The sequence below is a fragment of the Azolla caroliniana genome, unplaced genomic scaffold (assembly GCF_043228905.1).
Source record: "Azolla caroliniana isolate FFs.n. ecotype wild unplaced genomic scaffold, voAzoCaro1.0.p SCAF_5, whole genome shotgun sequence".
NCBI classification, from domain to species: Eukaryota; Viridiplantae; Streptophyta; class Polypodiopsida; order Salviniales; family Salviniaceae; genus Azolla; species Azolla caroliniana.
The window spans coordinates 23,118,179-23,262,357 of NW_028230440.1; the positions used below are offsets into that span (position 1 = coordinate 23,118,179).

A 144,179-nucleotide genomic window follows, 5' to 3' on the forward strand; every position below is an offset into this window, starting at 1 on the left:
AAGACTACAGAGAGAAGAGTGCACAGGATATTTTACGTGGAAAACCCTAAATGGGAAAAACCACGGGAGTCCTCAAACTCCAACTCACACTATACACAGAGATGTACAATGGTGAAGCTTCAAGGCAACAACCTTGAGCTCACTGTCTTCGCCACAGGCGGCGGCAATACACAGAGGCGTCGACCTCTTCCTTTCTCTCTCTCTCTCTCTCTCTCGGCTGCTCTCACTTCGCTCTCTCGGCTAGAACATAGAATGAGCAACAACAACAAACTGTTTGCCCTAAGTCATATTTATACACATATGACTTTTCGGGCTATTTACAAATATAGCCACAAGGGCCCTTGGCAAACATATTCACAAATATGTCCCCGCATCCGGATCTCTCTCCGGGTACATTCATCATCCGGCTCCGTGGCCGGGTCTTCTCTTTGTCATCCGGCTCCGTAGCCGGGGTCTTCATCATCTGGCTCCGTAGCCGGGGTCTACAGCATCCGGCTCCGTAACCGGGTACTCTTTATTCGGCTTCATGCCGGGTACTCTGATCCTACGGTTCCGTAACAGCCTCCAGGCTTGCCGTCATTCATCTCCGGACATCCCATCCGGAGGGACCGAAATCCCAACAAACTCCCCCTTCACTTCGGCATGGGATGTCTCTCCAACCCGATCCTCTTCCGGCATGCTTCCAGCTTGTCGGGTGTGAGCACCTTGGTCAGCATATCCGACCCGTTCTCGTCCGTGTGGATCTTCGTCAACACGAACTCCTCGTCTTCTATCCTCTCCCGGATCCAGTGGTATCTTCGCTGGATGTGTTTCGTCCGGGAATGGTAGGCCGCATTCTTCGCAAGGTGGATGGCACTCTGACTATCGCAATAGAGTCGGTACTCCTCCTGCCGGATACCGAGCTCTCTAATGAAGTCCTTCATCCATATTATTTCCTTGCCGGCTTCAACAGCCGCCATGTACTCCGCCTCCGTGGTTGACAACGCAACCGTCTTCTGCAGCCTCGACTGCCACGAAACAGCTCCCCCTGCATACGTCATCACATACCCTGATGTGGACCGGCTGGTATCTGCATCAGCTGACATATCCGAATCGGTGAAGCCGTCGAGTTCGGGTTTACCGGAGCCGAATCGGAGGCACACGTTTGCCGTGCCCTTCAGGTATCGGAGTATCCACTTGGCCGCGTTCCAATGCTCTTTACCGGGATTGCTCATGTACCGGCTCACCACTCCGACTGCGTATCCAATGTCCGGTCTTGTACACACCATTGCGTACATCAAGCTTCCGACGGCAGAGGCATATGGTACTTTCATCATATCCTCCTTTTCAGCCTTTGTCTTGGGACTTTGCTTGCTGGACAGCTTGCAGTTTGCCGGGAGGGTCGATCCGACCGGTCTTGCTTCCGACATGTTGAACCGTTGAAGCACCTTTGTCACATACTTCTCCTGTGACAGCCACAACTGCTTCTTCTTCCGGTCCCGGATGATGTGCATCCCCAGTATTTGCCTTGCCGGACCCAGGTCCTTCATGGAGAAGGTTCGGTGAAGAGCTTTCTTCAGCATCCGTATCTTGACCTGGTCCCGTCCGACGATCAACATGTCGTCCACGTACAGGAGGAGTATTAGAAAGTCTCCTCCTTCAAACTTCTTCACAAACACGCAGTGATCGGACTGCGTTTTGTGGTACCCTTCGTCTGTCATGAAGGAGTCGAACTTCCGGTACCATTGCCGGGGAGCCTGCTTCAGACCGTAAAGGCTCTTCTTCAACCGGCATACCAGGTGCTCCTTCCCTTTCTTCTCGAATCCTTCCGGTTGCTGCATGTAGATCTCTTCTTCGAGGTCACCGTGAAGGAATGCCGTCTTCACGTCCATCTGTTCTATCTCGAGGTCCATGCTTGCCGCTATGCTCAGCACCGTCCGGATGGAGGTCATCTTCACTACCGGGGCAAATATCTCGTCGAAGTCGACGCCCTTCTTCTGCTGAAACCCCTTCACCACGATCCTGGCTTTGTATCTCGGGGGGTTTCCGGCATCTCCCGGTTTCAGTTTGAACACCCACTTGTTACGGAGTGCCCGTTTTCCTTTCGGCAGCTCCACCAGTTCATATGTGTGGTTCTCATGCAGGGAATCCATCTCGTCCTGCATGGCACTCAACCACCTGCGGCTCTGGGTGTCATGCTTTGCTTCTTCAAAGCTCTCCGGCTCCCCCTCGTCGGTTAGCAGCACGTGCTCTGGTTCCGGAAATCTCCGGGGGGCCCTTCTCTCCCTTAGAGGATATCTCCGTTCGGGAGCTTCGGTAACCGGTTCTTCCGATTCTTCTTCATCCGAATCCATTTCGGGATCGGGGCCGGTTCCGGTATCATTTTCATCTTCTTCGGCCGGTTCTGTTTCTTCACCGTCTTCGGCCGGATCCTCGAGTGCTAACCGGTCCCTTGCCGGTCGGGACTGCTCCTCGTAGAGTTGATCCTCACCGGTCGACTTGGAGCTCTTCATCTCCTTCTCCGACTCCCAGTCGGCGAGTGTCTTGTTCTCCATGAAGATGATATCTCGACTCCTGAATATCTTCTTGTCGACCGGGTCCCATACTCGGTAGCCGAACTCGTCGTCGCCGTAACCGAGGAATATGCATGGCCGGGTCTTTGGATCTAGCTTTCCTCTCCGGTCCTTTGCCACATGCACGTATGCGAGACACCCGAACACCTTCAGATGCCGGTAGGACACTTCCTTACCGGTCCACACTTTCTGCGGCGTGTCTCCGTCCAAAGGTACTGAGGGTGATCTATTTATCACATACGTCGCCGTCGACATTGCCTCAGCCCAAAACCCCTTGGGTAATTTCGCATGCGCCAGCATACTCCGGACCCTCTCCATTATGGTCCGGTTCATCCTCTCGGCCAGCCCGTTCAGTTCCGGCGTCTTCGGCACAGTAAACTCGAGCCGGATTCCCTTCGAGCGACAGTACTCCGCGAACTGCCCCCGGTATTCTCCTCCGTTATCCGCTCGTATCGCTTTCAGCTCCTTGCCGGATTCTCTTTCCACTCTCGCGTGGAGTTCTTTGAAGACGGACAACACTTGGTCCTTTGTCTTCATCGGTGCCGTCCACAGTCTTCGGCTATGATCATCTATGAATGTTACGAAGTACTGGGCTCCGCCATGTGACTTCGTTTCTACCTGACACACATCAGTGTGCACCAACTCCAATGGTGCGCTACGTCTCGTCGGTGGCCTTGAGTGGAAGGAGGTTCGGTTCTGCTTACCGGCCAGGCAATCGGTGCACTTCTCCAGGTGCACATGCTTCACTGGAATAAGGTTGTCTTCTGCAAGCCTCTTCATCCCCTTCTCACTCATGTGGCACAGTCTCTTGTGCCACAGCTCACCGGCAGTGTCGGCTGCCACGTTCAACTCTTCCGGACACAACTGGGCATTCATCAGGTACAGTGTGTTGACTTTCCGGGCCCGAGCCACTATCAGGCTCCCCTTGCTGAACTTCATGACACCGTTCCGGATGCTACCCGTGTAGCCTTCATCGTCTAGCCTCCCGGCCGAAATCAGGTTCAATCGAACCTCCGGAACGTGTCGCACATCCTTCAGCAGCATCTTGCATCCGGTTGATGTCATCAGCCACACGTCTCCTATGCCGGCAATCCGGCATGTGCCTTCATTTCCCATCCGGACACAACCGTGCTCACCGACTGTGTAGGATGAGAAGTATTTCTTCTCCGGGGTCAGGTGGAACGACGCTCCGGAATCGACCACCCAGGTCATCTCTACACCGGCAAGGTTCAGCTCCCTCTCTTCGGTAATGAGCATTATCTCTTCTTCACTTGCCGCGAGTGCTGTCGTTCCTTTCCGGTCCTGCCCTCGCCAATCCGGACCTCTCCGGTCCGTGGCTCCCCGGTATGCACCGTTTCTCTCCGGTGACTTCTTCGAATCGGTGTCGTAGGCTCCGTTGTCCTTTCGGTAATGCCGACAATTCTTCCGGAAGTGCCCCGGCTTCCCACAGTGGAAGCATGTGGGTCTTCCTCTTGACTGCGACCGGGTCCCCGACTTCTCCCGTCTTTGCGGACTCCGGTTCCATTGTCTTCCCCGTTCCGATTCGGTAAGCAGCGCCTTCGAGTCGGAGACCGGTTCTTTATCTCTCCGACGCGCTTCTTCGTTCAAAATACTTGTCTTTACCGTTTGTAAGGACAAGTTATCTTCGGTGCAGGAGGTGCTGAGAGTCACCACCAAGTTCTCCCAGCTGTCCGGCAATGTACACATCAGGATGATGGCTTGCATTGCATCCTCCAACGGGAACTTGATCGCCGCAAGCTGGTTCACGAATCCCATGAACGTGCTTACGTGTTCCACCATACTCTCGCCGTCCCGGTACTTGAGGTTCACTATCTTTCTCATCAGGGAGGTCCGGTTCAACGCATTCTTCCTCTCGTAGAGGCCCGACAGCTTCCTCCACATCTCATATGCGTTGGTGTCGTTCGCCACGTGTTGTAGAACGCTTACATCGACGTATTGCCGAATGGTTGCAACGGCTTTCCGGTTCAGAAGCCTCCATTCCGTCTCAAGTACCCCCTTCGGTATTTCCGACCTGTCAATCGGTTCGTACAGGTCCCGAACAATCAAAAGATCCTCCATCTTGATCTTCCAGTCGGCGTAGTTCTGCGCATTCAGCACCATCATTCCCGGCTGCCCGCTGCTGCCGCCTTCCATTTTCTGTGTTACCGTGCTCTGATACCACTTTGTCAAACACCGCTCTCGGCCACAACCGAGAAATAGGATCAAATCACAGAAAACAGGAAATACGAAATGCTCCAAGACTACAGAGAGAAGAGTGCACAGGATATTTTACGTGGAAAACCCTAAATGGGAAAAACCACGGGAGTCCTCAAACTCCAACTCACACTATACACAGAGATGTACAATGGTGAAGCTTCAAGGCAACAACCTTGAGCTCACTGTCTTCGCCACAGGCGGCGGCAATACACAGAGGCGTCGACCTCTTCCTTTCTCTCTCTCTCTCTCTCTCGGCTGCTCTCACTTCGCTCTCTCGGCTAGAACATAGAATGAGCAACAACAACAAACTGTTTGCCCTAAGTCATATTTATACACATATGACTTTTCGGGCTATTTACAAATATAGCCACAAGGGCCCTTGGCAAACATATTCACAAATATGTCCCCGCATCCGGATCTCTCTCCGGGTACATTCATCATCCGGCTCCGTGGCCGGGTCTTCTCTTTGTCATCCGGCTCCGTAGCCGGGGTCTTCATCATCTGGCTCCGTAGCCGGGGTCTACAGCATCCGGCTCCGTAACCGGGTACTCTTTATTCGGCTTCATGCCGGGTACTCTGATCCTACGGTTCCGTAACAGCCTCCGGGCTTGCCGTCATTCATCTCCGGACATCCCATCCGGAGGGACCGAAATCCCAACAGGTTCACCCCGACCCCACAAGGCCCTTCCAAGTCGAAACCGATGCCTTCGACTTTGCCATTGGAATTGTCCTATCCCAACCAAACAACAAGGGCACACTACGTCCTGTTGCCTTCTACTCTCGAAAGTTTACCGCCCCGGAAATCAATTATCCAATCTACGACAAGGAGTTGGCAACAATCATATCTGCCTTCACCGAATGGTGGCCCTATTTGGCTGGGGCCCAACATCGCATCTAGGTGCTGACTGACCACAAAAATCTAATTTACTTCACCACCAGTCGTACATTGAATCAGAGGCAAGCCCGAGGGTCATCTTTTCTCGCCGACTACAACTTTGAGATCTTGTTTCGACCCGGAGTTCAACATGGGAAAGCTTATGCCCTCTCTCGGCGACCTGATTTTGCAGTGCGCCCAAGAGATGATGCATATTCACAACAATCCCATTGTTTGTTGCGGCCCGATCAACTTCAGATGTTCGCCACCTGCATGTTACATGATGATTCTTTGCTCAACGAGATCGCCACGGCAACCATGTCAGACCCATTCGCCAAAGAAATCATGGGCCGCATTACCCATCTCCAGACATGAAAAGCTCATATCTCAACCAATTTACAACCCAAGATGGGTTACTATATCATAATCATCTCTTGTACGTTCCTAAAGGATCATGTCGTACATGGATTCTACAAAATTGTCATGATGATCCTCTTGTCGGCCACTTTGGGGTTATGAAAACCCTAGAATTGCTATCTCAAGGGTTTTGGTGGCCCCAACCTTGGAAATTTTTCAAGGAATTTATCAAGACATGTGATGTATGTGCTCGGTCCAAAACACCTCACCATCAACCATATGGTCTTCTCCACCCGCTCCCCATTCCACGTCGACCATGGGTCTCTCTATCCATGGACTTTATCACCGACCTCCCTCTGCTAGGTGGACATGACACGGTGCTAGTCATTGTCGATCGGTTTTCAAAGATGGCTCACTTTGTTCCATGTTCCAAAACCATTTCCAGGGAAGAGACTACTGATCTTTTTCTTAAAAATGTTGTTCGATTACACGGCTTAGCCAAGGATGTCACCTCTGATCGAGGTTCTCAATTCATTTCCCACTTTTGGCGACGACTTTTACAAACATTCGAGACTTTTGTCAACTTGTCCTCAACATACCATCCTCAAACTAATGGACAAACGGAGCGAGTCAACCAAATCCTCAAACAATACCTTCGGTGTACCGTGAGCTACCAACAGGAGGATTGGGTGGACTTCCTTGCAATAGCGGAATTTGCTTACAATAATAGTCTCCATGCTTCGACTAAGGTTTCCCCCTTCTTTGCAAACTATGGATTTCACCCTCGTTTTAGCATTTCCATACCTGCAACTTCGGTCAATCCTTCAGTAGAGACGTGTGCCCGCGCTTTACACGATGTCCATCGTGACCTCTCCTTGGAGCTCAGTGTTGCTGGTGACCACTATAAAGATCAAGCGGACCAACATCGCTTAGCTGCACCGACGTTTGCAATTGGGGACATGGTTTGGCTGTTACTATTTTGAAGCTCTCGCAATGGCTGACAAAGGCTTTCATTTTCTAATTGAAGTTGCTCCAAGGATGCCATTATTTGGTTTAACAAGAAGGAAGGTGAACAAACTGTCACGGACGTAGACGAGGGCAAGGACAAGTAGGCGAGCTCAATATTAAGAAAGAGAGAAAGATAGATATATAGATAGAGAGGAGCAAAGACAAGTGAACAAGAGAGAGAGAGAGAGAGAGAGAGAGAGAGAGGGTAGACAAAAGAGCGAGAACTAAATTATATGCTTCCATAACTGGTGTTGTTCACCTTGATTGTAATCAAGGTGCACCGAAGTATTTATACAAGAATGTGTTGGTATGCATGTAAGCTAGGAAACATCTAGAGAATGCATGGAAACTTCTAAAGAGTGCATGTCTATGCATTCTCTAGAAGTTTCTTGAAAGTTCTAGTGATTAACTTACAATGTAATAAGTTGAAACTTATACAATACAATAATGCATAGATGGAATGTAGCTCAATTGGTAAGGTTGCCCAATAAGACCAAGAGGTCATGGGTTCAACCCCCTACATTCCATCGTGTCTATGACAGGAACTCAATATTTGGGGCAAAAGAGATATTAATAATTGGTCATATGTGTGGCCCGTATGGGAGAAAGTCATCCCCAACCAAGGTCAATGCAATTCAAAATATGCAGGAGGAATGTAAATTCATCTCAGAAGTATGAAGGTTTCTAGGGGTATGCGTCTTTTACTACCGATGGATTCCGCATTATGCCCATTTATCTGAACCCTTATATAGACTCCTAAGAAATGGAGAAACATTTGAATGGACTGAAGAACACTTAGAGGCAATGAGGAAACTGAAGTCCTACTTGGCACAAGCTCAACCGTTAAAGCAACCTGACTACACCCGACCCATATATCTCACAATAGACTCTAGTCCCATCAGAATTGGATGGGATAAGACAACATGATGGGGAAGAAAGGTATCCAGTCTTATTCAGAGCAAAGGTTATAGGTGGTCGACAAAGAAAATATGCACGTGTGAAAAGAGAGCTATGGGGGATAGTAACAAGAGTTAAGACAGATAGAGATTACTTAATTGGTGTTAGTAATAATAGAAACATATTGTTTGCCAATTCTTGGTATCATAGCTAATTGTGATATTCCAGATCAAGCCATATTATGATGGTGCATCTATATTAGATCAGTCAACCCTTAAGTTCAACATATCTCTAGGAATAGAAATGTAGTAGCAGATATGTTATCAAGAGCCAGGTATAAGGAAGAGGAGATTCTAGACTCAGACGATGAGGACAAAGAACAAAAAGTCCTTACCACAAGCATTACATGGGAAGGAGGAATGCAATTTCTAGAAAAGGAGTATGAAGAAGAATTCAAGAAAATAGGGAAATATTTGCAGACCCTTGACAAGTATAAAGGTCAATCGGGAAAAGAATTCACACAGTTTCGCAAGAAATCACATAAGTTCTTCCTAGATGAAGGATATGTGTGGCGACATCCGATAACCAAGGCAGGAAACCCACAAAGAGTAATAGGTTCTACAAGGCAAAGAAAGGATAGAATGAGAGAGTTGCATGACAAAGAATGGGTTGGTCATCGAGGATTGTGGGCCACTTTCGGTAAGATTAAAGAACGGTTTTTGTGGCCTCGATACTATGAGGAAATAAAGAAGCATGTGGAAACTTGTCCCACTTGTCAATATTATTCAAATGTAAAAAATTTTGATGAGGCATACCCAACATACTCACCGGGGTGCATTACAAGTGGATGATAGATTTGGTAACAATGCCACTTGGAGTAGGACAAAAGAGATACTTGGTTTTTGCAAGAGACGATCTAACAAATCAAGTGGAAGGACGTGCACTTCGAACAAAAGGGACATTAGGAGTATGTCAATTCATCTTGGAGGACATTGTTTGTAGATATGGATGTATCAAGAAGATAGTGGCAGATAAGGGAGAGCTCAATTCTGTAGAAGCTCAAGATTTTTTCGACAAAGTAGGGATTCGACATTCTTTGACAATAGCATACAATCCGGAAGCTAACGGAAAGATAGAAAGGGGACATGGGCCAATAGTCAAAGTTTTAGCAAAGGCATGTAAAGGACAGGTCGGTGATTGGCCAAAAGTCTTACCCTATGCATTGTGGGCTAATAGGACAACTCACAACATTGTTACTAGATATATACCTGCAGAATTAATCACAGGATAGAAGCCGATAATGCCAATTGAAGAAAGATAAATACATGAGTTGTGCAATCGTGGGAATCAGAAATGAGTAGGGAAGATTTACTTGCTATTCAAATACAACAACTTCAATCCAGCACAGAAGACATAGAAAAAGCAGGTACTAGATTGAAAGGGGCAAGAATCAAGAATAAGGATAGATTTGACAAGATAAAAAGAATACGACTGAGGAAGGTGCAAGAGGGAGACTGGGTATTAGTATATGAGAGTGGCCTAGACAATCAATACAGTATTATTCAGAAGTTCGCAAAAAGATCATTTGGACCTTATAAAGTTAGGAAAATAACAGATAAGGCCATATATTTCCTCAATGAATTAGATGGGACAAAAATTCGTATTCCAATTGCACGAAAAAAGATTAAAATATTTAAGAGGGAGTCATTAGAGCATTTAAATATTATATTCAATGATGTTTTAGAGAATTGAACCAATAACCTCACACACCAAGTATAAAGTACATACCACTACGTTAAGTTATTTGTTTTTCCATGACTATACTTATACGATATCTATTTTCATACATGAAAGCTCAAATGAGCGAGATGTCTATCATACATCAGACGTAATGCATGAACGCCAAATGGCGATCATGCATCACATGCATGTCTTTACCCTCACATGCATGGGGGCACCTATAAAAAGAGGGGAATCAAGTAAGGGAGAGAGAAAGTTAGAAAATAATATAACCAAACAAACAAGCTAGCTCATTTGGGAAGTTTATTATCTCTCAACACTTAAGTCGAGGGTTCAAGCCAGAATTTGGAAGAGAAAAGGTTCATCACAACAATATTTTTTGATGTTATGAGGCGTCCATCAATTACCCCGACAGACACTAGGCTAGGGAGCTTAAACAACTTAATATTATGCATTACAATGAACTCACGATCCATGAAACAAGAGTTGGCTCCAAAGTCTAAGAGGGTGGAGGTTGGGACTCGATGGCACCTAGATGTGTTAAGCTCAACTTTTGTAGAGAAAAATCGACTAACTTGACCAGATTAAATGGAACTACTACTAGGGACGGATGTTATATGCCTAGGGTTGTCCAACCAAATGGCTCCGATTTTGGCCGGACTTGCCCGTTTAACACATTGTCTAATTGGCTCAAGATATGAAATGTATTTTTATTATAGGGGCTACTAAGCCTACTTAGGTTACAAGAAGGCAGGGCAAAAATTGAAATGGGGTTATCATGGGCACTTGGTTAACTTGTTGTCGTGGTTTATGTGGACAATTCACAACAATATATGTCTTGGACCACCACAATAGAGGCATAGACGATTCGCTCGACGTCGTTGCTTTTCAACATCCGATAATGGTCCTCGATGTCATGTTGTCTTGATTTCCATTGGAATAGGGCCTTCCACCAAACTTGGCTTTGACACTTGGGGTGGAGTTGCGACCACCGAAGCATATGTTTTTGTTGGTCTGAAGCGTAACATTTGTAACTTCGCATTCCAAACGCCACTCAAATAAGCGATCGTCACATCGTACGGCCTGACTTGTTGCTTTAGTAAGAGATTTTGGATCATCATGGAAGGTAAGAAGTAAATTCTTCACATTGTTGCGAAGACCTTGACGAAATTGTTCCATTAACGTTGCCTCGTCCCATGGAATATCACATGCTAGGAGGCGAAAATCTATAGCATAAGCGGAAGCAGGACGATCTCCTTGTCGTAATCGTCGAATTTTGTTTATTGGAGTCCTTATACTCTCGATGTCTCCAAAGTTGGCTTGAAATTCTTTTATAAATCCTTCAAAATCTTCTAAAAATGGCGATTGCTTCTCTAAGAATGGTTCAAACCATGCTAACATGGTACCGGTTAACAAGGTACCAACTAGTCCCACACGAGCAACATCGGTTGGGTAACAACTAGGGTGCAATTTAATCACAAGACGTACCTGATTTAAAAATCCACGAAATTGAGACCTAGTACGATCAAACTTGGCCGGAAAACTAATCTTTGGTTCTTTCGGCGAGGTTTGAACTTCCGTCGCGTGTCATTGCAATCTAGAGTAGTCTCCAATTGATGCACCCGTTGAGATAATTCTTCATATTGTTGTACTTTCTCGGCGCTTACTTGTTGTAGGTCTCCCAACAATCTTTGATTTTATTGCTCTAATGCTACAAATTTGGTTGTTAGCATGTCAAGCTCGGAGAGAACGCACATATATTCTTGCTTGATGACAGACTCCATAGTTACAAGAGAAATCTGCTAGATTTGCTTGAATAAGTAAGAGAAGAAGAAGAAGAAGTTGGAAAGGAAGAAAAGGGATTCGGTTCAAACTGTCATGACTTGAGTAGAAGAGAGAGATAAAAAGATGATGATAGAAGGTATATATATATATATATGTAGAGAAAGAGAGAGAGAGAGAGAGAGAGAGAGAGAGAGAGAGAGAACACTAGAAATGGAAAAGAGTTTATATTATAAGAGAACTAGGGTTACAAAGAGTAGGCTAAGGGGCTGAAGATTGGTGTTGAACCGAATGAGTTTGTATAAATTAGGAGACACCTATTTATAGGTCCTTATGGAGTATTCTAGAATGTTCTAGAGTATTTTAGATATTCAGGATATTTAGGATAATCATGGAATATTCTAGAATGTTCTAGAATACTCTAAATATTATGACTATCTAATTGTATATCTTTGTATATGTTATCATAATGGTTCAAGGTTTGACATATATATCAAGAGGTTGTGGATTTGAATCCTTATAAGCCAACATTTATGCAATCATGATAGCCATTTGTGTCAATTTTCCAAGCCGAATCTACTTCAAGTGACCACAACAACGAGAGGGACAAATCTAACTGGTCTTCCCGAGTGTCGTCTGGTCGAGTGAAGCACGAATGGGGTTGTTCCTGGGACTAAATCTGCTCCGAGTAGTTATGACATGCAAGTGGGCAACGCCGGATGGCTTGACCGATTGCTGTCTAACTTGATGAAGCACGACTTACAGTCAGATCGATGGAAAGACCTCACTTCGAATGGCTACAATAACATGGATGAAGTACAGCCTACTTCAAGAGTGATTTGGCTCAGTGAAGTGTGGGTGTCTTCTCGCTTCTCTTGATGGTTGATAAACTTGGGATCTTCAAGAAGACCATGTTAGGAATGGTGTTGGAGACAGATGATAGCAGACAACGATTTGAAGAACCTCAGCTCTGATACCAGATGTTGGAGTCTGAGACCGTCAATGCGGAAACAAGAACAACATCCATGCTCAGAAGATCACCAAGTTAGCATGGTAAAGCAAGATCAAGAAGATAGAGTGAGAGTGAGAGTGAGAGAAAGAAAGACGAAAATGGCACACAATATGTAACTGTATTATTTGAACTCAGAGTTACAATAGAATGGAGACAAAAGCTCTATGAGCTAGGTTACAAAGGCAGTTATATACTAACTGAGCTAGGGCAACTGCCCTTTGATGTATTGCTCAAATGTCCTAAACCTAGTCTGTCCAAAGGTTAGTGAGAATATGGCCATTATACACCTATATTCGACACAGAGACTATTAGCATTTGGGGTAGAAGTGTCAGGATCGTGGCAGCTTATGGTGTGAATGGGAAAGTTGTGTGGGGTCCTTACAAGGTTTGAACTGTCATGGACAGATAGAGTAGAGCAAAATAGAGTTAGGTTAAAGGTAAGATACTAAGAGAGAGAGAGAGAGAGAGAGAGAGAGAGAAGCAAGGAAGCAAGAAATAGAGAACCCAAGAATGATAGGATGTCACGGTGAAGTGATGAGGTAAAATGATAATGCCTCCTGGTGGGTTCCGAGGTGCAAAAAGAGCGGGTTTGTAGCTTCGGTGACTTTGCTAGAGGAGAGCATTCATCCATCGATAGCTTCTACTAGGATATACTTTGACAACCGGACAACTGGAAAGTTGTGTTTACAAACAAACGTTTCGTCCATTAAACAAGTTGTTGCCCCAGAATCGAGTAGCACTAAGGATTGGATTGAAATATACTAGAAATGGAGAGTTACCTCGAAAGAAAAATTGTTTGTAGAACTATGGGAGCAACATGAATGTTTGTTGTCCAACCACATGGCTCCTACTATAGTTGGACACCGTCATTTTCCGATTGTTGGGACCCACTAGTTGGATTGTTCAGATAGACTCATCACATATTGTTTTTTAGTGGGCTAAAATGAATTAGATGGGTAGATGTGCCTCAGTATAGACATAGCCCATTGGTTCATCAATAATGTCATTCGGCCGCAGTGAGTGGGGCTCGAGCTTGATCAATTTCCATCGGCATAGGATCATTGAATGATGTCGTTGGAGAAGATCTCGTGGCCACTCAGGGTTGTAACATAGGTTTAATGTGGAGAAAGGGTGGCAACTTAGAAGTCGCTCGTTCCTCTTGGCGGTTGTCACAACTAACTGCTTGTGTGATGACTTGCGATAATGAAGTCGGCTCCAGGAAGCTTAGAAGTACATTCTTAACATCACTTGGAAGGCCCCGACAAAAATGGTCGCAAAGGTCTTGGTCGTCCCACTGAACATCACATGTGAATTGTCTAAATTCAGATACATAAATGGACACTAGACACTTACCTTGATGTAACAAATAGAGTTTGGTAAGGCTTGTTCGAGTCCTAGCTTGGAGTTTCTGGAGAGATTCCCGAAGATTCTCATTTTCAAGTTGAAGTTGATGCATGGCTTCCAATAGTTGATTTATTCTCTCGGTAGAATTTGACTTCATGAGGCTTTGGAGATGGAAGGTGAACAAATTGTCACGGACAAATAGAGTAGAGCAAAACAGAGCTAGGTAAAAGGTAAGATATTGATAGAGAGAGAGAGAAAGAGAGAGAGAGAGAAGCAAGGAAGCAAGAGATTGACAAGCAGAATATTGAATTCTGTAAATGGGATTGTTGGTGAACCCCTGTATTTATACATGTTTGTGGGCTCTAATGCAGTTCCATGCAGAGACTCATGTACAATAGTGTGATGGGTTTTTAGATAATCCATTTCAACCCATTTTTTTCCCTACACTACATCCTACCTTGATTGTTGTAATATAATATGGGTTAAGCAAGGAGATGAGCTTATTTTTGATCCATTGCAATATGTGTTAATTGCTTAAATGAGTTGTTTGGCCCATGATTATTGTCTATTAATGTTGACGTGAGTGAGTTTTACAATGTTGTTGGATGTATTGTGAATGAGTCCAATGTAAGGAGTTAGATGCAAATTTGTCTAAGGAAAACATAGATTCAATGTTAAAGTATATTCCTACTTAAGAGTCATGGTTGTGAATCGTGATGGCTTGGTGAATGAAGTGCTTAAATGATATTTTTGCATCCTAAAAGGGCCAATAACTTGGGTGTTGCATCAATGCATGGATTATAGTTTTATGCATCTAGATAGCAAGGAAGGTTGGTAGCATAAAATTGCTTCCAATGATGCCATCGTCCGAGTCATTTCAACAATAGTGATCTATTCTTTGATGTGAGGATTGTATAAGGTATTTACGAATGTCTTGGCGAATCACCAGAGGAAAAAAATAGCTTAAATTAATATATCAAATTAAATATGATTTTGTTACATATATGAATATATTACATAATATGATTAATGTTCACATGGCTATGGATTATGCTTGCATTACACATTAAGAATTTATCATGGTTCACTTGGATTTGGAGAAAGCGTATGACTATCAAGTGGTCCTTTGTTTCATGGTTGATCGATGCTATGGGTTTGGGACCACATATCTTGTCTTATAAAAAAGTCAAATCTCATGTAATGCTTAATGGAGTCATCCAAGAAATTATCTCGCGATATCCATTTGTCAAGGATGCCTACTTAGTCCATTGTTGTTTGTTATTGCTACACATCTCTTTTGGTAATATTATCCAAGCTTGTAAACAATGGAGGTATTGCGGGTTAATATCTCCCATCTAGAAGTTAGTTTCTAGCTCAATCTTTGGTAGATGATTTTTTAATGCTTTTACATGCCTCACAACTTACAAGAAAACGGTGATAAGGGGATGCATGTTTGGGATCAATTTGCATTGATTTCAAGGTTGCACATTAATTAGAGGAAGCCTCACCCCATGTATTGTATAGAGACGAATTTGAAAAGATTACGGATGGCGAGGGTTAATATTTCAAAAAGGATATATTTTAGATATTTGGGGGTATCCACTAGGAGATGATGTTATAAATGCCCAATTAATTGGGTGAATTGCTCGTAAAATGAGAGATAAATTCACGTATTTGAGTCCCAATCTTGGTCATTTCATGTGTATTAACATTACATAATGCATTATGAAACCCATGATCTTATAGGTTTTTTACCAAATCATTTGTCAACTCTTAAGAGATTAGAAGGTCCTACATCATTCGATTTGTGTATGCATTTGATGGCCCATTGTTTTTCATTGTTAAAATACATGTGTTTGCAATCAATCATGGATATCCATTCTACAATATTTCATTTCAGAGGAAGGTTTGATGCATGGGAGAACTAAGATTAAATGATAATGATGATAGTTAATAAATGGAGGTACTCTGCTTAACATGTGTTGCTCTTCAAGTGCTCAACAGTTAATAGTATCTCCACAGTAAGCCATTTCTTCATCTGAGTGGGAACCATCATCTAGTAGAGAGAAATGTATTTTCTTACGAATGGTTTGGAATCATGGAGGTGGGAGATGTGGTCTATGCACAATCTCAAAGGTTTTTGAACTTTATTGATGCCAAATGCTAATTATGTACTACACCTAATTATGGGTTTATTTGGCAAAAGTTGTAGACTATATATCATTGTTACAGGTTGCTTATACAGATGAAGGAGCAATCTTGGTTAGATGGGAGTTTCCATGAGATAGCTTAATTCTTTCAAATGGCCACAACTAACTTATACCATTGCTTGTAGAGTGTGTTGGATGGTTATCAAATAAGACATGAAGAGAATGACATGTAAACAAGTATTGATTTATTTAATACCTAAGGTTGAAGGTATATCAGAGAAAATGGAGACCAATAACTTTGTTAAATACAATATATAAAATCTTCGCAAAAACATTGTCATTGAGATTGCAACCTTTCTTACACGATTTGATTCATATCACCCAAACAGGTTTTATTCAAGAAAGAAGTATACTGGATAATTTGTTCTTTTTTTGGGAAGCCATTGCCTTGGCTCGGAAGAAAAAAGAGGATTTTGTGATTTTGTTACTTGACTTTGAAAAAGCATATGATCGTGTTGATTGGGAGTTCCTTCAGGGTACTCTTGTAAGATTGGGTTTTCCGGAGAAATGGGTGATAGGAGTGTCTTCTTTGTATAATTCAGTGTGCAGTTCTGTTTTGGCAGGAGGGGTTAAAGGTGATGAGTTTCAAAATTCCCGAAGTGTACGACAAGGTTGTCCACTTGCACCATTTTTTTTTTTGTTTTTTGTTGAAGTGATGAATTTGTTTTTGACTGTTGAAGAGGTTGGATTGAAAGGAATAGCAATGCCCATTGATGGGACAAATGTTATTGATGTAGAATTTGTTGATGATAGAAGTTTGTATTTAGATGGTCAAAATACTAATCTGTAGAAAATGTACACAGCAGTGCAAACATTTTGTATAGCTTCATGTGCATCGATTAATTGGAATAAATCAGTGGGTTTTTTGGGATCGTCCAATTCCACAACTCCACAATGGAGTCCTCATCCAGATTTCCGATGGGTTCCCAAGGGCACTTCAGTAGATATTTGGGATGTCAAGTAGGTTTGAATATTTCTTCAGAAATTCAGGTTGTTTCTTTGCTATTGAAAATTAGGAAAAAACGTTTGTTTTGGAGTAAAGTTAAACTATCATTTGTGGGTAGAGTGATAGTCGTTAATCAAGTTTTGTTGTCTAGTCTCTTGTATATTATGTCATGTTGGAGTTTTTCGAGATCATGTATGGGACAATTGATTCGAAAATATTTGTGTTCTGGTAATGATGGAAACCATGCTAGGGCAAAAGTCTCTTGGTCCACAATTGTTAAGCCATTGGATCAAGGAGGATTAGGGATTGTAGATCCATTACAACTGTCCAAAGCTTTGATGGCAAATTTGGTGATTTGAGGATTGTTGCCAGGATCGGAACCTTGGAAGCAATTGTTGTTTTATGAATTGCAAAGGTTTTGTCCCAAGATGGGTGGAGATTGGAGGCCTAGTTTTAGATGGGCTTTTATGGAACATAACAAATTGGCTATTGCTACAAATTGGGAAGAGAGATTTGCTCGATGTGTTCTTAATGCATGGAAAGATATTTCTCTTGATTTAGTTAAGACATTGCCAAAATGGTTATGGGGTTTTTAGTTAAGGTGAGTAGAAAAATTGTTCATTTTCGATGGTTGTTGGTTCATAATGCTATACCAGTTAATGGGTGGCGAAAAGGAAATGTAGACAAGATGTACCCTTTCTGTACAGATGTAATAGAGACTGCTAAACATTGTTTGTGGCGTTGTGGTTTTGCTGTGGACATATAGAAACAAATCATAAAATTATTAACTCTAATATATCCTAGAGCAGTGTACACATGGGGTGCAGTATTATGGGCAGTGGTACATGATAAATCGATGGTATATGAACAGGAGGAGGTTGCAGATGCTATTATGATGAGATATGGTTTGATAGAAAAAAAATTGACCCCTCTAAATCCACAAATACAAACTGATAAACCTCAAATAGGGCAATTGGTAAGTGGTATTACAATTTGGTATATTTGGAAGGCTCGATGTTTGAAGGTATTTCAAAATGTGATTGAAAGACCGGCCCAAATAATTTCGGGAATTTGGATAGAGATTGTGCATAATCTTAGAGGGATTTTGGATAGTATAAAAGGTAATACGCATCAAGCGGAGCTTAGGCGTGTGGAGTTTCATGCCATTTGGGACATAGGTATATTTTATAGACAATGTTTTGATAAGGTGGAGTGGTTCTACTCAACACCAAAGTGTTTATTTAAGCCGATGGTTAGAATTTAGAAAAACATAGGGGATCGGTGGTATATCTTGTATGTTTAGCCTTCTGGCATTTTCTAATACTAATGTAGTATCTTTTTTTGGAAAAAAAAAGTATGATCATCAATGGTAAGAGATCTTAATGTAGTTGGCACTTTCCATTGCCATTTCAAGCAAAGTATTTATTTGGAGAGTAGTGATTGGAAGTTTGCTTTTAGGTACAACACTAAAGAGTCATGGATTGGTAATACATAATTGTTTTTCTTCACAATTCAATTACAAGATAGTACTCATGGTTTCATATAATTAGGTGCTTCAAAGATTTGGGATTATTTGGAATTTGTTTTCATGTTGTTACCTAGTGCCAAGACCATGGGCACTTGCTCAATTTTCGATAAATGGCCAAACTTCAAAGATGGAAGTAATTTTTCTCTTTTGAGAGATTGTGGCATAATTGTGACACGTCACACGTACAATGCTTTCAATTAAGCATGTAATTAAGTATAGACTCTCAAACACCACATGGCCAAGATGAATTGCAAAAGGATAGGGGAGAAACAATAACATGATGAATTTGAAGTCATAACACATGAAGATGTACCTAGATATGAGAGAGTGAGAGGGCAATAGGGCATCTTTTAAGGAAGTCCAAGGACCTCCCAAATGGTAGGAATCATTCCTATGCTTAGTAAAATGCCTTCAATCACCCTCAATTACATTTACTGCCCTTCTTTCCTTGAAACATGTTGACCTCCAACTTTATGGAGACTTGCCGATCATCCTTTCTTTTTAAGAAAGACTTCTTGTGTGCTCTCTCTCTCTCTCTCTCTCTCTCTCTCTCTCTCTCTCTCTATCTGTCAGTCTTTATTAGATACCTTGTACTTCACTTTATGCTTTTAACTTCACCCTTTTTGGAGATCTCCTCAAGTTAGCCTTGTATTTCACCTCCACCTTATGCTTTTCTCTAGGATGGATCTCCTTTGGTTCACTTTTACTAGGTTGGCCAATCCAAGCAATGGAAATTTGAAACGTCAAGATAGAGGATTTGTTTTTCTTTTCTTTTTTTGCAACCCCCCCCCCCCCCCCCCCCATGTTACATGATCACAAAAATCAAAGTGCATCAAAAACTATGCACAACGGGCTAGCATTCTAGAAATATGTCATGTTCTTGTGATCAAAGTTGGCTTAAATAAAATAGAGACGAGAAGTAGGTTAGGGTGATCAAGTGAGAGAGCTCGCCTAATCGTACTTGTGGCAATGTAACAACATTACAAATATTAAACATACATCAAAACTTTCATGCTCGACCTACTTTTATATTCAAAAACCAACATACGCTATATGTAATCTAGAACGGTTTTTACAATGTTTTGGTAAAATTGAATGATTGATGTAGATTTAAAATTCAAAATTGAACAAATCCAAGCATAAAATTGCAAGGGACTTATTCGAAAGCACCCACCATATCGTGATAATAAAAACCCGAATACCAGTTGAATGTAAGCTCCTCCTCCTCCTCCTCCTCCTCTTCTTTTATGTTCCACAAGCCATGATCTTAATATAGTTTGTACATCACGTGATACCGTTTTTGCCCAACAACTCGTGCCACTTCTTTCCTTACTGAAATGAGCGATTCGAGAGAAATGTCATGTTGAAACATCGGGCCACACTTGACGACGCAACGATGAATGAAGACACTACTTACCAGGGAGGGATCCGAAGAGTCATATCGAGAGATATGAGGCGATGACACTTCAGTGGACGAGGAAGACACATAGGCCATCATGGTGGCCAAAAGAAGGCACTGAAATGGCCATATGACAGGACAGATATGGCATTGAAATGGACATATGACACAGCCTACAGGATAGATATGGCACCTTATGACCCCTCTCTCTCTCTCTCTCTCTCTCTCTCTCTCTTATGCACACACATCTTCTGATTGAATATATAACCTCTAATTAAAGAGTAGTGCTATTTAATAGCATCACTTTTCCAATTTTAACACTGAGATTCTCTTCTCTCTCTGTCTATACATACATACATACATACATACATACAGAAGTGTATGTATGTATTTATCTGTGCCCATCATAGATGGCCCTTCCCTTCCTTCCTCTATGCTTTCTCTCTATTTCTGTTGGAACCCATGTCGTTGTTTAGCGCCTTTTGTCCCTCTGTCTGCTCCAAGCTCCCATGGTTTCTTCCTTACCCAACTGATTGATCATATGCATGTTTATGTATGTATATGTGTGTGTGTGTGTTTTAGAGTCTTCTTGGTTCAGTTCTAGTGTACAGAAATTACCCTAAGTAGGATCCTGAAACGGAAGAAATCATAACCCGGAATTAAACAAATGAGCTCAAAGCAAGGAACCTTAATCCTAACCTCAAGTCAAGAAAATTCCCTCAAAAAAAGAAACTCAATCCTAATCCGAAATTAAGCAAACTTCCTCAAAGAAAGAAGTCCACAGGTAAACAACACTTTCGGAGAAGTTGGCCTGAGATGGACGAAATCGAAGAGGAATTGGGTCCAAAAGAAAAGATGAAGAGAGATTCATTTCCACAAACGACCGAGGAAGTTGCCCGAGCTGTTGTAGAGGCAGCCAAGGCGGTTAGGCCTCCGCCGTCAATAGTCTTTTCATCTAATAATAGTAGTGGAACTGGCGGAAATCGAACGCTTGAGAATTTGCAAAGACATATCACTCGAGTGTGGAGACAGGGGTTTTCTACTAAAGACATTAAAAAAGGGTTCTTCAACCCTGAACATCTCACTAGCCAAAAGAGACAGTGGATGCATCTCCAAATGCAAATGCTGGTAAGGTCTTCTTTGAGTTTGTTTGTTTATTGTTACATCATCCTGAGCGTGTATGTGATTGGTACTTCATACATGGACAGATAATCTATTTTTTATACATTTGGTATCTATCTCGGTTAAATTTAATTGAAAAGCATGGATCATTCTATGTCTTTTTTGAAAGACAATGTTAGGTAGATGCATTGAATTTTGTCATGAATCATGCTTGCACATTTATATATTTTATTGAATTTGATTGAAATACATCGTTTTCTTTTGTATCTTTACCAAATCTCAATTGAAAATTGTGACTCTTTATTCAATAACATCAAAGCATATGGTGTCTTTACTGCTTCTGTCTTTGTTTCATGTGTCAAATGTTAGATTGATTTGTGTCATGTGGGTTCACGAATATGTTACTACATCACACATGGAAATTTAAACAATTAACATGCATTCTATATCTGTATCAAATCTTTCCAACAATCGTAGTCATTTTATGCCTTTATGGAAAAGCATTAAGTGTACCCACTCTTTGTGAACCATGCTAATATGTTTTATGTCTTTATTATATTTGATCAACAAAACATGGTTAAATTGTGAATTTATTGAACTTGAATGAAAAAAGCATGGTTTGTTTTGATGTTTGTATTGAAAAGATTTGGAATGTTGTTGAACTCTTTCTGAGTGATGTTAACATGGTTTACATGTCTGTAGATCGAAAAACATTGCATTTTCGTTTTCTATTTTAAGTGCAGATTGATTTATGTCAAACGGGTTCACTGAATGTAACATCTGTCATTGATGCTAATTTTTGAACTTGAATGCCTTCCCTTCGATGTGAAATTTTACTCATTAAATGATGTGGTGGTGGTCATTGATAGGGATGAAATCTGAATGACATGCGTGACTTTGTTGTTGCTTCACACATGGACTTGTGAACCATGCGGACCCATTCTGTATCTTTGTCGAAACCAAGTGAAAAGTATGGTTTGTTTTATATCTTTATCGAAAACCATCGAGAAAGTGTAAAACATCAAGAAAATGTGTAGAGAATGATTTATTTTCTGTTTCAAATGTGAGGTCATATCAGGTCACATGGGTTTACCAAACATAGTCAATGGTAATCAGTTTTTGTACATCCATTTCATTGCTGGGTATGAAACTTGGATGGCATTCCTTGATGTCTTTTTTATCTGAGAGGTAAGTTCGGTGTTTGAAACTACTTCTTTAATCCAAATCTCCCTGAGAGCTGCTAAGTGAGAGACTTCCCAATAGTCGAGTGGAAATTCCCTTACCAATGCCATATTGCTCTCAAATAAAAAGCACTGTCAAGACTAAGGTCGTTGAGACAAATATAAAATATCATGAATGAATGTGAAACATTAAGATTCTCTATAACACCCGAGAGCATCTATTGGCCAAATTATTCATATCCTCCATTCTAAAGATTGAGGGTAGGTACAGTAGCATGGTTCTCTTAGAGGTGGCATATATGTGTAGGTTATGCTAGAACGCAGGTAAGACAACATGATACATCATAAGGCACCCCTTAAAATGCAAAATGCTAAGGTTTTACTAAGATGCAAATTTTTCTCTTGACCAATTTTCATCTTAGTGAATGGTTCATCTTCTAAAGATTGAGGGTAGGTACAGTAGTGGTTCTCTTAGAGGTGTCATATATGCTTAGACTATGCTAGAATGCAAGTGAAGCACAGTTACTGTACCAGGTGAAGCACAGTTACTGTACCATAGTTTTCATCTCAGTGAAGCACAGTTGCTAGAATGCAAGTGAAGCACAAGGTTTTCATCTCAGTGAAGCACAGTTACTTATTTAAACTTATCTTATGGGCACAGAAAATTGAAAATTTACTGTAAATGAAATAAGATGACCTTATTAGGACCAGGTGCTTATTCAATAAGTGCCTGGTGTGGGAAGAATAATGTATATATTTGGTAGTATTGAGGATTATGATTGTTTTTTTCTTTTGTTTCTATGGAGTCTTGATACATTAATCATGTCAAAAACAAGATAAAATTTGACTATTTAAAAAAATCTAATCCCCTTTTGGACCAATAAACTGCCTATATTTTGGCAAACATATAAATGTTTTCCATTGAAATATTAACTCGATATTAAAAGTGCATTCAAGCTCTAGTTCCTTGGAGGATGGTAGAGAAACTATTAGGTAAGGCTTCAGTCATTCTAGCTGACTGATGATTTGGTGACAGCATAACAAGAAATACAATAATGCTCCCAAATAAAGCAGAGGACAGAAATGAGTTTTATGATACACTCCTCAAATCTGGTATGATGAGGAGTTCTATTAAAATTCATTGGAGACATGATAGCATGTACCTTTTTACATTGTATGAATGTTGATATATTAACATTACCTACTCATGGCCATTGATGACAGGAGTAGGGATGCAATAATAGCTTCTCGTCTACATGATATGTGAAGTGGTTTTGACAAAATATATACCTGTTAAGATGAACTCCTTCTAAATAGTGTAAATTGTATTTGTCTAACTTTATATTTTTGTTATCTGCTTAATATAGTGATACATTTAGTTTATATATATTCTTCTCTTGTATAATCCTACCAATCTGAAGGAATGCTATATCCATATTTCGCAAGTTCACAATGTCATTGAAGCACATCAGAGCTTCACATATATAACGCATCAGCAGGAAATAAATTCTATGTGATAGTTAATGAATGGATAAACAATCTTTTGTGCCTAGGAAATTTGTTACAGATGTTTTGTTCATGAAATGACATCAGAATTTTGGAACATGCACTTATCCTACTCCAATACAGCCCACTTTTAACTGAAAAGAAATTCGTCACATTCTATTCATCAGGAAATTGCAAATACCTCTTTCTACACTTGATATATAATTTTTTATACTGTTTTGTAAATAAGATATAAGAAATCATGTATATATCTCCTTAATGGCGGTTTAGAATTTAGGGTTCCATTCACTTGACAATATTTTATTTTGTATTCAGTTCGAGTGATTTATTCTAAAGGCCACCTTCTCACCCTTTCACATAAATGTAGCTAAATGTATGTGTATATGTCTATTTATATATATTGTTGTTCTAGGACCCTAAATAAATGTCTACATGAATGTGTTTGCATGAGCATATCATAGGCTGTGGATATGGAAATAGGCGTTGGAGAAATCATTTGTGTATATTATGAACTATAAAATTTGAGGCCATAGCTGAACATAGTCACTGATATGATTTATAAATTCTGGTGTTGCAGGAGAGGAAAAAATGGAGTGAACCTGGCTGCCTATTTGAACACATGGTTGTGGTAGGTATTCACCCACAAGCAGAGACTCAAGGATTAGAAGCAGCTCTTCTAAAGAGAAGAACTTGGGAAAGGGATCTTGATGCTCCTGAGCATCTTAGAGATGTTATGAGGCAAAAATTTCAGGGTACAGCGCCTCCTGTTCCAGATCCGGAGGTATCATATTTGGATTTCATCATCTGCACCTATGGTCTAATAGTTTTTTTTGTATGATAAAAGCTAATAGGATACTTGTTGCAGATTCTTTTTCAATTTCCACCTCGAACGGGATTGCCAATGAGGCAGAAAGACTTGCTTGCCTTTTGTTTCCCAGGTGGCGTGGAAGTGAGTATGGATAAATGACTTAATAATTGAAAAGATGGAGAAACGTGAGGCATTGCGAGGGGGGAGTGGCCTTAAACATGAGAAATGGACCAGAGGTCATTAGGAAACACTCACCATTAGAAGAACAAATGTATCTGATTGAATCAAATATGTGACAGAGCTACCCTGCAGAATGTATGCTGCAGAATAAGAGTGACTAATAAATCAAATCGAATTGTGACAGCTAAAGCCTGTATTAAAGATATAGGGAAGGGGAATTTGTATTTGCTGTTCTTTTTTTCAAATTTCTATATGTTATCCTCTTTCCTTCCAGTTCCATGTGATCAAGAAAATCCTACAACATTTACTAGACATTTTCATCATTTTCTGGTCATTCATGAGTCATAATATACCAGGTACTTGAATCATGACAGAGTTTCTTACTCGTTTGATTTATGATCTGAATGATTTGGCAAAGTCTGTATTCACATTAATGGTGTTATTTCCTGACATTTTTCAAATGATATAGCATAATAGCTCTCTGTATTATTGCCATGGGGCTAACATCTAAATTCAAATTTTGCTGATCTTGCCAATTATTTTAAGCAGTATATGAGTGGTTCCCCTTGTTAGTGGCCTTACCTGATGGAGAAAATATCTAATATGTGGACTATGCATTATGTAGGCAGCATTATCCATATATGCTCAATATGATCATGTATAAGAACCTTAGCTTATTATTGTTTTCCTTCCTAAAAGAGGGATATTTGACTTAAATGATGTAGGCGCATTTGGTGGAGCGTACGCCATCATTAAGCGAGTTGAATGAAATAGTCTATAGTCAGGTATCCCTATTGTGAGAAAGCAATGTGGATTCTGTCAGTTAATTTTTCTTATAAAATGTAGGTCTTAATGGCGTTTTCTTATTCAATTTCTTATTTGTAGGATTATGTCATGCGAGACGATCTTTCATTCATTTTTCTCCTAAAGGTTTGTAAATTTACATAAAGAAAAAGACCATAGATTGTGAGCCTATTTGTAACTTAATAGCTGTTTTTTTCATCCATGTAAACTAACATATGAAAGTATGATTCAGGTTGCAGATAATGCGACATTATATGGAGTCTGCATTTATGTTCCAGAATTAGTGAAGCAACCACCTGGAATCACAAGACCGTATTCAGATGCTGAACACAGACACAGGCCTAAACCTCTTGGTCGGTTTTCCTTGACCACATATCGATGTTACTGTCTTCTGACAAAATTACCTTTCTTCGATCTTCATTTTGAAGTCTTGAACAGGTCTTTTCTTTTTTTATAAACAGCTTTCTGGTTTGTAATTACATTTTTATAAATATTGAACCATGCTTTTCAACTATGACTTGCAGTATCATCACCCAAGAGAGATTAGATAGAATTACTGAGCATGTTAATGAGATGACAGTAGGTTCTCTTGACAATAGCGAGAGTGGAGAAAGTTTGGAAATGAGCAGATTGTCACCATTAAATTTGGGGAAGAAGGCCGACAAAATTGAGCAGAACATTAATTTCTCCTCGCCAGAAGAAAATTCTAATGTCAGACTTCATCCAGAAAAACCATTGACATCCGTAGAGGAAGAGCAAAGCCATTACAAGCCTGCAATTGATGTGGGTTGTAATGGATGTGATTTATTGGAAGCAAATGATCCAGAATCAGCTTCACAAGTTAGTGGAATGAATTATCAAAAGGTGCAAGAGCACAATAATGGAGACAATTCGGTTGTCTTAAGTTCAATGCAGAATAAACAAGTAGAATCATCTTATCATGAACTTTTGGAGGAGACAGAGTCTTCTTCAATCATTGCGGGTAGGCTTCAACGTGTTGAAAGTCAAGAATCCATCGGCAGGTATTTTATTATTTCTGTCTCTGAAACAGGGGTATATCACTTCAGTAAAATGATCATCTATCTCTCACGACACATCTTTGTAGCTTTAGACAAAGTGTCAACTCTGAAGATGATGATGGAGCCGAGTCTTGTTGCAGCCACAAATATAATGTTGACTCTTTTCCAGAGGTATAAACTAGATGCTTACTACGTGAATGTAATACACTTGACTTGTAAGATTGATCTAATTCTCCACTCCTTTAGGTTGATAATTACCTATTACAAATTCTGTACAAATACTACAATCTTCCTGTCCCCGCAAGGGGTTCTTCACTATCATTTCAACCTCTAGAACACCTACCTCCATTGGACTTCACAAGGCCTGTGAATGAAACTTCAACATTGCTTGGGGGAAGGACAATTCACTTAAAGCAGTGTCGGTCAATGTTAGAAGTGGTCGAGGTATGTTAGTATCTTCATTGCAACGTGTTCTCATACCGAGTGTTGATACACCTCTAGTTAATGTCTTCTTTTTCTTTTAATTGTTTGATCTTTCATAGGTGTTGTCAATTATGGTGAAATGTCACTTTTAGATTTGGAATTGTTGCTTTGACTCTAAATCTGAAATTCTAGGATGGTTTATTGATTGTTACCAATTATAATATGTTTGCTTCTTTATGTGTTATCATGTGTTATCGCTATAATTGTAGAATTGACGAGCTCTTTTTGCATTTTACAATCTGATTGTTAATAATTGGTCTTAATTAATGTGATTGACAGGTGCAAAATAGCTTGGCTAACGCTGAAGAAGCTGCAGCTATCTCAATTTGGACCATTGCAACTATATGTCGAGTGTTATCCCTTGAGAATGTGAGTGACAGAGACGTCTTCAGGATTGGCAGCTTATAATTGAGTCATTAATGTGGTATACACTAGAACATAACTGTTGGTGTGAATCTCTAATCCCTTTAGAAATATTGAGGATTTTTAGGTTATAATCAAGTCAATAATGTGGTATACACTAAAAATCAATGTTGGGTTAAGTCTCGAAAAACCCTTGTTAATGTGAGTGACGTCTTGTGGATTGGCAGCGTATCATCAAGTTATTAATGTGGTATATGCTAGAAGATAAATGTTGGATTAAGTCCCTACAATCATCAAACACCTTATATGCAGATTTAGCATATATGCATTCTAGAAATCAGAAATCATAAATGCATCATGTTCCTAAACATTAGTGACATCTGAACCCATAGGGTGCAATTATTTACTGTATGATTGTATGGTTGTGCTATCATTTATTAAGGTTTATCTATGTTCTGTCCACCTCTTAAAGCTGGTTTCATTTCAGGTGCTTGCGTTGTTTACTTGTGTGCTGTTGGAGAAACAGGTTGTGGTAGTTTGTCCAAATGTGGTAAGGAGCCACTGAGTGGATTATAAGTTAAAACTGTGTCCCAAAGATGCTATTTATTTATGTTTCAAATTTACAGGGTGTGCTCTCAGCAGTGGTGTTATCCATAATTCCATTGATCCAACCTTTCCAATGGCAAAGTCTTGTGCTGCCGGTGAGGGAATCTACTATATCCATCAAGGCCAAACCTCATTTATGTTTTTAAACTTGTATATGCCGAAGAAAATGATCTGTAATTAATATAACCTATATCTGAATTCAGATACTCCCCAACCAGATGCTGGACTTTTTGGATGCACCGGTTCCATATATTGCAAGTTTTCTTTACTTTTAAACTTTGATTTCTTTTGTGTTATTTGGCTATTTTAGGATGCAAGGGTGTTAACTCTTCATGGTATATTGGCTGTAATAATGGGTGTTATTGTACTCGCCAAATATACACACACTTTATGTCATCTTGCCTGTGATATAAAACTTGAGGGTTCTCAGGACTTGCTGAGATTCTAAACACAAACATAGTGATTCAAGTTTCTTAGTTTGACTTATATCTTGTACATGGTATTTGTATAATGATTTTGGAACCTTACATTTTGCAGGTAGGTGTATTGCAGAAGTCTTCTGCATTGCGTGCAAAATCATCTAGTGTGGTAATTGTGAATGTTCAAAGGGACAAGGTACAAACTCATTTGGTTCTCATTTCTAAGGAAAGGGTTTTTACAACCAATTTGCTACTATGACGTTATGCTCTAACTTAAAAGTTTAAATTATACAGGTTTCTATGCCATATACTCCTTCCTTACCACATCGGAGAGAACTTAGTTCAGCTTTAGAGCCATATCATGCAAAACTTGCTGCAGAAGTAAATTTTGCCAAAAGGCACCCTGTCCATGTATGTAACAGGGAACAGGTATGTGATGTGTTTGCAATGAGGTGTTTATAACTGTAGAATTTGAGAGTAGTTGGAATTGATTCTTAGTATCCATTCCCTGTTTGACAGTCGAATGCAGCTGAAGGCTTCTTGGTTGTCTTAAGAAGCTACTTGGAATCACTTTGCAAAAATTTGCGTGCTCATACTATTACAAATGTTCAGTCAAATAATGACAAGGTATGCATTTAAGAGCTGGAATCATCTCAATGATGAGGTTTAGAGCAGCTGCTTGGAATCATGTTGCAAAAATCTGTATGTTCATACTATTATGTGCTGGAATCATAGTTTAAAGCATTCATGAATTCATCCATCATAATCCCCCTCTAGAGGAAATGAATGATGATACTGAATAATGAGGTTTAGAGCATGAATACATTCGTCAACTAGTTCTCTTCTCATGCATAATATAGAGGTATGCTATGCTTGATTTATCTGTCATATTCCCAAACACTCATTGAAAGCATGGGACTCAAGGTTTGATGCTTGAAAGAATATTGTCAGCATTGTTGTAAAATACTTAGCATAAAATACATGTAGAATATGTATTCTTAGTATTCTACATGTATTCTAACTTTAAAAAAAATTAAAATTAGAATATGTATTTTATAGATAAAATAAATTAAATACTTAGAAATTTAGAATACGTGTAGAATACTTAGAATACATGTAGAATACTTCAAATACATGTAGAATACTAGAATACGTGTAAAATACGTTAAATACTTCTTAAATTTTAAAGTTTGTTTTTCAAAAAAATTAAATTAAATTTTTTTGAAATGATAAATACTTGTTAAATACGTAGAATATGTCAAATTTCAAAAAATGGCAGTTCTAAAACGTAGAATTGTCAGAGTATTCTAAAACATACTCTAAACGTAGAATACGCGTTTCTTAACAAATGTGATTGTCAGCGACTAATTTGGAACTGGTGCTTGTAAGACCAATTGAGAAGACATTAGAATGTTGTGGTGGTATCCATAATTTGTCTTTCAAAGACCAAAATGAGATATGAGAACTGAGATACATTTGATTATGGGAGTTTTTATGAAGAATTTATATGAGAATTTGATTGTTGGTATCTTGTTTCTGATATAATTTCTCATTCACTTTCTCAGGTTTCATTGCTTCTAAAGGATAGTTTTGTGGAGGATTTTGAAAGTAAAGATCATCCTTATATGAAGGTGGTCTTTTTCTTATTTCTCGATGAATTTGAATCTTTCGTAGTGACACATTCTGCCATGCTACTGTTTACTAGTCAGGATTTATTCATGTGCCTCATAACATTATGCAAAATGCATGTTGGCTAATTTCTCTTTTGGTTTACATATCATTAACTATCCTCTAACAAGTATCTACGCCGTGAATGAAAGCAGCTGTTCGTGGATACACAACTCTTCTCTGTCCATACAGATGCGGTTCTATCTTTTATTGAGAGCACGTGAAGACTTATCTACATACTGTACAATCAATTTTATCATGAGTATCCCTCCCCCCAAGGTTTACAAGAATGTTAGGCAAGTAACCGGGGCATACATAAGCCAATTGAGCTTGTAGCCTACCTAGTGTATACTAATATGGATCTAGATGAATTGCTAGGCACAGTAAATTTTTGCTGCTGTGCATTCATACTATATCATATCCCAAATGTAAACCGTGGAATGCTATATATCCTAAACATTTGTAACATTAGATTGATTCTTGGCAAGTGCAAAAGTGTGCTTTCCAACTATAGTTTGATTCTTGGCAAGTGCAAAAATATCTGAATTCTTGCTATCTTATGAAAGTCGTATTGTATTTGATGCCTAGACTTTGTTGAAACTCTGAATTCAAGTGTCATGCCAAGTCTCCAATTACACGATTATGGGTGTGGCAGCATTGTGCATGGATGTTGAAATTGCCATGGAATGGTGCATTGGAATTTATAAATTTCTCTATATTTAACCATCACGTACAATTGCAAGGAATTTTAGATTACTTCTAACTATTTGTCTCATAAAGACAAAGCAGAGAGTGTTGCATAAGCTAAGTATGAAGAAGATTCCAACTACAAAGCATATATACGATGCAATAAAAGTGCACCATCTAATGAGTAATCTTGTTGAAAATGATTATGGATGTACAATGATTTGGTTTTGTCTTTGTAAGACAACAAATCATTTGCAATTTTGGATCATGTCATTATGTCCATGAATGTGCTACGCGTCCCTTAAGAGGTAGGAAAGAGAGCATATTATACATTTGAGAGCACGTGCAATCATGGAGATATTAAGCGTTGGGTGCTCGAGAAGTATCTTTTCGACACTTTGGTGACACCAGTGATTCTTTATAGGGTGGAAGTATAGGGTGGTTTAATCTCGAAAACTACTTGGAAAGAGTTTGAAAATGTCCAAAAACATTTTCTTACAAAGTTTCTACAAGTTAAGAAACAAACATCATACACCCTCCTCCTTGAGACAAGATCACTTTTCATTGAGATCATGACCATAAAAAGGGATGTTGAATGCATGCTTAAGGTTCAAAAAAGCTCCCTCACATCGGCTTCCTAGAATTGCATGGGAAACAAGCAAAAAAAATCCAAAAGACGCATAAAGGCAAATTTTCATATTCTAGTTGGATGTAAGATATGGAAAATTGGTTTGGTAGATAGGATACACACATTTGCTTCATGATGCATCACTACAAAACCATATTCTTCGCATAATGGGGAATCTGTACATATGGATACATATTAGAGCCCATCCCATTGTCTACCATTCGAACCATTGTTTCCATGCAACTTATCTAACATGCATTCCGATATGAGACGGGGAATTGGGGCATAACTAATGAGAGTGGTCGACTATGCACACTTTGCCCTAAACAAGTTTGAGAGTCTGAGTATCACACTTTGATACAATGTTTTTCCTTTGATCATATTCTACCATGCGTTCCACACATCTTTAACTAAGCCCAATCCTTGCATGAATTTCTCTCACAACCAAAATGTGCACTCTCGAATGCAACTTTCATTGGTAAAGTGCTTGAGCATCAAGAGTCGGTACTCACTTTCACATGTATCACGTGAAATGTAACATTCTTAGTCTAATAGGTCATATTTGACGATAATTCTCTCTCTCTCTCTCTCTCTCTCTCTCTCTCTCTCTCTCTCTCTAAATGAAGGTATCCAAGGTTGGCACTTATGTCATTAAGACAACTGATTAAAAATAGAGACATTCATTGTTGGTATGCTTAAATGCATCAATGGTTCAAGTCACATGACATGGGTATAAATGCACACCCCCACACATCAGAGGATGGATTCATCATCATGCCACCTTATCTAGACATACATCTATCCTATGCGTTGCCCAGTGTGATAGGGCAACTGCGAACTTCATCACATCGGTTACAGATTGAGGTAGGCAGGTAGATATACACGAATACCTCTAGAAGAAAGAATTTGCCAATTGTGTCATCAAGGAGTGGAATCCGAAAAACACTATATTTGTCACTATAGTATCTTTTATGAAATTAGAGAGAGATACCATTGCCTCTTTAAACAAGGCTTTGGCCCATTACGCAAGGTAATGGAATATGAGGACCAATGGTGCCTATGCCTTTTCTTGCTAGAGTTGAGGAGACATCGGGAAAAGTTGTTGAAGAATACAGCCACACAAGCTCATCCGCAAAGAACAATCACAACTTTCTTTAGCCCCATCACTCCTACTAATGCTACAAGTAAATCAAGGGATACATAAATGGGCTCCCGACCAAGACATAACAAAGGGGTTACAATTGAACGAGCAATAGCAATTTGTCGTGCACGTACGCCTTGGCCCCATGGACCATGACCTCAACACCTTTGTCATCGACAGATAAAAGCCATTATCTCTCACCATCACAGATGCTTCCCTCGCTTTGGAGACCTTTCCGTTCTGGATCAACCTATGCTAGAGATCTTTAGAAGACAAAAGCTACTATATATCTAATTAAAGAATCTCACATGTGCCAAAAATCAGATTCCCTCGTCTCTTCTTATCTTATTTACTTTTATATTTACGGAGTAATATTTATTTTCTTTTGATTTGTTGTTCTCAAAGACGAGACAACACTTAAGATCTAACCTCTTGTTTGGTCTTATAGGCCATTTTGGCCTCTTAAAAGATGTTAATCTCTCTCTCTCTCTCTCTCCCATTTCTGTTCATTTCTGCATGTTTAGGCAATGTGTTTTGATATTGTGGTGATAAGTTATGATCGATTCTCTTAGTTGTCTTCACGACTCCATTTTTCTTGCAACTAAAGTTACATTCTCCTTTACTTGTCTATTCATCAGTAGTAAATATGCCAAGGGGTGCAAGAGCTATTGATGATGTAAATGAAAGCCCAAAGAAGGATGTGCCTAATCTATCCAATAAGAAACTAGTGACCATTTATATATCTATGCAAGAAATAGTTATTAATTTGCAAAACAAAATACATGCTTGTAAAGAAACAGAATTAAATATTCAACATGCACTGGAGATTCAAAATATAGCGATGAAAAGTTCGAAAGAGGAACTACATGCAATGAAAATTTGGATGTTTGAACTTGAAAATGTAAATCTAGAAGCAAAAAAGAGATGCTAATGAAGGCAAATGTTGAAATGAAATCTACACTTGAAGGAAAGGAAGATGTCATTGTGACAAAGTGGAAAGATGTGCTCCTAAGAGAAGCACCAAAGTCCTTAGTACACAAGAAGCTTGCAATGTATTCTAACACTACAAATAGACAAGATACAAACGAGCAATATAAAATTGAAAGAAGAAAGAATAATGTTGTTATAGAGGCATGCAAAAAACTAAATCAAATAATACACTTTCTCTTGTAGAAAATATTACAAAATTCTTTGGAGTTTGTTTTACTATGCAAGATGTTATTGTATATGCCACACATAGGGTGGTTAATAAAATGGTAGAATGAACATTTTATCGAGCTATTGTTTGTACAGTCCTAGATGAACGCAAAAGAGCTATCATTTTAGATAGTAGTAGGGTGTATCTCAAGAGTATAGGTTTCTTTATAATGGAGGATCAAACCCCAAAAGAACAAGAATGTAGAAGGCAAAGGAATTCAATATGCATATCAAGTAATGACCCATGGGACTACACATACCTCAATTTTGAAAATCATGTTTTCGAATTGCAGAGGATATCCATGGGATAAGGGATTAGGACTAAGTGATCTAGTGCAAGGTATTTGTTATATATTTGGTTGAAACTTGGGAGCATGGTGCAAAACACATACCTAAGAGAGACAACTACCTTATAAAGTCGATATGGCCTCACTCTAAAAGGAATATATGGACGTGCAAGGATAGCATGTATTTACCATGAGAGCTTAGATAATTATATAAGATTATGTAAGTATGATGATTATAAGTGATACCTATGGATGGAGATTAATTTGGGCAAACAAAACCTCTACATATCTACATGATATATTCCATAAACTATATTTGGGTTAGAATGTGATGACCCTTTCGTATGCCAAGATATACTTGTTTTTGCGAAGCTTGCTAAAGTGTTGATTATAGGATAGTTTAATTTTAGAGTTCGAAAAACCAAAATATGGAGATATCGAGAGGTATAGTGGATCTTTGTCTTTTGAGTGATTTAAAATGACTGAATTGTGACAGAACATGGAAGAATTCTTATACATATGCTTAACTGCACAAAGTTGATACAATTGTTAAACACCTTGAAGAACCCAAGACCAAATTTAACCATCACATTCTATAGAAAGTCCATATTCCACTCAATCACATCATGTGGTGTCCCAAGAGAGTCCCAACCGGATCGCAGTCCCAAAGTGAGTCGAGCTGGACTCAAGAAGCCCCAAAACGAGTGGGGGCAAGGGGTCACGATCGATGTTGGCACAAGCATATTGAGTTGGGACCCAAGATGGGAACTAGTCCCAGTCCCAAAGAAGGATTTCCACCCTTGCGTTGGGACTACCAGTCCCAATCTGAGTTTGGACTTGGGAAATACCTAGTACCAGACACTGTTACAAATTTAGCAGTGTCATAGTGCCAAAAACCAATCACAGGGGAGACCAAAAGACACTTCTTGGCCTGTTACGGGCATGACCATATAATATACCGTGGTGAGAATTTACCGTAGTATTCTATACACGTGGATAAGTGTGAGGGTTAAACGAGAGTGTAAAGAAGGGGAGGATTACTTTTAAATCCTCGGGATTGAGACAACCCATTAGGCCAAGTGTGAACTTGCCTGGGGCCTTGGGTATCGCTATAAATAAGAGGCCTAGCTACCCTCATTTCATTATCTTGTTGACTATGTCGAGACTCTGTCTTGTGGTGGGTCAACTCTTGTAGCGAGTGTGCCAGCACCAGGTACGACTCGACGCCACGACGGTGGTATGGGACGCTGATCGAGGCTCGAGTCCGTCTCAATCCCTTCGCTCGGGGGTGGTCAGGTGGATCGGCACCCTTCTTTCTCTCTCTCCTTTCTATCTATTTATCTTTATTCTGTCCTTATCTAATGCTTACATTAGTCTATGTCTTTAATATGGCCTAACGCCCAAGGGGGCTCAACCACAACCGTTGGCCTATATAAGCATGAATCTTTATTTTATTTTATTCATTTATTAAAAATAAAACTTATAAGTTATACATTTATTATAAAAATTGATTAGTGCCAAGTCCCTCTTTTATTATCCCTATTTATTGTCAAGTTCCATTTTTTTTATCCTAAGAAATTAAAATAGATAAGTTTATGTACTCTCGTTTTTTTTTGAGTTAAACGAATACTTGACCACCCATTCGTATTCATATTTGTTTGCATTCGAATGGGAAGCCCCACAAATGCGAATATGTCAATCTATGCATGGGATGATGTAGTGGTGACGAGCAAATATTGGGTTTGGGCCAACTAAATCAAAGACGCATATTCACTCATATGCACATGCATGTGCGTACATATACATATGCCAATTTCAAGCATAAACACGAGCAAGAAAAAAAAAAGTGTGCTTGTGTCGATTACCGAGTGGCATGAGGAGTGAGCAAAAATGTGCTTTGGCTCTCTAGGTGATAGTACCAGGAAGTCTTCGGGTGCCTGGGGTGAGAAGAGCAAAAACACACACACATAACAATGTTACACCAACTTCTGAGGCCGAGCAGCTCTGCCACTAACAATCGGCAACGGTTCGGTTTGGTTGTGAAAGAAAGAAAGAGAGATATATTGACGTCTTCTAAGGCCAAATTTGGCCCATGAGACAATTTGTTTACAACAAAATGGGATATTTATCCATTCATCGAAAGTGTCACGGACACACCAACCGCGAACTAGGACGGAGCACAGATGATGGGGCTACGAGCGATAAGTGGAACCGGAAGTGATGAGGTTAGGAACTCTAGAAGTTATGAGTGACATGCGAGCATGAAGACAGAGATGAAGGAAACATGATAGAATGAAATGAGAATACTAGATTGATGTGTCAATAACAGGTGTTAAATCCCGTGAAAGGGACGAAGGAGGTTACAAGTATTTATATTGTGAATCAAAGTACTTACATTAGAATATTCAGGAAAATATTCTAGAACCTTCTAGTTCTAGAACATTCTAAAAACTCCTAGAACTTGAAATAGATAATCTACTAATAATCTACTAAGATATGGATAACATGACCATGTATTTGAATGTGTTCGTTAGAACATAACACGACTATATACAAGAGGTGAAGAGTTCGAATCTTGACATGATTGTTGTCATGTCCGTGACAAAAAGCAAAAATAAAATAAAATAAAAATAGAGCTTAAGCTAAATAGTTCTAGTCATAGATTGACATATTCGCATTCGTGGGGCCTGTCCTACGAATTCATACGAATAGGAATATGAATGCATGGAAATGTATTCATTTTCTTTCTTTTTTGAATTTTTAAAAAAACATAAAAAATAAAAAATTGTTTTTTTCCTAGAAGAGCGAGTGAACGAACAACGAGCAGCGAGCAAGGAAGCCTCACCCTACTCCTTGTGTGTGCTGCCCTCACTTTCCTCTAAATATTGTTCTCGGCCAGGAAATTAGGGTTTCGGTTGAAAACCCTAATTTCTATCATAATCCTAATTTCAACAGTATTTCTTTCTTTTCAGCCTGCGTCCTTGACTCGCTCTCATGCACTATTCTAATCCTACATCTTGTTCTTGTTCTCTGTTGCAAACTCAGGCATTCATTGAAACCCTAAGTTTAGTAGAAGCCCTAATTAATTCATTGTTAATTAATTAACTAATATTTTTCAATGAATTAATTAAATTTTTAATGAATTAAGATATGTATTAGTAAATTAATTAATGTATAGTTAATCAATTAATGTTTAAGTGAATTAATTAATTATTATATGTTGAGAATCAAGCTCAACATAGTGCAACGTGTGAACACACTTGTTGAGAATCTATGATTACTCAAAGGTTAAGAGTCGCACTTAGATTACTCTCTACACATTAACTATGTGTCATAGAATCATATTATATGACACATAACTAATGAGTTACATATTCCCCATGACTATGAGTCTTCACATTCCCCAAGAGAGAGTGGTTGTTGTAGTTACTTAATGAAGAGGGAGGGTGTTTATATATATAAAGCATCCTCCTCATACTTCATACTAAGTCGGTGGTGACTCCTTGTAATGCTATATTTTGTATTTGCTATTCTACTTGTGAATATACACCTTCTTCTTGCGTATTCATTTTTCTATCTATATTGTATTCTCTCTTCTCTCCTCTAATTCCTCTCACACATACACATAACACACATCTCTTCCGCTACACAAGAATCACCATCGATTCTTTACATCATATTAGTGAGTTAATTATTTATTAATGTATGTGTGTATATGCATATATGAGTGATCACTAATATGTGTGTGTATACACATATATGAATGTGTGTATATGTATATGTCATGTATGTAATAATGTATGTATATGTATGTGTGTACATGTATATGTAAACGAATGGTTTTATAATATTCTTGGATTCGTTTTATATTCTCGAATATTGCGAATATTACGGATGTCGAATACCATATATATTACGCATGGGTCAATCTATGGTTCTAGTAAAATAACAAACATGTTCTACAATGAAATGGCTTTATACTAGGCGTAGTTTCATTTCCATCCAAGTCTCTCGAAAAGAAGCGGGAGGTTAAAGGGTTTCGATGTGGATGTGGCCCCCCTGTGGTCCCAATGTAGAAGGTACCCCAACCATAGTTTCTAGTCGGCGTAGCTCACGTTCCCTTATCTTCTTAATTGTTTCTACTCCACGTCGAGTTGTTTTGAAGCCCAACATCCGAGGGCGTTTGGTTGTTCTTTGCATTTTTGCTTCCTCAAGAGAGAGGCCAAATGGCGTAAGTGTATCCACATTCATCGTCTCCCCTTGTTCCTGAAAAATTACACTACTTACATGTTGATAAATTAAAAGGGTTATGGTTAACATTTTGTAGCTTATTCTCGCTGTGATGTTTTAGCTCTAAGATATACCTACCTGGTCTCTTTATATCCGATGTATCTAATAGTTTGGAGAGGGTGGGAAAGGGTCCTAATATGTCTTGGTATTCCGCCCCTATCTCGGCATAGGTTGGACACTTGCATGTAAAGTGTTGGGAGACATATCCCTTCGGATGGGAAGGGAGAAGAACAGTGCCGACGAACAATCTCGACCGAGGCCGAAACCGGATGAGGAGTACCCAGCTACGGAGAGCCGGATGATGCAGACCCGGTGTGAACCGGATGAGGAGTACCCGGCTACGAAGAGCCGAATGATGTAGACCCGGTGTGAACCGGATGAGGAGTACCCGGCTACGGAGAGCCGAATGATGCAGACCCGGTGTGAACCAGATGAGGAGTACCCGGCTACGGAGAGCCGGATGATGCAGACCCGGTGTGAACCGGATGAGGAGCACCCGGTTACGGAGAGCCGGATGATGCAGACCCGGTGTGAACCGGATGAGGAGCACCCGGCTACGGAGAGCCGGATGGTGCAGACCCGGTGTGAACCGGATGAGGAGCACCCGGCTACAGAGAGCCGGATGACGCAGACCCGGTGAGAACCGGAGGAAGAGACATATTCGTAAATATGTTTCTGAAGAGCCCACCGTGGCTATATTTGTAAATAACCGAAAAGTCATATTAGTATAAATATGACTTAGGGCAAATATGTGAAAAAAGTTGTTGTCATTTTTTCTTGTTGGTGCAAGAAGAAGAGAGAGCACGTAACAGTGTATAGAGAGAGAGAGAGAGAAAGAGGTCGCTGCCTCTGTTGTAACCGCCGCCTGTGGCGAAGATCTGTGAGCACGAGGTCGTTGCCTCAGTGAACTCACTATTGTACATTCTTACATAGTGACAGTTTGCAGCATGTGGGCTGCCGTGGTTTTTTCCCTTAGTTTGGGGTTTTCCACATAAACCTCCTGTGTATCTTCCTCTTCTTTGTGTGGTGTTTTATTTCCCGTTTTTCTATGTATCATTCTAAGCTCGGTTGTGGCCGAGCGTCGTGCATAAGGAGCGTTGAGTTCCCGTCAATTGGTATCAGAGCGAAATCGACACAGAAAATGGACGAATCGTTTGGCGGCATGTTCAAGCTCACCGGCTCCAACTATCCAGTGTGGAAGTCGAAGATGAGGGACATGCTCGTGGTTAAAGATCTTTGGCTACCGGTTCAGTTTGGGGACAAGAGACCGAACAAGATCGACGCCACAATATGGGAGGTGATGCACATGAAGACAACGACGTACATACGATGCTTCATTGACATGAGTCTATACAACAACTTCAATGAAGAGAGCAAGGCTCATGAGCTCTGGGAGAAGATCGACATAATGTTTCAAAACAAAAATGTTGTTAATCAGGTTTCGGTATTCCGGAAGCTAGTAAGACTCCGGTACCAAGATGGCTCCAGCATGGCGGAGCATATGAATGCCTTCCAGGGGCTGATACACCAGGCAACGTCATTGGAAGTACCTCTCGCCGATGAGGTACTTGCGCTACTCCTGCTCGGTTCTCTCCCGGACAGCTGGGAGACGTTGGTTGTCACTTTGGGCAACGCCGGGCCGGAAGGAAAGAGGTTATCCCTAGCAAGAGTACAGTCGAGCTTGCTAGATGAGGAGGCGCGTCGGAAAGATAAAGATACGAGCTCCGACTCCAAAGCGCTCCTTACCGAATCGGAACGCGGAAGACATAGAAACCGTAGTCCCCAGAACCGGGAGAAGTCGGGGACACGGTCAAAGTCAAGGGGGAGGCCCACTTGCTTCTATTGCGGCAAGCCAGGACACTTTCAAAAGAACTGTCGGCATTTCCGAAAAGATAAGGAGACCGACGGTACCGATTCGAAGCGTACCCCGGACCGGAACGGTAAAGACCGGAGGGGGCCGGACCGGAAGGGGACAATGACAATCACGGCAAGTGAAGAAGAGTTGATGCTCATCACCGAGGAGAGTGAGATAAACCTTGCCGGCGACGAGATGACATGGGTGGTAGACTCCGGAGCGTCGTTCCACCTTACCCCGGACCGGAAATGCTTCTCATCCTACTCGGCCAGTGATCACGACTGTGTCCGGATGGGGAATGAAGGGACATGCCGAATTGTCGGCATAGGAGACGTGTGGCTGTCAACACCAACCGGATGCAAGTTGCTGCTGAAGGATGTCCGACACGTTCCGGAGGTTCGTCTGAACCTGATATCAGCCGGTCGGCTAGATGATGAAGGCTACACGGGTAGCATCCGGAACGGTGTCATGAAGTTTAGCAAAGGGAGCCTGATTGTGGCTTGGGTCCGGAAGGTCAACACTCTGTACCTGATGAATGCCCGGTTATGCCCGGAAGAAGTGAACGTGGCATCCGACACTGCCGGTGAGCTGTGGCACAAGAGGCTGTGTCGCATGAGCAAGAAGGGGATGAAGAGGCTTGCAGACGACAACCTCATTCCAGTGAAGAACGTGCACTTGGAGAAGTGCACTGATTGTCTGGCCGGTAAGCAAAACCGGACCTCCTTCCGACCAAGGCCACCGATGAGACGTAATGCACCACTGGAGTTGGTGCATACGGATGTGTGTCAGGTAGACACGAAGTCACATGCCGGAGCGCAGTACTTCGTGACTTTCATAGATGACCACAACCGGAAGATGTGGGCCACACCGTTGAAGACGAAGGATCAGGTGTTATTCGTTTTCAAAGAGCTCCACGCGAGAGTGGAAAGAGAAACCGACCGGAAGCTGAAGGCGGTTCGAGCAGACAACGGAGAAGAATACCGGGGGCAGTTCGAGGAGTACTGCCGCTCGAAGGGAATCCGGCTCGAATTTACCGTGCCGAAGACGCCGGAACTAAACGGACTGGCCGAGAGGATGAACCGGACCATAATGGAGAGGATCCGGAGTATGCTAGCGCATGCAAAACTACCCAAGAAGTTTTGGGTTGAGGCACTGTCGACGGCAACATATGTGATAAATAGATCACCCTTAGTACCCTTGGACGGAGACACGCCACAGAGAGTGTGGACCGGTAAGGAAGTATCCTACCGGCATCTGAAGGTGTTCTGGTGTCTCGCAGTCGTGCATGTAGCTAAGGACCGGAGAGGAAAGTTAGATCCAAAGACCCGGCCATGCATATTCCTCGGTTACAGTGACGATGAGTTCGGCTACCGAGTGTGGGACCCGGTCGACAAGAAGGTATTCCGGAGTCGAGATATTATCTTCATGGAGGACAAGACGCTCGCCGACTGGGAGTCGGAGAAGAAGATAATGAACTCCGAGTCGACTGATAAGGATAGACTCTACGATGAGCAGACCCAACCGGCAAGAGACCGGTTAGCACTCGAGGAACCAGCCGGTTACGGTGAGGATACCGAACCAGCAGAAGAAGAGGTAGAGGAAGCTGAGACCGGAACCGGCCAAGACCCCAAATCGGATTCGGATGAAGAGCAGATGAATGAGCCTGTCACCGAAGCCCAAAGACGGAGATATCCTCTCAGAGAGAGAAGGGCGCCCCGGAGATTTCCGGATGCAGAGCATGTTCTACTGACCGATGAGGGGGAGCCGGAAAACTTCGAAGAAGCGAAGGAAGACACCCACAACCGAAAATGGTTAAGTGCCATGCAGGATGAGATGGATTCCTTGCATGAGAACCATACGTACGAATTGGTGGAGTTGCCGAAAGGAAAGCGGGCACTCCGAAACAAGTGGGTGTACAAGTTGAAACCGGGAGATGCCGGAAACCCCCCGAGATACAAAGCTAGGATCGTGGTGAAGGGGTTCCAACAGAAGAAGGGCGTGGACTTCGATGAGATATTTGCCCCGGTAGTAAAGATGACCTCCATCCGGACGGTGCTGAGTATGGCGGCAAGCATGGACCTCGAGGTAGAGCAGTTGGACGTGAAGACGACATTCCTTCACGGCGACCTCGAAGAAGAGATCTACATGCAGCAACCGGAAGGATTCGTGGAAAAAGGGAAGGAGCACCTGGTATGCCGGTTGAAGAAGAGCCTGTACGGACTGAAGCAGGCTCCCCGACAATGGTACCGGAAGTTCGATTCCTTCATGACCGATCAAGGGTACCACAAGACGCAGGCCGATCACTGCGTGTTTGTGAAGAAGTTCGAAGAAGGCGACTTCCTGATACTCCTTCTGTACGTGGATGACATGTTGATCGTCGGACGTGACCAAGTCAAAATTTGGATGCTGAAGAAGGCTCTCAACCGGACCTTCTCAATGAAAGACTTGGGTCCGGCAAGACAAATGCTAGGGATGCATATCATTCGGGACCGGTCAAAGAAGCAATTATGGCTATCATAGGAGAAGTACGTGACAAAGGTGCTTCACCTGTTCAACATGTCAGATGCGAAACCGGTCGGATCGACACTTCCGGCAAACTGCAAGCTATCCGGTAAGCAAAGCCCTAAGACGAAAGCAGAGAAGGCGGATATGATGAAGATTCCATATGCCTCTTCCGTCGGGAGCTTGATGTACGCAATGGTTTGTACCCGACCGGACATAGGATACGCAGTCGGAGTGGTGAGCCAGTTTATGAGCAATCCCGGCAAGGAGCACTAGAACACGGTCAAATGGATACTCCGGTATTTGAAGGGCACTTCAAATATGTGTCTCCGATTCGGCTCCGGAAAACCTCAACTGGACGGTTTCACCGATTCGGACATGTCGACTGATGTGGATACCAGCCGGTCTACATCAGGGTATGTAATGACATATGCAGGGGGAGCTGTTTCGTGGCAGTCGAGGCTGCAGAAGACGGTTGCATTGTCAACCACAGAGGCGGAGTACATGGCGGCTGTGGAAGCCAGCAAGGAAATATTATGGATGAAGGACTTCATCGGAGAGCTCGGTATCCGGCAAGAGGAATACCGACTCTATTGCGACAGTCAAAGTGCCATCCACCTTGCTAAGAATGCGGCCTACCATTCCCGGACGAAGCATATCCAGCGGAGGTATCACTGGATCCGGGAAAGAGTAGATGACCAGGAGTTCGCGCTGACGAAGATCCACACGGCCGAGAACGGGTCAAATATGCTGACCAAAGTTCTGATACCCGATAAGCTGGATGCATGTCGGAAGCGGATCGGACTGATAAGACACCCCATGCCGGAGTGAAGGGGGAGTTTGTTGGGAGACAGGTCCCTCCGGATGGGAAGGGAGAAGAACAGTGCCGACGAACAATCTCGGCCGAGGCCGAAACCGAATGAGTACCCGGCTACGGAGAGCCGGATGATGCAGACCCGGTGTGAACCGGATGAGGAGTACCTGGCTACGGAGAGCCGGATGGTGCAGACCCGGTGTGAACCGGATGAGGAGCACCCGGCTACGGAGAGCCGGATGACGCAGACCCGGTGAGAACCGGAGGAAGAGACATATTCGTAAATATGTTTCTGAAGAGCCCACCGTGGCTATATTTGTAAATAACCGAAAAGTCATATTAGTATAAATATGACTTAGGGCAAATATGTGAAAAAAGTTGTTGTTGTCATTTTTTCTTGTTGGTGCAAGAAGAAGAGAGAGCACGTAACAGTGTATAGAGAGAGAGAGAGAGAAAGAGGTCACTGCCTCTATTGTAACCACCGCCTGTGGCGAAGATCTGTGAGCACGAGGTCGTTGCCTCAGTGAACTCACTATTGTACATTCTTACATAGTGACAGTTTGCAGCATGTGGGCTGCCGTGGTTTTTTCCCTTAGTTTGGGGTTTTCCATGTAAACCTCCTATGTATCTTCCTCTTCTTTGTGTGGTGTTTTATTTCCCGTTTTTCTGTGTATCATTCTAAGCTCGGTTGTGGCCGAGCGTCGTGCATAAGGAGCGTTGAGTTCCTGTCATAAAGTGATACTCATCCTCCATCTCTATGTGACATAAATAGCCTTTCCTCTCTAGGGACTCTATTAGCCTGACCATTCTCAATCTCAAGTTGGTGAAATGTAATCCTAAGTTGTCCAATGGCCACCCTTAGTGCATTTGATAAGAATGTATCTAGATATCTTGGTCGTGTAATAAAACCTAACTTAGAGAAGTTCAATAAGTGTTCCTTATAGTACAACATTTTAGATGGGAGTGGCTCTCGTGGGGTGATTCATGTATATCGGGTATAAATTTGCCATATTTCTTGGCATATTATTTTATTATGGTCTTCATGAGATATTAAGGTTTGATCAGTCCCATGATTGTACTTAAGGGGAGGGGAGGTAGGTTATTAATGTTTATGCCATTTGCAAGTAACCAACTCACTACAATGCTATACCAAGAGCTAGTGTCTTCAGACGTATATAGGGATCGGGATGCCTCAAAGGCCCGACAGGAGATCCTATCTTGTGGTTGGCTATGTATCCAATGAATAAAAACCACCACTTGGAAAAGTGCTTCTACTAACATCAGGGGAAAACCGAACTCTGCTCTAATAATGTCATGCGGTACTGTCAATTTGCTTCGGAGTTGACATAATAGCATCGTCACCAAAGGTCTCTCTAATTGCGTCCACATGAAAGGTGGTAGACCTGGAGCCATACTACTGATGCATACATGAGGGAAGGGGTCACTAATGAGTCGAAGAGCCATCCCTTAGTCCATGGCTCTTGAAAGTATATGCCTAGTGGCATTGTCTCTCTAAAAGTGAGAGGGATGCATACCCTCTTGTTAGCCTATCTTTGGTTGCCTGGATCATCAAGAATTTACTTGGACGAGCACTAAAAGTGACTCCAAAGTATATATATGATCTGACTACCTCAACCGGTTTATAAGAGAGGAGTAGATGACATTTACTCCTAACTCGAGACGATGTATGAAAGATAAGAACCACAAACCACAATCGCACCGACACCGAACGTAAGGTCAATTCGAGTATCTACAACATTTGCTAGCTTCAGACTACTGTGAAGTACAATGGCCACTGCTACTCTCCTCATCAAGTAGATTCTCTTCCCAAATTTTTACAGTTTCCTTTTCAAAGGCAGATTATCCAGGTTATCCTGCTACGAGAATAGTGACTGGAAATGTTGCACCGTGGATTGGGCAAATACCTTAAACAGAAGAATCAATCAAGGCAGCAAAAGCTCACCTTATGATGCCAAAACTAACTTTACCTGTACCAAATGGATTAGTGAGAGAGAGAGAGAGAGAGAGAGAGAAATTCTTCCCCCATAGCCATATTGTGTAACTTAACAAGAATAGGATGTGTCACAATAGTGAATAGTAAAGGACTTACCGGGCATCCTTGTCTAACTGACATCCGAATAGAAATCGGTTGGGTTACTCTTCCATTAAACATCACATGTGAAACCAAACCCTCCCCTAATGTGTATATCAACTTAGACATACGATCACCAAAACCCATATGAGACATCAATTGATTTATAAATGACCAATCCACATTATCATAGGCTTTCTCGATATCCAATTGTAGCAACACTAATTCTTGTTTAGACTCCTTTGCATAGTCAATTGCCATTTGAACATTTAAAATATTATGTAAAATGTCTCTTTTTGCTAAAAACCCATATTGAGCGTTATGAATAATAGAAGGTAAAACCTTATGCAACCTATTGGCCATCACTTTTGCAAAAATCTTGTACATTCCCCCCATCAATGAAATAGGCCTCCATTGAGCAAAGGAAGATGGAGAAGGCACCTTCGGCAAAAGCTTGATCAAACCAATCTTCCAAGAATGAGGCATTTCCCCCGATGTCCACACCTTCTGAAATAAAATCGTAAAAGGCCCCTTTAACTTAATCACATATTTCTTAAAGAGTTCATGTGTTAATCCATCCCACCCAGGACTCTTATCATTAGCAAGATGTGACATGACATGTTCCACCTCATCCTCTGAAATATTAGCATCTAATGATTGTGCCACATCATGCGATACATGATTTTTCACTCCATTAAAAAATACATCTCTATCCTTTTTAACATTATCATCGATACACACTTGTACATCCAACAATTGTGTATAATATTCTATGCATTTCTTCACAATTTCTTGAGGATCGGAACACATGATAGCATTTTCCTCTAACCTTACCACATTATGTCGTGCATGTGATTCATGAAGGTCATGGAAAAACTTATGTGATTGACAATTAGCATCATCCACTTCTTGTCTTAGACTATGTATTGTCATCAGGGAAGCCATGTATTGTTCAAGCTCTCGCAGATGACCATATTATGTTTTTGGCACCTAATTGGGAAAATATTAGTAAGACAAGAGATGTGTGGGAATTGTTTTCAAATGCTTCGGGGTTGAGAATTAATATACATAAATCTGTCCTCATTTCATGTACAGAACAAGATGTGTTAGGGTTGGGGTGGTCAGGAAGGATAGTACATCGTGGTATGATTTGTCATCATCTTGGATATTCAATTGGGGTGGAAGTTTCTCATGTGAAACTTATTGAGTGGGTATCCAAAAGGTTGGAGGATAAGTTTATGTATTGGAGGTCTCAATTTTGGCCTTTTCATGTACGACTTAAGGTGGTCCAATCGATTATGGTCTCTATGGTATCTTATTATCTTCCTTTGCTCCCATGGTCAAAGAAAGCTCTTGAAATATTGTCATGCTCGATGCGAATGTTGTTATGGAAAAGAAAAGGGAAAAGTGCCTTGTCATGGTTGGCATGGGATCATGTTTGTACTCCGAAGCGTCTTGGTGGGGCATTAATATTGAATCTATATGAGCATATGGTGGCTCGTCGATTTACTTTCATTCGATTCATGTTTGAAGGTGTACAACCTTGGACAGAAATGGTGGCATACTTTATAGAGAAGAACGGAATAAAGCTTGGAAACATGAAGGTTGAAGCGAATTGGTGGAATGTAATTAATTCTGACAGGGATACCAAATGTACAGGGTCTATGATAGTTAATCATTTGTTGACATCTTGGCAAAGTATGTTGGATTTTGTGGAATGGCATCCCCCACAAGAAAGGGGATGTGCCAATTCATTACAAATGGAGGTTTTGGCAACATCAAGGTTGTTGAGGTGGGAAGGTAAACAAATTCTTAACCTTCAATTTAATCGGATGGCTAGATTGGGTTTGGTAAGAGTTAAGGATGCTATGTTGGTTTCACAAAGAAGATTAATGGCTTTTCGAACAATAAGATCAACATTTCGTATTCCAAAAGGTTATAACTTTATTTGGGATAAGTTGCAACAAATACTATCTTCGCATGAGCCAATTCCTGATTTAGATGGGCGATCTCAAGAATTTGATTGGAGGTTTGTTGGAAATAAGAGATTGACTATGATCTCAACGAATGTTGCTTATCACAAGTTGATTGACAAACATAAGTGGTTGGAAGAAAGGGTTATAAAGATATGGGGTTTTCATAAGCCCATTACTTGGTGGTTTCATGTGATCAAGGCAGGTTGGTGTTCTCGATTGATGCTACGAGCCAAGGTATTTATTTGGAGAGTTATGGTTGGAGCTTTACCATTAGGGGATGCATTAAAAAGAAGAAACATTACTAAAGGATTGTGTTTCTTTTGTTCGGTGGAATTGGAACATAGTAGGCATCGATTTATTTCATGCCCGATGGCAAGGATGGTTTGGAGGTGTATCAGTTTAGTGTGGATGTCTCTAACAGGAGTAAGTTCGGTTTTTGCACATATGGAGAACAATGAACCGATGCCTCATTTTCAAATTATTTTTGAGTTCTTGAGGTATTGGGGGCTATGGTTCAATTGGAATATGCGGAATGCCTTCATTTTTTATTCACAACTTGGGGTGAGAAAATATGTTCTTAAGTTAAAAGGACTTCTTTTGTGGCAATTGACGAAAAGAGAGAGAGAGAGAGAGTGTGTGTGTTTTGAGAAATCCGACAGCAAAAAAACCCAAGAGGCAACGTCTCCCCCTCGCCCATGAAAAAAATAAAAATTAAAAAGATAAATTGGATAAAAAAATTAAAAAAAGTAAATGAAAAATTAAAGTCCCGAAGATCTTTGTATGTATCCTGGCCTGGTTTCTAGAAACTTCGAATCAAATGACTCTTCTCTCTCTCTCTCTCTCTCTCTCTCTCTCTTTCTCTCCTTCCTGCGGATAAACCCTCGCTCACTCAACTCACACATACGCTCTCTCTCTCTCTCTCTCTCTCTCTCTCTGTGTGACTGAAACGTTTCTACGTTCGTGCCTGCAGAATACACTCTCACCCATGGCTATGGCTTCTCTTAGCGTCTCCACCATCTCTGCGTCATCTCAGGTAAGCATTCTCTCTCTCTCTCTCTCTCTCTCTCTCTCTCTCTAGGAATAGATATGGATGGCTTCCCTTAAGAGTCTCCACCATCGCTGCATCATATCAAGTTCTCTCTCTCCCTCTCTCTCCCTCTCTCTCTTTGTTTGGCTATGGATTTTCTCAGCGTCTTCCTCATTGCTCCGTCATCTGAAGTAAACAACATCTCTCTCTCTCTCTCTCTCTCTCTCTCTCTCTCTCTCTCTCTCCTTACGCGACCTTTGTTTCTGAATGCTTTCTTTTGAGTTTGAATGCCTGCGTATGATCATCTCTCTCTCTCTCTCTCCGCTTTCCCTTTCGCTTTGTCTTTTACCCCTCTCTCTTTGTGTTCTTAACATTCTCGTAATATGCTAAGAAAAATCCTTGTACAATTGTTGTCTATTGCATCTCTCTCTGTCTCTCTGTCTCTCTGTCTAACAGGTTTGTTTAAGTGTGAACCTCTGCTTATGTTTGATTATTTAAAGCTTATTCAAATTGTTAGACTTGTGTGTATGTGTGCCTTTATCTGCTTCCCGCATGTATGTTGAGTCTGAAAATGTGAGCTTTTCTTTTTGTAGTTAAACATTCCTTAATTTTTGTTTGAATATTTGTTCTTTTTCTTCTATAAAGTAAACTTGGATATTTATTATAGTTGTTCTCTCTACCTCTGTATTTCTCTAATCTTTATTCTTTCTGTTTATTGTAACTGTTATATGTATCTCTATCTTTCCGTTTCCTTCATTTTCCTCGTCTGAAAAAAAATTGCTTTTGCTTTTTGAAAGCTGTCTGGACCACGGGCTATCAAAGCGTCTTGCATGCTATCAAAGCGTCTTTTCCACAGAAGCCCTATCTTTGGCCAGTTCATGCAGCATAATGCACGGAGAAATTCAGCTCTTTACAAGTCAAAGTCAAAGCCAAAGCCACATACATTGTTCAGATGCGAGGCTGTGGTTGCTGAAGTAGAAGAGACAGAGACTCCTTCTGAGAAATTTGAATATCAAGCTGAGGTAAGTGACAGTTATATGAGAAATCCTAAGCTTTCCATAAAGCTATAAATTTCATCTACAATTTGTTCATATCTATGGGATTCGAAGGTTTCTCCCAATGCTTATCTTGCATCTATCATGTAATCATGTTGGATTTCGGACTCCTTACTGTGAAAACTATCGTTTAATCTTTCACATGATCTGTGTGCACTTCTACCGCCAGTAAAGCTATCTCCCATTTATATATGAATGTACAATTCTAAATATGTAACAAGAATACCTGTCATCCAGCCATATGTGTAATTCTAAGGATTCAACAAAGCTATCTTTCATCTATCATATTGTAACTTGTATGTGATTTTGCTGTTCTAAGGATTCCACAAGCCTGTATTTCATCTATCCTTTTATTATATGCACAATAAGGATTCTACAAAGCTAATCTTCATTTCAAATTATATTCCATGTTCAATTATGAGGCTTCTGCACTATATCTTTCATTACTCATAATGAACCATATGTGGATTTGACAGGTTAGCCGCCTACTTGACCTCATTGTTCATAGTTTGTACAGTCACAAGGAAGTTTTTCTTCGGGAACTTGTCAGGTATGTAAGTGTTCTGAGCTGAATGGGACTGGAGACGGTTTCTATTCTACCGGTGGATTTACCATTATTCTCTCTTTGTTATTGGCAGCAATGCAAGCGATGCTTTGGACAAGTTGAGATTTTTAAGTGTTACAGACAACAGCATGCTAGCTGAAAATTCAGAATTGGAAATAAGAATCAAACCTGATCCTGACAATGGAACTATTACAATAACGTAATAATCGACTTTGCTTGGGATGATCTATATCTTTGGATTTAATGTGTCTTTATGAGTTAATTTATGAGATATGCCTCTTTTTCTTGATTCAAATAAGAGAATCAGATTTGACCCATTCGTAATTTTTTGTTAGATATGTAATTTGTGGCTAACCAATGGTATCCTGCCTGCATTGGGTCATTTCTTTTCAATGATTCCAGAGACACAGGAGTGGGCATGACCAAACAGGAATTAGTTGATAGTTTGGGGACAATTGCACAGAGTGGCACAGCCAAGTTTCTTAAGGCATTAAAGGTACGTGATGTTGAAGTGTGTAACCGTTAATCCTTTAATGACAAAATGACTTAAATGGAATTAATATGTTTTGTCAACAGGATAACAAGGAGGCCGGTGACAATAATTTGATTGGTCAATTTGGGGTTGGGTTTTATTCTGCCTTCCTAGTCTGTGAAAAGGTAGATGTGGATGTCTTCTCATAATCAAATTTTTTTCTCTTTGTGCATTTGTTTAAAATGGTTTTCTACTTTCAGAATAAATTGTTTCATTCTTTGTTGAGCTTTAGTATTGCACTTGTTCTTTAAAAAAGGTGTCCATTAATTGATTCTTTGAAAATTTCACATTTCTTCCCGTATATTTTTGACCCACTATCTCAACATATAATGTTTCCAGGTGGTAGTTTCAACAAAGAGTCCCAAATCTGACAGACAGTATGTTTGGGAGGGAGAGGCTGATAGTAGCTCTTATGTGATTAGGGAAGAGACCAATCCAGAGAAATTGTTGCAAAGAGGCACATCAATAACTTTATACTTGAAGGTAATAAATAGGAATCACAGCGTGTTCCCCATTCACAATTAAAGTGTATTCACCAGCACATGATGTTTATATATGCAGCCAGATGAAGCTTTTGAATATTCTGATCCAGTGCGCATTAAAGAACTTGTGAAAAGCTATTCCCAGTTCATTTCGTTTCCTATATACACATGGGTTGAAAAGTCAAGGACAGTTGAGGTATGCTGGTTCATGTGAGCCCTTTCAGTGAGACTTATGTATTTGTAGGTCAAGCTCATGTAATACTCTGTGAACAAACTTTTGAAGGACACCAGCTCTGTGGTGGAAGAGGATGGAACAAAAGAAACAAGTGATGAACCAAAGGTAAATGAAGTTAAATTTGTTTCAAAAACATTAGGTCGTGCTATATTGCTCATTATATGATATATGATACCAGGAAGGGGAAAAGAAAACAAAGACAGAGAAATTTTTTGACTGGGAATTGGCAAATGAAACAAAGCCAATCTGGGTATGTCTAATTATTTGTATCCGTGCCTATGCTCCATGGTGATCCTTCTTTTTGCTGGAACTCTCTCAATGATGAGTATTTACTCTCATGGTTCTTGAAATCCTTTATGAGTACAGATGCGTAATTCCAAGGAGGTGGAGAAGCAGGAATATGATGCATTTTATAAAAGCACATTCAATGAATACTTGGAACCATTGGCTTACACACATTTCACAACTGAGGTACTTTCTGGAATAATTAGCAAACATTAGCTAGTTGTTGTATGTAGTTGCCCAAGGTAATTTTTAGTTGCTATAAATTGATAGTAATTTATAGTTGCTAAAGGTCCTATGCCTTGTGTAACAATGACACGGCACAATTCTGAGAAGCAACTTGATTGTCCCTAATCCTTGTAAGGAAATTTTAGATTTTTCCTTTGTTTCTAGTAATAACTAAAAGATGCAGATTGGAATGGAAAATCTTGCTCAAAACTTCAAAATGTATGATGAAAAGAATGGAAATTTTAATTTGTCCATGAAGGTTTACTGTACATGTGCATGATATGTAAATAACACACCACAATCAGTGCTTGGCCGATTTGTATGGATTTTTTGTACTCATTACTATTATTTTTCTTATTTATTAATGACCACAAAATGAGTATGGAAAATGTGGTGTTAATTTTCAATCTGTAACATGACATGTATAGAACCCTCGAAAAGGAATGTGATTGCTGCTTAGTAGTAACTAGGTGCTGATGTACGTGAATTTGATGTTTCCTTTTCCAGGGAGAAGTTGAATTTAGGAGTTTATTGTATATTCCGGGAATGGCTCCTTTCAATGCGGAAGAGATGTACAGCAATAATGCAAAAAACATTCGTTTATATGTGAAGCGAGTTTTTATTTCTGCTGATTTTGACGGGGAACTGGTAGGTTTCAGAAATAACTTGTTATAATTTGTTGCTATTTCACCGTCTAAACGAGGGCTCTCCTTGTTATGCTGCAGTTGCCTCGCTACCTCAGTTTTGTTAAAGGTGTTGTGGATTCAAATGACTTGCCATTAAATGTTTCAAGAGAAATTCTACAAGAAAGCAGAATTGTAAGTGTTTTAGCTGTCATATCATAGTTAAGAACTGTTTGTGAAACAAAATGGCTGATGATGAATTATTGTACAGGTGAGAATCATGAAAAAACGCCTTGTTAGGAAAATATTTGACATGTGTCAAGAGATTGCTGATAGAGAGGATAAAGAAGTAAGTATCACGGAATGTCATTGTGAATCTGCTATTCTCCAGTTTATTATGAAGGTGATGAGGGATGATGAAATGAAGTTGATTGTGCTTATATGATGAAACGACTCGTAATTGCAGGCCTATAAAAACTTTTGGAACAATTTTGGCAGAAGTATAAAATTGGGTTGTATTGAGGATTCTGCTAACCACAAAAGATTGACTCCACTTCTACGATTCTTTACCTCAAAGCATGAAGATGAATTGGTTAGTCTGAAAGATTATGTGGCTAACATGAAAGAAGGTCAGAATGCTATCTATTATTTTGCAGCAGATAGTATTAAGAGTGCTAAAAGTGCACCTTTTCTAGAGGCACTTTCAAAGAAAGATTTTGAGGTACTTCTTGACAATGGTATCACATTATCTCTTGCTTAGATTGGGGAACCACTCATATGAAGTTGTTTTGCTACCTCTTTAGGTTCTTTTTCTGATTGAGCCCATTGATGAAGTTGCCATAACAAATCTTCAAGAATATGAGGGGACGAAATTTGTTGACATCAGCAAAGAAGATTTGGATCTTGGTAATGCATAAACGAGAAAGTTAATTTGAAAAGTTTGAGGTGTTTCTCTTCATTGTATAACGTTGATGATTGTCTATTTATCTCTGAATGAAGGTGGAGACGACGAAGTTGAAGATAGAGAAAAGGAGAAGGAATTTCAGCTTCTTTGTGATTGGATGAAGCAAATATTGGGCGATAAAGTGGCCAAAGTTCAAGTTTCAAAGCGTATAAACACGTCTCCATGTGTGCTTGTTTCTGGAAAGTTTGGTTGGTCTGCTAATATGGAAAGGTATTTTCTCTCTTTGCTATAACCATCGCCCTCCGTGTGAAGAGGTTTCAACCTCATTGAGGGGATGGGATGATGTCTCCCTCTGATGAAAGAATCATTTTTGCGATGGGATCAATCCAGCATGTCAGACCTGTTTCCAGCTTCAGTTAGTGGAGCTGGATAAACCTGTTGCGATCTTAGCAAATATGAAGGACATGGCATGCCTAAGCCACCATGTGATAATCTTATTATCCATGATATTTACATGCCATGCCCTTCATATATGTGTATATAATGCTTTCATCACTTCGTGCTTTCTTATAATCTAGGGATACCTACAGTGGGTCTCTATCTTGCTATATTGTTGCCTCCATGACACAATACCAGGTGTGGATCCACTAATGAGGGAAATAACTGTCAGTGTGGCTGAGATGGAATGAATAGGCCTAGGTGATGTGATACTCTTAAGAAAAGATTGAGAAAAGTGATGATACGTGGTCGTGTCATTGGGAGTTAGTCATGACTTCCTTTCATTTTCTTGATTCTTCGAAATGTCTAACCAAAACCAATCTCGTTTTTTTTCACCACCACTCATCCCATACATGGTACTCATGATTTATATGTCTATATAATCATCTCAAAAGTTGTTGCTAACAGCTTGTATTTTGTTTCTGTACGAGTAACTTGGATGCACCTATGTGATCAATAGGCCAAAGTCGGCCTCTATATGTCAATTAAATGTGTTTGTTTGCATATAGGTTCATATTATTGGGTATTTTATTTCAGAATAATGAAAGCTCAAACTTTGGGAGATGATTCAACCATGGAGTTCATGAGGGGTCGACGGGTCCTGGAAATAAATCCTGACCACCCTATCATTAAAGACCTTAATGTGAGTATATTTCCTTATTTTTAAAAACTGAAACAAATTAGTTGGTTATCCACTAATATTCATTATATTTTGTAGTTTGCATGTAAAGATACACCATCAAGTCCCCGAGCGCAGAAGATTGTTGATGTTCTACATGAGACTGCTCTTTTATCAAGTGGATTTTTCGTAAGCTACCTCTATCTGTATTCTAATATACTTAGTTTTATTTCTGTTATATATATATCCTATGCTTAATTTGTGTTGTAATATCTAACTCAGCCTGAGAACCCGGGCGAGTATGGTGGGAAGGTGTTTGAGGTGTTGGGATTAGCAATGGCTAATTCTAGTCTGGAACAAGAGGAACCCTCAGAGATATCATCTACCAATGAATCAAAGATAATTGAAGACGCAGAGATTGTTGAACCGGAGGTAGAGGTTGTTGAGCCATCTGAAGTTAAATCTGAAAGCGATCCATGGAATTAGAGTGGTTTAAATTTTTAAACATAACCACTCTCTCTGTGGAGCAACAACTGCAGCAGCCCTTCATTGTTTTTGCGCCTACTTCTGAGTGGTGGCTGCAGTAAGTTACAGTAGATTTTCTTTGCGGCAGTAGTACTAGATATTTTTCCTGTTAGATAGGAAAATGTGAGGTAATGAAATCAGTGTTGATTTCTGCATAGAGATTTCTTCTACACGGGAAATGAAAGATGATGGAAAGCAAATCAGTGTTTGATTTCGTCCATCCAATTTATGAGCCTTTTATTCATTACATCCAATTAAATGGTTCTTTGAAGTTACGAAACATGTACAAAATGTTACAATTGATTGGTTCATTATTTGGTGGAATTTGAATGATACTGCTGATATTGTTAGTGCATGAGTGGAATCTGTGATGGGGCATATTTTTCACCTTTTTGTGATGTACTTGCTCGCTTGGCAAAATGGAATGCTGATGATTTCATTCCATGGACTAAGTAAGATGGTGTGCCACTTATGTACTTCCACTATAAAGCAAGGAATGGATAGTTTCTTTTTCCTGATACCAAGTTCTTCCATTATGAGGCAAAGAGAGTAGTATATTCCCTTGAAGTTGAATTATTGACCCAAGTGCTTTGTTTGTGATCATGTTCAACCCATGAATTGAATTTTTGTTCCACAACATTATTATATAACTTGGCATAACCTAGCAATAATAGTTTAATAGTTAGATACCAAAATTTTATCTGCTCATTGGAAAACCTTGTTTAATCTGATTCATGTGTCAATCTTTTGGGAAACCTTGTCTGGTAGCGTGATCCATAACAATCACCATCTATTTGAGAGTTTGTGGTCTTGTTCATTTCAATAGCTTGTTTGTCATAAAGTTACTTCTATTTCTTTGTTATTTGACATTTTTCTTCCCTTTTATTAACATCTTTGTGGTCTTGACCATCTCAAAAGCTTGTTTGTCATTGAAGTATCTTTGATAAACAAATGTGTTTTATTTATGGTGTTTCCATACTGTTATAAACATATCCATCATGCATGCTTATTATGTAAACATTGTTCCATCTCTTCATCAGTGAGTTCTTCGATTATATCTCCCTTTCTATCTTTGAGTTTTATCCTTGCTAACCTTGGTTGGAGTTTAAACATTTATGATAGCTTGCTTTCTTGTATTTGATAATATTGTCTCTTCTTTCTCATTGCCATTCTTCAGTATTTATATAAAGACATTAGGACTTCATTTTTATCATTTGCAAGCTTGAACATTGTGAGATAAGCCTTGCATTTCATTAAAATCAAGCATTACATAAGAAAACTAAACAAAGCATTGAAATATTGATATTATACCTTGAGAGTGACATTCTTCAACCGCTCCCAATTACTTTCAAATATTTATCAAGGGAGAGTTCGGGACATGGCTTTCAACCTCATTTGCATATAGATTTAACTATTTTATAACAAGGGTAACTTAATGTGCCTTGTTTCCTTTTGATCTGTAATGTAATGGTCAATATGTGAGTTGTGGTTGCAATGTGCAAGTATAAAAGCTTGTGGTCTTCAGTCAAGTGACTGCACTATCATTTTATTAGAGCCACTTTGGCCACTTGCGTGAACTAATTAAAAGTCTCCATGGGTGACTCCTTGGAGCCCTAAACCCCCCCAAAATATATAGGCTCACCATTATCAAGACTCCTTGGAACAAGTGATGTATGGTGTAGCCAACCATTATCAAGACTTAGAAAAAGAATTAAAGTTTGAGTTTTCCCCATCCAAGCATTTAATTTAGAGCATTTCAAGTCCCTCTTAAAATCAAATAATCCACTTTGCCCCTTCCATTTCTTCCACTTAGCTAAGTGTGCATACACATGGTATCCACAGCCACATTATGTTGACATCCATCCCATGTGACCACGGCGATATATATCTACCATGCTTCACACCTTGTAAGTATATATGCACACAAAATCAAATTGTAATAATTAGCCTCCACTATCATCCAGATCATTAGCAACATCAACAATCATTGTCATGATCTTAAATCAACCACTTCATTGAAACAAGTTGTGGCTAGGTTTTTGTTGTTGTACACTCTGCAGCTACTAAGCAATGATCGCCATGTGACAGTATCAGGCAGCTTCTCTAAGGTCAAGAGAAGGTCGTTTGCATTATCCAACCGTCCAGAACGTGCCAAGAGATCCAGTATGCAACTATAATGTTCATGAGTTGGAGAAATTTCATAGTCTTGTACCATAGACCAGAAGAACTGAAATCCTTCTTGTATACAACCTCCTTGACTACATGCGGCAAGAATGCTCATGAACATAACATCATTCGGTTGGATGCCTTGTTGTTGCATAGTTTCTAAGCAGAATCTAACCCATGTAAAGTTACATTGAGAAGCATAACCAGCGACTAATGCACCCCAAGCAGCTGCATCACATGTCGATGATCGATCAAATACTTTTTGTGCATCCTCTATACTTCCAGATTTAGCATACATATCAAGGAGGTTACACGCTAACACAGCATCTACCTCGAACCTACTTTGAAGTAATATATGTGTGTGGATCCATTTTCCCCAATCTAATGCCCCCATTATGCTACATGCTTTCAAACTACACATCAAGGTCATTTTGTCAGGTTTTAGGCCTTTCTTTTGCATTTCAATGAAAAGTCGAAAAGCCGGAAGGCCATGACCTTGATTAAGATAACCCATCATCATTGTTCCCCACGTTACTACATCATGATTAGGTAGGGAATCGAATGATGTCCTTGCATCATCAAGGTTCCCACATTTTACATACAAATCAATAATTGTACTCCCAATCGCATCATCTAAGATGAAATCATTTTCCACGATGTGAAAATGTATCGATCTTGCAAGTTCTAGATTTTTTATCATGCTGCATGCCTTCAAAGCACCCAAGTAAACAACTTCATTTATTGGCAACTCATCCATCAACATTTCTGCAAATAAACTCATAGCACAAAATGCATCATTTTGTAGTAAATGCCCAGTAATCAATGCACCCCACGATACACTGTCTCTTGCATGCATCTTATCAAACACATTGTGTGCCTCCTTTAGGCTACCACATTTGGCATACATATCTAAAAGCATATTTGCAACAGTTGGATCTGACTCCATTTCATTCTTGACAACTTGAATGTGTAACAATCTCCCCTCATATAAGTCTCCTATGTTACAAAATGCTTTTAATAAAGAAAGAAACATTGTCTTGCTTGGATGTATGTTTTCTTCTTCTTGCACTGACATTCTCCCAAATAGTTCAAGGGCTGCATAGCCATGGCCATTCTGAGCATAGCCACCAATCATTGCTCCCCATGATATAGGATCCCGATGCTTTAAGGCATCAAAAATTTTCTTTGCATCTTCAAGTTTTCCACATTTGGCATAGAAGTCTATAATGCTACTTCCCAAGACAGTATCTTCATCAAATCCATGTTTGATTATCTCATCGTGCATTGACCTTCCTTCCTCGATCCCTCTTAAGCCTAACCCTGCACAAGCTTTCACTGCAGCTGAATATGCAACTTTACCTGGTTGTATATCTCTTACCTTCATTTCATTGAAAAGTTCAAGTGAATGTTCACCGTGACCTTTTTGGGTATATCCAACAATCATTGCACTCCACGCCACTATATCTTTGACTGGAAGACTATCAAAGACTTTGTGGGCATCTTCCAAGCTATCACATTTAGAGTACATATCCACAAGGGTACTTCCAAGGACACAATCACTCTCAAATCCACTTTTTGTGATTTCACCATGCAGTCCGTGACCTCTCTTGATTGCCCCTATGCTACTACATGCCTTTAAAGCACATAAGTATGTGACCCGACTAGGTTCTACACCTTCATCTTTCATTGAATCAAAAAGTTCAAGCGTACGAATAGAAAGACCATTCACAGAATATCCTGTGAGAATTACGCCCCAAGAGACTACGTTCCTATCAGAGAGCCGATCGAATACATTCTGAGCATCATCCATGGCTCCACATTTGGCATACATATTAACCAATGTATTACCAACCACCACACATGGATCGTGAATAGTTGCTAGGACATGTTCATGTATAATCATTCCCTCATTGATGTCACCTGAATTGCTACAAGCCTTGAGAACACATAAGAAGGTAACTGGATCAGGCATAGCAACACCATCCACATGCATCAAACGATACATACAAAGAACATCACTAGTTTCTCCGTGTTGTTCATGGGCCGATAACATTGCATTCCATGTAAAGACAGTAGGATAAGAAACATCTCGGAAAATCTCATTTGCTTCATCTAAACTACCGCACACAGCAAAGAGGCGAATCAATTGATCACATAATACCGTAACTGAATTGAACCCATTTCTATTCATAAGGGATCGTATTCTTCTAACATCATGCAAATGTCTTTTCTTGTTGCATTCCCTGAGAATACAATAAATAGCATCCCTTGATACATACATGCCACTCTAGTTTTCACAGTATTTTTTCCGCTTTAGTATGCGGCCACAATAGGAAATCAGGAAGAAATAGTACAAATGCACTCGAAATTTGTACAAGACTTATGTAGCTTTTAGTTCGGATTTTGCCCCATTTATACATATATCTACCTGGCATGTTCAAAAATTCAACAGCCATCAAAGTAAATGAGGGCATCATATAGACAAGCACAGATATCTGGTATTCTAGAGAGCCAACTGGCGGCATGTAGCAGAGATCATTCAAGGCAAAAGAGGCCATGCAATAGAACAAATTGTCCTAGTTTCAAAAGAATACTAGATAATTGTAAAGATAGATGGAACCTACCAGCATTATCATACCAAAGAAACCTCTGTCTGTGCTTCCTTTTCCAAGCCTCCTCAGAATCAAGAGGTATAATAATACGGATCCCGCTCACCAATGGGCATCAATGCTTTTGCTTGATTTTCAAAAAAGGATGGATGATTCACACAAATCAAGCATTTGACAGGAATCCATCATGACTAACAAGTTACAACAAACCCACACCTTCCATCATTAGCAAGCAAGACTTCTTTGAGAATTTGTACCCGGCTGCTCGAGGACACAGGTTTCTCTAGTACCACCGCCCGGACGGACCTCGCCAACCCAACCCCATATGACCCCCCCCCCCTGGCACATGTGTAAGATCGGCCGCCCCAAGCCCTCTCCATATCACTTCTGCCCCCCTTGGGAAATTTTGGGTTTTTGTCAGCCATGCTAGAAAGTGCTCGTATTCTGTGATCATCCTGCAATGCACGGTAAATAAGCCGCCCCAGTAGGTAAAACTAGAAGTCGAAGGAGAGCGAGAAGAAACTCTGGGTTTTCGTCGATCTACTTCGCGACGATTAAGTAAATCCGATTTAGCTCTACGAGTCTCCGCTCGGACTTGTTACATAAGATAAACCTCGTAGGAAAGGCCCTCGATTTTAACCATTTGTTTGTTACATGGTTGAGTGGGCGACCCATGTGGTGTTAACACTAGTTTCCTTGATTATATCCACGGTATCTTTTCTTTTTTCCCATAAAAAATATGCTCCATTGGTATTAACATTAAAGGAAACTATATACATATATTGTGTTGCATCTATTCAAAACTAATACAACCACTCCTCGGCATATCCATAGTCTTTATAGCCTCTTTTTAGTGCATTCCATGCGACGATATTTGAAACCATAATTGTGCTAAATGTTTTTTGCACCGTTTCTCCATTCGAGCATATCTCGAAATTAAACTAGACCATTCAAAAGGACTTCTTGCTTGTCTTATGGCAAAGACTTGTTAAGCTTCAAGCATACTTCTCAATAAGGCAGTTGTTTGTGTGACCTCCATGTATTACGAGGAAATTTGAACATGAAATTTGTTCCCTTTCTATATATCTCCCATGTTGCCACATGCTTTCAACATATCAGAAAATGTCATCATGTTAGGTAAGAGGCCTTGCACCAGCATTTGAAGATAGAGTTGTGTAGCATCCTCATTCTTATCATGCTCAATATAGCCCAATAACATGACAGTCCATTGTACCACATCTCCAACCAACAATAATCCATCAAAAGGCTCTCGGGCTTCAATTATTGGTTCACATTTACTATACCAACAAACGGATCTTTTTCAAATCCTTCTTTTGCATTATCACCATGTAATTCCCCTCCTCTTGTTAGAGACTCTACACCAAAACAAGCTTTCAAGAAGCAAACAAATCAAGCAAAATTCTTCTACTTGCATTTGTTCCAGTCCATAAAACAACTGCTTTTCGAGCCCATAGTCAGTATATCCAGATGCAATCACATTCCATTATCAAACTACATTTGATGTACATATCAATCAAATAGTCCCACAAGCATTTAGGATATGTGACAGTATCTGGGGCAATGCCATCATTTTGAATATGTTTAAAATGGTCCAACTTTGTGGCCTTGACCTTATTTAGCATACTCAGCAATAAGTGCAGTCCAAGAGACTATACTCAAATAGGAACCTGTCGAAGCACTTTCTGAGATTTTACAAACTCTCCATATTTGGCATGCATTGCTAAAAAAAGGAGAGTGTTGTCTCTCTCACTATATCCTTGTTCCACATGTTCTATAGTCACTATATTGCATGAAATTGTATCTTTCATAGAAAGATCATCAAAAAATCTTGTGTTGTTTAGAGGAAACCACATTTGGCCTACATACCCACTAAAGTATTGGCAATGATATTACACTACCCTTTCTTCACAGTCTCGGCATGTATTACACTACATTGATTGATGTCTCGAGTATCACCACAAACTTTCAAGCCAGAAACAAGCACACATGTATTTGGCAAGATATTATGTGTTTGCATATCCACGATATCTTTACACTATATCTTGCACAATATAAAAGTAGTAGCCCTAAGTTGGACAACTAGAAATATCATTCTTGTACCCACTTAGTCGATAAACTTAGCCCAGTCATGCAAGTATTATATCTATCGGCAATGTACACAAATATTTGTTCTTGCATATGATAGGATGTCCATGCAAAAAATACAAAGATTGTAGAAAAATCTCGAGGTGTGAGCACCCAAATACCAAAGATGTTCACTTTCGCAAATCCTTCTCCAGGTAGATGTTTAAATTTTGGAGCATACATAGCCCATCCCTATGCATAGAGAGAGATTCGTGCTTCCATAGCATCCTCGGCACTTCAATGGTGAGCATTGAGTGATATACACATTATCCTTCCCTAAGAAGATGTTCATTTTCTACTTCATACCTATCGCATGCATAATTTCTTAGTTCTTATCTCAATATTGGATATGAAAACCAAAATTTTAGGATGTTCTTGCAAAGCAAGGGATGAATGAATATTAAAGACATTCATTGTAGCATGATAGACAAGTTGTTGTGCATGTAGTTGCAAACTTCTTGTATGAGCATTGATTTAACTTTCCCATGGCTTTGAAATAAGCAATATCATTTCTAGATTAGCAAAGATCTGGTCTTTATCCAAACAAACATTGAAATTAGAATCTCGATGAGGAATACAGCATCCAACGACAAAAGTGGGCATATCATTTGGTGTTTCTAGTTTAAGCCATGTGTAAGATTTATGCTCATTATCTTTTTACGATCAACATATATTTCTCTAATTCCATCTTAATCAAATATGTCGTCTCTCGTTGTCCTCTTTGTTTGCTTGGATTTTCAACCATATAAAGGAAGGTGCATTGTAGTTGCCCAAACATTAAATCCTTTGAGTATCATACTCTCGTCTTTCAATGAGAAGTATGATATCCAATTCTTTGGTAAAGTCCTCTATGTCAAACCTAGCATTCCATGGCCATCCCTTACCATTTCAAAACAATAGGCATAGAATACGTGAATCGGTCCCATAGTGTCCCTATTTGCTTATCTTTTATTCTCTTAGGCACATCTTTAACCTTATTTTTCAGATTTTCTTCATATGTTTTATGACAAGCATTGTGTTGTAAGACAATACGATCCTCGCTCATATTGTGTACCTTTGAGGTACACTTAATTGTTTTCAATTATGACCTTTCGCTTTGTATTATTATCCATTATGCATACAATAGGCCTTTTCTGGAATGAGCAACAATATGTTTCCCAACTTGGTGTGCCCCATACACATTCATAACCTAACACATCATAGTGCATGTTAAAGAAATCACTAATGACCTGCCCGAGGGATGCACGTGTTTCCATATTCTCCTCTCTAATCCCACAAATGACAATATTATTTTACCTATGTTCGTGTTGTTTCATTCTTGGACATCTATACCTTCAAAGTCTTTTTCATGATTCATTGCATCCGTAATACTCGAGATAGAGACTACATCCCCACTACACACATCAACCCATCACTTTCTTGTGCATACATTTTTCAATTCACTTACATCCCATCCCATATTGTCAACATTTTTCCTCCTTCAATGAAGATTTATCACATTATCTCATGCCATCTTTAAGTTTTGCAACAATTTCCTTACGATTGTCATTCTCAATAACAATAATTTGTACTTCAGAATTCTCGTTCAGGAGTGCCCTAATCTAATCTCTTTGCCTTGTTTGTTTATGGTCATCTCGGTTCATTAGAGAGAGAGAGAGAGATGTATGCAAATTCATAGAAAGTTATGGACAGTAGGTTATCCGAAAAATTGTCAGAGACTTTTGGCTAGGCCAACCGCCCTACGAGAACAAATTCGTGAATCATGAAGCATTCATCCATCCATCCATACATACACACGTACACATGCACATACACACACACACACACACACACACACACACACACACACATACATACATACATTATTACATACATACATACATACATACACACACATACATATACATACATACATACATACATACATACATACATACATACATACATACATACATACATACATACATACATACATACATACATACACACACATACACATACATACAAACATATATACATACATACACCACACATACATACATGCCGTGGTGTCTAAATACCTCCAAAAATTGAAGAGGGCAAGTGAGGGAATCGCAGAGAGGGACGATGCAGGTCGCTCAGCCGAGGGCACATGCGATTTGCACCGTCCGATGTGGGGAAAAAAAATGCGCGAATAAATCGTCACTTACTGGGGAGCCTGGCTAGGAGCCCCGTTGTTTCATAACCTCTGTAACTAGGAGCCCGACTCTGTCAAAAGGAGCCCCGCTACTTGACAACCTTTGTCACCAGTAGCCCGACTCTATCAAAAGGAGCCCCGCTTCCTAACAACCTCTGTCACCAGGAGCCCGACTCTGTCAAAAGGAGCCCCGCTCATTATTAATGAGCACTGATTATAAAAACCCTGAATCACTCATTTTGAACCTATTTTGAAAAGAGAGTTTTTGGGTATTTGGAGGGAAGAATAAGAGAGGAGCACCACTTTCCACCAAAATCAGAGAGGCTCACCACTTTCCGCCAGAATCCGAGAGGAGCACCACTTTCCGCTAGCGAGCACTTCCCAACCACCTACATTCAATTTGCAAAATGAAGGCAATAATAGGTATGTATTTTCATGGTTATTTTTATTTTTTACATCGTTTAGGGTTTCTTTTCATTTGCATTTGATCACATGGTTCCATATTCTAACATGGGGAGAGACTTAGTTGTTCCATTTTTCAAATGTATCATATAAATGCATTGTAACAATTATAATTTCAACATCAATATGACGAAATGTTGAGGAGGAGCCCAATAGTCTATTGTGACCTGTTGAATAATCCACCGACGGTCAACTTGAAGACATTGGGTGATTTGGTGATACGTCATATCTCTACTGTTGCACCCAACCATTGCATCATTAGCGATGAGCGGCATCATGTATTGCATATCCTAACCCAACCCGATGGGATAGATTGTGGGTTTTACGTGATGCTTACAATTTGGATGATGGTTGAGGAGTTCATTCAAGGAATCTCCAATTCAACAGATTTTGTAAGTATGGCCCAAGTATTGAATAATGGCATTTGTTACTGTAAGAGCTGCAACAAATGTGTGCATTGGTGTAGGGTAAGGAGCAATGGTTTGGATTCGAAGATGTGGAGCTCCTTCGAAAACGTTGGCAAAATGGGCACGTTGGATTTTGGGCATTCCCATATATTAACCAAAGGAAATGTTATACTTTGTAACATAAAATATATGATATCGGTGTATTATCAAGCTTTTTTGTAACAATGCTATAAATCTTTTTAGTACGTTGGAACCAAGGCTGCCAACCTTTTTTGCATATTGTAACCAAGGCAACTTGACTGATCGTGGCCTATTGTAAATGGTTGATTTTGTAATATGGCATCTATACGTCTTGTGTATCTTCTTCTTGCCTCTTATTTGTAACATGGATGTAAAGCTTGTTTATATGAAATTATTTGTATACAGGCTGATGAGTTTTGATTCTGTTCAAAGGATGGAGTTTTGATTTTTCGGTTTTTGTATGCAATGGATTTTGTTTAGAGGATATGATTAATTGACAACATGAGTAATGCAATGGAATTACTTATGATACACTCTTATGCCAATGGATTTACTTATGATCTACTCTAAGGGTGATGATCTACTTCTGTATAACCAAAACTGATGATGATGTATATGGATTTTGTAATATCAAAATCAATATTTGAATCTCATTTTGGTTGTATCTGACTCAATGTGGAGTCAAATCTGTTTTATAGTTCTGTTTGGTGTTCTTTGATACAATAACTTGTGCCTTCATATATTTGCCTTTATTAAACATTAAACTGAGTAAGACCTTGAGGAGTTTGAGACATTGGATTAAGCCTTCTATTTGATTATCACTTTATTATACTTAGCCCATGATACATATTGTTAATATAGTCTCACAGGTTATCAATCTCTATGCATAAAAAATGCCACTAGATCTCCAATGACATTAAGTTTCAAGTTTCAAATAAGGGTTAATGTTGAAAATTCTGTTTAAAATCCTCAAAAATCATTATGTTATGTTTATATATTTTTTACACAAGTTTTTTTTTTTTTTTTCCATAAAAATTATGCTCCATTGGTATTAAAATTAAAAAGGCAAGAGGTATACAAATAGACTATAATATTTTCCATGTCTACAAGTTATATCATCAAAGAAAGGACCAAATATAAGTGGTGGCATTTGGCAAGATAAAGATAATTATAAACTATGAAAACAAATCTCTTGCCAATAACACCTTTGCTATACCACATACAAAGGGGATATACTCGGGGACCCTATCGTCAATCTCCCCATAACCACACAAATTCCCGCAGTCAAAGAGAATACATTTCTTGTTGGTAGTTCTGCTCAACATATATACCCTGTTTGTCCACAAGATATTGCTTTTGGCAAATTTTTGTATATCAAGGCCTTCTTCATTTGTTGCAGTTGAAGACACCAAACAGTCCATAATGCACATGTCATGATTGGCCGCCTTGGACAACCCCCATCTATCCTCTCGCATGACGAAACGACCATGTCCTTCATCGCCACGATCATTGAAAATATATTTGTATTGAATCTCCATACCATCAACACTCTGGTTTATCACAACAACCATGCGCCGGTTACACCACAATCATCTACCCAAGTCATGATAGTCGGCTTCGACCCCCCCACCATCTTCACTCATCCTTATCACAGAAGAATTCCTTTATTTAGTCTACATCAGTCATCTTGTCGATTAACATCTTGCCAATGCCAATGTTCACGAAAATCCTGTGTTAATAACAAAAAATTAGTCCAAAAGTTTCCTCGCCCACTCCTGATAGTCGGCTTCGACCCCCCCACCATCTTCACTCATCCTTATCATAGAAAAAATTCTTCATTCAGTCCACATCAGCCATCTCGCCAATTAGCATCTTGCCAATGTCCCCGCAAATCCTGTATTAACAACAAAAAATTAGTGTAAAAGCTTCCTCACCCACTCATGATAGTCAGCTTCGACCTCCCCACCATATTCACTCATCCTTATCACAGAAAAAATTTCTTCGTTCAGTCCACATCAGCCATCTCAGCGATTAGCGTCTTGCCAATGTCCACGAAAATCCTGTATTAACAACAAAAGATTAGTCTAAAAGTTTCCTCACCCACTCCTGATAGTCGGCTTCAACCCCCCCACCATCTTCCCTCATCCTTATCACAAAAAATTCTTCATTCAGTCCACATCACCCATTGTGTATTTTTTACACAAGTTTGTATCTATGAACTAAAACTACATATTGGGGCATCTTTATATGACATCTTTTTGCTGATTTTTTCTCACATTGCTATATTTCTTTGTGAAGCGAACATAAATCACAACTTTGTTATGTTATACATGTAGCTGCACTGAAAAGGCCATCATGGTAATATCTCAATGTTCTTATATGAATAGCCATTGATTTATTATATGGATTTTGGGTGTGTTAAACCAAGGATTTTCTGTTCAATGCTCAAAGGGTCAAAATTCAATCTTATAGACAATCCTACAAGAATACTAATATATGAGTTCAATACATGCTAAACTGTCCTATTATCATGAGATATTGTAGTTGAGTAATGGTATAAAAGAATGAAACACTTCTATTGAATTCAGGTGTTAAGAGAGAATGGAGTAGAATAGAATCTATTCTTATTTTCCATTCAACAAATTCCGATCTATGGGAGCAATTAAACATGTCATCATATATGTGATCCCTTATGAAGGGGGTTTGCTATTTTGTAGTTAAAAATTGTGTGAAGGTAATTAATGTGCTTATATGCTCATCCTTCTTGGTGGGATTTGAGTATCATGCTTCTCTAGTACGGCATCATACTTATTGCATCCGATGATCATGTGAGAATGATATTCACCATCCACGAGGTTTTCTATGCATACCTTGTATATATTCAAAATTGGGTAGTATTATATTGATACTGGTACTCTAGAGGGATATATGTATGAAAATTTATTTTTACACCCTAATATGGAATCTTTCATGTGGAATTGAAATGTTATAGGTGCCACTGTTTTTTGTACTGTTTAGACAACGGGGCTCCTTTTGACAGAGTCGGGCTCTTGGTGACAGAGGCTGTGAGACAACGGGGGCTCCTTATGATAGAGTCGGGCTCTTAGTGACAGAGGCTGTCAGACAGCAGGGCTCCTTATGACAGAGTCAGGCTCCTGGTGACAGAGGCTATCAGACAACGGGGCTCCTTATGACAGAGTCGGGTTCTTGGTGGCAGAGGTTGTCAGAGAGTCGGGCTCCTAGTGACAGACGTTGTCAGCTTTTTATCCAAATTGGACGGTGGAGATCGCATGCACCATCAGATGAGCGACCTACACCGTCCGCGCCCGCGATTCCCTCACTTGCCCTCTTTAATTTTTGGTAGTAGTTAGTCACATACATACATACATACATACATTATTACATGCATACATACATACATACATACATACATACATACATACATACATACATACATACATTATTACATGCATACATACATACATACATACATACACCACACACACACAACACGCTTTTATAAACTTTGCACGTTTATCTCTCACAAACACAGAGATACAGAAAAACAGAGACACAGAGACACAGAGACAGAGCAAGTCATAACGTGGCTCATTGGAATACCATGGAATGTCGAAGAAATGATTCCTCAAAGTCTCCGCCCAGGAATTGAAACCCTAACTTCTAAATTTTTTTCTTCATCCATGTTCAGGTTCGATCAGGAAAACCCTAATTGTTTTAATTTTTACGTTTGTTTTTCTGGGTTCAGGAACCACCGAAAAATCCCATTTCTCAGAATGTTTTCTCTGTGTTTCCTGAATAATGCCTTTTTCCTTTCTTAAGAACCCTTAGATTTTTCACTTCGTTTGTCTGTTTTGTTTCGGTAACCCTGATTGTTTTGTTTGTTCGGAAACCCTAACGTGTACCTTTCTGTATGTTGCTTCTTGTCTCTGTTGTGCAGAAAACCCTAGCACATGCACAAAGGCAGTATTCCATTCCTCCATTGATTTCAGGAGATGGCCATCAACGCCGCACTTGGAGCTTCAAAGATTCTCATCATCCTGGGTGCTAGTGAGTAATCTTTTCTTCCTCCTTTTGCTCTAATTAAGCCTTTTCTGCTGATGTTTCTATTGTAGTTAATCTCAAATTAAATCTAATTCAAGTAATGCCTTTTAACTTTTCTCTTTGGTAAATATAAACATGATGTTTCTATTGTAATTAGGACTTTTGTTGTTGTTTATCTCTGTTTCATTCTCATTGAAGGAAAATTTTTGGTAGGCACAATGAATTGTAACTTTTATCCTCTTCATCAATGGGTGAATCTCTACAAAGCAAGCCCTTATAAATTGGATATGTTATAATGTGATTATGAGTTTGGCTGAGTTAGCCCTAAACATATGTATACTTTTTGCCCTAATCAAGCGTTTTTTGTCAATTAACTTTAGATCCTTCTCTCAGAAGAATCCATTTGGTTGCCCTTATGCTTTTCTGCAATTTAACTTTATCTATCTTTAACCCATGGCTGTATCTCAACATAGAAAGCCCTTGAAATAATTTGTTGGAATGAATAAATTCTCTAAATGTTTACAGAAAAGAGCTCTTCCTGATGTTTTGCTGTTTGCCATTAAATAGAATGCCAAGCCTAAGATGTGAACAAGAAACAAGTGTTTTTTAATGGATACTGAGTTTGTCAATCGTTTGCTTCATGCTATGTTGTCATGAAATTGTGTATCAGTCTTTCCTTATGTTTTGTTGCCGTTGCATTTGACAGGTGTGGCAGGATCCATTCTTGTTCAAAATGGAAGTCTGTCTGATTTTGTTAACGACACATACACGGTTCATATTTTCTGACAGTGAAAGTTATAGTTTACTCAGATCAGGACCTCATAGGAAGTAGTAAATGTTTGTTTGGTTCTTTGTCAATTTGTTCTCCAGGTTCTGGTGAAACATCTAAAGAATGACACTCAATCTGGCAAACAGAGCTCTCTGGATCCTAGTATTTTAGCACAGGTATTCATGAAAAGGATACAACAAATAGAGGCGGGTTTTTGAACTCTAAACATTCTTGTGCTTTTATGCAGCTCAACAAACTAAAACTAGAATTGAGACATTTGGCTTCAGAGAGAGGTTCAATAACAGTTGTATCAGGAAGCTCTAGATCAAATGGTGAGATTATTTCTGAAATATTTTAACGAAATATCCTAATATTGTTGAGATTATACTTCATGCGAACTTCAACACCAAGTTTTGAATTTTTTTTTCTGCTATTATTTGACTATCATTAGGCATAATGTTGTTGCACTTAAGTTCTGTGTTTGGATTTTCATAAGTTGGTTTCCTTTTGAGGTTGGTGAAAGATAATTAATATTTACAGATGGTGCAAGACACCTATATTTTAATAATAGAAGACAATTTGTATTTAATTTTTCATAGAGAAAGTGGCATATGAGGATTTTGTCGCAGATTTTTTCATTATATCCATGAGAAATACTTGATGGGGAGTTTGGTTCGATAAATGACTAAGATCTGTGTATATTAGGTTCTCCAACTTCACCATATCATCAACAAATTATGGGTTTTAATGAGGTTCTTGACAACGGACATGTAGAGATTACAGGATTTACTAACTAGTTTCTCCGAGCATAAAAATTATGGAAATAATTATATAGACAATCTGACGACTGGCCAAGACTTGTCTATTGATATAGCAAGGAATTAATCATATGCTTCTCATTGGGAATGTCTCGTATGCTACAGTGTAGCTGCATGACCTAAAATAGAATGAATATGATAAAAACGAGTGTGTTGATTTGAGTTAGTGATTGATACTCCAAGTTTGCTAGTATTGTCTGTCAGGCAATTTTCCAAATTGGAAGCAACTTTGAATCTCATTACATCAGAGCATCCTTGATCCCAGCTACGTCAAACACGCTTCAACTAAATTTAGTCTATGTATTATTGCTATTTGTATTGAACCTTGTGTCAAGTTACATAGCAAAAAGGATGTTTGTGCTCTCGAGATTGTCTTTCTGGATTATTAGTGTTAAGTACTTGATTTGGTCCATGCAAGCGATAAGAAAAGTTTTCCATTTCATTTTGATGAACTGCAGGTGCGTTTTTATCAGTTGGGGTGCCAGCATTGCTTCTTGGTGCCACTGGCTATGGTTATATGCGCTGGAGGGTATGATAATGCTCCTTAAACTATTATAACTAAGATTTGAACAGAAGAGATTTGACACATGGGGCACACATCCAAGGCATCTAAAGATAGAATGAAAATTTCATTCAGGGTTTGTCTCTGTCAGATTTGATGTATGTGACAAAACGTGGCATGTCAGATGCTATTTCAAGTGTTTCCCAGAATCTTGAACAGGTTACCACTGCATTATCAGTAAGTGGCAGAAGGTGAAGCTGGGTTGACTGTATTTCAGCTACATTTAACCTTAACTTATTTTCCTTAACTAATCAGATGTCTATTTTCAGGCAGCAAGGAGACATTTGAATTCCAGGATAGACAAGCTTTCGGGTAGTTTAGATCAGAATATGGAACTCCAAGGGGAGTTGAGAAATGAGGTGCCCTTCTGATTTCATTGTGTGATTGAATATTATTTTAAATTCTTAATATTTTTGTAACTTTAGGGAATCTTTAATAATTCTGATTAAAAAAACCATCAAAATTTCTGAAATGACTTAAAAAAAACTCCTTGGTTCATTGTTTGTCTTAAGAAGTACACCTTGAAATTCTAGGTTGGCAACTTACGTGGAGATGTATCAAGATATTGTCTAGAGATTGAGAGTGTCCAGAGGATTGTTCAATCGCTGGTATAGCACATTCTATTTAGCCTTTCAATTTGGCATATGCTTGACCAATGCACTAATATTATTTAATTATCATTTAAACAGGGTGTGAAGATTGACAGTATCGAGAGCAAACAGGTCACTTGATAGATTTCTTGTAAATATGTCAATTAAATACTTGTGAGAGACTCGTTGGATCATATTCAGGATGCAAAACTCACATATTATGTTGAATGTATATTTTTCCAGGATATTGCCAATCATGGAGTCATATATCTATGCAACTTTGTGGAGTCGATGCAGACCCCTCCACGACATCCCCAATCTATACAGGTTCTTTGATGGACCTTCTATAATCTTTTGATTATATGTTTGTTTATCTTGTTGCTTCTGTTGTTAAATATTAGTTGTTTTATTTTCTTCTTTACAGGGTAACATTCCAAGACCTCGGCTTGAGCGTACAGCTTCAGCATTTGGTTCTGGTCTAAAGGTAGGGGGAAAAAGTAAAAAGTATGAAAGAATGAGAACAAATGGGGGAAAAACCATTGAAAAAGTAAGAAGAGCTGCTTATTTGTTTGTTCTTTCACATATTGTATTCCAATTCCAGGAACTACAATCCATATCTTATGCACTTCAACCCCCAGAAGCAGATACAAATGTAGTTATTCAGGGTGCAGATGAAGATGTTTTGAGCCGGGCAGTTCCTAGTTCAAGTTTGCAAAGAAATCTAAGTCCTACTTTCTCATTAGGTTCTACAAGGTATGTGTACTTTGTAGACAAATTATACTTCATCAATACTTTACAAAAATTTGCGTTATATTTTTCCCTTTTTCTTGTAGGCATGCAAAATAGTAAGATTTGATTTTCAGCTCTATGCTGAAAAAAATAATCATTCAATGGAAAGAGGATTTTGAAACACAGTAGGATGATTTGAGCTGAAAGGTACTAACAACATCCTTTCTCAAATCTAATGTGAGCTATATGTGATGCGGATGCGCCATCTGGTGTATATATATATGTATATCCGCATGTTCGAAAGATTGTGTGAATAATACTCATGTAAAAATCTGAAAGAATTCTCGGAGCTTCATATGAAGACAATATTCAAAGTTTTAGAACTGCCTTGATATATATAAAGTATGAAAATAAAACGGGGATGATGATTCCTTGTGAGAAACTTGCCAAATCTTGTAGTACAAGTAGTCACACTTTTGCAAGGTTTTATAGAAGAAGCCTCAACCTCATCCAATTCAACACATGAAGAACTGCTTACCAAATGGAGCTAAGAACTCAAGTAGTTCTTCCAATGGTGTGTTATAACAATTAACACCAGGGTCCTTTTGATCAGATCATCAATTGTTTAGAGTAGATGATTCTCGTAAAAAAAGACTTTTTGCGTTTCAGAGAATCATTTTTGTTATTCTTATCATCATTCTTCTTTCATCATGTAACTTGATCAAGATTTTTTTCTTGAAATACTTTGATTTTCATGAACCAGAAGTTACGTTGTTTAAAAGCAGTATCATTTTATAAAAGATTGCATCTGAGCTAGCAGGAGTTTCCATTTTAATGTTTTTGTTGGCTGTTTTAAACAAATATTTGACTTGCAGAAATCTTTATTGAAAATAAAAGCATGTGTGCATAGTCTCCGGGAGAGAAAAGTGAGTGATCAGTGAATGTCCCATCCTAAATGCAAAACTTAGACATTGTTTAATACGAATGGGGCAGCAAATTAATGTTGTGATGCAATGTGGTAAAGTAGTGAATTTGTTGTTAAAGTTGTCAAGGTCATTGTACATTTCCTTCTACCAAGCATCCTCCCTCTTATTAGAGAGCATGGATTTTGTGGCAATAAAAAAGTCAAATACACGTTGATGGATAAGTCGATTCTATACTTAGCATGTGATATGTTTGTGGTATTCATAAGACAACTTTATGTGGTGAAAGCTAGTTCCTCGAAGTGCTATGTATATATGAACACCAATTGTAGATTATATGTGTTTAGGTATATACAATGAGAATGCACTTACAAAAGTAGTGATAATGAACTTTAACATTACAACAAGAAATTCTTCACTACATTACTTCTTAAATCTCTATAGCTTTCTGGAATTTTTAAATTGTTTTACAATCATTTTGTCTAGGTCATATCTCACATATTGATGAATATCTTTATTGTGATTAGTTATTTCTTAGATGATAGAATTCCCATCTATATGTGCTAAGGGCCTAGAAGGTTTATTCGGTGACAAGTGGAATAAGTTCATCAAGAGAATCACATACTAGTCAACATTGTTAAGAGCTCCACATTTATTAGGCATGCTTACATAATATGAGAACTTAAAGGAACAAGGACAATGCAAGAGGTATTTTGTAAATGAGTTGAATGCATGAAATTTTGAATATGCAATTTCGAAAGTATATAAAGAGAGTGAGTATCAATAAGGCACATGGCATCCACGCTAGATCAAGTGATGAGATTTATACAGGGTTCATGCAGATGAATAATAGAAATTTAACAAGAAAGTGGACTTCTCACAATTGTACCATGTGATGTTTTATAAATTTTCACATCTAAAATTTTCATGAGGGTATGAAGTCACTTTCTCTCAATGTTTTGTACAATTTTAACATCAATAGATTTTATAGTAGAGGTTGTCCCATTACAAGCCTTTTGTTCCACAAACCTACCTATGCACATCGTAGAATGTCACTTTGTAATGACATGTGCCAATGAGTGCCCACTCTCCCACCACACCTAGGTATGGTGTAGCCTTGCCTTGCATAACCTTAAAGACAAAACGTTAATAATGTTACACAATATGTATAACTTGCTAGGTTTGTTTGCAAAGCATGGGTTTAAGCTCCTAGTATCGAACATTGGTGAGAAGAGATGTTGTCCTCACTACTCCTAACCAGTTGAGCTCATAATGTTAACATGTCACAAACCTTACATTCCCATGTGACTTTGGCAAGATAGGGCAAAAACGGTTGAACATAGCAAGAAAACATGACGACACAACCTTTGCTCTTGCTAAACCTACGTAGTTGGAGATGAGATTGTCAAAGGACTACAAACAGTCACGTAATGCAGATGGCGGCATGGCAACAGAAGCTTAGAATGCCAGGATTTCACGTGGGTTGGAAGGATCATCGGTGGTTGTCAGCAAGGCGTCGTCTCTACCTTGCCTTGGGTTGATAGGCTATGTAACATAGCTTGGAACATATTGTATGGGTGATTGCCTTTGTCGGCAAGGCTTTGTCTCTACCTTACCTTGGGTTGACAGGCTATGTAACATAGCTTGGATTCTGGAACATACTGATTGGGTGATTGCCTTTGTAGGTAAGGCTTTGTCTCTACCTTGCCCTGGGTTGATATGCTCTGTAGCATAGCTTGGAACATATTGAATGGGTGATTGCCTTTGTCGGCAAGGCCCTGTCTCTACCTTGCCCTGGGTTGATATGCAATGTAACATATATAGCTAGGAACATACTGATTGGGTGATTGCCTTTGTCGGTAAGGCTTCGTTTATACCATGCCTTGGGTTGATAGGCTATGTATCATATATAGCTTGGAACATACTGATTTGGTGATTGCCTTTGTCAGTAAGGCTTCGTTTATACCATGCCCTGGGTTGATAGGCTATGTATCATATATAGCTTGGAACATACTGATTTGGTGATTGCCTTTGTCGGTAAGGCTTCATCTCTACCTTGCCTTGGGTTGATAGGCTATTAACATATATAACTTGGAACTTAACTAATTGGGTGATTGCCTTTCTCGGTAAGGCTTCCTCTCTACCTTGCCTTGGGTTGATAGGCAATGTAACATATATAGCTTGGAACATACTGATTGACTGATTGATTGAACTGACTGGGTGATTTGCCTTTGTAGGCTACTACATTCATAATAAACTTTTTCACATTGCATTTTATTTGATGATGAGTAGACTGTAGAGGGGTTAAATATATAATTGTGTATAATGTTAATCCTAGCTTTGTAAATCTTGCTTCTTGGAAGAGCTTCTGTGTGTATACAATATACATACATACATAGAGAGAAACAGAGTGAGGAAGAGATTGTGAAGGCCATGGCTGCAGGCAGAGCTCTAGGCCTCTCAATGGGTCTTCTTCTACGATCTTCCGAGATGGGTTTCTTTTCTTCTGCTTCCTTTTCTTTCTCGTCTTCTTCTTCCTCACAAATCCTGCAAACCCTGATTCATCCTCTCTATCGCTCACCTCCACATTACCATCACAAAGGTCGCCTTTTCTCAGTCAGCTCTCTTTCCTCTCCCCATGAAGATGAAGTAGAAGAACACTCACTTCTTCTAGAGAGGCTCAGGTCAAGACATCTTCCCAAGCCAACACAAGTGAAAGAGACCCAATTGAAAAAAAAGGTGAATACTAAGATGAAGAAGAAAGAAGACGCTTCAGAGAGCTCCGCTTCTCCTTCTATGATATCTTCTTCATTCAGTGATCTCTCTCTAAGTGAAGAGCTTCTTTCTGCTGTTAATGAGCTTGGATTAACTCAACCCACGGAAGTTCAATGCCGAGCAATTCCAGCTGTTCTTGATGGAAAGAGTGTGGTTATTGCTTCACATACTGGGTCTGGAAAGACTTTGGCCTATATGTTACCACTAGTTCAGGTATTTCTACAATCTATTCACTGGAAATTGCTTTTTTTTTCTAAATTTTAATCGTTGTTTACGTTTTTCTTCTGATTTTCATTCTGAGTCTTGTTTTAATATTCGAGTGTGGTTTTTTATTTAGTGTTAATAATAGACATTAAACAGAAAACAATTTTACTTTTGTCTTTGTTCTGATTTTGTTTTTATTTTCTGTGCGGATGCTATTTTTATGTAGTGCAAATCAACAATAGTAAATATGGAAACATTCTTTCCTATTTTTGTTTGTTTTGTCTTGATTTTCTAGTTTCAAGTGAATTTTCTATATGAAGTGCTATTCTAGCAATGTATACTTGCTTCTCAAGTATTGTTTTTATAAATCAATCCATATACATTGTCTTGTTTTAAGTGCTTCTGTATTAGTTTTCTTAATCAATCCATGTATATTTGGTCTCGGTCCAAGTACTATTGAACTAGTTTTTTAAATCAATCCATATAAGTTGTGTGGTTCCAAGTACTTCCGAATTTGTTTTCTAAATCAATCTACATACATTGTATTGTGCTACATTGGCAGTCACTGAGGAAGGATGAAATAGAGCTAGAGAAAGCTTCAAGACCCCGAAGGCCCCGAGCCGTGGTACTATGCCCAACTAGGGAACTTGCTGAACAGGTATGTAAATGCTGATTGCGCCCTCAAATAACTACATATTGTTGGACATTTCTCTCATGCATCACATTCATTTGATTTACGTAATTTTGCCATAGACAATTGTAATGTGTACGGAGTACAAAATTGATGTGCCTCACCATAAATCCCTTCACACAGCTCTCAAATCATATCCATTAAATTTTCTTCTATAGAGTAGAAAAATCCCTTCTTACATTTTGAATGACCAACATTGTGCTTCTTTGTACACATTCATCAAGTTCCTTATCTTCTCTATCGACAGGTTTTTAGAGTAGCAAAATCCATTTGTCATCATGCAAAGTTCAGGGCCACCTTGATTGGGGGAGGTGTGCGTATGAGGCCTCAAGAAGATGCCTTGAATGCCCCTATAGACATGCTTGTTGGCACACCTGGAAGATTATTGAAGCATATTGAGGACGCAAACATGGCATATGGAGATCTCAAGTATGTGGTGAGTTTTGTCATGTTTTTTTTTTCTTTCAAACTTGGATGCTACTATTGAGTAACCCAAAGCCCAAAGCCCAAAACTCAAAATGCTAAACCGTAAACATATAGGTAAGCACATGGAAAAAAAGTAATCATGGGAAATATTCTGAATGTACATGTGCAGCATCTCTTATGTTTAACACTTCTGAGATTCCAGGAAAGATACCCTTGGACTTAGAAATTTGTCCAGTATAAAGGGATGAGGATTGACGTGAAAATTCTTTATGGTTGTGTATGATTGTTCTAGAAGTATTATGGTTGTTAGTGGAAGCATACTTGCATGCTGAAGATGCTAAATTAGTTCTAACTTGCTTACCAATCTCTTTGGGCTTTCGTTGAAGGATTCTAGGAATTCTGAGCTACAACAATTGAGTAAATATATTCGAGCGTGGACAGTTGCAAAACTTTTGTCTTTGTAGTTTAATCTTATATCTTAACTTGATCAAAAGAATTATGGTTCATAATCTATGCCTCATGCATGCATCATCTACATTGTTATATTTAAGGCCTTCTTCTTTGATTTTTCAGGTTCTAGATGAGGCAGATACTATGTTTGATCGAGGATTTGGTCCAGAAATAAAGAAGTTCCTTGGTCCATTGAGAAATCGATCTCTAAAAGCAGAAAATTCTGGGTTCCAGACTATTCTTGTTACAGCAACTATAACACAGGTCATTTACTAGAGTGTTAGTCTTGAACTTTGTAATTGTAAAGTAGTGTATGTATATTGGTATCTGATTGCATGCATTTATTTGCATGGAATTTCATGGTGACGGTTCAAGATACACTAACTGTTAAGCAAATATTTTTGAATCCCAATGTATCTAACACACATGTTTGAAATGTTCCATTTGTACCTCTACCAAAATGCCTACCTTTTGGGCCTGCATTTATCATTTTATGTGCTTTTGCGAAAGTGTTCGTATTTTTAAAACTAGAAATAATCTTTAGGCTGAACTTTTGTGAACTTTCTTGTACATTCATGAAATATGATCTCTTTTGGTTGTAATAAGGATATATGCTATCTAAAAGCTTTCAGTCCTAAACAGGGAGTACAAAGGCTTTTGGATGATGAATTTCCTGGTATAAAGCATATCCGAACTTCCACACTGCATAAGAAAATTTCTAATGCTCGTCATGGATTCATTAAACTATCTGGTACTGAGAACAAGTTGGAATCTCTTCTTCAGGTAGAGGTTACATTAAATTTTCCGCTACTTTTATAACCGCTTCCACAATCCATTTGTTCATAACATCTTTTTTAGTGGTTATTGCTCAAACTTCTATAGTCGAAATGAAAGTATGTAAAAATGCTGATTTTTGTGATTATAATGCTCAAATTAGGTTTTAGAACCAAGTCTTTCAAAAGGAGAAAGGGTCATGGTTTTCTGTAACACATTGAACTCTTGCCGGGCTGTGGATCATTTTCTAAGGGAGAACAATATTTCAACTGTCAACTATCATGGAGCAGTACCAGCTGATGAGAGGTAGCGTATTCTCTTTCTCATAGCGTCATATTTCTTACCTTTTTCTGGGTTTGTCTTCTTAAACTCTGCACCATATTGGTGTTGTATAGGCTTACACTAAAATTTTAAGTAGTCTTTGAGTTTTGACACATGGCTCATCAAAGAAAAACAAGCTCTATGATAATACTGCATCATTGTTGGAAAGAAAGATGATCACCATTTCAAACGGGGAATTTCAAGTGCGTTACCATCTAGAGATAGCAAGGAGAAAAAAAGCGGAGAGATGAGATAGAGATAGATTTTATAGTCTTCGAAGGTCAATTTGACCTATGAGACCAAAAATATAACGATTTCATGTACATGTGAAAGTAAGTAGTGTAAGAACTTTAGTAATGAATGTTGCAATCAAAAGTGCACACCATATCTATGAGAGAAATTTGTTCAAGGATTTGGTTTGGTTGAAGATGTGTGCAAACCATATAGTCAAATGTGGCCAAAGGAAGAGCATTGTATCAAAGTGGCATACTCGAACTCCTGAACTTGTTCAAGGCAAAGTGTGCATAAGTGATTTCTCTCATCACTTGTACCCTAATGCCCTGTCTCACATCGTTGTGAGTGTGAGCTAAGTCGCGTGGAAGGAATGGCTCAGATGGCAGACAACGGGTTGGCCTCTAATATGTATTGATGTGTGCGGTTTCCTTGTTTGATGAAGAACATGGTTTTGTAGTTAGGTGCAACATCTGTATTATAAAGTGTGAAGTATGAGCCTCCGTGTTTTTCCCATGTCATGAGGCATTGCAAAAACGCTTCGTTCACAGAGGAATCTATTGATGCATCATGAAGCAAGTGTGTTGCATCCCATCTTCCAAACCATTTTCCTATATCTTGCATCATGAAGCAAGTGTCTTTTGGATCCTTCTGCTTTCTTCCCATGCGAGTCTTGGATGGGGACTTTTTTGATTTGTAAGCATGTATTCGACAACACTTTTAATGATCATGATCTCAATGGGAAGTGATCTTGTCTCAAGTAGGAGGGTGTATGGTGTTTGTTTCTTGACTTGGAGAAACTTTGTAAGAAAATGCTTTTGGATATCTTCAAACTCTTTCCAAGTGAACTTAGGGGTGCTTCAACTCGTAAAATGTTGAAAATGTATTCCTTGAGGACTCAACACTTAATTTCTTCATGATTGCATGCATCTCAAATGCATAATATGCTCTCTTTCTTGCCTCTACTCGACAGGTAGCACATTTATTCCATCTATGACAGGAACATTCAAGCCAAGATATTTAAAGCTTTCCACGGTTTCAAGTGGGTCATTATTGTACATAATGCACGGTTTATCCTTATTTTGGCTGTTCACAAGCATAATCTTTGTTTTAGAGTGATTGAGGCTCTAATGATGAGCTATAAGCACTTCATAATGATCTTTTCCTAACATCTTGGTCTATTATGACTATATGCTTTAACAAAAATAAGCTCAAAAATGAAGAGAAATGTGTAGCCTTGGCTCTAGCAATGAGCGATAATCTTTTCATAATGATCATCTACCAAAATCTTGATGTAATACAGCTACAGGCGTGAACCATTAATTCGCTTGTCTTCTTTGGTATTATCACAGGGTAGAAGTCTTAAAGAAGTTCAAAAATGAAGATGAAAAATGTCCAGCCTTGGTTTGCACAGACTTAGCGGCACGTGGATTAGACCTTGTTGTGGACCATGTGATAATGTTTGACTTCCCTTTAAATTCGGTATGTTTCATTTTCATTCACTTACAACTGAGAATTACTTTTGTTTATTGACTGAGGCCAATATTTTGAGCTATATATATATATTTCATATTTCATGTGTAGTTTCTGATTTCTTCTTTCAGATTGATTACCTCCATCGCACTGGTCGCACAGCCCGGATGGGTGCTAAAGGTTTAGAGATTACTTCCACTTTCTTTTTTCTTTTGTACAGTCCTAATGACTGGTAATGATTTTGACACTCATGTGGACGATCAGGTCAAAGCCCACCTGGTTCTTTTTGGAGCCAATAAAATAGTCAATGTGTGGCACACATGCAATGACTGTCCTGTCATGTTCTCTGAAACTTAGCTTAAGAAATTTATTGATTGTATTAATGTTTGATTATTCATATAGGAAGAATTACGAGCTTAGTTGCAAAGCGTAGTTTGGCGTTAGCCGAACTAATAGAGGAGGCTATTCATAAAGGATTACCGTTGGATGGTGTGACAACAGAAAGAACAGAATCACCCGAGGCAAAGAGACAATCATCAGTTAGGTCAAAATCGAGGGAGGGTGGAAAGATTGGGAGAAATGCCACAACACAACAAAGGAAATTTCCGATTGCTAGACGAGGAATGTCAAATCCCAAGTCTTTATCTTCTTCTGCTCCTTCCACATCACAAAAAGCTTCTAAATCTACTACACGATTGGGTTCAACCTCCAAAGTAGTGATTTCTAAATCTAGGACAGCACCCATTGGTAAAGCTCCCAAGGGGACAACACGACCACCTACCAAACTTGGACAACCAAGAACAATGAAAAAGACAGGCCATAAGGTGGGGAAAGTGGCTGCCAAACGGTAGGTTTCTCTTGGTTGGTGGAAGTAGAAACTAATGTCCTGCTTTCTCTTTTCTTTCATTTGTTGTAAATTCCTTATAGAAAAATGTGGATCAAACTTTTTCTGAGTCATTGGATTCCCAAGTGTTTCATACTGTAGAGCCGCGTGTCAATTTTATTTACTAGCACTTAATATTTTGCATTCACAATGCTGTTGTTCGCTAATAGAAATATCTATCGTCAAGAAAACAATGCAATGAATAATGTCTAATATGTAACATATTATTGATCTCATCTTCTTATCGGGCAAGGTGTCCTGGAAGCAGATATTAAGAAACACGCACAATTTGATCTTGGAGCACAAAGAGAATTATGTGGATTTCTGCTAATGATTTGATCCTGGATCTCTAATGTTGTTGGTTGATGCCACGTTTATACACGCATGTCCTCCAAATTGTCATCCATGAACAAAGCTTATTCCTCTATCGTCTGTGAGCAAAAGCACTTGTTTATAAATGATAGATCAGTGTTCATAGAATTATATGGATTTCTCATTATGGTAATGATTTTCTCATCATGTTGGGTACATAGTTATCTCTAATGTTGGTTGACGCCACGTTACTCATGTATGTCCTCTAAATTGTCATCCATGAACAAAGCTTATTCCTCTATCATCTGTGAGCAAAGTCGAGCACTTTTTTATAGATGATAGATCAGTGTTCATTCTTTATTTTTACCAGATCTTTGTTCAGTGTTTTCGAAACTTGGATCATTCAGATGTATTGCGAATTATATCGATAAAAGACAATATATTACTATATATATAATATATATATATATTTGTTAGTGTTTTCAAAGCTTGGATTAAAAGTCTGGAAATTTTGGATCTTTAATATTTATTGAGAAGTAACAATCGAATTAACACTAATACAGGAGATTGTAGATGTTCACTGTCACATAAATGGGTTCCACTTTCTAAAAGCTCTCATAGATCCAAGACAAATAAAATATAAAAGCATGTTAAATCTATGGTGGAGATGATGAAAGTACGAAAATTTGACTCTAAACTTCATCCAATGGCACAGTTTACTAATTACCTCGTTCCTATTTATTTACATAGAAAAAAGAACTTATTTTATTTTGCATCAGATTGTGCAGAGCATGAGAGAACCACCACAAATCCAACAGAAAGGAATGAAAAGCTTTGTCAATTACATGGCACTATAAAAGAGGGAGAACCTTTCAACATATTCTTAAAAGTCCAAATACTGTACAAACCCAACCCAGTTTCTCTCTCACTAGGAAGAAAATTGAAAATATATTACGCAGAGGAATCTACTTGAGCAAGAATCACACAATGCACGAATGTACAACTCATTACAAATAAAGGAGAGAGTAACACAGGAAACATTCCCTTCTTCCGGGTTGATGTGCTGCATATAAACTTTTCAAACAAAATATCCCTTTGTGTTTTTATTCATTCAATCCATGCTCATATAACTTTCCATGGGAGAAACCGATCCAGTTTCCATGCTTCTGCTGTCTAGCCATTCAATTATGTCCTGAAACACTTTCTCGATATTTTCATCTGGTTCACCAGAGGTGAGGCCATGCCACATACCCGGATACAACTTCATCTCCTTGTCGAAACTTAAGGCTGAGTTATAAAGAGCTTTGCTTATGGATGGGTCTGTCACTATGTCAGCCTCGCCATGGAGCACCAAGAAAGGGAGTGTTACCTGTGCACCATATTTTTGTTACTTAGATAACAAATGAAAACTTAAAATGTAAATTTTCACATGGGTATAAGAAAAGTATATACATAATTCTGAGAGAATTTGCATCTTATAAAACTAACCATTTGATGTATAAAAATTATTTAATATGGATAGGTAGGCTCTAGGTCTCATGAAGTATTAATGATTTCCGGAATTCATCTGTTACGAAAACCTCAAAGCATGTAAAGAGTACGAAGGCGACGACTAGGACCCACTGTAAAGTTCACATTCTTGGGTGAATTGTTTTTGTATCATCTCATAAAACCCTAAAGAAAGTACAATTCCAATTCCATTTAGCTTCTTTGCATTTCACAATGTAGCTAATAATTATAATTCTCTTAACAGTTTTCTTTCTGGTATGTAATCCTAGTTAAATTTTGTCGATTTCATATCTTTCAGAGTCTCTTTCGAACATCTTGCTTGTAAAAAAGAATCGCTAAAAACGAACCTGAACCTTGCAGTCTTAGCTAATCTTGCGAGATATCAATAGTGGAAAATGTTAAGAGATAAAGGACAATGGACAAACCTCATCAAGCCTTTGCTCCAAATCCATGCTAACCTTCAGCATCTCCAGCGCTGTTTTAAGACGAGGTCGGTCTTGATAGATGTAAGGGTTTTGTCTTATCTGATTAAAAAAAAACCCCTAACAGCTATTATATCAAACCACAAATATATAGAACAAGGAAGCATGAAATGTAATGGTGAATGTGTGTGTGTGTGTGCATGCATATATATCTCATTATAATACCTCTTGTCTTTTTCTGGCATCTTTAAACGAAAGCTCAATTACATCTTTCGTTGGAACTATCTTCCATGTTGGGAACGCAGAACTCAGCTTTATCAAAATGCCTTCTACGAGTGGATGTGTCTTCGATTCCTTGGATATCTATACACATCAATATGCAAAACAGAAACACACAAAAAAGAAAGAAAGAAAGAAAGAGTCATACATATAAGGTTCCAAAACCCTAAAACATCCTTAAAAATGTTTTCTCAAACAAAATAAGGTAAAAAGGAAACCTATTTTGCATAAAAGGTCACTCAGCCCTAACCCAAAATACTAAGACCCTTCTCATACAAACAGGAGAATCATAAGAGAAGAAATATATGCTGTATTATTGTGCACAAAGATCATAGAGCCCTAAATCTCTGATACAAAAAAGGACCAACAAAGAACAAACCAATGGATATTGCATACACAAGGTCATCCTAGAGCCTATCTCATTCAAATAGGAATAAAACAACGATGTACACAAAACAATGTTGAAACATAATACAAGAAAACCGTGTGATATTATGCAGCAAAAGTCCATTGGGCCATAAACTCAAAAAACAAAATAAATATGGGAAAAGAAGGAAGCAATATATGTGATCTTTTAAACCCTAATCCTGATTCATCAAGACAGGGAAAGAAAAGCACAAAACAAACCTTGCACATGGGAGCAACTAGGACTGCACCATTCCAACTCATCGGTTCTCTTCGGTGGATGAGTAGTGCTACTGCACCCCCCATGGATTCGCCGTAAAGAAACCTCGGGAGCTTCTTATACTCATCCAACTCTACACAAGCACATACAATGCAAAACTAATTACTTCCCATTGCCTAGGGTTTGGGTTAGGTTCAGAGTTTACGAGTTTAGGGTTAGGGTTAGGGTTAGGGGTTAGGGTTTAAGGCAATTTTAACTTGGAGCAGTAGTTTGGCACAATCTATTCCAAAGTAGATGTGGACAAACAAATCCGCGATACCTTCAGTACCTAGACAGGTTCTAATGAAAAACTAGAGAGGTTTTATCCCAATCTGGAAGCTCTTAGTGTTCATAATCGCTAGTAATTTACCTCTCACTGTTCTGAAGAAGGAGACACAGTCAGTGACAAGGTTATGGAAGCTTTGAATATAGCATCTCTGCCCTTCAGACCTTCCGTGACCCTCATAATCTATACCGAAGACTGCATATCCTTCCTCTGCAAGCCTTGTACCAGTGCCTACACTTTGCAACATAAATTCAGAACAGAATTTCCTTAGAAAAAACGTTTTTTACCATTAATCGATCCATTTCACAACCCAATGCTTTGGATGAATTAATCAATTACCTTTCATGAAGATGCTGCACTCCATTCCATAACCTGAGTAATTTTCGTTTGATTATCCAAGATGAAAATGGAAAACATAAAGAGTGATTAGTATACATTCGGATTGGACCATAAAACAGCAATAACACAGCAAAAATCGGGGAAAGGATTACATAATAGCATTAGTTGATCTATTTTCCATGCCAGAAAAGATCACATCGATAGAAATTACCATGGCATAGAAAAACCAAAGCCTTGGTTTTGAGCTTCAATGGTAACCATCGGCACGTTAAGAGCTTTGATCCCCTTGGGCTCAACACAAATTCCTACACATATAAAGAGATATATCCACTGTCATTAGATTTGAGAGGCATATTGATCGATCAATGGAGTTTTAAAGCATCAATAATGTAAGTATAGCATAAAAATATTATTTCTGAATAAGCATATTTGGGAAGAAATACGTCCTGGATCGGCAAAGCTGAAAAAAATATAAATGGATTGACGCAAAAGTGGATAAGACTGACGATACATCATCAATCTTATGAAAAAATTCCATTTTAAGAAAGCATAAGGTGATCAACTGAGGGATCCATGAAAGCTGATCGAACATAAATAGGATTTTTAACACAAGACAGACAGAGTTGGGATCATATATATATATATCATTACTCTTAGCAAAAACGGTACTTTAGAAAATAAAATACAATCGACAGTAGGAATCCATGAAAGCTGGATTAAAATACAGAAGATGCAAAAGGTAGATAGCTAAACCAATAATTGATTACTATCTTCAAAATACTCATTGAAAACAAAATATTCTGAAGCACACTAATCAAATCTGAACCAGATGAATGGATTAATTTCCTCATTTACGCCAGATAGATACGTAAATTCAGTTCAAGTGCAAGTAAAAGGTCTAAACTTAAAATCAAATGGAGCACATGTAAACTCGCGATCACGTACATGAGTTTTCAATACTGGATCAAACGCAACGAGAATTTTAGGTGTAATGAGGTTCAGTATAATAAAAAAAAAGAGACAGGATGCAAGCCAAAGCTTCCATGGAAGCTGGACAGTAATATATGAATATGATTCATCGAATGTAACATTGCATCAGACAAGAGGGAGACATTTGATTATACAAATCGACAGGAAAGGGAAATACTGCAATCACCGAGAAAACGCATATGACTATATAATCAAGGAGGCGGAATAGGAATAGAAGGATATGTGCACCTCTTCATATTTAACAGTCGACGCTGTCATGTCCATGGATTAGGGTTGAAACAGGGCTACTAATCCCAGAGAGAGAGAGAGAGAGATTTGATTTTCCTTCCTGTGCTGAGAAAACAGAGGAAGATGAAGGAGAAAGAAAGGAAATACATACAATTAAATGGAATAAAACAGAGGAAAAAGCTCCGTCACGCCATAGCCTCGCACGTGCGGGCCTTCGCACACACAGTTCACCGCTTAACTAAAATAAAAAATAAAAAATAAAAAATAAAAAATAAAACAAAATAAAAAAAGGATTATCGAAAATAGAAGAAAAAACCCAGAACAACAGGAAAATTAATAATAGAAAATTTGTAAAAAATTTAAAAAAAATAGAGAAAGAAAAATGATTTGTAACTGAAACTCAAGGACGAATTTCGTTAGTAAATATGTCATTAATCATTAATAAGAATAATAACGGAAAATCCACATATCAATTTAAAATAAAAATCAGAGAAAAAAATCGAGGAAATATATATAACAGCAACTGATTTTCCCACTAAAATCGATTAAAACGGATTTGCTAAAATAAACAACAAATAGTTTAGCAAAATAAAAGAAATTGAATTAATTTAGATAAAATCGAATTAAATGAAGAGCCTCCTCTGAATTATCCATAAAACTAATGACCTTCTCTTTCTGTTTCTGCTTTTTTCTTTTGTTTCCCAATTAATTGGAAATTCCTCTCCTCCTTTCTTCTGATTCTCCTTTGCTTATTTCCTTCTTGTCATTTATTTCCTTAAGGGCAATTTCTCTCTCCTTCTCAACATATGCACTGATCTGGATCGATATCCATCTATTCCATTGCAATCGAATGGATCAATTCAATTAATACCGTTTACTTAGGCCGTCGTCCATTTGATTTAAATTTGTCAACGTATGATCGATTTTCTCGGGGTGTCTACTTTGATACCATTGCGATCGATTGGATTTAAATTCGTCAACGTATTGATCCATTGCAATCGAATGGATCAATTCAATCGATATTGTTTACTTAGGTTATCATTGATTGGATTTAAATTCATTAATGTATAATCGATTCTCTCGGGGTGTCTACTTTGATCGATCGACAGATTGACCCATCTCGTTCACTTTAGTCGTTATGATCGATGAATCTCTCGATGTGTCTGCTTTGATCCATTGAGAGTTTGACCCATCTCACTAGCTTAAGTTGTTATCGATCGAGTTTTGTTTGCTTTTGCATACGTTGTCTTATTAATAGATTCTACCGAATGCTAGAGTTGAACCAATTGGCAAAAACCATGGGTTACTTTGTGATGTTATCGACATGAATTTCTTTGGTTTTCCTCGGACTTACTTTGCGCTCACATCAGATAGTGGCACAAAACTTCACACCAAAACCCTGGCACCACTACAATGTTGTGTTTGTACTAATGCTTTCATTACATGATATGTCCTCATTTGTATGTATGTACCCCTTTTCATGGACACTAAGTGTTTTTAGCAGATTTTTGTCAAGAGTCGTCGTCCACAATTAATCTCATCGGCAAATGCCAGTCTCCTTCTCGCTTTTATGTACTTTTTTGTCGATTGAGGTTGCTTTCCTCACCTGAAATAGTAGGGAACTATAGAGAGGCAATATCACATGTTTATAGCTACACACACAAAAGTAAACAACAAAAACAGAAGTACTGAGAGGAATCCAAAAAACTTTCCATTGACTCCTGATGAAAGACAATTATGCCATTTTTCTCTCCTTATCCTTTGAAAAGTGGGGCCGTGTCACTCCTCAAGTTTTGTCCAAGTTGGCAATCTAAGATTGTTCCGAGATGATCTCTAGTTTGAACCATTCTTGCAAGACGAAAAACATAATGAAGTTTTTCCACACTTCCTCAATGCAGATTCCGTCTCTTCCACCCTCTTAATCTCTTTACGTTCATTCATAGTTTGCAAACAATAGGCGTTGCATGCACACAATCATAGTGTTGTGTAGTTTGCACATAGTGCTAGGAGGTGTCACACATTCAGCGTGTACTATGCAGTTCGTAAGGTGTTGTCTGTCATCAAAGCTTTTATCAAGTTTGGAAAAGATGTTGCATACAAACTATGTAGTACCATGGCATAATCTCACTAGAATCTCCACCTTTTTTGGTTGGCTATTGTTGTTTAGTACTTCATCCATGATCAACATTTATCTTTACTCATGGCCTCTCTCCACATAAGTAGTGTCCAACCAAAACCAAGATTGATGCTCTTTCATCTAAACTTATATATTGTGTTTGAGTTACTAAAAGCCACAAGTTGACAAAGGGCATATATATGTGTATATTAAGCGGAAATATGGATTTGGATTATTTCTCATATTATGATGCCCTTTTGGAATGTGAGACTTTTCTTTGGATATGCACATTTATTTGAGCATGTAAATCAATGCAACTTGTTTGGGTGATTGTAAGTGCTTTTGGTTTTCTAATATTTTCATAAAACCTTTGAAAGTTGGTACAAATTTTGAGACACCTTGCAAAACATCCTTTCTACTATACATGAAGTCATACTTCTCACTAGTCTAGCATACTTCATGAAGAATGTTTTACTAAGTTGGCCAATATCTTCCCTAGTATATCATATGAAAAATATATTTCTTAGCAAACTCACGTAATAAGACATTTGACTCTAATTGACTTGTAAAAGGGATTTGATTGGCATAATTAATGGTGTGTGACAGTTTGAGGCAATAAAGGTTTAATATATGTCTTTCGAATGAAACTTTCAATGGAAAAGCCTCCTTACTATTGTTGTTGAAATCTTAGTTTAGTACCGATGTTATGCAAGATGAATTATCATCGCATAGACACATGTCATGCGAGAGCTCCACCTTGCACTAACATACGTCTTTGATTAATTTATAAATGTTTTGAAAATCCAATTGCTTGCTTCATATAGACTAAGTCTAAAATACAAACACCATCAACAATGCATCAATGTGAATTCAATCCAAGGCTCTAAATTCACATTAGTAAATCCTTTTCTACTTAGCAATAATGCTTTATATTCCAAGAGAAAAACCTCGAGATGAGGGGAAAACCCACAAAAAAACACTAATAGACAAAACTATGCTCAAAGTAATGAAAGAAAATTTGAGAATTATCAAGGGAAATATCATGGAGCAAGAGGCAATCATGCAATAGTATCTTGAGAGAATTCTTGAGGAACAAGAATTCATTTAGAGTAGGTTTGATTGATCCCCATGTGCTTTTGTGATGTGCAAATAGTCCATAATTCGTGAAATCTTGCTAGATTGAATATTTGGATATGATTTGACCAAATATCTACAAGATTTTTTCGAAAATGAATAGAGATGTGTTGTCTTACTCTTTCTAAGAATTACATACATTGTGGCAATTCCACATAAAGAAATTAACTAATTTGGAACTATATGTAGAAGTTATGCCTCTTATTGTGGTAATGCGTCTTCACGAGAGACTCTCAAACGGTTTAGACCCAAGGAAGTAGTGGCATAAGAATATCTTTCTTTTAATGACAAAGTGGCGTGCCCAATTGACCTTGTAGGGAAATCTATGTGGCCTACATGGCCCTACACGGTCTGCATAACAATGGATCATGTGTGCCAAGTGCAACTTGATGACCAAAACTAACATGATTGTTACGGGCATGACCATATAATATCCTGTAGTGAGAATTTACCGTAGTATTCTATACACATGGATAAGTGTGAGGGTTAAACGAGAGTGTAAAGAAGGGGATGATTACTTTTAATCCTCGGGATTGAGACAATCCATTAGGCCAAGTGTGAACTTGCCTGGGGGCCTTGGGTATCGCTATAAATAAGAGGCCTAGCTACCCTCATTTCATCATCTTTTGGATTACGTTGAGACTCTATTCTTGTGGTGGGTCAACTCTTGTAGCGAGCGCGCCAGCACTAGTACATATCATTTATCCTTATCCTTTGCTTACATTAGTACATATATCTAATAGTTGGTATCTGAGCTCATGTGCTAATGTTTCTTTTGTTGTCTTTGGTGTTCTTGATTGATGGTGATCGATCGATGTGCGGTTGGCCTTGATCCAGACAACGATCAACAAAGAACTTCGGTAACTCTTTCCTTATTTTTTTTCTATTTTTTTTTTCTCCCATCTAATCATGTATATAGTCTATATATAATTTTTTTCATAAATTCAATGATGTTGTAGTGGTAATTAATTGGTTGTATAAAACGTTTACATATGTGTATGAGGTCAATACCTCATTTGACATATATTGAATATGTGATTAATGTCGTATGCGCATGAGGTTAATACCTCAATTGCGTATTACGCTCACATACATATGTTATATATGCGTATGAGATCAATGCCTCGATTTCGTTGTAAATGATATGCGTTTGGTCTCGTATGCGTAAGAGGTCAATACCTCAATTGCATATCACGATGAGGGTGCGTAGAGGGTATATGCCTCGATTACGTATCTCGATTACATCATTTTTGGCTATTTGATGTAACGATTTGTTTTATGTACGTATATGTGGTCACGTGTATATGTATTTGATCGTATATATGTGATAAGTAAACATACGTGTATATTTGATATTACGTGATTTCTATCGAATGTTGTCCTTGTCGGGAAAAGGATCTTGGTGGCCGTCCTCACATTTTTGTGAGAATGGCGTTTTTACCATCCATTTTTCAACAATTTTTTGTTGACATTCCCGTTGGTTACTTCGATATTTCGTTATGTAAGGAAACAATCATAGCCACAATGGTGTTGAGTACGTAAGGCTTAACCCACTTCATGTGAGGTTGCTTCTATGACACACATATCCAACATCCCTCCCTCATTACATGGATACGATGCCACCATGAGATCATTCTTACGAAAGGCATTCGTAATGACGTAACCATGTGATGGGCCATGTGGGTCTACTACGAAAAGAGGGCTCATTTGGCTTGACCATTAGGTTGCACTTTGGCGTATGCCATCATAATTACGAGACTTGAGGTTAGGTAACGTACCAACAAAGTTTGTGGTAAACGAGGGGGAAATAAGGACTCTTGACATATATGTTTCTTTTAAAAAAACATATATGGGCAAATGCCTTGCATATCTCTTATACGCATGAAACATTAAACGTTCAGAAAGAGCAACCTAATTGGTTAGCTCAAGTGTTTAATGCATTTGTTCTCAAGGTCTCGAGTTTAAGGTTTTCTCGAGGTCTCGAGTTCAAATATAACCAAGACCATACAACATTGTTGATACATATGACTATAATACATGTTTAGACTTGAGGTCTAAGTGCACTTTGGGGTCCTCGTAATAAGACTTAATGAGCCGAAACCACATATGTGGCCACCGAAACATAGTTTATTGTTAACATTTTTTTCGTGTATAAACTATTCATGATGCGAACATACATGGTTGAGCCTTGGGGAGCCACCATGAAAAAAATTTGATATAGAGATCAGGGAAAAACATTTAATTGTCACCCCTATGGTTTTTAAACACCGTTGTGTTACCATAGCAACCTGATCTTGAACCTCATCCCATACGTCTAGAGGGGTATTGACGTGAGATCATGGTATCGATTAATGTTTGCCCATGATATGTTTACATCACGACATGATGTTATGACTATTTGTTTGACCTTATCCTATTTCTTTGCCAGAAATAATTATTCAATGGCTCAAAATAACGACCTGATGTCATCCGCTCAAGCGGAAGGAACTCAAGGAAATCCTCCTGGACAAATGTCCATTGAGATGTATTTTTCACAAATAACCCAATCTTAGTTTCACCGCTCAACAGATGACCGAACTTCGGCAATCTCAAAGTGATCTTGAGGCACATATCATTAGTTTACAATGTGAGACTAATAGACCTGATGAGCGATAGGGTGAACCATCGTTTTTCGTTAAGCCATTTACGGGAGAAAAAAAGGAAAGAACCGAAGAAGCAATCTGCACATGACTGGGCCGATGGGAGTCTCATTTTGAGCTCTATCCCACGCTAGATAGTACGAAGATTGCATATGTCGGCCGAGAATTAGGGGGTAAGGCCGCCGCTTGGTGGCATGGGCTCTGAACTTTGGGGAAATTGCCCGATACCTGGACAGATTTTGTCACAGTTTTTAAGGGCCAATTGAATCTGCAACCTCCCTCTCAAACCGACATAGCTCAAGCTTTAATGAACCTCTCTAGTAGGAAATTTTCTTCACCAGAAGACTATGTCCACCATACTAGAACCCAAATCCAAAAATCGGGTCTAGAAGGGGACAATTGGTTAATAGCTTGTTTTGTCAATGACATCCCCAATTCGGACTATCACTGGATAGTGCACGATAAGGATCCAAAATCCTTCGAAGAGGCCGTTGAAATAGTTCTTCGCTCTCAACGCACTTCGAAGAAGGACCACAACAAACCCAACGAAGTGCCCGGGACTAAGCAGTTGCAATTCACTGGGAAACGCAAGACACCCAACAAATTCATGGATTGCGATTGTAAACGATAACATCCTTTTTCCGTATCCTACAAAAAGAAGGGTCATACAAAAGAGCAATGTCGAAAGCTCCAACGGAAAGAGCACGACAACAAAGCTAAAGCTGCAGACCATAAAGGTCAGATTCCTAATGTCCTTCAGGTCTATACACATCATTTAAGTAATTGTCAATGTTCTTTCCCTCACTATGTATTGGGTCCCAATGATTTACTACGTGCAAACGGGTATATCAATGGATCTCTCGTACAATTTTTGTTTGATTCGGGAAACTCACACAACTTTGTGAATGATTGTTTGGTTCAGATATCGGGAATCCAACCCACTGTAAGTGATCACACCTATACGATGCACTTGGCTGATGGAAGAGTACAATACATTAACGGAGCGATTCATTCATTAGGAATTTCTATTGATACTTATATAGAGGAAGTAGACTTCCATGTAATGAATCTTTGTACCACCAATGTAATACTGGGTTATCCCTCGTTCTATAATAAAAACTCTTCTTTATCTATTGATTGAGTTCATCATTCAATAACATTTGTACTTAACGATTGTACTCATTTTATTCAATGTGTAAAAAAACAATCCCTCTCGATTGTTTCCTCTCCATCAATATCCGAGTTGTCTTGTTCTACTCTACTTTAGTGTGTACTTGATCTGGACATTCATGTTTACAATATCGATAATGTCTCAGTTCAATTAACATATTTTGAACACCAACAACTTGATGAAATCTTAAATGATTTTCGTGATGTTTTTCCGAGTGAACTACTAGATGGGTTACCTCCTAAATGTAATATAGACCATCGTATAGATATTGTACTTGGCATTGCACCAATAAGTATACCTCCTTATCGCTTATGTCGATCCGAAGAGGATGAGGTATCTAAGCAATTCAAGGACTATTTACGAATGGGTTATATACGTTATAATAAATCTCCATGGGGTGCACCCGTTCTCTTGGTTAAAAAGAAAGAAGGCACATGGCGTATGTGTATTAATTACCAATGCTTGAATAAAGTGACGATCAAGAATTTGTATCCATTGCCCTGGGCTGACGATCTAATTGACCGTCTCTAGGGAGCTCGGTATTTTACGAAACTTGATCTCCGTACTGGCTACCATCAAATTCGTATAAGTGAGGAAGATGTTATACGTTGGAGATCACCATTGGGCTCATTGTTATACGATTATAGTCAATAGTCAAAAGATAAAGTCGCCCCCAAATATTTTCGTGCACATTAGGTTTAGGGCATTTCTTACAAACTAATGCCAAGTATTTGTAAAAGTGATTAAGAGAAAGAGCCTATATGATGTCGCTTAATTTGTAAGATCATGCATTCAACCCTTACATTCCATAATGGCATTTAGTAAATAAGAAAATTATGTATTGTTAAGAGTGTATTACTAAAGAATAGACCAAATTAAAGTAAAATAAAGGTGAATAGATTGGATAGAAGAACCCATTTCCTCTTGACCACCCCCAACTTATGGTGAAGACGTAGCAAGCCTACCACCGACGTCTCATACCGACGAATATTAGGATGACTAGTACCTTTGGAATAGGTAACATGATCGTCACAAAGAAAGCCTAGCCCATACCATTGGTGTCTCGAGACTTCAACCTTCCAATGTAATGTGTCTTATGAGGGTAGCTAAACCTCATATTTATACTTCTTCATAGGCCCCTTGAATAGTTGTGCCTTTCTAAAAGACTCTCCATTCATTATTTATCAAGGTCATGATAGTGCATTCACCTATCATTCTATCTATCCAATCACATTAGTCCCTTTCTAACATTAGTGAACATACCCTTCATTTGTGTACTGTAATATTAGACTGCCCTCACCTATGTTATGTATGCATAACATGTAATAGAGAGGCGTGAAAGTTGAGCCTTCAATATTAATAGTCCATTAACTTACCACTAGGGCAAGAAAATTCTTATAATATATATAACAGAGAGACAATAGTTCAATTGATAAGGTTAATGAGTCGAGCCTTGAACCCAAGGCCATATGTCAATAGTGTAACAACTTACCATTAGGGTAAGCAAATAAAGCTAAAAACAATGCCCATATGATTATAACTAAATTGGTAAGATTCTTTTAAGTTGAGCCATCGACCCATGCCCATATGTCAATAGTGTAATGGGACCTAACCGTATGAGAAAAAGCCAGAGACAAAGAGAGCCCATATGGTTATATCTCAATTTGTAAGGTTGTTCTAAGTTAAGCCTTGAACCCAAGGCCATACATCAATAGTGTAACAACTTGTAATTAGGGTAAGCTACTTAAGATAAGGCAAAGAACCTGTGGGTTTAGGGTTTAGGGTTGGAGGTTCGAGTCTCCCCGCACCAACATACATGTGGTACCTAAAAAGGGCGGTTTGTGCCCGTAAGTGACAACGACAAAGATGGTGACGGTGACAACAATGACGGTTTCGACGATGAAGAAGGTAAAATGTAGCCTGTCTACAAGTTGCATGATGGAACGTGGTGCGAGTCTCATCATATCCTAGAGGTCATCCTGTCCATGTATCTCACTCGTACCATTCGGTACACCCCCTGATGGACTATGTACTGCTAATAAAACATGACTTCGTGTGAGTTGTAGCCTTCGGGCGAGCCAAAGATAAAAAATACTAAAGTAGTATAAAAAAAAAGAAAAAAAGAAAAAGAAAAAGAAAAGGCAAACAACATTCCTCAATTCATTAGTTGTTAAACTTTCAATATAAGTATTATTTCATACTTTGAGATGGTAGGAGGTGGTTAATGCAATAAAAGAATAACCCTAGTTGTATGGAATTTCTTAATGCTATTTGCATCCTCATTGCCAATGTTTCGTATCAACATTAATGAAACATTCTTTATTGATGTTCTTTCAAACACAATATATGCTTCTAGGCCCTATTGGTCATTATGGTGATCACTCATCACCATATAACTCAACAAATTCCAGCATAACACTTGAATGAATCCTCATTGCCAATGTTTCGTATCAACATTAATGAAACATTCTTTATTGATGTTCTTTCAAACACAATATATGCTTCTATGCCCTATTGGTGATTATGGTGATCATTGATCACCATATAACTCAACAAATTCCAACATAACACTTGAATGATTTTGCATCACAACTTCAATGATTGCAACAATAATTAGTGAGTCGTGTGAGGTTTAACCTACCATAATACTCCATTTCATGTTAATAGTTTGTTTAAAACTAATTTTTATCTACTAGGTGTTGTTGAAGTGCAAAGAAAAACGAGGAAATCTAAATGAGCTATTTTCATACCAAAGGCAATGATGAAATTTGAATGTTACCTCCTTGGCAAGGTAAATTGGGTTCTACAAGAGAACATTCTAAAGAAATGAATCATGCCATTCTTATTGATGATGATGGTAAATGTTTGTGGCTGTAAGTGGTGTCATTAGCTAACCACTCTTCAAGGGTCACTTGTAATCCACATGGATGTGATGGTTTAATTCGTAACAATGGTGGTAGTCACTAATTGACAATAGGTAGCATTTATGAACTATGACTATGACCCATGACTTGATTCGACTTTGTTTGGTGAAAATCACTTAATTCACTTAATAGACCATAGCTAAAATCCCTTAGGCACAAAAGAAAAGTTGGCACCAATAAATAAATAAAAGATAATTTATTTATATGTAAAAGACACAATGGTGCAAGTGTGCATAAGACTAATATTGGATGATTAGGAGCATGACTCTACTGATGATGATTGTATGAGGAGTGAGACTCTACTATGATGTTAAGATGAGGCTAATGCTAAACTAATAGGTTTTACATGTACTTTAATTATTGACTAGCTTTTGACTTACCACTATTTGATTCTCCACAATCATTTTCCTCTCTTCTTACATAAGGGGAGAGAAGAGTAACGACCATATTGTCATGCTTGCATGTATAATGATAAAGTCCGTTCGATTCCTTAAAGTATAAGCTTACATGCCATTAAGTACTTGACTCCGATTGTTAGAATATACCAAACGCTCATTAATTAAAGTGTATTCTAGTAACCCTCGGCCCCTTTATAAGTATCAATGTTCTAGTTAGACATTAAGATTAGTTATATAATTACAAGTTCGTCAAATGTTCAACAACATGGCATGTACGTTTTCGTGAAACCGAGATTCCACGATATCAAAACAATGTTAAAAATCTTGGGAAAGATATTTTCCGTCTGGAGCTTGCAACAAGGAATGTGTATGATTTTACAGTTCGTGAATTGGAGTTCGGAATCCCAAGATACAGCCTCCGGAAGAATCAATGCTAGTTTCAAGATTACTACGGACAAAAATATAAGTATATAAAAAAGGGGGAGTTTGATATAAAATAAGGACAATTTTGTATTTTTTATATTTTTGAATTTATAAAAAATTATTATAAAAAAAAAAACAACCTTCCATGCATGAGGTGGTTTGTAAACTGCCTCAAGGAAGGTGGTTGGGCGGTTGACCCCCTTATAAAAGCATGGTTGAAGTGAAGGGAGAGGAGAATAGAGGAAAGTGAGTGAAGGAGCTCATGAGGGTAGAGAAGGTGCAGGAGGGGAAGGTAGTAGAGGCTCTACATGATTGTTGCTCTACATTGAGGTGTGTGTCATGGTCTTGCTCTACATGATTGTTGGTTTACGTGGACAAGGTGATAGTTTGGTGGTAGTTGTAATATGTTTGGGTGGGTGGTTGATGCATCGGGGTTTCAAGGGTGTATTTGTCTCTAAATTGATGAGGAGTGGTTCAACTTTCTCATTCAAGCTAGGCTCAATGCATACCTTGATTTCCATAGGTCTTATGCAAGATGTTCAGTGTCTAAGTTTTGACCAAGCTTGATGTAGAAAATTTCCTATATCTTGCCTTGATCTCTAGTTGGAGCTTGGCTACTTCATTGATATCTAGGAAGTAGACCACTTTTTCAACCATTTGACAATTGTCGTGGTCAACATGGAAAGGATTCAATCACCCAATCCTTTAGAGTACAAAGAAACAATATGTGTGATCCACAATCATAGTGATATGGTAGGAGGTGATGTGTGCATAAGGTAGCTAATGCAAGTTTTCTAAGCTTGTTAATGACAACATGCTTCTCTCATAGAGACATTGTTGCGAAGTTATGCACGTGCGTGTGAAATTTGAACGGGACCATCGGAGACTTGAACTGAGGAGGATGCTAAGACTATGAGGGTCTGGACATTTTGAGACTCGAAGGCTCATCGGAATCGAAAGATCTTGGGAATCGAAAGCTCTTCAAACTCGAATGCTTGTCGGACTCAAGGGTTCCTTAGAGTCAAAGGATCACCAGAGTTGAAGCCTCCTCAGACTCAGAGGCTTGCCAAAGTCAAAAGCTCCTCATAGTCGAAGGTTCTCCAGACTCGTTGAAGACTCCATAGAGTTGAAACCTCTCTAGAATTGAAGGGAAGCTAAATTAGAATTAGAATTAGAATTTTTATCGTCCATAAAGAGGCCAATTTTGACCTATGGGACTAGAGTATACATGTGTTCTTGATATGTGTCTCCTTCCTAAGAAGGGGTATTCATACATTGAAGCACAAAGTCTCTATGTGTGAATAAAGCATACACATATGAGCTCAACCTTCTCGGTGGTCTTGTACGTATGGCACTTAAGTTATCACTCCCTCTTAGTATGTCAACATATCTTGAACGAATTGCACTATATGTTGAGCATGTGAAGAGCAAGTGACATTCATCCTCTACCATGCCTTCATTGCATACTTTGCATGTCTTTAAATTAGTTACAGTTTGATACCATGATGCAACTTTAATGCCTAACTTGTGAGATCGAGTGCAAAGTAGTGTAAGGGCTCTACAAGCATTACTACTCATATTGGTAATGAGATAAGGTTGGATACGATCAATAGGCATTCTTGCTTTATATTGAGACCAACATTGCGGGTTGACATTTGTAATGTAGTATTCTAGCTTTGTCCTCTTCGCATCTTCCCACTTCATCCTTAATGATTCCACCAACCTTTCCTCAATCATTACATATTGCATAACATTGCCTGAAAGCTCTAAAAGATAATCCAAACCCCATCTTCTAAACCATTTCCTTATGTCAACAACCCATCCGGATGAGAGAATCTTACTTTTATGATTCTTTTGTAGCTTACATCCAACATTCCAAGAAAGATGTGGTAATCGATGATTCGACATATTCTTGACTTTTGTAATGTATTTATATACTTTTTGGAGTGCCAATAGTTCTATGGGTCGAACACCTGTTTCCAAGAGCATAACCTGGTAAGAGGTAGCGCATTTAACTCCTAATTGCCTCCTTAAAGACATCTTTTGAATTTTCTCAATCTCATTCCATGCATTAAGAGAGATGGTGCCACCCCATACTTCTACTCCATAAAGCAATACTTGAGTTACCATGGCATTGAACAACATTAGTTTTACTTCCCATCCACAAGTATCACTTTGGTTGCTTTGGTTCTCCAAAAGGTAATACGATTTCCAACAGGCTTGGAGCCTGGAATCAAAGCATGCACTCCATTGATTTGTGGCAGGCAGGTACATCAATACCAAGATATTTAAAGCTTTGAACAAATTGTATATGTTCACCTTTATATGTCAGCATAGGGTAATGATGAGGTTGGATGGTTTGCACTACCATCATTTTTGTTTTCTCCACATTCACTGCTAGTCCACTACTATGACAAAATTCTTCTAATACCCCAAGTAAATTTTGCATACAATCAACATCATATGAGAAGAGCACCACATCATCAACATATAGAAGCAATAAGATAACATGTTGCATCAATTTGGGAGCATTCAATCCTTCTTCTCTTGCAACCTTATTTACCACCTTTTCTAATTTATCAATACATAAGCCAAAAAGTGTGGGTGATAGTGGACATCCTTGCTTGACCCCCATGTTACTTAAAAAGTACTTTGAGAATCCAGTATCCATTTTTAGTTGGCATTTAACTTGTTCATATAGGCGTGCAATAACAACTTGGTACTCTAATGGCATATCAATCTCTACCATTCTATTCCAGAGCTCACTTTGTGGTACAGTATCAAAAGCTTTCTTTCCTTGTAGTCGACTGTCTTCCATGAGTACTCTCAATGTGACCAAATGATCCACAGTGGAGTGTTTTGGTCTAAATCCTGCTTGCCCAAGTGTTGTTTTGCTTGTACTTTCAGTCCATGTGCTTATCTTTTGCTCCATAATAGTGCTATATAATTTAGCAATAGTTGAGCTCACCATTATTGTACGATAATTTGATACTTGATTCTTATCTCTGGCTTTAAATATTGGTTTAATCCAATTCATAAGCCAATCATTTGGAAATCCTTGTTTTATAGCTTGATCTATAATTGTCATTATCCAATGACGAGTATGTGGCATTGTCCATTTTAAAAGCTCACTTGAGATGTACGTTGCATCCGCTGCTTTCCCACTCACCATCTTCTTTATTCCCTTATTGACATCATCAATATCGGTACATGTAGTGCACGGTGTTTCAATTTTCTCAACCATAGGAGCCACACCTTCATGCATATATAACCTTTGTACATAGTCTAACATCTCTTCATTTGTAAAGTGGCCTTTCACATATTCTTTCTTACCCTTGAGTTGTCCCCATGCTAATTTTGGTTTGAGCTTAAACAAGTTTTTCTTTTTCATCTCTTGCATTTGGAAATATCTTCTTTTCTTTCTCCTCACTACTTTCTTATACAGGTGTCATGCAACAATCTTTTCATTTTCCCCCTCAATGGACTTAAACCATTTGAGATACATCTTACATTCATCGTCGAACCAAGAATTATATGGAAAACTACACATCTTATGCCCACCCATATGCCTCTTAAAGTATTGATACCCAACCTTAAGGATGATATCCTTCAAATGTCGCCAATTTTCTTTAACATCGTTGCTTAGAGAAAAATTTAACAAATGGTACATCTTAGCTTTTTCGTAGCAAGGTCGGATGATACATCTTTTTTCATCTTTCACTCCATGGCATTTATTGGTGAAATGTGGAATTGCAAGCTCTAGGTACAATGGCTTGTGGTCTGAGTCCGGAGATAGAGAACCAACTTTAAACACATTCACCAATGATAGATCACATGCCAACATTAATGCGTAATCAACCACACTTCCTCCACACGAGGATGGTAAACATGTGAGCACATTTGTCAATGGGAATGCCTTTATACCATTTAGGATAATCAAGTTTGTACAATTTAACATATGTATCAAAAGTTTTCCATAATTAGACATGACACAATCCTCTGAGTCACGCAATAAACAATGTTCTACTACATTTTCTTCAAATGTCTCCACATTTTGGAAAATTCCAACTCTTGCATTGAAGTTTCCCATAATTAAAACTTTACCAAGATTCTCAAATGAAAGTATATCATGGCATAATTTTGTAAAAGGATCATCAGAATCTAACCCAAACCTACTATAGTAGTTTGAGTCTTTGTGAGGAATGTAACATGCAACTATATACAACTTCTCTTTCCCCAAATTAACCTCTATCCATATGTATCTCTTATAGTCATCATATTTGCATACTTTGATACAATTATCTAAGCTCTCATGGTAGATACATGCTATCTCGGCACACCCAATATTCCCTTTGGAGTGAGGCCATATCGATTTTATGAGGTAATCATCTATCTTAGGTATACATTTTGCCTCATGCTCCCATGTTTCGGCCAAAAATATAATATTCATACCTTGAGCTACATCATTGAGTCCTAAACCCTTATTCCATGGATATCCTCGACAATTCCAAAACATTACTTTCAATCGTGAATCACTTATAGTTCCATAGGTCATTGCTTGCTATGCCTTTTGATTTGCTTTCCTAGATGCATATGCTTGCCTTCTATGTTCTTGCTCTTGTGGAGTTCTATCCTCCGTTACAAAAAAACTTGTCCCTTTTAAGTACACCTTACTACTATCTAGAATCATTGCCCTTTTACGTTCATCAAGGATTGTACAAACAATAGCTCGAGATAACTTTCCCTCTAGTTTCTTTTTGCCAACCCTATGTGTGGCATATACAATAACATCTCGCATAGCAAAGTGATCTTCAAAGAATTTCGTAATATTCTCTCCAAGAGATAATACATTCTCTGTTTCATTCTCTTACATACCTCTAATGACAATATTATTCTTTCTTCTTTCGATTTTATATTGCTCCTTTGCATCTAACACATCCATGGTATTAGAATGCCTTTGCGTGATTTTAGGTGTTTCTTTCAAGAGAACATCTTTCCACCTTGTCATGATCATATCTTCCTTCCCTTCAATTGTAGATTTTATTTTGGCATTTGCCTTCACCAAAATCTCTTTTTCTACTTCAACACTCAACATTTTTCTTTCTATTTCAGGCATTTGATTATCTTGCATTTGAATAGTCATGTTCTTCATTGCATGTAGTTCTTCACGCAAAGCTTTAATCTCTAACTTTTGCATTTCCATTGTCTGTTGAAGAGTTAATTCTCTCTCCTTATAACCATACATTTCGCTTTGCATATGTATCACTATTTCTTGCAATGAGATATACATAATTGTCATCTTTTCCATTGACAAAGTATACATTTGATTGTTTGGGCTTTCAATCACATCATCATTGACTTTTAGTCCTCTTGGCATATTTACTATTAATAAAATGAAAGAAGAAGTAGAATGTACCTTTCAATCGATTTAGGGTTTCAAAATCTACCTTGAGTTTGAAGAACCGCAGGGCAAAGAGGGATGCAAATGAAAATGCTCATAACTTCCAAAGGAGACTCGAAGATAAGGAGAGTCAAAGGTAAGGTGGACTCGAAGGCTCTTTAGACTCAAAGCATCTTCTTTGTCTGCTTTCACCAAAATTCGTGTAACTTTATCTCCCAAGCTCGGAATTTTGAGTTAAAAATCCCGATATGATCCTTGTGGCGAAGCCTTCATATAAATACTCAAACAAGGATTTACAGAAACAAGAGAAAAATATATTGCATTAAATTTTTGTAAGCATGAGTAAGTTGATGAGGGTGGATATACGTGAATGAGAAAATGTCTTGACTCCGTTACATAGAGTGAACAAGCAATAGAAGAAAGATAGAAAGAAGATGGGAATAAATGGAAAGGATAATATCACAAGTAGGGCCTTGGGGGATATCCTCGAGTTTCAGTAAAGACATTTCAACAAACGATGAGCATGTCGCCTTTTGTCATTGTTGATCTGGTAGGCCCTCTTGATTCACAACCCCAACTTTCTCTTTTCGGATTTCGACAACACTTTCGCGTCTTTAACTTTCTCCTTCTCCCCAAAAAAGTAGCTCTCTTCACCTTTTATAGGATTTGAGGGACTCTCTCCCAAATAAAAGTGCGTGTTTTAATTTTTGCATTTTTGCATGCACCAAATTTGTTTTCTTTTTTCTTGCATGCCCTACCTTTCCTTTTGGCATGATGTTAAATTTGAACATGGGCTCATTCTTATAGGCCTTGAATATATGCAACTTTATGGAAATGTGTATGTGCATATGAATTGTGAGCAAAAACATTGGGGGCTTGAACGATGGTAGTTGAAGATGTCTTTAGAGTTTGTTGAAGTCGAATGTCCAAGATGGTGCAAAGGTGTGAACCCAATTATTTCTCCATTCAATATACGTGAGAAAGAAATAAGAAGAACGAAAGATATATTAACATCTTCTAAGACCAAAATTTTCCCATGAGATAAATTATTACAATAACGAGATGTGTATAGAATTGTGGTGTACCTTTTTGCCACCTTTTTAGCAAGCATGTCTGCATGCATTAGTTGGTAGGAAAACCAACCCAAATGGGTATCTCTGTATCAACTATTAATTAAGCAGGAAGTAAGAAGCAAGACAGTCTAGTTCAAATCCTCTCTATGTGCATTTCACATACTGGGGTACAATCTCAGTCGATACTCCGTCGCTTCGTTCATGGCCTCCCAACTTTTACACAAGGTAAATTTTCAACATGGTTGCCCCCTCCAACTCTTATTTGATCAAGGTCCCCAGTTCAACAGGGATGTACTCAAAGCCGTTGCAACTCAACTAGACGTCCAACAGGTATTTATGTCCGCACACCACCCACAAATGAATGGCCTCACCAAACGCCTTAGCAAAACCCTTAGGAAAGAGATTGTCACTTCCATCCATCCACTCCACGAAACCTAGGATCAAATCTTGTCATTTGTGACCCATGCCTACAACACGTTCGTACAAGCGTAAACTAGGATCAACCCCTTTCAAGCACTCTATGGGCGTGACCCTCGCCTCCCACTAGAGTTGTCCATCAACGTTCATTATAGACTAGCCCATATGGATGGTGCCACTTGGGGGATCTATCTCCAACAAATGCTCCCACTACTTCGACGAGCCAACTCCCGAAACTTGCAGGTCGCATAACAACGCCAAAAGCAGCATTGTGACATGGGTCAAATCACCTCGCCTTATTCTGTGGGAAACAAAGTCCTTGTTTACTTCCCAATCCATCGACGCGGTCTCAACGAATGTCTCATGCACCCCTGGATCGGCTTGTTCACCATAGTTCACGCCATCATATCCACTACTACCTACTTTGACACGATTCCAACGGCCGAGTCACCTCTGTCCACATTGCTCGCATCAAACTCTATGCCACCCTGGGCCCATCTATTGGCACCCTCCTTTAACAGTGTCGTAAAACTCCTTGTTTCTCTCATGGGGGAAATGTGGTGTACCTTTGTGCCACCTTTTGAGCAAGTGCAAGGCTTCATGTTGTGGTGCACCTTTGTTCCTATGTGCCATCTTTTTAGCAAGTATGTATGCATGCATTAGTTGGTAGCCAAACCAACCCAAATGGGTATCTCTGTACCAACTCCTCTCTATGTGCATTTCCCCCAATCATTGAAAATAAAATTAAGAAAACATAATTAAATTTGTTATAACGTGGCACAAAAGTGTGATGGGGTGTAGCATATTCTATAAAATCCAAATTACAAACTTGTCAAGAGTGGGATTTGAACCCATGCCCTTTCGGACCAATACCTAAAACTGGCACCTTAGACCACTCGACCATCTTGACTTTAAGAAATATACTTAAGACTATAGTTTCTTAAGAACTATACTTTATTATCTAACAATGGCCAATCCCCAATGGGCTTGTAATTAGGAATTGGCAACGGTTCGGTTTTTGTAATTAGTATCTAATGCACATCTTTGCCTTCGAAGTGCATGAAGTCAACCAAAACCTATCAAGCATTGTGATTCAAGATGGAATGGATTCAACTATTCTCAACACTTGATTAGATATTGTAAGCATTTGCTACTAGCTTATTGTTGAACTTCAAGAGTGATCTTCTTAGATGGTGAGTCGATTGAGTCCATATCCATGGATATATGATTATTACAATGTGACAATAAATGAGTAAATGCAAGCATTGCTATTAAGAGGGTTAGGCACTTTGAGCCACTCATGTAGTTACAAATTATAGCAACACAAATAACCATTATTACATACTTCGTATATGATTCCAATATTCTATTGTGATTATATGATCAATAAACTCATGAGTAATAGCCTTGTCATTTATGATACAACTCAAGACATCTCTTGACTTTATGTATTGTCAGTATATCATTAGAGTTTAATTCGACTAGGCTAGTCATCCATAGTCACTCCGGATCGCGTCTCCCGAATTTTGAATCTGATTTGGGTTGTGTTCAAACTCGGCTAAAACGAATTCGGGTGAGCTAGTCTGTTGCACCCAACCATTGTTCGTAGCCAACTCTGAATAATTGGGTGTTTGCAATATTGATTTGGTTACCTGTAGGAGAGTGGTCTGAGTCGGGTCGTCCTCGATTCCACTCGGATTGCCGGCCACTCTCTTTCCTCTTGATCAACCAACAATCTGAAACATTGTGGCCAAGTTTTTTGTAGTGTGTGTAGAATTCGCCTGATTGGCCTGTTCTTGATTTCGATCGTTGCCGGTCTCCCCTTGTTTTTGATCAGTTGGTATTCTGACCGGTTTTGTCGGCTTGTTCTCTCATTCGACTCTATCGGTCGAATGACTCGGTCAAGTGATGGGCTTCTGCCGATTCATTGATGGTAAGTCCCATCGATTTTCGTCGAATGTCCTCGGTGAGGACTTGGCTGATCGTCTCATCCAGATTTAGGATCGGTCGGCTATTGGCGTATGTCATGTAGAATACCTCCCAGCTCGCCGGCAAGCTCGATAGGAGGGCAAGGGCTTTCACTTCTTCTTCGAAGTTGATCCCTTATGAGGAGAGTTCTGACAACACCCAATTGAAGGTGTTGATGTGGGAGGTAGCCAGATCAGACTCTCTCATCTTCATGTTGAACATTTGTTTTATCAAAATCAGTTTTGAAGATGAGAACTTTTTCTCTTACACGGCTTGTAGTTTCTCCCACAGTGAGAATGTTGTTGTCTCTTTTGCCATATTGAAGTAGATGTTTTCGGCCAAATGCATTTGGATGGTGGAGTGTATGATTTTGTTTGTAGATCTCCACTCTTTGGCTATCATCGAGGAAGGTTTTTCATTGTGTCGAATGGCTTCGACTTGTCTTGTGATGATCAACACGTCCTGCATCATCTCCTTCCAAAGGGCAACATTTTTGCCATCGAATTTTTTGATTTCATCTCCTGATTTGGATGTTGGAGCCATGTTCTTCTTTGAATGTGAAATTTTATTGACCTGGTCTTTTTCCTTTCAACCTTTTTTTGTTGTCTGTTGCCGCCGAGTAGCAAGTCGGCTCTGATACCAATTGTTGTGGATATGTATGCGGAAACGTATGTGAGAACCTGTAGATTCGTATTCGACAAACAACATAGAAGAATTGGACAGAAAGTAGACACGATTTCCACTTTAATGGAAGCTTTGATTATTGTTACGTTTTCTCTCACTCACTCTCTTAGAGACTCAATGTACAAGATGATCAAGAGACCCTCTTTACAATGTTAGGTTATCGCTTATATACTAAGCCCTAACTCTTTAGACGAGTTCACACTATGATACAAAGTGGAAGGAGTCAGCCTTTTATGCCAACATCATTCAGTGCTTCTTAACTTTGCACTCTCTGTTCACTCACCTTCTCACGCGCTCTTGCTATTTTCTATCTTCTTCACTTCATGCAGATAATAATCTCACTACTATACATACATACATACATACATACATACATACATACATACATACATACATACATACATACATACATACATACATACATATATATATATTCGACCATTCGGCCGACTCTTGTTTGGCCTCTCGGCCGATTTCGGCTTTTCAGCCGTCTCCCCCATCAAGAGGGATAGTCTTTCATAACACTTACATGGTATCTTGAGCATCTGAATCTCAATGTTGCAGTCTTCTACTGCCAAAACTTAAGCACATATTACTTAAGATAAGCACAATACTATGTAGGAAAAGAAAAAGAGAGATAGAAGAAGAGAAAAGAGAGAGTGAGTGAAGAAACAAAAAGATTGTATTATATTTTCGCGTTAACTATTACATATGATGTTGATGGCTTTATAAGACCACCACCGAAGGGGTTTCCTTCTCATAAGAAAGTAATAAAGAGAGAGAGTGTGTGTAAGTGAAGGAATAAAAGATTGTATTATATTTTCGCCCTAGCTGTTACATATGATGGTGATGGATTTAGTACTAACCGTGACTTGGGCAAAGAACACATTGCTAACTTGCTTAGAGGGAATGGAACCACTAATGGGTTGCACAAATCTAGGGTTGTCCAACCAAACGGCTCCTATTTTGGCTGGACTCTTCTTCTAATTGACTAAGGATTTCAAATTTGTTTGAGATACTTGGGTTATCAGTACTATTACTACCATCAGACACTCCTAAGGGAATTGACTCGGGTTTAGTACAGGCTACGATTTAATTTACTTGTCTTCTTGGCCTATGGGGACAATTGATTGCAATATGCCCTGGTCCACCGCATTAAAGACATAATCGATTTGCACGTCGTCGTTGCTTTTCTTCTTCCGATAACCGGCCACGTCAACACATCGTGTCGATCTCCATCGGCGTCAGAGTATTTGCCTGTGATACATCTCGTGCAAACGGTTTAGCTGCGAATGAGGCGTATATGGGCTCCGGCCTAGTTCGAGGCATTTGAAATTGACATTCCAAATGTTGTTCGAAAAGGTGGTTGTCACGTCGGACCGCTCAACTGATTGCCTCTGTAAGAGATTTTGGTTCTGAGGGGAAGGTTAAAAGTAAATCTTTGACATCGTTTTGCAGGCCGTAGCGAAACTGCTCTAGTAGTGCTTGATCATCCCAAGGGATATCTGAGGCGAGTAGACAGAAATCCGCCACGTATGCAGAGGCTAGATGATTGCCTTGACGGAATCGTCGGATTTTGTTGATCCCCGTCTTGATGCTGTTGGTATCTCCAAAGCAGGCTTTAAACTCGCTAATAAAGTCTTCAAAATTATGAAGCAAGGGAGATCGCTTTTCGAAAAGTGGAGCGAACCATGCCAAGGCTGAGTCGCTAAGCAACGTGCCTATTAGGCCTACTCGGGATGCATCACTGGGGTATCGGGAAGGATGCATTTGAATGACTAAGCATACCTTATTAAGGAATACTTTGAATTGTGATCGTGTTCCATTGAATTTCACAGGAAGTCCAATCTTGGGCTCTTTATGAAGTCCTTGGGAACTTGATCCTTGTTGTTGCAACACTACGATAGTTGCTTTGAGTTGTTGCACACGTAACACTAACTCCCCATGTTGCTGATGCAACTCCCTATGTTGTTGTTGCGTCTGCTGTTTTTCTAAAGCAATTTGTTGAAGATCCCCTAACAATCGTTGGTTTTCTTGTTCCAATACAACGAATTTTAATTTTAGACACTATAGCTCGGAAAAAACGGATTGATATTCTTGGGTGCTAACAGTAGCCATAGTATTGGAAAAAAGAGGGGTAAGAGGATGAAGGAAACTGAAAAGAAGAACAGAAAGAGAAAATTGGTTCAAACTGTCAAGATTAGTACTAAAACAGAGAGAGTATTAGTACTAGAAAAGGGAAGTACTATGAGGACTAGTACTAAAACGATGGGACTGCATAAGACTCACGAGAGGGGAAGAGAGAAAAGGAGAGATAGATAGATAGATAGATAGATAGATAGATAGATAGATAGAGAGAGAGAGAGAGAGATGATAACAGATGATATATTATATGAAGAGTAAGTACAAAGTAGCTATGAGGCTTAAGATTGGCGTTGAACCAATTTGGTTCGAAATAATGCCTTGTGCTTCCTTTTATAGTGTTCTCAGGAGTAGTCCTGAAGCTTCTAGAATGTTCCAGAGAAATCTGGAATATACATTAATTTTCTATAGTAAAACTTAAATGAAAATAATATCCTATGTATTACAATAGATAGTGTAATGGTCAAGAGTTCGACCCATATAACATAAGGTGATGGGTTCGAGTCTTGCCATATCATGACAGTACCAAGTGGTCTAGCTTCATATCGTGTGAACCACTCTCTGTGGGGTCACATGGAATGAAGCCCTAGAGTCCAACAACCATATATGAATAAGCAAGTGAGCCATATTGACCTCAACATTAGCATCATCATCCATGACCAAAATGTCAACATCGTCATCGCATGTAACATTTATTTCCTCTATTTTCTTTGAGGATGATGAATCGGTCACTTGCATAACATGCCCACCACCATACAGTCCTTTTTCATATCTTTTTGTGATGGTAATGGCATTCCACAAGTCTCTTTCTAGATTTGCTTCTGCTCTTATCATTTCCATGGTTGTTTATGGTTTGGCTTCTACCACATTGTTGGTTCTTGCCATAACCAGAATCTCGTACATTATATGCCTCTCCAACTTGTGAGGTGACCATAGATTTCCTACGGATTTCTTCACCCAATAGTGCTCCACGTATGTCATTATAGACTAATTTCCCATTTGGTTCACTAGTGCTAATAGTGATAAAAAATGTGTCCCATGAGCTAGGCAATGTACATAATAGAAATACACATTTTAATTCATCATTCGTAGTCATTTTTTGAGCTTGCAACTGAGACCATAATGCATCAAACTCATTAAGATGAGAAGCAACACTATCTGTGTCCCTCATGCGAAGATCATAGAGCTTTCTCATGAAAAACACTTTGTTTGCAATAATTTCCTTCTCATATGTATTGCATAACTTTTTCCAAAGTTCTTCAAAATTTTTACTATCTAAAACAGTGAAGTAGACACTATCTGCCAAGTGCAGTCTTATCGTAGACATGGTCAAAGCATCAAGTTCCTCCCAATCATCATCATCCATGTCATTCGGCTTCTTGGCTTTGCCACCTAGAGGCCTCGTTTGCTTTCTTTGAACCAATACATCACGCATCTAATTCTTTCGTAAAGCAAAATTAGATCCATCAAATTTGTGGATCTCAATATGATCTTTTCCCAAAAACGAATAGTTCTTACATGAACTATTGCGACCATGCATCCAACGTTTGGACTCGATGGGAGTGAACAACAATATCAAACAACTGAGCATAGGCCATTTTGGCCTTTTCACACTATGTGCATGTCTCTATATACATATAACAGGTATTTGCCACGAGATTTGGGTTTGGGGATTTGCGTGGTGAGGTTTCCAGTGTCTATTGGTTGTACATGAGTCAAGTTTGTTAGATCATTAGTTGTATTTATAATTGATGGTTGTACCTTTGTTTTATATTGGGTAGTAATGGTCGATTCATCAAAAATCATGCTTTGACTGAAGATGAATTTCTTTGATGTCATATCGTAAAGTCGATAGGCTTTATAGCCGTGAGCATCACCATATCCGACGAAGATAGTTTTGTTTTCCCGGGCATCTAGTTTGTTTCTTTTATTCTCAAGTACATATGCATAGGCCGGACAACCAAATATTCAAAGGGCTTTTACATGTGGTTTATGTCCATACCATAATTCGTATGGTGTCATTAATCCTATTGAGCGATGATAGATTCAATTTTGTAGACAACATGTTGTACCAATAGCTTCTTCCCAAAATTTTGAAGGTAGATTGGCGACTTGAAGCATGCTTCGAGCAACATTTAGAAGACTTCTATTTTTCCGTTCTGCTACTCCATTTTGTTGTGGAGTATGAGGTGTTGAAATGCGATGGTGGATTCCTTGGGCTTGGTAGAATTCATTAAATGCACTAGAACAATATTCACACCCACCATCCGTTTGTAGTTGTTGAATGGATCTTTGTGTTATATTCTCTACTAATCGGGTGTAATTTTTGAATGCTTGAAGTGCTTGATCTTTGGTTTTCAGAAAGGTTATAAGTGTAAAACGGGTATAATCATCGACAAAGCTAATAAAATAATGAGATCCGGTTATTGATTTTGTAGGGAAAGGTCCACAAATGTCGTTGTGCACAAATTGTAATGGATTTTGGTATTTGTTATGCCTAATTGGAAATGGATGTTGTGGCATTTTGCCCAATAGACATCCTTCGCAAAGATCAATTTTTGAAAAACATTCTTTCGATAAGCCACTAACCATATTATTTGATTGGAGTGTCTTGATGGCTTGAACATTTAGGTGTCTGAGTCAATGATGCCATAATATTGTTTGTTCGATATTGCTCTCACTTTTTGCAATATGTGCTTCTATCTTTTGGCGTGTAGGAATGTATTGTATAGGGTAGAGACCGCCCTCACTTCGATTGCAATTATATTTGATTTGTTCTCCATTTGGTAATGTGTACTTAATTTGGGCACCACTTTCTGTTGCTTGCTCGATAGATAAAAGATTCTTTGTGATTCCAGGAACAAAATAGACATTACCAATTTTGAATTGTTTATCCTTTTCAATTTTGAAGTTGATATCCCCTTTTCCTAGTGCTTCTTTAGTTTTGTTGTTCCCAAAACGGGCTTTGACGGGTGTTGCTAGCGGAGTATAGTTAGAAAGCCAATCTTTGTTAAATGATGTGTAGCTCCCATATCAAAATATCATGTGTTATTTTCTTGAGTTGAAGTTTGTATTCCTACAAGGAATGCTTCCACAAAAAAGGATTGGATAAGATCATTATATCCCTCTTCTTCATCATCATATCCTTCATCATAATTAGTTGAGCAATCTTTGTTTTCTTAACCTTCTTGGTAATCTTCAACTATGTGTGCTTGAACTTGCTTTGGTTGTGTACGTTCGATGAATCTTGAGTTGTAGTCGAGTTGTGGACGATGAAATGTTTGCCTTGTTTTGTACGCTATCATTGCTGATGTGTTTTGAGAGGCATCAAGTTGGCGTACTTTTCTCATTGCATCTTCTTGTCGGATGCAATTTATTAAGTCATTTAAGTTTATATTATGATTTGCATTTTGAGTAGTGACAAAGTTACTCCAAGAATTTAGTAGGGCACCGAGAAGTAACAATCATTGAAGTTTTTGGTTGATATCGACTCCTGTTGTAAGACAATCATCAATTTTTCTCTTCCATGTATTAATGAATTCGGCCATTTCATCATCGTCTTTCATTTTTAGGGTTACAAGTATATTTAATGTCATAACTTGATTTCCATCTGTTTTTGGTTCAAACTCATTTTGTAGATCTATCCACATTTCATGTGATGTTTCGAATTTTCAAATTGTGTCGACTTCTTGATCGTCAAGGTGAGACATAATCTCCAATTGTGTTGCTAGGTCTTTCTCTTCCCATGCTTCAAATGTTGGGTCACGAACATCGGGTTTGGCTTCTATTCCTTGTACTACACTCCATAGTTTTGTTTGTCGAAATAAAATTATCATTTTACGGCTCCATACGCGGTAGTTTGTGTTTCAAAGTTTGTTGATATTTGCTTTTCTATTTCTGAAATTTTGGGTTGTAGCAGACAATGAGGATGATGAATGCGTCATGGCTATAAATGGCGATTCGGATCGGCGTTAGACAGGGATGGCGCAAGACTTGAATGGGAATTGTTTAATTATACTCCTTAATCTGATACCATGTAGGAGTATAAGAATAGAGTATATAAGATATTTGTACAAATTTTAGTTGTATTGATTCCATTCAAATGAAACAAAGTGTACAATGATCCAACAAGTAGTTGCCAACAATATCTGTGTCTTTACAAGTAGTTGCCAACAATGTCTGTGTCTTTACAAGTAGTTGCCAACAATGTCTGTGTCTTTACAAGTAGTTGCCAGCAATGTCTTTGTCTTACCGATGAGACAAGATGCCTCTTCATGCGTCTCTTAGATGAGACACTATATACATTATTATTATTGTTTTTATTGTTTTATTATTGTTTTATTTTATTTTTTTCTATTCCAAGAGAGTGAACTGAGCCTATGGTGTACCTATGCTTCTTGAATGACTTGTATCTGATGAGAAAGGCTGTGATGAGAATTTGGATTGAGAAATGGTGATAACACTTTGTTGGGACCAATCCAGAGTGGCTGGGTATACAGGTATAGCCGTCGGTAGATTCATCAAGATCTTGTCTTTGAGTACTTGAATGACCTGTCTCATGGTCGGCCGGACATCGGGAGTCGGATGGCAGCACGTGAGGGCAAGATGAAGCACACATATCCATTCATCAGTTAGGGCAATGCTTGGATCAAGCGCATCTTGGAGCCGATCACTCTTGTGGAGCAGCCACAGCCAGTCAATGATTCTACCTTCTTGTGGTGGTAAAGAAGGGTCAATGGGCCGACGGCCGCACGCGACCACTAGGGCAAGCACCCCGAAGCTATACACGTCCGCCTTGTCCGTGCCCCTGCCCGTGTATACGAGCTCCGGAGCCACATACCCGGGGGTGCCCACGGCAGTGAGAGTCACCTCTTGGTTGTGAGAGATGAGCCGGGCGAGCCCGAAATCGCACAACACCGGCTCGAGTTCGTCCGTCAACAACACATTCTCGGCTTTCACATCCCTATGCAGGATGCAACTCCCCAACCCTGTATGCAAATACTCTAATCCGGCCGCGATCCCCGCCAGTATCTTCAATCTTACGTCGCCTTCGAGCACTACTAATCCTTCCTTCTTCCCATAAATATATTGATCCAAGCTTCCCTTGCTCATGTATTTGTAGAGCAGCAATGCTTCCCCTTTCTCGTAGCACCATCCTTCCAACGCCAGCAAATTGCGGTGGCATAGCGTGCTGATGATGCCGATCTCGGACACGAACTCTTGCTCCTTCTTCACTCCATCTTTGAGCTTCTTGAGGGCGAACAAGGAGCCATCCGGAAGCTTCGCAAGGTAGACACTGCTGTATCCACCCTCACCGATCTTATTGGCCTCCGAGAATCCGGCCGCAGCCCTCTTCAAATCTCGGTGGCTGTACCGCTGGGGCAAGGCTCTGCTGCCAGAGAGGGTTAACCATCTGGTTGAGGAGAAATGCGGCTGGTGGATCCAGTACCCGGCGAATCCAGCAGTCAGAATGAGAAGCAAAACTATGGCAGAGGGTAAGCCAATGACAAGTCCCAAAGAGGGAGCAGCAGAATGAGAATCTGTCATGCTGAAATTCCAAGCATATATGGCACATCCCTCCAGATTGCCGAGGCCGAAGCGGTTCGTGGAGGAGAATCCGGCGTACACAGGTTGATCGAACAGTGTGGAGATGTCGTAGGTGTATTGAAGGATGGGATGGAGGGGGCGGGCAGGCGGGGGATCATCTAAGGACATGTTGGTCATCCATACTTGGATGAGGCGGGTAGCCGATTCGTACTCGATCCACGCCGTGAATGTGTAGTTGTGGTAGAGGTAGAGAGGGGAGGAGGTGTCATTGGTGTCGGTGACATTGGAAGAGATGATGGAGTTGATGTTGATGCCGACATGGCTTTGGCTGGGATCTTTGTAGAGGAGGCTTTGGGAGGTATCGAATTCGACCGCGAAGAAAGGGAATGGAGGGGGCAGAAGGGTCTGATTGGTGATGGTGGTGTCTTGGTAAGTGACAAGGCCCATGGCACCCGACTGGCTGTCGTTGGGGGCAATGGAGGAGGTGGAGATGAAGAAGGCCATGCCGCTGCCCGATTTCGAGGCATTCATGATTAGTTGGAAGGTGAAAGAAGTGGTGAAAGACGCGGTGGACGATAGGATGAAAGGGTTCCTGTAGACCATGCGGCCGAGGTTCCCAATGCTACCATCGACACGCGGGTCGGCGGTGGTGGGATCTGGGGTGAGCCAGAATGCTGAGCCAGAGAAGGAGACTGCTTGACCCTGGTACCAGCTTGCCTCCTGGACAATAGAAATGTCTGCTATGTTGCTGCTGCTAAAGGCAGAGTGCTGGAATGACAACTTCTCTGCCTCTGCCTTCAGCAGCAGTAGTGGCAGGAGGATGAGAAACAGGACAACATGACTCTGCTTCATCATCTTCTTCTTCCTCTTCCTCTTCTTATTCAGTTATCTGCAACTGATATGTTCTTCCTTTATATATGACATGTATGTTTGTACATTTGTACATATGTATGTGTCTGTGTATGTATATATATGTATGTGTGTGTGTATGTATGCATGCATGCATGTGTGTGTGTGTGTATGTGTGTGTGTGTGTATCTATCATAATAATGTATGTATGTATGTATGCATGCATGCATGTGTGTGTATGTATGTATGTAAGTATGTATATGTGTGTGTATGTATGTATGTAAGTAAGTAAGTATGCATGCATGCATGTGTGTGTATGTATGTATGTATAATGTAAGTATGTATATGTGTGTGTATGTATGTATGTATGTATGTATGTAAGTAAGTATGCATGCATGCATGTGTGTGTATGTATGTATGTAAGTATGTATATGTGTGTGTATGTATGTATGTATGTAAGTAAGTATGCATGCATGCATGTGTGTGTATGTATGTATGTAAGTATGTATATGTGTGTGTATGTATGTATGTATGCATGCATGCATGTGTGTGTATGTATGTATGTAAGTATGTATGTGTGTGTGTGTGTGTGTGTGTGTGTGTGTGTGTGTGTGTGTGTGTATGCATGCATTCCATTGGAGGAGCCTATTCTTTTGACTTTAAGGTTTATAATACCATTCATAAAACATGTGCCGATTTTGTCTCCATTCAATCCATCGGCATTGTTCATTCTTTGCTTCATTGTCTCATTCTTTTCTTCCTCATTCTTGAGCTATTGGCTGCGGTCAACTCGAACCAATTCAAAATATTCTGGAATCTCACTTCGTTTCAACTTTCCTCCACTCTCCAGCCTAAATTTGATGGATTAGAATTAAAGTTTTTCGGCATTAAATCCCGGAGCTTTTAGAAAATGTAACATGATTCTTGAACAATCCGACGCCCTTCTCTTTTATTCTCGAACAATCGTTGTTGGCCTTAACTAGCCTTCTCCATAATTTGTTGCACTATCAAGCGATCAAGTGGGGAGAGTGTAAATAAAAACATTAATCAAAGAATTATCTCAATAATGAAGTTTGTGGGTGCTCCTATGAATATGTGTACACAAGTTTACATGTGGAATGTACAAAACCATGTTTGTATTTGCATTCTATGTGACCATGTATGTGTGGAGTTTGTTGATTTATGTGTCTGAGTACGAGTATGTGTGCTTGTATGTGTATGTGGGAAATAATAATCAAGCAAAATAATTATAATCGTATTCATAAGAAAGGCAGTTTTCACCCCACGCTGGTCTCCTTTAAATCCAACATCACCTATTGTATGAACATGGCATTTCTCTAATAACAAAAGGATTCTCCCTCACTTGGCTCTCTCCTCTAGCTTCTCATTTTTTAGGTGAAAACACACAATTATATAAATGTGTGTGAAAAACACTACAAACAATGGGTATCACCCACTAACTACATAGGTAGTGGAACCTATTGAATTGCCAAAGGCAACACGAACAGTTTACTGAGAAAAGAATTTTTACTTCAATAAAAAAGTTTGATATATTAATACTTGAACTTTCATAGATATGCATCGACTTCGTCCATGTCTACCATCAAATACAAAAGCATTGTGCATATCCCAATTACACGCAATCCCCAATACCTTAGAAACACGAAAACAATCTTGATCTCTGATTTTGTGTTGACTAGTGTGAATTGGGTTGTAATTGGTCCCAAGAAAGTAACCATTGGAGACATTTTGCTACCGCCTTCCGTCAAGATTATTGATGATTCACAATACATAGTTACTATCCAAACACCCATTGTCTTGGTGTCAAATAACACTGACAAATTTGAGAAATGTACATAACTTAAACTTGGTTAAAGCATGAGCGTCTAGTGGTGGCATGAGAAACCCTATCTATGCAACCTCATCATGAAGTAAAGGGGGAGGGAGGGAGCCAACAAAGATTTTTATGTCATATGTAACTTCAATCTAAATAATAAAGAAATGGTTTAAGCAACCTCATCATGAAGTACAGGGGGTGGAGAGAGCCAACAAAGTCTTTTTATGTCATATGTAACTTCAATCTAAGTAATAAAGAAATGGTTGAAGCAACCTTTTCATGAAGTAAAAAGGGAGGGGGGGAGCCTAACAATTTTTTTTTATGTCATATGTAACTTCAATCTAAATAATAAAGAAATGGTTTGACATATAAATGGCTAATTTTCCATTTAACAACTTGTCCTTATGATTATTAACCTACAAATACTTTCCTTGAGTTTTAATCTCTAACCTACACTACACTCTTGACATTATTTTCTAACGTCTCTTTTTGAATATCAAATTCAACTTGTCAAAATATTGGTTCTAACCTGATCATCATAGTTCCATACCTATGTCTTCATAAATTATCTTTTGGTTCCTTCCAATCTCGAAGCCCTCCATGCCACTTGCAAATATAAGTTTGATGATTGCTCGCAAAGATGCTAACCTGATCATCATAGTTCAATACCTATGTTTTCCTAAATTATCATTGGTTCTCTCCAATCTTGAAGCCCTCCATGCCACTTGCAAATATAGGATTGATGGTTGCTCGCAAAGAGCATGATACACAAACCTCAACACTATTGGATGGTAGATTGAAGAAATTGCTCCCCAATAGCCATTATTCCAATCCCTCAACTATTTCAAATGTGGATGGTGTCACAAAATGTCAAGATTTGAGCTTGTGACCTTTAAAAAGAGTCTTATACACTCACCAACACACCACCTTATAAATATGGCACTATATATAATAAATGATCGCCAAATGGCATGCATGCACGCCAAGTGGCACACAAAATGTATGGAAAGTGGTGATCACGTGTGAACCCATGTACAAAAAGATTGCATATAGACATTGCTTAGATTCTGCACCCGAGAAACCTAAGTTTCAAGTTGGTGACTGTGTATTGATGTAATGTGAAAAGGTACTAAACCAACTGACAAGTTGGATTTCCAACGTCTAGGTCCATTTGTAATGTTTGATCAAGTCAACGATATTGCATTTTGTTTGGACTTGCCTTCACATATGTGTCTTCATCTAGTATTTCATGTTTCATTGTTAGAGCCATAGACATCAAGTTCCATCCCAAATTGGGTTGTTCCACCACCAACTTTGGTTCAAATTGTTGAGTTACAACCAAAATATGAGGTAGAAGCTATTTTGGACTCCAAGATCATCAGCAACAAGTTATATAACCTTGTAGATTGGCTTGGATATAGGCCTTAGGATCGAATGTGGGGACCTATAGAGAATGTCACTAATGCACCTAAACTTCTGAACTTATACATGGGTTTCATCTTTGCTACCCTAGCGTTAGTGTTTGTATGATTTCATCCAAGGAGGACAAGGGTGTGTTTGACCATCCAATAAAACAATTGGGAGAGAAGGATGAGGGCCTCTTAGGGGTTTCTGAAGTGCTTTGAAATAAGCTTATATGTCTTCTATTTAGTCCAAGCATCATTACATCTCGAACTCCTTCCTTTAAGAGATAAGTTGTAAATTTGTCCGAGAAGTACTCCTTTGCTCTATCCGACTGAAGGCATCAGACATGCCAACCGGTTGTCTTTTCAACTTCACTTTTAAATTTCTGGAAGTGTGAGAACACTTCACTCTTTTGCTGCATAGGATAAATTTCCAAGTGTGCCTGGAGAAGTCATCGATGAACGTGACATAGTATCGGCATCCTCCAAATGTGGCCACCTAGGGTGGTCCCCACACATCAAAGTGAACTATGTCTAAGAGGCCTTTACTCACATTTCGTTCCTTTGGGAATGGATGTCGATGTTGTTTGCCAATTTGGCATGCTTCACCCACTCCAATGCTGGAGAGAAGAAAAGGGACAAAAAGAGGGGAGATAAAGAGAAAGAGAATGAGGAATAAAAAGTAATAGAATTATAATGACAAAAATGGAAAGAAGACACAAATATAGATATAAAAACTCTATATTCTTCTAAGATTTAATCAAATATGACCACGATAAGGGAACAAGAATACACGTTTATATGATCGTGATAGATTGGTTAAAAATTTGAAAACATAACAACAATATTTAATATTGATTGTCGTGTATCCCATCTTGAACCCTTGTAGTTCTCCACTTGCCACAGAATGTTCTATAGTATCACTTTTCTACTTAAAATACCCTTTATGCCCATTGTCATTGCAATATTGTAATCATAATGTTGACTTTAAATCAAACTCAACCTAGTCTAATGTGTAAACACACCCTTTGAGAATGTTTGAGCATTCAAGGGTCAAAGGTTAAAGGTCACTGCTAACTCTCCACCGTTAACTATGTGTCATATAATCATATTCTATGACACATAACTAATGTGGTTCCACATTCCCCATGACACATGAACTTCAGTGAGAGAATGTAGTGAGAGGGTGACTTTATATAAAGCACCTCTCTCCCTCTTTTGTACTTGGTTTTTCTATTGTATAAATCTTACCCCTTGTTAATATACATTTGCGACTTTTTATTTTCCTATCTATCTTGTGTCTCTTCTCTCCTCATTTACACACACATAACACACATCTCTAATCTATTCCGCATAATATAATTCCTCTAGCTAATTATTTACATGGTATCAGAGCTCGTGGTTTAGCATATCCACTAAGCCCACCTGACTCATAGTGATTGTGTGTTCGATATGCTGATAACAAATCTAGCTATCCACTATCGTAGTGTCCCTACATAGCTCGTGTCTAAGGAAGAAGAAGAAGGAGGAAATCTTCATCGACATAAGGAATACTCAAATGGGTAGCTCTCTCCCTAGAGATAAGTTGGACCGAAACAACTTTGCAGCTTGGGAGTACAAGATACGCCAATACCTTGTCCACCAAGTTTATTAGAGCTACATCAAAGGAGCTCAAGAAAACAAACCCGACCAAAAGGACATCGACTTCTCAACATGGGAGCAAGCGGCTAGTCGTATAATGTATTGTTTGGTGACATGTGTCCGTGACCACATGCTCGACAACATTTGAGAAACCAAGACGCCGAAGGAAGCATGGGAGAATCTAAGGAATAGTTTTGCAACCAACACAACCGCAAGAAAGCTTAAACTCCACCAAGAGTGAACAACATCCAACAAAGGGACATGTCTATCACAAACTACACCTTGAAGATCAAGGAGCTTCGTGATTCACTCGGCTCAATAAGCGTCTTGAATGTGGATGATGACGAGATGGTGCAAATGTGCCTAGGCGGCCTTGCACCATGGTTCGGCGCAAGGAGAACCGTCGTCCTAACAAGAGAGAATCCTCCCTCTCTCTTCGATCTTCAATCAATGTTGTTGCTTGAACAAAACCATGTTTGAACAAGGAGAAACGCCTCGGAATGCCACATGCTATACATACACACGGACGGAGGAAGAGGACGCAATCATGCAAGAAGAGGCCGATTTGGCCAAGGATGAGGCAGACGAGCTTCAACCTATGAAAACAACTCCCATTACCGGAAAGACGGTGGAAACTCAAGAGGAACGTTTGAAAGAAGGGGGAGCTTCCATGTTTGTCCAAGCCGACAAAACAATCCCTTCAAATGTGAATATTGTGGCAAAATCGGCCACCATGAAGAGTAGTGTCGAAAGAAGAAGAGTGAATCGGCTTCTACAAGCTAGCAACTCACCAATTATGCCACCACGGTGCATCAAACCATATGACGTCACATCAAGAATGGTTCCAAGACCTACGAGAGCCGGATCGACCCAATTATGTTGAGACCAGAGATGACACTACACATCCGATTCAACATGTCGGCAATGTCCCATTCGGGAAAGAAGGAAAACAAACTTGCATAAAAAACGTCTTGCATGTACCAACCATAACAAAGAATTTGGTCTCGAACAACCAAATTGTTGAGGAAGGCATGCAATTTCCATTCAACAAAGGTGGTTGCTTCATTGGGAAGGAAGTCTGACTCATAGCTCATGGTCGAAGGGAGAGCCGAATGTTTATCCTCAAGTCAAACAAGGTAAAATCAGCCATGTCGCAAAGGACCATAAAGCCAACATCGATATAAAGTTGTGGCACAAAAGAATCCCGAGGCCATATTAACCTCCAAAAGCTCAAGGGGATGCAATCAAAAGGAGCTTGAACTCCCTTCATTCAAAGAGAAAGAGATTGAAGGACTATGTGAAGCTTGCCAATTCCGCAAGCAACATCGGTACCTGTTCACGAAAGAGAGGAACGTGAGTAGAGGCCTACTGGACGTAATCCACTCAAAAGTGTGGGGACCTGCCCAAACGACAACATTCGGAGGATCTTGATGTTATGTTACCTTTATCGACAATTTCTCTAGGCACACATGGATCTTTCCCATGAGGCAAAAGAATGAAGTTCACACACTTCCAAAAATTCAAAAGTGGAGTCGAAAAGGAAACAGGTCGGCATTTAAAATGCTTTTGGTTGGACAAAAGAAAAGAGTACTTCTCCGACGAATTTTTGGCTTATCTCCGGAAAGAATTCGGCGAGAGTTTATTTGCAGAGACACACCGCAACAAAATGGAGTGGCTGAACGCAAAAATCGGCACATCCTTGAAGTAGTAAGGGCAATAATGAACGAGAAGAATTTGCCAAAATTGTATTGGGCAGAAGCTACAAATATTGTCGTCTACGTCATGAACTGGTACACAACATCCAGAGTGCACGATGTAACCCCTCATGAGGAATAATATGGAAAGAAGGTGGATCTATCCATGTCCACAATAGAATGGAGTGGCCTAACGTAAAAACTGGCACATCCTTGAAGTAGCAAGGGCAATGATGAACGAAAAGAATCTGCCAAAATAGCTAGACAATTGCTTTTGTTTATATGCATCTAGGGAAATCATTATGTATGTATGAAGAGTTTTGTAAGATAGTTAGAATAGGTCGTCGTCTGTGTAACTGAGGGAGAACATCTAAGAGAGGTAGAGTGTGAGTAAGTGTAACTCCATAGTCGTCTATTGGCGAAGAAGAACTCGAGGTCATTTCCTCTGAGTTTCTTGTTGTACTCCCCTCATCATCATAGTGATATGTTTGTGGACTCCACATGGTTTTTCGCAGTTCGGGTTTCCATGATAAAATCTATGTGTTCTCTGTTTCTAGTTATTTTATTTTTCGGTTTTCTGTCCGAGTGTTTATTTCCTGCACACGAATATACGAACGGTAACCGGTTGTGGCCCATTGCGAGCGCAACAGGCCAAGTCCAAAGATGGACAAAGGGAAGGCCAAAATGCTAGAATATGAAGACAATCAATCCGACGACAACGAATCAACTCACTCAGTCGGCAGTGAGTTTGGTGTCTTTGATGTGTCTCTTATAAGGACACCTGGAGTGAAGAAAACTATTGCCATGATAAACAATGTCGTGAAGATCCGTCACTACGCGCGGATCGTGAGGCGGAACCGCCGGGGTTCTGGACCAGAAGGATTTAGAGTCGATACAAGCTTTGGCGAGAAAGTACTTAAGATAGATTGGGAAAGAGAGAAGATGAGATTACATGATTGATTTGATAACGAATTTCTTCTTCTTCTTAATTTTCATAAAAAAAACCGTCTTTTTCTCCTCCCTCTTCCCTCTTTTATAGATGCTCTCATGCATATGATGCATGTGAGGGTACAAGACATGCATAAATTGCATGTTTGCCATTTGGCGCTTAAGTATTACATGTGGTGCATGCTAACCATGTCACTCATTTTAGCACTCATGGATGAGAATTTACATGTAAAAGTACAATGATAGAAATATAATTTCAACTAAATACCATGGCTTAATGGTAAGCCATTTGACTCCTAACTTGGAGGTGCAAGGTTTGAATCTATACTTGCCCTCCTTGATATGTAAATATGTATATATTTTTATATATTTATTTTATCTAGTCGCCGGTTCGCCGGATGCCGTCGCCGGATACCGGTGCCGCCATCGGATTGCCGTCGGATGCCGTCGGATCACCGGCTCCATCGCCGGTCCGGTTTTGGTTGGCCAAAACCCTTTTCGAGTAGCTAGCCACCTCCACTCTAAGTTCAAGTTACCTTGAACTCTCTATGCTCCACACATAGACACAAAGATAATATCTTTTGCTCCACCTTATATATAATGAGAGCTGTATTTGTCGTGCCTATGTGGGATATCTCACAAATTTCTCTTTTCTTTTCACAAACTTTATACCCTCATATCTTGACATTTAGTTGTCCATTTCTCGTGTAATAAAGTGCATTCGAAACCTCCATCATTTTGTACTTAGATATTAAAAATGTTATCTTCACAATTATTGTATTACGTGATTCATACTCGATTTTGTACGTTCTATGGGATTTTCACACTATTGCCGAAAATCTTCACGACATCCACCCCCACCAAACCGCACGTCCTCCGGTACGTGCCAAGAAGAGAAGAAGTGAGATTTCGGCTACGATGATCAATTAGATTCCTCCATGTCTTCATTTTCATCCGGCCTATTATGTTCATCGTCGAGGTAATCGAGGTCAGGATCCTTGTCTTGTCTTTTCTTGAAAAACTTTACTCTTTTTCCCGCAATGGGTACGGCCAACCTTGATCCATCTAGTTCCGCAAGGTGGTATGTGGCATTATCGTTGGCACTTGTCACCACATACGGCCCGAACCATCTTCTTGCGAACTTCCTTGTTGTACTATGTTGATTATCAAGGGTGTTGTTGTAAACCAAAACCCAATCCCCTTCTTCAATCTTCTTGGGACGAAGTCGATGCGTGTTGTCGAACCGAACTTTGTTCTTTACTCGGGCTGCCTTCGTCATCTTTCGCGCTTTTTCTAAATCTTCAGGTCTTCTTTCAAGTTGCCTTATCCGCGCCGCTAATAACTCTTCTCGGCTCATCTCGTTCTCCCACGATATCGCTACCCATGAGGCGATCGTCCTTTCGATGGGCATAATCGGCTTTTGTCCATACATAAGCTCCGTCGGCATATACCCTGTCACCGAGCTATGTGTCGTTCTATCGGCCCACAAGGCATAGGGTAATAGTCGTGGCCAATTCCCGACTCGACCGTTGCATGCCCGTACGATGGCTTTAACGATAGGTCCATGCCCTCGCTCAATCTTCCCATTTGCTTCCGGATTGTAGGCAGTCGTGAGGGAGAGCTTCACGCCTAGTCTTCCGAAGAGCTCCGTCGCTTCGTGTGCGTCCAACTCCCCTCGGTCGGCCACTATCTTCCCTACACATCCATATCGGCAAACAACATCTTCAAGTAAAAATTTACAAACGGCTGAAGTCGTCTTATTTGTCAAGGCTCGTCCTTCCACTTGATTTGTCAAGTCTTCCCTTGCGAGCGCTAAGTACTTCATTTGTCCCACTCCCATTGGCATCGAGACCAGATCCACCATCCATTTGAAGTGAATGGTGAGTGGGTATGTCGGCTTTAACTCATCACGATGACGTATATTTGAATATATTTGGCAAGTTTCACATGTGGACACGAAATGGAGTACATCTTTGTACATGCTTGGCCACCAGTACTTCTCCTTCAATTTTTCGAACGTCGCCCATGTCCCTCTATGACCTGCCCAAGCACTCTCGTGGAATTCGGTCATCAGCGTCTCTTGCTCTTCTTTCTTTACCACCACTCGACGTGGTATTCCTGTCCTTCTTTTTGGATGTCGCCAAAGGAATCCTCCCTTCAAGAAGTATCGATAAGCTTTCTTCCGGATTTGTAGGGCCTCCTCCTTTGTCAACGAAGCATCGGTCGTCAATGTTCTTAGGAATCTACCGATGAGTAACCACTCTCCTTCGTACTCGTTCTCGTTGAAGGCATGGAGGGTTTGCGTGTCTTGGTCTTCTGCCGACAATCGAGCCATCTTGAAGAAGTCGAGGGCGACATCTTCATCTTCCGAAACCATGTTACTTCCATTTGAAAATCTTGCCCTCGACAGCATATCAGCCATGGCGTTCTTCTTCCCTGCGATGTGACGGATCTCTGGGTTTAAAGACTTGATGTAGGCGATCCACCTTAGCATAGCAAGATCTGGGGTTGCACATCCCGAGACCATTCCGAGAATTGGGAGACAATCTGTCTCTATTATCACTTCTAACCCTATCAGGTAATCTTTGTCCGTCTTCACTGCCGACACAATACCCCAAAGTTCCCGCTTGACTTGGGCATATCTTTGTTGCCGTTCGCTAAGAACCTTTGCTCCAAACCGGACGGCATATCGCGCATTATCTTCACCTTCTTGATTGATGACCCACCCGATGCCGGTTGGGCTCGTATCTACGGTCACGTAAATTGGTTTCCCTTCGGCATAGTCGGCCTTCCTTAGTGCCGGAGCTTCAAGAAGCAGTTTCTTTAATCTTCGCATCGCCTCTGTGTGCTCATCTCGCCATTCGAACTTTATTCTTTTCTTTAGTAGTCCATATAACGGTTCGGCGACATGAGCGTAGTGAGGAATCCATATATGATAAAATGCGCACGCTCCAAGGAACCTTCGAACCTCCGTTTGGTTTTCGCATTCGTCTTTCATGTCTTGGATTGCGTTCACTTTGGATGGCGAGGGCTTCCAGCTGTATGCTCCACACAAGTGACCTACCACCAAGATCTCCGGTTGCCCGAATGCGGATTTTTCTCCCGAAAATGTCAAATTCGCATCTTTGAGCCTTTGAAGCACCTTCTCGCAATCTTTCATATGATCCGCAACGAACTTTCTACAACCTTACTTATCTTTCGATTCATCTTTCTCCTCATCCGAACATCCTTTTATCGGAATATCATCCAAGAATGGCATCGTGATGTCCGGAATGCAATCCTTCAAGACTTTATTCATGGCATTCACCATATGAGCCACCGAGTTCGTTGCGCCTTGGGGTAAGGTACACATCCGCACAAGCCCGATCGGAGTCCTCATGGTTGTAATGTCCCGACTGTCGATCGCCAACTGGAATTGGTCATATCCGGAGTAGAGATCGCCAATGGAGTAGATGGACCGGCCCGCAAACGCTTCAGCAAATTCGTCCACACTCGGACCGATTCCGGCATTTCGAATTGTCACCTTGTTGACGGGTTGAAGATCTTGGATGAATCGCAATGATCCATTCTTCTTCGGCACCGTGAACCACCTATTGGAATAAGGAGCATTCGACGGTTCTAGAATTCCCATACTCACCTTCTCCTTTAAGAGCTCGATCAGCTTCCGAAGGTGTGCTCTCGGAACCGGTATCGGTTTCAAATTCCAAGGCACATGAGGCACCGTGAAGATCACCATTGGCTCTATAACCTTTGGGTCGGCGCATCCGATTTCTCGTGGGAAGAATGCGAAAGCCTTCCCATGTCTCTCAAGCATATCGCGAAACATTCACTCCTCTTCAGGGAGAAGGAAATCCTCCTTTCCAACTCGTAGCTTCCCCTTCGTCTCTTTGGTGAAGTCATGACCTATCTTCTTCGGATCTCTTAAGCTTGGATCGTTAGCGACTTCCTTCATCTTTTGCCAGTTATCTTCCGGTAGCGGAATCGCAACTGGCTTGATCTTCTTATCCACCGTTTTATATTTCGTGTTGATGTCAGCTTCCTTCATCGAGATGCCACGATGGTATTCATCGATGATAACGTACATGTTGACGGAGTTAACCGAAATCACGCATTGGTTGTGAAGATAGCTCAAGTCCACGATGTCCTCGATTTCGCCGATGGTGTCGTTAAATGAGGCTTCTTCCATAATATGAGTCACGAACTCCCCTTCTTCTATTATGTTCTCTTCTTTCAGCATCTTCTCGAATTCTTGTATCCGGTGCTTGTGCTTCTTGTCAGGTAGTACTAGTTTACATGCGCCACTAGGTGTGACACATGTTGCTTCTCCTTGCAATCCACGCGCTCTTCTTTCTTGTGGGGTCTTGTGATTGCTCGGACTATTTGTGCCCCATGCTTCAATAGTCCGCTCTAAAAATCCGAGGATTCGCCTCCGAGACTATCTCGATTCCTTTCATGATTGGCTCGCACTGTTAGGAATTGGACCGATCTTTGGTTGTCAAGACTCTTTATTCGTGCGAAGGCTGCTCCATTATCGAACACTTTGGTCTGCATCCGAGATGATGTGATATAAGGTTTCCCTAGGATGACAGGATGCGACGCCGATTCTTGTACGAAGAAGTGTTGATCCATCTCCACATCCCCGATCGTGACTTTAACATTGGGACAAGCTCCGTACAAGTCCTCCGTAGACTTTGTTGCCGCGCGAATCTTCCATCCGTGGTTTGTATTGATTGGCCATCTTCCCTTTTTGTAGAAGTCGGTTGACATGAGGTTGATCTCCGAGCCGTGGTCGATCAAGGCTACGACGGTCTCTTTCTTCTCCCCGATCTTCACCGGCGTCTCCGTTGTCGCTCGTGCCCAATGAGGTCGAGTGTAGTGGCTGTCCACCATATCTTCATCAATTTCGTCTCTTGCCATCGTTATGGCATTCATTTTTGCTTTCTGCGGCTTCTCTTCTTCCTCGTCCGATTGTTGTCTCTTTCTCTTTACAAGGTCCACGATCGTGTCATGGAACTCCTTCTTCGTAATGCCAAGCAATTCCCTCAAGGACAAAGTTACGTGGCTATCAAGAACTCGTTCTTCGAGAATCTTCTTTAGGTCTGTCATCTGCTCTATGTCCGACCTTAGCTTATAGGTAGGTATGGTCCTTGTCCTCCGAGCGGGGTCTTCGACACCAACCTTCACGGGCCAAACCGTTTCTTCAACTCGTATGCTCGGCTCCCCTTTTCGGCTTGATTCTCGTTCCTCCGTTTGTAAAGGTCGACTCGTCTTCGCATCGTCCTTCTTTTTCGCGTTCCTTGTTTTATGTCTTTTTGATGGCCCTTGCTCTTCTATTCTCTTTCTCTTTTCTTCGACGAACACCTCGTGGTTGTCGCACATCACCTCTGCAAGTATGGTGTTGTCGTCTATGTATACGATATTTTGTCGAATCGCCTCTCGAAGGCTCGCACAATCCCTTCTCATGTGGTCCATGCTATCGCACCACACGCATCTAAAGGGTTCTTTTCCTTTAGGGCCCCGACGATTCATGTTGGCTAGAGTGACCTTCTCGAACTTCTTCGCTAGCTCTTCGATGATGTCGTCATCAATCTTTTTTTCTTCCACATTACTTTGTCTCAGCGGCTCAGCTACTTTCGGCGGTCTTGCTTTCTCCGTGGTAGTCGGTCCCGTCAAGTCAGTGTCATCAACCCATTGGCGACGCTTGTCGAGCCTATTGCATGCCCGCTTCACCGCGATCCAGTCCGCTACGAGCCCATTTGCTTGGGTATCATCTTCGAGAAGAGTCCCCAACTCCCGTCTATCCTTTATGTCCACGGCCTTCAAGAAGTACAAAGTCTTGTCCTCTTCAAGCAACACTTGGTCCGTATTGGGGAGACGACTAAACATCTAGTCGAATTCATCGTACACCCTCGAGACGCTCATCTTCTTATTCTTCTTCTCTATCCACTTCATCAGGGCATGTCGAGTCATCCTCGTTGAGTCTTCAGTCACGAACTCCGCTAGTATCGTTTTCTTGAACTCGGACCATGTTGTCTTTCCTTCTTGAAGCTCGATGACGCGTCTTTGGATGTTGTTGGCGACAACTCTCTTGAAGCTTGCGATTTGACGTGCCTCGGACATGTCCCTTTGATTCATCTCCCTCTTATATGCATCAAGGAACTTCGTAACGTTCCTTCCATCGAATTGGCCCTCGAGCTCTACGACACGATCGACAGCCTTCTCCACGCTCGCGTCGTTGTCTCGAGATCTCATCATTTGCTCGACGATTAGCATCATCCTTTCGAGCTCTCCTGCTTGGTTGCTTGAGGACACCATCTCCAAGTATTAATCTCGACTTGATCCTTCCTACCGCCTCTTTCACGTCGGGTTCACCACTTAATTATGTCGTGAAGATCCGTCACTACGCGCGGATCGTGAGGCGGAACCGCCGGGGTTCTGGACCAGAAGGATTTAGAGTCGATACAAGCTTTGGCGAGAAAGTACTTAAGATAGATTGGGAAAGAGAGAAGATGAGATTACACGATTGATTTGATAACGAATTTCTTCTTCTTCTTAATTTTCATAAAAAAAACCGTCTTTTTCTCCTCCCCCTTCCCTCTTTTATAGATGCTCTCATGCATATGATGCATGTGAGGGTACAAGACATGCATAAATTGCATGTTTGCCATTTGGCGCTTAAGTATTACATGTGGTGCATGCTAACCATGTCACTCATTTTAGCACTCATGGATGAGAATTTACATGTAAAAGTACAATGATAGAAATATAATTTCAACTAAATACCATGGCTTAATGGTAAGCCATTTGACTCCTAACTTGGAGGTGCAAGGTTTGAATCTATACTTGCCCTCCTTGTATATGTAAATATGTATATATTTTTATATATTTATTTTATCTAGTCGCCGGTTCGCCGGATGCCGTCGCCGGATACCGGTGCCGCCACAAGATGCCGGTGCCGCCGCCGGATGCCGGATACCGGTGCCGCATGCTGCGGTCGGATGCCGTCGGATCACCGGCTCCATCGCCGATCCGGCGAATCCATACTTGCCCTCCTTGTATATGTAAATATGTATATATTTTTATATATTTATTTTATCTAGTCGCCGGTTCGCCGGATGCCGTCGCCGGATACTGGTGCCGCCACAAGATGCCGGTGCCGCCGCCGGATGCCGGATACCGGTGCCGCATGCTGCGGTCGGATGCCGTCGGATCACCGGCTCCATCGCCGGTCCGGTTGTGGTTGGCCAAAACCCTTTTCGAGTAGCTAGCCACCTCCACTCTAAGTTCAAGTTACCTTGAACTCTCTATGCTCCACACATAGACACAAAGATAATATCTTTTGCTCCACCTTATATATGATGAGAGCTGTATTTGTCGTGCCTATGTGGGATATCTCACAAATTTCTCTTTTCTTTTCACAAACTTTATACCCTCATATCTTGACATTTAGTTGTCCATTTCTCGTGTAATAAAGTGCATTCGAAACCTCCATCATTTTGTACTTAGATATTAAAAATGTTATCTTCACAATTATTGTATTACGTGATTCATACTCGATTTTGTACGTTTTATGGGATTTTCACACTATTGCCGAAAATCTTCACGACAACGAAAAACTCTATCACTCCACCCGAGAAAAGAATCCAGTTAGCCAATTCGGCTACCACAACTATATGGCATATCGCTATGCCTTTATGATGAAGGTGACAATTGTTCGTGAACCGGAAAGCTTTACCAAACCCACTAAAGATTCGCAATGGGTCGAATCGATGAATGAAGAGATGCAAGCTCTCTCTAAGAACGAGACATGGGATCTCGTCCCCCACTCACCTCACAAGAAGGCAATCAATTGCAAATGGATATTCAAGGTGAAGTATAATGTGACGGCTCTGTGAGCCGCTATAAAGCCCGACTCATAACAAAAGGATACACACAAACACTTGGAGTCGACTATGAAGAGACCTTTGCCCCAGTGGAAAAGATGCCTCCAAGCAAGCAAATCACATCTCGGTCGAGTCCAAAGATGGACAAAGGGAAGGCCAAAATGCCGGAATATGAAGATGATCGATCTAACGACAACAAATCAACTCACTTAGTCAACAGTGAGTTTGGTGTCTTTTATGTGCCTCTTATAAGGACACCTAGAGTGAAGAAAACTATTGCCATGATAAACGAAAAGTTGTATAGCTCCACTTGAGAAAAGAATCTAGTTAGCCGATTCGGCTACCACAACTATATGGCATATCACTATGCCTTTATGATGAAGCTAGCAATTGTTCGTGAACCAGAGAGATTTACAAAGACACTAAAGATTCGTAATGAGTCGAAGCGATGAATGAGGAGATGCGAGCTCTCTTTAAGACTGAGACATGGGATCTCGTCCCCCACTCACCTCACAAGAAGGAAATCGATTGCAAATGGATATTCATGGTGAAGTATAATCCGATGGCTCTGTGAGTCACTATAAAGGCCGACTCATAGCATAAGGATACACACAAACACATGGAGTCAACTATTAAGAGACCTTTGCCCCAGTGGCAAAGATGACGATTGTTCGAACTGTGATTGCACTCGCAGCGGCAAAAGGGTGGCACCTCCACTAGATGGACATCAAGAACGTCTTTCTTCAAGGAGAATTAGAAGAGGTGTACATGGTACAACCACCCGGCTTCGAATCCAACAACCATCCAAAAGTAGTCTACCGACTAAAGAAGCCACTCTATGGCTTTGAGAAGGCACCACGTTGTCGAGGTATTCCTCGCGGATGCGTGGAGTGAGGCGGGACCTCAGGGGCCCTGTACCGAAGAGAGAGAGAGAGAGAGAGAGAGAGAGAGAGACCCACTACGTGCGAGCGTAGATTCACAGGGACACGGCCCTTCGACGCAAAGACGCGAGTGGGACAGCGACACAGAAAGACACGAAAGTATGTATGTATTGACAAGACAAACAACAAGAACACGAAGACAACAAAACACGAAGTCGGTTACAGCCGAACAGGCCGGCGAACAGATGCCGATACCTGCTCGTAAACGCACAGAGGGGAATGAGTAGGTTGGAGGTGCTACCGGAAGCACTCGGGCATTCCTCAGAGCAGCGCGGGCCTCCCGAAACCTGCACAGAAGGAAGCTATGGCGTTTGCAACCGGAAAGAGAGAGAGAGAGAGAGAAGCCTTCGCGCGCAAACCGACAGCACTTCGTCCTCGACTCTCCGCGATCCCCTTACTCTCCTCGTCTCCCTCCTTTTATAGGCAAGGAAGGAGCCGTTTCCCCTTTACTCCCTACCTACCGAATCTACCTAGGATCTCCTATATACAACTTAAGGCGCACGTGCATGAAGAGTCGGTTTCCATGCTCCGGTACACCGATTCCGCCTGTGGACGGTTTTCTTCACGACATCCGCCCCCACCTAACCACGCATCCACCGGCATGCGCCAAATTGGGTTGGGACGGAGAAAACCGGTCCAGCCTTTATTCCCCGCCCGTCGGTTCTTCCTCGATTTCGGATCGCTCGTCGTCGCGGTCCAAGTCAACCTGATCCGGCTCGTCGTCGTGACGCTTCTTGAACGTCTTGATCCGCTTCCCAGCTACCGGTATCGTCATTCTCGTACCGTCAAGTTCCGCCAGATGGTACGTCCCGTTGTCGTTGGCGCTTTGTACCACGTAAGGCCCGAACCACCTTCTTGCGAACTTCCGTGTCGCTCGGTGCTGGTTGTCGAGGCCGCTGTCGTAGACTAGCACCCAGTCGCCTTCCTCGATCTTCTTCGGTCGGAGCCGGTGTGTTCGGTCGAACCGGGCTTTGTTCCTCATCCTTGCTTCCTGAAGCTTTTCCGCAGCCTGCTCCACGTCCTCCGGTCTCCGCTCGAGCTGTCGTATGCGCGCCGTCAACAGTTCCTCCCGGCTCATCTCGTCTCTCCAGTCCACGGTTGCCCATGAGGAGACCGTACGTTCGATCGGCATGATCGGCTTCTGCCCAAACATGAGCTCTGCCGGCATGAATCCGGTTACCGAACTGTGCGTAGTCCGGTCAGCCCACAACACGTAAGGCAGTAGCCGCGGCCAGTTCCCGACTCGACCTCCGCAAGCCCGAACTAACGCCTTGACGATCGGTCCGTGTCCGCGCTCCACCTTTCCATTCGCCTCCGGATTGTACGCAGTGGTAAGCGAGAGCTTGACTCCTAGCCGGTCGAACAGCTCCTCGGCCTCTTCGGCGTCCAACTCCCCGCGATCAGCCACGATCTTCCCGACGCACCTGTACCGGCATATTACGTCCTCGAGCAGGAACCGACATACGGCTGCAGTCGTTTTGTTCTGAAGGGCCCGACCTTCCACCTGGTTCATTAGATCTTCCCGAGCCAGGACCAGATACCGCATCTGTCCTACTCCTATCGGCATCGTTACCAGGTCTACCATCCATTTGAAGTGGATGGTCGGAGGGTACGTAGGGTGAAGTTCGTCCCGGTGTCGGACTATGGAGTGCATCTGACAGCTCTCGCAAGTTGTCACGAATCGATGCACGTCCCCCTACAGTCCCGGCCACCAGTACTTCCCCTTTATCTTCTCGAACGTGGCCCAGGTTCCACGGTGTCCGGCCCAAGGGCTGTCGTGGTAGGTCGTTAGCAGCTCCTCCTGTTCTTCCTTCATCGCCACCACCCAGAGCGGAGGCCGTCCCTCTTCTTCGGGTGCTTCCATAAGTATCCGTCCCGGAGAAAGAATCGGTAAGCTTTCTTCCGGATCCGGTTGGCCTCGTCCTTCGTCCATGACGCATCCGGCGTCATTGTCCTCAAGAATCCACCGATCTGGAGCCACTCGCCGTCGTACTTGCTCTCGTCGAAGTCGTTAAGTGCCAGAGTGCTCATCCCATCGGTCGTCACGTACGCCGCCTCGAAGAAGTCCACGCCGACTTCTTCGTCCTCCGAAACCATGCCGCCCTCGTCATCAAACCTCGCCCTCGAAAGCATGTCGGCCATGGCGTTGTCCTTTCCGGAAATGTGTCGTATCTCCGGGTCCAGGGACTTGATGTACGCTATCCACCTGAGCATCGCCAGGTCCGGTGTCGCGCATCCGGAAACCATGCCGAGAATTGGCAGGCAATCCGTCTCGATAATCACTTCTGCCCCGATCAGGTAGTCTTTGTCGGCCTTTACGGCCGAAACGATACCCCAGAGTTCACGTTTAACCTGGGCGTACCCTCGCTGTCGCTCACTGAGGACCTTTGCGCCGAATCGGATCGGGAACCGAATGTCGTCCTCGTCTTCTTGGTTGACGACCCATCCGATCCCGGTCGGACTCGTATCCACCGTTATGTATACCGGGGTACCCTTCCCGTAGACAGCCTTCCGGAGCGCCGGTGCTGCCGCAAGAGCTTCCTTCAGCTTCCGGACCGACTCCGTATGCTCGTCTCGCCATTCGAATTTTTGCCCTTTCTTCAGCAACCCGTATAGCGGCTCCGCAACGTGGGCGTAATGCGGGATCCATATGTGGTAGAATGCGCATGCCCCCAGGAACCTCCGAACTTCCGTAACCGAGCTACAGTCGGTCTTCATCGCGGAGATGGCTTCTACCTTTGCCGGAGACGGCTTCCGACCATAAGGTCCACATAGGTGTCCGACCACCAAGATTTCCGATTGCCCGAAGGCCGATTTCTCCCCGGAGAAGGTGAGCCTCGCATCCTCCAGCCTCTGTAGCACCTTCTCGCAGTCGTCGATGTGTGTCGCCACGAATCGCCGGCATCCGTCCGGCCCGACTGTCTCGTCCTTCTCCTCCACCGGGCACCCTTTGATGGGGATGTCGTCTAGAAACGGCATGGTGATGTCCGGGATGCAATCCCTCAGTACTTTGTTCATTGCATTCACCATGTGGGCCACCGAGTTGGTCCCTCCTTGTGGCAGGGTACACATTCGCACCAGGCCGAGGGGAGTTCGCATTGTCGTAATGTCTCTACTCTCCACGGCTAGCTGGAACTGGTCGTACCCCGAGTGCAGATCACCGACCGAGTAAATCGACCTTCCGGCGAAGGCCTCCGCGAACTCGTCTATGGTCGGTCCGATTCCCGCGTTCCGATGGTCACTCTGTTGACCGGCTACAGGTCCTGAATGAAGCGCAATGTTCCGTTTTTCTTTGGTACGGTGAACCATCGGTTCGAGTATGGCGCGCTCGACGGTTCGAGAATACCCATATCGACTTTCTGCCTCAATAGCTCCATCAACTTCGGGATGTGAGCTCTCGGTACTGGAATCGGCTTGAGATTCCACGGTACATGCGGTATCGTGAATATCACCATCGGCTCCACGATAGTCGGGTCTACGCACCCGATCTCTTCCGGTGAGAATGCAAAGGCTTTCCCGTGCCTTCCGAGCATTCTCCGAAACCGGTCTTCCTCCGCCGGCAGTAGGAACCCGCCCCCACCGATTTTGAGCTCCCGGAGCGTTCCGTCGGTGAAGGCGTGTCCTATGCAGGCCGGATCTCGTAAACTGGGGTCCGACGCCACCCCTCTGATTCGGGACTCGCTGCCCTTCGGCAAGGGTGCCGCGACTGGCCTTACCTTCCAGTCCACAGTCTTGTACCTCGTGCTAACTCGGGCCGTCCGATCCGACCCGAGCCCCCGACTGAAGTTCGCAATGACTTCGTACATCTCTTCGGAACATACCGGTATCGTCCGGTCTTCGTTAAGGTCTTCTCCGGCAACCTTCCTCAGCATCCCTAAGGTGTCGTCGAAGGAGACCGCCTCCACGGCTCCGCTGATTTCCTCGTCCGGGCCGAGAACTCCGCACGCTCGAAGTCGCTCTTCCGCCCTTGTCTTTTCTCGGCCAACGATGCCGACCATCATACACCCTCCGTTGTCGGAGAAGCAAAATCCCCTACCTATCGTACAGTCGTGGGGTCTTTTCCGAGTGTCCGGGCTGTCTCGGCCCCACGCCTTGGCAGCCCTCTCTAAAAATCCTCCCGGCTCTCGCCACCGAGAGATTCGCGGTTTCTCTCGTGGTTCGGCCGCACCGTCAAAAATTGCACCGAACGGTGCCCGTCCTGGCTTTTGACCCTCGCGTAGGCCGAACCGTTGTCCAGCACCTTGGTCTCCATTCTCGCCGCCGTGATGTATGGTTCTCCTAATATGACCGGATGCGAGGATGTCTCCTGTACGAAGAAGTGTTGGTCAATCTCGACGTCGCCGATCTTTACTCGCACATTCGGGCAGGCCCCGTGCAGTTCCTCGGTGGCGCGCGTCGCCGCCCGTATCTTCCACCCGTGCCTGGTGTTGATCGGCCACTTTCCCTTCTTATAGAAGTCCATGGACATTAGGTTTATTTCCGAACCGTGGTCCACCAACGCCACCACCGGTTCCTGAACATCTCCGATCTTTACCAGGGTCTCCGTGGTCGCTCGGGCCCAGTGTGGCCTCGAATAGTGGCTCTCCGCCCACTCATCTTCCAGCGCCGAGTCGTCGATGTGCGTCGTCCGCACCTCCACCGGTCTTTCTGGTTCCGTCTCCGTCGACAGTCTCTTCCGTTTCACCAAGTCTACAATGGAGTCGTGGAACTCCTTCTTGGCGATCCCTAGCACCTCCCGTAATGACAGCTCCACTTTGCTGTCGAGGATCCGTTCTTCTAGGACCTTTCGTAGGTCCGTAGCCCTTTCTATTTCTGTCCCCAGTCGGTACCCGCCCTTCCTGGGGTTATCTTGCGGGCCGGGCCCACCGGCATCGTTTCGTCGTTGTCCGAATCGGGTCTCGTACCGTTGTGAGGGCCCAGTCGCTCCGGCTTTCCCCACTCGATTCTCTTCTGCCAGAGCCTCGTAGTTCCAGCAAGCGGCTTCTACGAAGCCTGTCTTTTCCTCGACCGGATCGCTCCACCCGGTTATTTCCCGGACCCGTCTCTCAGCGCGGTCCGTTTCATCTTTCATCAGCCGCGCGCCGGTGAGGCCTTCCAGCATTGCCGACCAGAAACCGTCTTTACTTTCCTTTCAGGCCTCGCTGCCCCCGACCTGAATACCGGCTGACGCCGAGTAGTGGATGGCCTCCACGTGTCGGGCCGCTGCCTCTTCCATCAGTCTCTTCATACCTCCTCGCCCGTCGTTTCGGCTCAGGGCCCTCCTGGTGTCGCCAACGTGCACCCGGCCTTCCCACAGGTACACCACCCGGTTTCTCAACGCCTCTGCGAAATCGCCGCAGTCCTTCCGAATGTGGCCGACCTCGTCGCACCACATGCACCTGTTCCCTGCTGCCGGCCGTCGGTCACGAGCCGGTTCGCCGCCTTCCCTTCGAGTCTGGGCGATCTGGAGATCCTTTATCGCCCGCGTCAACTCCTCTAGCGCGGCTCCTCCGGGCGAGCCATTGACCATGCTGGTCGAAGCTGGACCGGTCTCGAGCCATTCCCGGGTTTCTTCCCTTCGCACTTGCGGTGCCGGTTCAAGCCTCCTTGCTGTAACAGAGCCCGCACCTGCCGCCCCGTTGTCAGCCCATTCTCGCCGTTTGTCGAAACGGCCACAGACTCTCTTAACCGCAGCCCAGTCGGTTGTCAGCCCGTCTTCAGTTTCCAGCAAGGAGCCGACTTGATCCCGGTCCCGCTCATCCACCGACTTGACAAACAGTAGGACCCGGCTCGTATCCAGAATGGTTCGGTCAAGCGCCGAAAGGCACGCAAAGCGTTCTTCGAACTCCCGGAGGAGTGCCGACGCGTTTCTTCCTTTGCCGGGGGACTCCACCCATTCCATGAAGTCCCGTTTCGAAAGCCGGAGCGCGTCGTCCAGCCCATATTTCTCTAGGAGTCGGCCTTCGAACTCCTCCCAGGTACGGCTCTCCGCCCGTACCTCGAGCACCTCCGCATGGATGCTCGGCATCGCCACTCGAGGGAACCCGGCAAGACGCCTCTCTTCCGGAATGTCCCGCATCAGCATTTCCGCCCCGTAGGACGCCAAATACTTCGTAGCATCCTTTCCGCTGGAACGGCCGATCGTACCGACGACCGCCTCAATGGCTCTGTCGAGGGCACCGGTGCCCTCGCGTGTGCTCAATATCCGATCCACGGCCGAAGCCATGGCCTCTGCAAGATCCGACCCCCTCATCTTCTGCTCTTCTGCCGCCTCTTTCACGTCGGGTTCACCAAATATGTCGAGGTATTCCTCGCGGATGCGTGGAGTGAGGCGGGACCTCGGGGGCCCTGTACCGAAGAGAGAGAGAGAGAGAGAGAGAGAGAGAGACCCACTACGTGCGAGCGTAGATTCACAGGGACACGGCCCTTCGACGCAAAGACGCGAGTGGGACAGCGACACAGAAAGACACGAAAGTATGTATGTATTGACAAGACAAACAACAAGAACACGAAGACAACAAAACACGAAGTCGGTTACAGCCGAACAGGCCGGCGAACAGATGCCGATACCTGCTCGTAAACGCACAGAGGGGAATGAGTAGGTTGGAGGTGCTACCGGAAGCACTCGGGCATTCCTCAGAGCAGCGCGGGCCTCCCGAAACCTGCACAGAAGGAAGCTATGGCGTTTGCAACCGGAAAGAGAGAGAGAGAGAGAGAAGCCTTCGCGCGCAAACCGACAGCACTTCGTCCTCGACTCTCCGCGATCCCCTTACTCTCCTCGTCTCCCTCCTTTTATAGGCAAGGAAGGAGCCGTTTCCCCTTTACTCCCTACCTACCGAATCTACCTAGGATCTCCTATGTACAACTTAAGGCGCACGTGCATGAAGAGTCGGTTTCCACGCTCCGGTACACCGATTCCGCCTGTGGACGGTTTTCTTCACGACAACGTGCTTGGCATTCGAAGATAACACAATATCTTCATCGAATCAACTTGAGAATATCAAAATCTAACAACTCTCTCTATGTAAAAAGCAATTCCGAAAGTCTGATTTTCATCATCCTATATGTGGATGATCTAGTCATTGGAGGTGAGCATCTAGTTGACATCAACAAGGTCAAATCCCTCCTTTCTAGAAAATTCAAGATGACAGATATGAAAGAGCTCCATTACTTCCTTGGCATCGAGGTAATTCGGATTCCAACCGGCATTATGCTCTTCCAACAACACTACATCCTCAACTTATTATATAAGTTCGGGATGACTGAGTGCAAATCAATGGCAACCCCTCTCTATTGAAACCTCAAACTGGATGTCGACTCTAGCCCCACAGAGTGTGAGCCGACCCACTATCAACAACTCGTTGGTAGTCTTATCAACCTCACGAGCACACATCCCAACCTCAGCTATTCGGTTGGCCTCCTTAGCCAATTCATGCAAAATTCACAAGATATTCATTTAGATTGTGTTACGTGAGTGTTACAATACGTGAGTGGAACGATGGACTACGGAATTCTCTATAAATCAGCCACCCAATTCGAATTGAATGATATATGGATGCCAATTGGGCAAGCTACAGAGCCGACTGATGATCGACCTCAAGATTCATCTCCTCTCTCGAAAGTGGAGCCATCTCTTGGAGTAGCAAGAAGCAGCCAAGCGTTGCACTTTTGAGCACAATGGTCGAATACAAGGGCACGATAGTGGCTGCGTGTGAAGCCATATGGCTCAACAGGATACTTAAGGATATAGACATCTCCATCAACAATCCAATCTTGTTGTACTGTGACAATCTTAGTAGTATCCATCTTGCTCGAAACCCCATCTTCTATGCTCGAATAAAGCATTCTGAAATGCACTATCACTTCGTCTAAGAACGTGTCCTTGTTGGGGATGTCGACCTTCAGCACACCAACATCAATCTTCAAACTGCCGACATCTTCATGAAGGCTTTAGGGACCGACAAGCTTCAACAATTTTCTACCGAGCTTGGTTTTTTGACCTACACCTTGCCAAGCTTGAGGGGGAGTGATAGTCGGTCAAACAACTAACTCTCCAACATTAACTATGTGTCATAGAATCATATTTTATGACACATAACTAATGAGGTTCCACATTCCCCATGACACATGAGCTTCAATGAGAGAATGTAGAGAGAGGGTGACTTTATATAAAGCACCTCGCTCCCTCTTTTGTACTTGGTTGTTTTCTATTGTATTTCTTATTCCTTGTTAATATACATTTGAGTCTTTTTATTTTCGCATCTATCTTGTATCTCTCCTCTCCTCTTTCACACACACATAACACACATCTCTAATCTATTCACTCTAGCTAAATATTTACACATAATATGAATCATGCATACCATACGTGCATTCACATTCGAGTACATTTCTATCATTCAAGTATGGTAAACACCCTCGAAGTATGGTAAATACCATACTTTTGTATTTAGTATTTTTATGGTAAAAAACTGAGAAAAAAATTTTAAATGTAAAAAAGAAAACATAACCTTCAGCACACCGTACGGCTTTGATGGCAAAAGGTACCAATCTTTTTAGATAGAAGATTGCTGCATGTAATGGAATGGGTTCCGGTGGTGGATTATAAAGATTTATTAAAACAACAATGTCCAATTTGGGTGACCATTGATTGTAGTAACTCATTCTTTTGGGATTTACTACTAGAATTGATGTCTCAAATTGGTAAAGTTTTGGTTGCTCCTGATGTTAATTAGTTGAGCAAATGTAGATTTTGCATGTTATGGGATACAAGTTGTAAACTTCCAGGATGGTTGAGTATAGATACATCTTGATTTGGTTGATTTCGTTTTAAGCTTCAAGGGGAGACTTTTGTAGGACATTGTTTTAAATGTGGTAAATTGGGGCATTTTATGGCTGAATGCCAATATCATGGTCCACTATCCCCAGAAAATTATGTCAAAGGGAAAAATAAGGACTTACGTTGAGAAGGATATTGTCTCAATGGTTGATATGGTCATGGATGAGGGAACATCTCATGGGTTAAAGCAAGATCTGAAAGTTCATGGTCATGTCAGAGGTGTTGGGGAGGAGAATGGAGTATGTATTAATGATGACCCAGATGTTGAAGATGGAGAATGGCATCAAGTGAAGCATAAGATAAAAGGAAAGGGTGTTGCCATACAAAGGGACACAAAAAATACTAACGACAAGGCATTACCAAAAGATAATTTGAGATTGAATGAGGACTTTAAGAAAAATCCTTGGCAAAATCAAGTGCAAAATCAAAGATTGTCAAACCAATTACAATTCGATTCTTCAGGAAGGGTAGTGCGACCTCAATTTAATCAAGGACTTTGTTCTCATGGAGCTAGATAACAAAACCCTATTATTGGTGGCTCCAGGGGATGTAGTACACACGAATCCTTATGTAACTCTTGAACAAGTAGTTAGTACATGGGTTGAAGCATGCTACGGTGTACCAACTTTTGGCCAAAAATTTAGTACTAAATCGAGGAAGAAAATAAACATAAAAAATTGAAAATAAAACAATTAGTGCAGAAAATAGTGGATTATCATCCATTGAATGAGGTTCAAATTCAAATAACAAATTCAATATGAATGTACAAAGATATTATACGTCACAATAGAAGTGTCCCAAGGCCGTATTTAATACATTAACTATAACTTCATTCTCCTAGGTAGAGTTGTACGAAAGCAAACCTGGAGAAGGTTTCGAATGTGTCAGTTGGTCAGTCTCAATCTCTCTCTGGTATGGGTAGTCGAACATGTCAGTTGGTCAGTCTCTCTCTCTCTCTCTCTCTCTCTCTCTCTCCTGTCTCAAAGTTGTCAGTCAGACAGTGGCAGAAAGTTAGAAATCAAACACATATCTATTACCTATCTCTCTCTTTCTCTCTCTCACTCCACCCGCGATTCTTTGTTTCCTCGTGTAATTCTTGTTGTGTTCCCTCTGTGCCTAATTTTTGTTGTTGTTTCCCTACGATCTCTGAACTCTGTATATGCAAAGATTGTTGTTTCCCCTCTATGCTCGTTGTTCTTGTTGTTGATGTGCTTTCTTTGTGTATGCTCGTTTGTCTCCTCTGCAGCAGCCTTGTCAACAACCTCTTGCATATAGGTGATTTTCTCGGCTTGGTGTGCTCCCAGGGTGAAGAAATCAACACGGTGTGGTACCTTTGCCTTGACCTTGGCTCCATCTACCTTCGACCCATCGTTCCATCTGCAACTTGTACGACCTCTAGGTATTCTCTCTGCTGCATTTTTAGGATTTGATTATTCATACTCTATGTGTTGCATGCCCAACTGGTATGTTTTCGTTTTCTTTGTGTTTCCCGACCGTCTGTTTTTATTTTGTGTGTTTGACATGGATGAGTTTTTTTCCGACTGTTTAGGGTTTTTGTGTGTTTGACATGGCTTGTACATGCAACTTAGATTGAGTTGGCTATGATGATTTGATGGTTGTTGATGGTATTTTGATGATTTTTCTTCTTCTACATGCATATTCTTTCAACAAGAGTAGTGAAGACTAGGACAATGACGAGAAGGACACCCTTAAAGAAGACATTGGTGAAAGAGAAAGTGAAGACACCAGTGAAGGAAAGAAAAAGGACACCTATCAAAGAAAGCAAGAAGACACCCACAAGAGAAAGGGTGATGAACTCATCAACTCAGAGAAAGAAGATGTGCCACTCCATCCTTCGAGACACACCTCTCGGATGACGTTATTTCCTTCGAGCACGACCTGAAGTTTATGAAGAGGTGAGAGAGTGGTTGATAAAAACCTGGGGGTCACCACATCCCGATACAAGGCGAGGATTCCACATAAGTGGATTCAAGAAGGAATATGTGAACTTATTGAAGACGAGATATGAACATGTTTATGATACTAATCAAAATTATCTGTAATAATGAGGTGGGTACTATTTTTGCACGTGCATTTGCATGTGAAGTTCCGGGTGGCATCGACGTAGATTGGGAAGATTTTAATCGTCACTGATTAGAACATTATAAAGGGTCCTCTAGTACCAACACTGGCTTGAAGTCATCAAGAACCTCTCATGTGGATATTCCGGCTACAACACATGTCCACCAAGTTCAATCTGCAAAGCTACAGGCCACAATGATTGAAAAGCATGAACAGATGATGGCTGGTTGCATAGCCTCTATGAGCTCAAGAATACAAGCACTACTTGCTGATTTGGAAGCAGTTAAATCAATTGAGATACAGGCAAAAAAGAAATTCTCTTCAATATAGACTACATATGAATGGATTGCATCAACAATCCAAAATTCAGAAAGTGAGGTGTTGAAAGAGGATTTGAAGAAAGACCTGAACAATATGGGCACTCAATTAGGATCACAGATGAGAGACCTTGATACTTGCATAATTGCACATTGCGAACTAGATAATAAGTTGTCAGCTTTAAAGTTGCATTCCGAGAACCTTGCATGCTTGATGCAGGATTTAAAACGAAAAGGTTTTGAAACTTTGTGTCCATCTCTTATTGAGCACCCAAGTGGTATGGAAAGTACCATTACTAGTATAGCTATATCACGGTATTGGCTTTAAAAGTTATTTATTTCTACTTCTGTGCTATAAATATCATATTAGCTAATATATTATAATGTGTGTTTGCAATCTACCAGGTGTATATTTTGTGGCCTCGGATTCAAGCTTGAGGCTATGGATGTTGTGATTAGTACGATTCCTCCATTTTGAGCATGAACCATTGTCGCCACCCAATCCACCATATCATTTGCTCATTCTTTGCTTTACCATGACCAGTTATCATGGCCCCTTGTTCTCCTTTCGAACATAACTCTGTAGGCTTTATGCATGTTCCACCTTTGTCTCGATCGTCTCCTTGCTCAAGGCACTTTGACTTGTCACACATTTTTGTTTTATGTTTCTCTCCCCAAGCCTTTATCTGAATAATGAAATTGACTACCCCATGTGGTACCTTCAAGTGCATGCCCACTTTGAGATCCTTACGTGACCATGCTCTATGTTCTCACTTTGTTCAATTTCATGATACAATCTCATTTTAGAGTTGAAAATCTTCACACTAGCGTCTTTGCTACATGTTTTGATCACATCCTTCGGATCATGATGGCTCACTTGGCCATCGTCATCCCTTGTCATACTTTGCTCAGACTCTTTGTTGTACGCATCAGCATTCGTCTCTATCCTTTGCTTGACCTCTTC

General features: G+C 40.4%; 7 protein-coding genes and 1 long non-coding RNA gene across 10 annotated transcripts; 5 read left to right on the plus strand and 3 right to left on the minus strand.

Annotated features, from left to right (window-relative positions):
- The first annotated feature begins 20,261 nt into the window (after positions 1–20,261).
- LOC147864508 (uncharacterized) lies at positions 20,262–30,643 on the plus strand. Of its 2 annotated transcripts, none has more exons than XM_087320384.1 (18): positions 20,262–20,994; positions 24,253–24,456; positions 24,541–24,624; positions 25,389–25,448; positions 25,549–25,593; positions 25,700–25,905; positions 25,992–26,489; positions 26,573–26,657; positions 26,733–26,930; positions 27,249–27,338; positions 27,820–27,882; positions 27,959–28,033; positions 28,142–28,196; positions 28,480–28,553; positions 28,652–28,786; positions 28,877–28,984; positions 29,923–29,988; positions 30,181–30,643. In XM_087320384.1, exons 1-18 carry the CDS (start codon positions 20,683–20,685, stop codon positions 30,247–30,249), a joined length of 2,427 nt encoding a protein of 808 aa, XP_087176510.1. In that variant the 5' UTR covers positions 20,262–20,682; the 3' UTR covers positions 30,250–30,643. The 2 variants fall into 2 exon arrangements, with proteins under 2 accessions (XP_087176510.1, XP_087176511.1); XM_087320385.1 differs by lacking the exon at positions 20,262–20,994 and adding an exon at positions 21,857–21,958.
- Positions 30,644–48,367: 17,724 nt separating this feature from the next.
- LOC147864509 (heat shock protein 90-5, chloroplastic-like) lies at positions 48,368–55,581 on the plus strand. The gene is made up of 20 exons (XM_087320386.1): positions 48,368–48,527; positions 49,319–49,543; positions 50,053–50,126; positions 50,215–50,340; positions 50,544–50,637; positions 50,718–50,798; positions 51,013–51,156; positions 51,235–51,351; positions 51,439–51,495; positions 51,569–51,640; positions 51,757–51,861; positions 52,408–52,548; positions 52,626–52,718; positions 52,795–52,872; positions 52,990–53,244; positions 53,327–53,429; positions 53,523–53,697; positions 54,463–54,568; positions 54,644–54,733; positions 54,827–55,581. Exons 1-20 carry the CDS (start codon positions 48,480–48,482, stop codon positions 55,028–55,030), a joined length of 2,388 nt encoding a protein of 795 aa, XP_087176512.1. The 5' UTR covers positions 48,368–48,479; the 3' UTR covers positions 55,031–55,581.
- Positions 55,582–56,855: 1,274 nt separating this feature from the next.
- LOC147864510 (pentatricopeptide repeat-containing protein At4g04370-like) lies at positions 56,856–59,927 on the minus strand. Its single transcript, XM_087320509.1, has one exon. The coding sequence runs from the start codon at positions 59,514–59,516 to the stop codon at positions 57,060–57,062; it is 2,457 nt and encodes an 818-aa protein (XP_087176635.1). The 5' UTR covers positions 59,517–59,927; the 3' UTR covers positions 56,856–57,059.
- An 8,661-nt stretch (positions 59,928–68,588) lies between these two features.
- On the plus strand, positions 68,589–73,346 carry LOC147864511 (uncharacterized). 2 transcript variants are annotated; one of them, XM_087320387.1, is made up of 14 exons: positions 68,589–68,764; positions 69,014–69,123; positions 69,824–69,888; positions 69,988–70,062; positions 70,134–70,218; positions 71,163–71,233; positions 71,342–71,443; positions 71,536–71,625; positions 71,800–71,874; positions 71,956–71,988; positions 72,100–72,183; positions 72,281–72,340; positions 72,458–72,609; positions 72,690–73,346. In XM_087320387.1, exons 2-14 carry the CDS (start codon positions 69,069–69,071, stop codon positions 72,700–72,702), a joined length of 960 nt encoding a protein of 319 aa, XP_087176513.1. In that variant the 5' UTR covers positions 68,589–68,764; positions 69,014–69,068; the 3' UTR covers positions 72,703–73,346. The 2 variants fall into 2 exon arrangements, with proteins under 2 accessions (XP_087176513.1, XP_087176514.1); XM_087320388.1 differs by lacking the exon at positions 68,589–68,764 and having other exon boundaries at positions 68,915–69,123.
- A 2,551-nt stretch (positions 73,347–75,897) lies between these two features.
- On the plus strand, positions 75,898–81,833 carry RH39. Its single transcript, XM_087320390.1, has 9 exons — positions 75,898–76,496; positions 77,050–77,145; positions 77,426–77,614; positions 78,178–78,318; positions 78,697–78,837; positions 78,992–79,134; positions 80,733–80,862; positions 80,985–81,033; positions 81,256–81,833. Exons 1-9 carry the CDS (start codon positions 75,942–75,944, stop codon positions 81,702–81,704), a joined length of 1,893 nt encoding a protein of 630 aa, XP_087176516.1. The 5' UTR covers positions 75,898–75,941; the 3' UTR covers positions 81,705–81,833.
- A 1,032-nt stretch (positions 81,834–82,865) lies between these two features.
- On the minus strand, positions 82,866–86,873 carry LOC147864513 (caffeoylshikimate esterase-like). The gene is made up of 8 exons (XM_087320391.1): positions 86,766–86,873; positions 85,759–85,852; positions 85,548–85,580; positions 85,293–85,439; positions 84,886–85,016; positions 84,205–84,342; positions 83,983–84,081; positions 82,866–83,417 (listed from the first exon to the last, which is right to left on the minus strand). The coding sequence occupies exons 1-8, from the start codon at positions 86,799–86,801 to the stop codon at positions 83,160–83,162; spliced, it is 936 nt and encodes a 311-aa protein (XP_087176517.1). The 5' UTR covers positions 86,802–86,873; the 3' UTR covers positions 82,866–83,159.
- A 25,661-nt stretch (positions 86,874–112,534) lies between these two features.
- LOC147864514 (uncharacterized) lies at positions 112,535–112,916 on the plus strand. The gene is made up of 3 exons (XR_015529843.1): positions 112,535–112,586; positions 112,702–112,783; positions 112,894–112,916. It is a non-coding gene; the product is annotated as an uncharacterized LOC147864514 (long non-coding RNA).
- A 716-nt stretch (positions 112,917–113,632) lies between these two features.
- LOC147864515 (L-type lectin-domain containing receptor kinase S.4-like) lies at positions 113,633–115,673 on the minus strand. Its single transcript, XM_087319123.1, has one exon. The coding sequence runs from the start codon at positions 115,655–115,657 to the stop codon at positions 113,633–113,635; it is 2,025 nt and encodes a 674-aa protein (XP_087175249.1). The 5' UTR covers positions 115,658–115,673.
- Between the last annotated feature and the right edge of the window lie 28,506 nt (positions 115,674–144,179).

Coding starts and splice junctions, on each gene's coding strand:
- LOC147864511 (XM_087320387.1), top strand. CDS start 69,069: ATGGCCATCAACGCCGCACTTGGAGCTTCAAAGATTCTCATCATCCTG. Junction 69,889..69,987: donor TTGTTAACGACACATACACG/GTTCATATTTTC, acceptor TTTGTTCTCCAG/GTTCTGGTGAAACATCTAAA. Junction 71,989..72,099: donor ACAGTATCGAGAGCAAACAG/GTCACTTGATAG, acceptor ATATTTTTCCAG/GATATTGCCAATCATGGAGT.
- LOC147864510 (XM_087320509.1), bottom strand. CDS start 59,516: ATGTATGTATCAAGGGATGCTATTTATTGTATTCTCAGGGAATGCAAC.
- RH39 (XM_087320390.1), top strand. CDS start 75,942: ATGGCTGCAGGCAGAGCTCTAGGCCTCTCAATGGGTCTTCTTCTACGA. Junction 78,838..78,991: donor AGTTGGAATCTCTTCTTCAG/GTAGAGGTTACA, acceptor TGCTCAAATTAG/GTTTTAGAACCAAGTCTTTC. Junction 81,034..81,255: donor AGCCCGGATGGGTGCTAAAG/GTTTAGAGATTA, acceptor TTATTCATATAG/GAAGAATTACGAGCTTAGTT.
- LOC147864508 (XM_087320384.1), top strand. CDS start 20,683: ATGGACGAAATCGAAGAGGAATTGGGTCCAAAAGAAAAGATGAAGAGA. Junction 26,931..27,248: donor CAATGTTAGAAGTGGTCGAG/GTATGTTAGTAT, acceptor TGTGATTGACAG/GTGCAAAATAGCTTGGCTAA. Junction 28,554..28,651: donor TGAATGTTCAAAGGGACAAG/GTACAAACTCAT, acceptor TAAATTATACAG/GTTTCTATGCCATATACTCC.
- LOC147864509 (XM_087320386.1), top strand. CDS start 48,480: ATGGCTATGGCTTCTCTTAGCGTCTCCACCATCTCTGCGTCATCTCAG. Junction 50,638..50,717: donor AGTTTCTTAAGGCATTAAAG/GTACGTGATGTT, acceptor TTTTGTCAACAG/GATAACAAGGAGGCCGGTGA. Junction 54,734..54,826: donor TTTTATCAAGTGGATTTTTC/GTAAGCTACCTC, acceptor TATCTAACTCAG/CCTGAGAACCCGGGCGAGTA.
- LOC147864513 (XM_087320391.1), bottom strand. CDS start 86,801: ATGGACATGACAGCGTCGACTGTTAAATATGAAGAG. Junction 85,853..86,765: donor CGACTGTTAAATATGAAGAG/GTGCACATATCC, acceptor TTATATGTGTAG/GAATTTGTGTTGAGCCCAAG. Junction 85,581..85,758: donor TTTGGTTTTTCTATGCCATG/GTAATTTCTATC, acceptor AAAATTACTCAG/GTTATGGAATGGAGTGCAGC.
- LOC147864515 (XM_087319123.1), bottom strand. CDS start 115,657: ATGATGAAGCAGAGTCATGTTGTCCTGTTTCTCATCCTCCTGCCACTA.